At 36.1% G+C, this 144,179-nt stretch overlaps 1 protein-coding gene across 2 annotated transcripts; it reads left to right on the top strand.

Moving 5' to 3' along the window:
• The first annotated feature begins 69,198 nt into the window (after positions 1-69,198).
• On the top strand, positions 69,199-141,210 carry MAP3K7 (mitogen-activated protein kinase kinase kinase 7). 2 transcript variants are annotated; one of them, XM_055330355.1, is made up of 17 exons: positions 69,199-69,523; positions 84,424-84,534; positions 86,939-87,004; positions 87,531-87,576; positions 88,658-88,796; positions 98,470-98,594; positions 101,141-101,269; positions 103,288-103,418; positions 105,004-105,085; positions 108,336-108,466; positions 109,106-109,235; positions 113,472-113,552; positions 121,664-121,728; positions 131,927-132,032; positions 136,107-136,168; positions 137,278-137,393; positions 139,478-141,210. In XM_055330355.1, exons 1-17 carry the CDS (start codon positions 69,404-69,406, stop codon positions 139,656-139,658), a joined length of 1,821 nt encoding a protein of 606 aa, XP_055186330.1. In that variant the 5' UTR covers positions 69,199-69,403; the 3' UTR covers positions 139,659-141,210. The 2 variants fall into 2 exon arrangements, with proteins under 2 accessions (XP_055186330.1, XP_055186331.1); XM_055330356.1 differs by lacking the exon at positions 113,472-113,552.
• The last annotated feature ends 2,969 nt before the right edge of the window (positions 141,211-144,179 follow it).

Here is a 144,179-nt window from a genome sequence, read left to right as displayed (position 1 = left end):
GAGTGAGTCACAGATCTCCCTTCAGCATGGGAGTGCCACAGGACTTACATATTAGCTCATTTACTCCTCAGTAACAACTGCATGAGGTAAGCACTATCAATAGCCCAATTGTACAGAACGGGAAACACAGGCTTCAAGAAAGTAAGCGGACTAGGGACGCCTGGGTGGTTCAACGGTTGAGTGTCTGTCTTTGGCTCAGGTCTTGATCCCAGGGTCCTGGGATCGAGTCCTGCATCAGGCTCCTCTCAGGGAGCCTGCTTCTCTCTCTGCTTATGTCTCTCCCTCTCTCTCTGTGTGTCTCTCATGAATAAATAAATAAAATCTTAAAAAAAAAAAAGAAAGAAAGAAAGAAAGAAGCAGCTTACCCAACTCATTCAGCTATTAAGTGGCAGGTAGCAGACCAGAATGCAGATGTTTCTGATTTCAGAACCATTGTTTCTTAACTTCTGTCTATACTGCAACACAGAAGCCATCCTGAAATGAGGAAACAGCAATTAAGATACATTAGTATCACTGAACTTTGCTGAGTATGAGACCTAGAGTGTTCCTGGATTACAATAACACTGTTAAATTCTGGCATAACAGAGAATTACTTTTTATTTCTAAATGAGAAAACTCTCTTCTCTTCCTCTACTCACCTCATCACTTCTAACGCCAAATATATGGGTTTTCCACGCCAAGCAATTCTGACACTAACTTCCTAGAATTAGTACAGATCCCACAGGTTAAGAGCTCAGTCCCAGGAAATTGCCTCTCTTGCTACTTCAAATATCAATTGCAAGTCCAGGTTGACACCTGTGGCTTCTAATTGATCAGCTATAAATTGGAGTTTCCCACACCCCCTCCTCAGGTTTGAAAATTTGCCAGAACAACTCAGAGAACTCAGAAAGGCACTCTACTTGCTATTACCTGCTTATTATAAGAAACAACTCAGGAACAGCCAAATAGAAGAGATGCATAGAGCAGGGTCTTGGCGGGTGGGTGCAAAAAGATTCTGTGCCCTCTGGGTGCACCACCCACCCAGCACCCCTATATGTTCCCCAACCTGGAAGCTCTCTAAGCCCTTCAGTTAGGATATTTATGGAAGCTTCATTACATAGGCATGATTGATTAAATCACTGGCCATTAGTATTTACTCAAACTCCAGCCTCTCTCCCCTTCCCACAGGTAGAGTGGGGCTGAAATTTCCAACCTTTTATTTTTTTATATTATTTTATATATTTATTTATTTTTGGTATATATTTTTATTGGAGTTCAATTTGCCAACATATACTATAACACCCAGTGCTCATCCCTTCAAGCGCCCCCCTAGGTGCCCGTCACCCAGTTACCCCATCCCCCTGCCCACCTCCCCTTCCACTACCTCATTGTTCGTTTCCCAGAGTTAGGAGTCTCTCTTGTTCTGTCTCCCTCTCTGATATTTCCCACTCATTTTCTCTCCTTTCCCCTATAATCCCTTTCACTATTTTTTATATTTCCCATATGAATGAAACCATATAATGATTGTCCTTTTCCCATTGATTTACTTCACTCAGCATAATACCCTCCAGTTCTATCCACGTTGAAGCAAATGGTGAGTATTTGTCATTTCTAATGGCTGAGTAATTTCCAACCTTTTAAAGATTTGGTTGGTTCCCCCTGGCATCCAGCCTCCATCCTGATGTTATCCAGAAGCCCTGCCCTCCCTCCCCCCCAGCCACCAGTCATCTCATTAGCATACAAAAAGAAACTTGTCACTTCAGAGATTACAATGGTTTTAGAAACTATAGGCCAGGAAATGGGGACAGAGGGCAAATACCTATTTCTTATTATGTCACAGTTTGTTTTGCAGAAAAATCCATGGTGCTGGTGTAGGTTAATATGTATTAAATTCTTTTTAAAAGTCAAGTCCTTGACCTAAAAAGAGCCTCATGTTAATAAATAATGGGTTTAAGCTGAGAGTTGTGTTCATGTTTAAGATTCCCTTTGCAAGAAACTAAGCCTGAACACAGAAGTTGTTGTTACTAAAAGTCACATCGCTAACAGTTTTATGAGTCCTCTGAAAATGGTCAAGTTGACTTAGAAGATAAAGATTTGCCAGAGAGATGTTCCTGGCAATGCACAATTCCTTGTCAAAATGAGATACAGCAGGAAATATGAAAATGCAAAGTTCATGGATATATAATTTATTTAGAGGACAAGACCAACTTACTGGATAACAAAGTTAAAAGAATGTGTTTCCAGGCAGTGGCTCCCTGTTACATGCTATTACAGAGGGAATTGTTATAGTTACCAGACAAACCTCCTGGAAAAGAAAAGAGTCAGTATGCTCTCCCAGAATTATTGACATAACCTCAGCTTTAACAGTCCACATATATGGTTTCTATTCACAATTACAGACTCTCCGAGACACCCCTGTACTCCACATCTATGTCTCTGGAAGAAAAAAAAAAAACTTTTATTAAATTGATTTGCCCTTTGTCACTGTCACAGATATGTTTTCCCTGTTTTGACAGGTAGTTGTAATTCTATTAGCAGACCATCGACTTCCCTGTGAAATCGATCTGTGTTGGGCTGGCTGGATCTTCTTAAACTAGCTGATTTATTGCTTCTGCATGTTTTTAGAAAAAAAGAGCACGTGCATGCTCACAAGTGAGCTAAAGAGTCAAGGAGCAGGAGAGGAAGAAGGGGAGAAAAAGAGACACTCCTCTGTCACCACAGAGTATAAAGTATGTAAACAATATTTGAAAACAAATCATTTTAAGCTTCACTGTTGGCTGTCTCTGTGATAGGTAAGCTGTGACCTTTTGTCAGTAGCCTAGCTGAGATGTATGCTGATGTTGGTCATATAAATGACTATTAATTTCCCTTATTAATTTATCTTGCTGTCTCATGTATAAACTAGAAGAAATCACTCACTTTGAATGTCCTTGATGTTGATCTATCATGTTTACCTAATTTTGATCTTGTAAATCACATCTCACAGTAACCAGAAAACAAGTGGCTGCTTCCAGGTGCCCCTGTCTCTGCTTCAGGCTCTCCTGTTTATTGAAAGGAAAGCACTCAAGCCAGTTTGCAGGAGATCACAGTGTGCCAGAGGTCAGAGCCAGAAATCACCACTGCATTTTATTTAAAGAACCACATTAGAAAAGAAGGAAAGGAGGAGGGAGTGGGGGAGCGAGGAGGGGAATTGAGAGGAGAGGAGGGTTCCCTCCCAAGATTTATAACGGAATCCAGAAACGCTAAATTAAAATAGTATGTGTAAAGACCAAGCAAGGTGAAAATAAACTGATATTCCTGGTACTAAAGAAAAAAATTATTGCACAGTTACATTCCATTTCAAACTGAAAATTATTCTGAATATTCTAGTGTTAACTTCATGAACATAGAATATTAGCATCTCACGAGTACCATTTGTAATTTCATTCTTGAGCAATATAGTAAAGAGGCTAATTCTAAGCAGAATTATTACTAGAAAACACAGTTAAGCAGGAAAATTCCACATTTGCACATTTTCTTCTCCATATATGTATCCTCTATATGTTTAGGGGCTTTCAACTGAGATACTCTACTCACTTACCTTCTAGGATAATACTGGAGCTTTCTCCATCTTCTTTACCCAAACCTTTTCAGATGTTAGGCCAGCAAAGCAATAAAGTAATGTTTATATAAATTATAAGCTAACAAAATTTAGTGTATTAACTCTCCCATATTTTGCATTTTTACTGGAAATTATTATAAGCACAATACTTTAATCGAAAATTGAGACTAATGATGAGAACCCTCAGCACCACTTAAGATAGATCAGTGGATAGCAGGATACTTGTCAGTAGGTGTACCTTCAACAACCTTCAGATGACACTCGTATAATGTGCTGTTTCTAAAACATAAACAATAACTCTTCTGTCCTACAGAGCCTTGCAGACGCTGGCAGTGCCATGTTGTGCTTTGATGTCAGCTTGGTTAAGCTGAGACACCCTGAAACTTCCAGATTGGGATACCTGGGTGGCTCAGCAGTTTAGCGCCTACCTTCGGCCCAGGGCATGATCCTGGAGCCCCGGGATAGAGTCCCACATTGGGCTCCCTGCATGGAGCCTCCTTCTCTCTCTGCCTGTGTCTCTGCCTCTCTCTCTCTCTCTGTGTCTCCCATGAACAAATAAATAAAATCTTAAAAAAAAAAAAAAAAAATCCAGATTAAAGGTGGCCAAAAAAGGAATTTGTGTAAGATTGGAAGACAGAAGTGAAGCAGCAAATTTTACTCTTGGAAAATGGTTACAGTTAGATATGGGAGCAAAGAGATGCAGAGGAACCTGATAGGTCTCCACTTATCCTCACTCTCCTCTGCTCTGCTCCCAGCTTTCCTTGACAACAGATGGCTCTGCTAGCCAATAGTGGCCCCAAGCTCAGCTATAGACCCTCAGAAGTAATAGCAACAGATTCCCAAAGACTTTTCCATGGTCTCACTTTGGCAGCTTGATGATCTAGGCTTCTGAGATCTGGCAACACAAACTTCCCTGCAAGCTCTGACTTGTCCATCTTGGATAGTACTTCAGGCATACTGGCTAGTAACTCCTCAGATCCTCTAACTCTTCAGAACTGTATTTCCCTGGTTCCTCCCACATTTGTGTCAGGTCCAATCCCTATAAAAATTTCCTATTTCCATAATGCTCATACCACCCCTGCTTCCTGACTAATCCAGTCCCCTGCAAAGGATCTTTATAGAGGCCTATGCTGTACATGCAAGGCTGTGCACATATGCATGATTCACAGCCACAAGGTATTATCTGTTACCAAGTACCATAATCAAACTTAAACCTATATTATGTGTGAATCTCTAATTTGTGCTGTGTGAGATAAAATTTATAATTCATCTTTTAAAATTGTTTATCTTTATTAAAGCTGAGCCTGATTTTCAATATGTACTCTCGATGTATCAGCTAAATTAAGGAGATTACAGACTCAAGTTTCAAAAAAAAAAATATTAATGGAGTGATTATCAACAACCATCTTGAAACCCCAGCTAAGTAGATTGTATTATACCATTTATCCTCTTAAGTAGGGTCCTAGGTCATGAATATTTATAGTTTCTGACCAATATTAGTCCTAACTCAGAGGTTGAAATACTTTAGATCTCAGGACACAGAGTACATAGAACAAATACAGAACCCAGTATGTCCTATCTAAAATTTTGAACAAGTTGGGAGAGAAGGGTCACTTTGTTTTGCTTTATTGTGATAAGAATACTTAACATGATATTTATCATCTTAACAGATTTTTAAGTGTGTAATACAGTATTATTATCTAGGTAGCATGCTGTACAGCAGATCTCTACAACTTATTTATCTTGCATAACTAAAGAAGCACAGGCCACTAAGGTCTGATCACATCCCCAAGAAACCAGTGTTTAACTTACAGCCTCCATGTATTTTGATAACAGAGTTGACTTCAGTTGGAGTTATATTTAATAATTATGTGCCAAGCAGAGATGCTATCCATTCACAATTTCTATTAAAATTTAAAATGACATTCGGGGGTCCCTGGGTGGGTCAGCGGTTGAGCATCTGCCTTTGGCCCAGGGCACTATCCTGGAGTCCCAGGATCGGGATCGAGTCCCGCATCGGGCTCCCTGCATGGAGCCTGCTTCTCCCTCTGCCTGTGTCTCTGCCTCTCTCTCTCTGTGTCTCTCATGAATAAATAAATAAAATCTTAAAAAAAATAAAAATTGTATCTTTAAATAAAATAAAATAAAATGACATTCATAGATACTAATTTCTAATTATTTATTTTAAACTTGGATACACTTGAGATGCAGAAAGAAGGGCAGGAAGGAGACTAATGCACTATGAACAATGGGAGATTCACAAAGAAAAGTAAAAAATCATGCATTGAAGAGTAAATAGATGGAATGGAGGTACAAAAAGTTAATAGAGAAGGCCTGAAGACTAGGAAAAGTAAGGGGGGAATTTACATGCACACATATATACATATGCTGATTATAAAGTATAAGGGCTAAGGGAATTGGGAGGTAAACATAGGAAGGGACTGGTCAGCCTATAAATGTTGCCTTTGGTTCTGATGCTCACAACTGTGCCAATCAGATTTGATCAGGGCCAGGCTCACATACTGCAATGGAAAGGTGACCTATGAAAGTGACAGCTGCTCTAAGACTCCTCTTAAAGGGAACTGCTTCTGACATTTAACATTCATAATAACAAAGTAGACTTCAGAAGGGAAAAACACAAACGTCTTCCATGAATTTTACCCCCATTTACTGTAGAGATTGAAAAAAAAAAAATCAAAGAACTGCACCAAATATATCACAATCAGAGAACTCTATCTACAAAATTTTCTGTCATAGTAGACTAACTTTTAAAATCCTATCTTTAAAATCATTGAGGCCAGAAAAATAACTATAATATGCAGAAATTTTCTTGTTTGCCATTAATATCAAGTGCTGATAGAGTGCTCAAAATAGTGCTGATAGAGTGTAAGCCATATGGACAAGCACAATACCTGCCTCTGAAAAGAGCATTTTTTCAAATGTCACAAAATAGCACAAAAAAAGAAGCAAACTTCTCTGAAGATACTTGGGTGTCAGATTACATCTGCAAAATCAAAATTATATCACAATATTCTTGTCTGATTTTTAATTTGCTTCAAGCCAAATAAACATGACTAATGAGAAAGAAATCTCAGCCTAGGAGCTGATAGCATCATAAACCATATAAAGGACACTTGGTTGGCTTCTGTCATAAAATGCCATCATAAAATCACACCTGCATGAAAAAAGTTTTTGCCAGTTTCTGTCTTTCCCCCTCAAAATAGCCATCTCTGCTAAAGGACATTCAGTTCGATGCCTAGAACTATCAGTTATTAGGGCTTGTCAGCAGTCAGAAATCATTCAGATATATTTCCTGTACCCTTCCGAAGCTATAAATAAAAATTGTACACTAGCACCTACTGAAAAAAGGGATCTGGGTTTAAATGACAGCAGTCAGAATTTAGGTTAGATAGAAATAAATATTTTGTGATGGGGAAGTTAAGATATTGGAAAGGCTCTAGAGAGACTAGAGCCCCCATCTCTAAAATTATTTGAAAACAAGATGTATTTTTCTTTCAGATCTCACAAATCAAGGGTTCAAGTATATAATAACAAGAAAAGATTGTATCTACTCATTGCTCTATAGATTATCAAATCCTACAATTCTATGACTAAATCAGAAAAGCAGTGTGGAAAAACTTAGTTCTTATCCTCATTCTCTCATGAAATGTGAATCCTTTCACGTCTCCACCACCATTTTCCCATTAATCAAAATTACTCACAAATGGGGTTTACTAACAGGTTTGATAATAGAAATCCAAAAATAATAGAAAGATCTCTGGACTTTGGGTCAAGAGACCTCAGTTTCAGTTTCAACACCACTCTAGTAGTTATGTGATCTGGTAAAAGAAAAAAAAATCAATTAACTGCTCTGATCCTCAAATTGTTCATGAGTAAAATAATGTCTGCCTTACCTACATCATAGGCTTGTCATAAGGATCATATGCAGTAATGTCTATGAAGTGCTTTAAACCATAAAACATAAATCATGTGATGGTGTCACTATCACTATATGACAAGTGGCTCTCCAATCACATCCAAATCACAGAAAAGCAGTTTGTGCTCAATTATTAAGAACGTATAATGCAGATTTAGTGAATAGTAAGCAAACACTAGCAGGATGGGGGCAGGGAACAAAAACCAACTGAAATGTTTACCCAAGTTGTTATTGAACAGATGGAAACCACAAGGTCTCTGCCATACTTCATATTTTCTGGGTCTCTTGTGTTTAGGAGACAGATTTGTCCCTTTCAGCTTTTCAATCCTTGATATGGTTTTCCACCACTTTTGCTACACTGAGATTCACTGTGTTAAAGCCTACTGACATCTAGTTCTCAGGAGTCTAGACACTTGCTCAACCTTAGAGAATATAGAATATGAATCATGATTCTCTGTCTTAGGCCCAGAAGGGTTTATACTTAAATTATGAATGTAGGTTGGTCTACCTTTGCTCTGTGGTGCAGTCTTAATCTGGAAGGCTTTAAACTTTATGAAGGCAGTGGCAGGGCAAGATAAACTTTCTTAAAATTAGGAGATAACCAAAAACCCAGAGATACTAGAGAAACTTACACAGAAATTCATATAGAATCACACAATATTTCTGTAACACACTTGTCATAATAATTAAAATTATTTCAAGGTGTCTTGTGAAATATGAAAGTACTAAATAATAATTGCAAAGCCAGTTAAGTGCTTGATGACAGATATGTAGAAAAGATGAGGTGTGGCAGATAAATTCTCTTTTCTTTTGAAATATAATATAATAGAAATAAATTGTGCAGTCTAAAGAGGCATTCAAGTTTCAAAACTCTATTAAATATTACCTATATGCATACTCAAGCATTTTACAGCCATTCCGTGGCTGCTTTCTTCACAAAATTCATGGAATCTATTTTAAACTTTGTTAAAACAATATATAACTTGAAACTGCACTGAATGTCTCCAGTAGCCAAAAGTAGCATCCTTAAAATCAAGATGACTTTATGATGTGTACGTGATTCAGTACCTAAATGCACAATTTCTTTTTATTTTATTTTTATTTATTTTTTTTTTATTTTTTTCACAATTTCTATTGATGATACCTGAACCCATATAGCCCAAATTAGCAACTGCATATAAATATGTCAAATGTAATTCAAGAGTTTATTTTCTATTTAAGAGACTATTTAGGCTCTTTAATTACCCATGTCCATTCTGGTGTATGATTTTTAAACATTTTACAGATTATCCCTCCAACAGAGTTCTGACTTTGTTATTTTGTCTTGCTATTTCAAACATTGAGGTTATAGTCTGTCCCTTGTTTTGGAAAATGTGTATGCTGCTGAAAGCTAATAAACCAATGTGTATTTACAATGTGTTAGGCTTCATACTCCGTTGGGCAGTAACAGACACAGAAGATGGTCCCCACACAGGAATCAGCCAAAAATCAAGCCAATGGATAATTGAGTGCTAAGTTTCGCCATAAAATACAAATGTTCTTGCATATCAAAGGAGAGGAAAACTCTAAGGAATGGAATTGTTCAGTATAATCTTCCTGGAGGAGTGATTTGAGCTGATCTTTGGAAAATAATTTAGGATTCAGAGGAAAAGTACTGGTTTTTCAAGTTGGGAAAATTCTCTGAAAAAATCAGTCCAAAGTCCAGACTGACTGGAAATAGGGATGATGTTAGAAGGTAATGAAGGATAAATTTGGGTTGGTAGAAAAATCATTTTACAAAATCTTGATAACTTGACAAAGAAGTCATGCTTGATGCAATAAGCCATTAGGCCACTTAATGAACAAGGATGCAACATGAAAGATTAGTGTTTAAGGAAGCTTCATATAACAATTATATGCATAGGACTGAATGAATACGACACCAAAAACTGGGGCACCAGTTTGGAGGCACTTATATGGGGACCCAGGAAGCCAGGAGAGGCTAGATAGTAGTATCAGGATCAGAAAGAAAAGGTACAGGACTGAATACCTACAAAAGAATTCACAGATTATCAATTTTTTTCAGATGTGGAAATTAGGGGTTAGAAAACTGTATGGCTCATACAAGTCAATCATTTTCCCAGTTAGCGGTAGTCAGGACTGAAACCTAGGTTTCTGAACACCTAGAAAACTGGGGAAATTTTGAAGAAAGAAATTGTAGGACTTGATTATAGACAAGTTTGGCAAAAACAATAAAGATGGAAAGCATATCATTTAAAGCTCTCGTTTCTTTGGAGATGTTGTGCTTAGAAGACCTATCAAGGGTAGAAAGAGCTAGATTGAAGTCACCAAGTATAAGTGTATTATTATCTAAGTATTTCTTCATTTTGGTTAATAATTCATTTAAGTATTTGGCAGCTCCCACATTCGGGGCATATATATTGAGGATTGTTAAGTCCTCTTCCTGGATAGATCCTTTAAGTATGAGATAGTGTCCCTCTTCGTCTCTCACTACAGTCTTCGGGGTAAATTTTAGTTTATCTGATATAAGGATGGCTACCCCTGCTTTCTTTTGAGAACCATTTGAATGGTAAATGGTTCTCCAACCTTTTATTTTCAGGTTGTAGGTGTCCTTCTGTCTAAAATGAGTCTCTTGTAGACAGCAAATAGATGGGTCCTGCTTTTTTATCCAGTCTGAAACCCTGCGCCTTTTGATGGGGTCATTAAGCCCATTCACGTTCAGAGTTACTATTGACAGATATGAGTTTAGTGTCATCATGATATCTATTTAGTCCTTGTTTTTGTGGATTGTTCCACTGAACTTCTTAAAGGGGAATTTTAAGAGTCCCCCTTAAAATTTCTTGCAGAGCTGGTTTGGAGGTCACATATTCTTTCAGTTCCTGCCTGTCTTGGAAGCTCTTTATCTCTCCTTCCATTTTGAATGAGAGCCTTGCTGGATAAAGTATTCTTGGTTGCATGTTCTTCTCATTTAGGACCCTGAATATATCCTGCCAGCCCTTTCTGGCCTGCCAGGTCTCTGTGGAGAGGTCTGCTGTTACCCTAATATTCCTCCCCATGAAAGTCAGGGACTTCTTGTCTCTTGCTGCTTTAAGGATCTTCTCTTTATCTTTGGAATTTGCAAGCTTCACTATTAAATGTCGAGGTGTTGAACGGTTTTTATTGATTTTAGGGGGGGGGGGATCTCTCTATTTCCTGGATCTGAATGCCTGTTTCCTTTCCCAGATTGGGAAAGTTTTCAGCTAGGATTTGTTCAAATACATATTCTGGCCCTCTGTCCCTTTCGGCGCCCTCGGGAACCCCAATTAAACGTAGGTTTTTCTTCCTTAGGCTGTCATTTATTTCCCTTAATCTGTCTTCATGGTTCTTTAATTGTCTGTCTCTTTTTTCCTCAGTTTCCCTCTTTGCCATTAACTTGTCTTCTATGTCACTCACTCGTTCTTCCACCTCGTTAACCCTCGTGGTTAGGACTTCTAGTTTGGATTGCATCTCATTCAATTGATTTTTAATTTCTGCCTGATTGGATCTAAATTCTGCAGTCATGAAGTCTCGTGAGGCCTTAATGCTTTTTTCTAGAGCCACCAGTAGCTGTATAATGGTGCTTCTGAATTGGCTTTCTGACATTGAAGTGTAATCCAGATTTTGTAACTCTGTGGGAGCGAGGGCTGTTTCTGATTCTTTCTTTTGAGGTGAGGTTTTCCTTCTAGTCATTTTGCTCAGTGCAGAGTGGCCAAAAACAAGTTGTATTGGAACACGGGGTAGTATCACTGGTCCGTCCAGCTGGTCTTCTGGGGGAGGGGCCTGTTGCGCTGATTTTCAGGTGTTAGCACTTGGGGGAGCTGCTCTGCCCCTGCCTGCTGCCGGGCTCAGCGGGGGTTGTTTACCCCGTGGGGCCCCAGGAGGAACAGCCGCAGTTGCTATGGCAACTCTGGAAGCCTGGATTCAGCCCCCGCAGGAACTATGGGGCTCTCGGTCTGCAGGGCCTGGAGGCTCCGGGCGGGGCCGCTGATCTGCTCAGCTCGGGGCAGGAGCGTCCTCGCTGTCCTGGGCCCTCCCGGCCTCTGCCTGTCCCGGGGGAGGCCGGATCCTGGGCTGTGTCCCGGCGCCCTGTGCTCCGGGGCCTGCGCTGTGGGATTCGCGCTCCCGCCCCGCAGCCCCCTCTGCGGAGCCGCCGCCCGAGCCCCTCCGAGCTGCTCCGGTCGGTCCCCGCCGTGCGCGCTGCAGCCCTTAGGGAGCTCGGCGCACTCCCCTGGGGCGCAGGTGCCTGTTAGTGTCCCAGGGAGCCCGAGGGCATCCCCGCCCTCCTGGGTCCTGCTCCAACTCCCTGCGGGCCCCTTTCCGCCCGGGAAGGTTGGTGCAGCTCCTGCTTCTCCGGGACTGGGCTCTCCTGTCCTGGGGACACTCGCCCCGGCCTCAGCCCGGCTCCTCGCGGGGCCCCTCCCCCTCGGAGGCCTTTTGTTTCTTTATTTCTTTTTCCCCGTCTTCCTACCTGGATAGAAGCGCGAACTCTTCTCACTGTAGCGTTCCAGCTGATCTCTCTTTAAATCTCAGGCCGAATTCGTAGATTTTCAGGATGATTTGAAGGTTATCTAGGTAATTTGGTGGGGACAGGTGATTTGGGGACCCTACTCTTCCGCCGTCTTGCCCCTCCTCCGAATCAAGATGGAAAGCATAAAGCTTACCTCAGTGGTTTAAAGTCTAGGGATAAATAGTATGGTTTAGTAGTGCTACAATTAACCATGAGGGAAATAAGAAAACTAACTTGGGGAAACACTGAGGAGTTAGAATTTTATTATGTCGAATTTTAGATGATGGTAGAATATCTAGATAGACACATCTTACAACAATTGAACATAAGGAACTGTTCAGCGCTGACAGTACAGTTCTACAGCTCCTTCCCAGGACTCAACATATATGATACCATCATACATGAACCACTCATCTGACCCTGGCACCTGTGATTTATATTAACCCAAACTGAATGCAATGCCTTAATTCTCTCTCTTGTTTAGTATCATCATCTATGCTATTCATTCACTGGAAAAATATTTATTGTCACTCAAGTCAGAAAGCTGAGATTGATCTTCATCTACTTCTTTTACCTCGCTGACTACAGCTATTCAGTGACCAAATCCTCAGTGATTTTCTCTCTCCTTCCTATTTGTCCATCTTTACTACATTGCCATTTTGGTTTAGACTCGTGTGAACTCATGCCTGGATTATCGCAATAGTCTCCTAACTGAGATTGGATGGCCTTTGAGAGCAAAAACCATATCCTATTCACCACTGTGTCTCCTAAAAGAGTGCCTGGTATGTGCTTTATAAAGGTCTGCATTTATGCATTATGTAAACACCTGAGATATAAATACATTTGAATGAGACTGGAAGTGCAAAATTCCCAAATGGATTGCTTCAGAGACCTATTAAGGTCTAATAATAGCTAAAGAAGTCATAAAGAAGACAAGAGAAGGAATGATAAGTACTTTCTAAAAAGCCAAGGAAGAAAATAGCTTTAAGGAAAAAAAATGGGAGGAAATAATTTAAAGGTAATTAAAAATATTAAAAGATTTAGAAGGCCATATTTATGATATCTATTTAAAAAGATTTATGATTAATACAGCAGTTAAAAATAAAACAATCCAAATCTCCAAAAAAAGGGCACACCTGACATACTTATTTGATAGAACATATGATGCCAGTAAAGGGTTAAGTATGAAATACAGGCAGGTAAATGCTCATGTAAAACAATGCTAAATGAAAAGTAGAAAATGCTGCACAATTCATTGATTACAAGCATATAAAGATATATGAGTTTCAATTAAACTACTGCAGATGAATTATTTTTAATTTATTTATTTATTTCAAAGAGAGAGAGAGGGAACATGCCCATGCACATGCACATGCATATGCACAAGTCAGGTAGGGGCAGGGGAGAGAATCTTCAAGCAGACTCCCCATGGAGTCCAACATAGAGCTAATCTCATGATCCATGAGATCATAACCTGAGCAAAACCAAGAGTCCACCACTCAACTGACTGAGTGACCCAGGTTCCCCAACACTGCAGGTGAATTAACACAGTTACTGCACTAAAACAAAGGAATTAAGTAATTTTTTTGGAAATATTTATGTTTTATTTAAAAGTTTCATTTTTTAAATAATGGGTATTATAAATATTGAATTCAATTTAAAAAGTCAGTTATTTATAAATAAAACCATGTCTTACCTGAGCTTGATAGTCTCTAGACAAAAGTATATAGCACTGAGTCCTTTTATAAAGAAACAATACATAACAAAAATTATCAAGTCATGATGTCTTTGCCATTTTATAAGCTCAAATTGTTATTTTTTGAAGCAGAGTGTACTTGCCCTAATATAATGTTATTTTATGTTTGTGATGGCCCTCTCTTTAAAACATGAATAACTGAGGTTTGACTTTATCAGTTCTATTTCCTAGACTAAAGGTTCCAAAAGTTCTTTATAAGTCAATATGCTAAGTCAACCAATAAATATATATGGAAGATCTCATTGTCAGGAGTAAAAGTATTCAGGATACCAAGTCCCTTTATTCCTAACCACCTACCTGAGGCCATCATTACTTCCTTGGGATATCATAAGATAAGGTTTGGGTGTAGATAATAGGTTGAAATAGGAAAGCCAAATTAAAATGCCCCAGGCAGGCAAGGTAAATTAATGAATCAAATCAAGCTTAAGAGCACATGCCTATCCATAAGAGAACAGTAGCTACTCAATTCCATGACATGTTACTCTAAAGAAATGCTAGCTCAGTGTTGTCACAGCTTCACATTAAGCAAGAGAAGGAAGAAATCCAGATTTATCTGTGAAATCTCCCAATTTAAGTGTCTCTTGAGTGAATGATGATATTAGAGAATAATTGGGGCCTACAGTCCTAGCTGGGCCTAATTACTGCAGGTCATACACTGAAGGTCATAGCTTGAAAGTTTTCTTTTACTTATTCAGTGTTTTTTAAAATGTTGAGTTTCTGCTCCATTCCAGGCACTGAGCTAGGCAAATGATTAGCAGGAGTTATTAAGGATACAGTCCTATGGTCACTCTCCTGAAAAAAAATTCACAGAGGAAATCAGGGAGGCCTAGTCAGAAAATCAGAAGGAAAACTAGTGTGTGTTGTGGAATAGTGCCAAGAAACTGTAGAATTCCAGTGATATAAGGACTGCACAATGTTAGAATTGGAAATTAGAAGTTATGGGTGATATTAGAAACATTTGACAAGTGCTAGGGACACTGATGCAAGAGTATAGAGTGGAGACCAAATGGAATGAGAGAGATTAAAGGCAGCAAATATGAAACACTCTTTTGAGAAGTTTAAATATAAAGGAGAAAAAAATCAATTGAATAGCAGCTGTAGCATAACATGAAGGAAGAGTTTAAGAATTGTTAAGGATAAAAAAAAGAATTGTTAAGGATGATAAAAACGAGCCATTTTGCAATCTAAAGAGTAGTAATCATTACAGGGCAAGGGGTTTAAATACAGCGGATGTGTAAGATTCAGGAGAGAGAATGGAAGACTGAGAGGAAGTTTCTAGGGGATGCAAAAAGGTCTGCATCAGGGTCCACTGAAAAGAATTGGCCTTGAGCCATATGAGGGAATTTTTATCTGATGAGAATAGGAAAAAGAAATAGGAATTCAGTAAAGATGAAAATAAATATAGGGGCTACATGGTGGGGGCAGGTGGAAGCAATAAAAGCCTTAATTTTTCTCGACATAAACCCTTATCTAGAGAGCTGTGTTGGACCACATATAAACCTCAGACTTCTCTTTATCCAAAGGCCCACGCATCCTAGTTAACAATCCCATTCCCCAAACTCAGACTTTGAGGTTGGCATCATAGAGCTTATCATTTTAGTTTAAGAAAGGAAAGAAAAAAAAAGAATAAACTTTCATTTGTTCTGATCCTTAAGTAAAATTGGTCTGAAATCTAAGCTGGGTTTCCTTTTCTGACTGGCCATCCTAGAGTACCAGCATTTGTACAAGTCATCCCCAAACCCCATCTGCTGAGCATGGAAAAGGAAGAGAGCACCTCAAGAAGGACATTTTCAAAGAGATCTAGAAAAAGAAGTATTGTCCATTCCAACACTTTCCATATCCTGTATGTTGCTTCAACTAAATAAAGGTCAGGCTGTTAGTAGAAGAGTCTTGGAATTTTATCTTGCCCCTAGCCCATCAGAAGACCTTTTCCCTAGTGATAGGACCAAGTCTTAACATACCTATATGAAATAGTTCATTTCAAAATACCTTCTGAAATAAAATATCTTCCAACTCTAGGAAATCACCACAGTTATCTGAATCCAAGCCACTTTGCATATGCTTTTTAAATAAACAACAACATAGGGATGCCTGGGTGGTGGCTGAACATCTGCCTTCGGCTCAGGTTGTGATCCTGGGGTCCTGGGATTCAGTCCCACAGCAGGCTCCCTGCAGGGATCTTGCTTCTCCCTCTGCCTATGTCTCTGTCTCTCATGAATAAATAAAGTCTTTAAAAACAAACAAAAAACAATATAAAATCAGCAAAAAGACCATAAATAAAGTCACACATGACCTTTTAACATGATTAAAAGACAAAGAATACCATGAATTTTAAACTACCATAGTTTATGAGAAATAAACACCACATTCCAACAAAAACTCCCATAATCACTGTAAGCTTGTAGATATGAGGAACAGAAAAAGAGGAGGCATAAAAGACTCAGTGAAAAGGAGGAGAGGGGAACTGAAGACAAAGACTAAGTACAAACAAATGATCCCTAGAGGGCAAAAGTCCAACACTAAGTGTCAAAATTCTGAAAACAGGACTTAGTAGTTCACAGGGCCAGCTACAGGGAAGGACTAAAAAGAAGGAAGAAGGATAGAAAGTGACAACCAACAAAAAACATTGCTTCTGGGGCAATCATATTAAATAGAGAAAGGATGGTGCCTCTGGGAAGTATGGCATCTCTCTTTTTCTTGAAGTGAAATAAAGAAGGAAATATTAAAAGTCCACAGAAACAAAAGGGAAAAAAGAAACACCAATCCCTCTACCTGCACCAGTACTACTGACATCACTTATTAAAGAGACTGAACTTGAGGAAACAGTGGTCTTAATTTAGAAACCCTATCCAAAAAAATGCCTAAGAATAGAAAAAATAAAAGAAACTCTATGTAAATCTACTGCACAAAGTAAGGATCCCTCAAAAAAGTCATGAGACAGAAGAAAATAGTAACATAATACTTATAACTAAATTCAATATCATCAAATGAACATTTTGAAAATTAAAAGAAAGTTAGATTTAGAAATTAACAAATTAAATCTTTTTTATTTAAAAAAACTGGAAAATATGCATGGGAATGATTAAACAAAGAAATTGGTGTACATACACAAAAATAAACTAAAAATGAATGAAAGACCTAAATGTGAGACTGGAACCCATCAAAATCCCAGAGGAGAACACAGGCAGTAACCTCTTTGTCCTCTGCCACAGCAACTTCTTGCTAGACATGTCTCCAAAGGCAAGGGAAACAAAGGCAAAAATGAACAATTGGAACTTCATCAGGATAAAAAGCTTTTGCACAGCAAAGGAAACAATCAACAAAACTAAAAGGCAACCTATGGAATGGGAGAAGATATTCACAAATGACATATCGATAAAGGGCTTTATAGAGTTTGGATATAAAGTCTATAAAGAACTTATCTTTTTTTTTAATAAAGAACTTATCAAACTCAATGCCCAAAAAACAGAAAATCCAGTCAGGAAATGGGCAAAAGACATGAACACACATTTCTCCAAAAAAGACTGACAAGTGGCTAACACACACATGAAAAAATGTTCAACATCACTCATCATCAGGGAGATAAAAATCAAAACCACAATGAGATGTCCATAAAAAAAGTGCCTCAAAACAGTTAGAATGGATAAATTAACAACTCAGGAAACAACAGATGTTGATGAAGATGGAGAAAAAGGAGAGTCCTCTTACACTGTTGGCGGGAATGCATACTGGTGCAGCCAGTCTGGAAAATAGTATGGAGGTTCATCAAAAAGTTAAAAATAGAACTAACCTATGATCCAGCAATTGCACTTCTAGGTATTATCCAAAGGATACAAAAATAGTGATTCAAAGGGGGCACATGCACCCCAATGTTTACAACATTAATAGCAGATAGCCCAAATATAGAAAAAGTCCAGATGTCTACCACAGAAGAATGGATAAAGAAGATGTGGTATATATATATATACAATCGAATAGTACTCAACCATCAAAAGGAGCAAAATCTTGCCATTTGCAATGTAGATGGAACTAAAGGGTGTTATGCTAAGTGAAATAAGTCAGTCTGAGAAAGACAAATACTATATGATTTACTCATATGTGGAATTTAAGGAACAAAATAGATGAACATAGGGAAAAGGAAGGAAAAATAAAATAAGATGAAAACAGAGAGGGAGACAAACCATAAGAGACTCTTAACTCTAGGGAAAAACTTAGGGCTGCCGGAGGAGAGATGGGTGAGGGGATGGGGTAACTGGTTGATAGGCATTAAGGTAGACACTTGATGTAATGAGCACTAGGTGTTACGTGCAACTGATGAATTACCAAATTCTACCTATGAAACTAATAATATAGTATATGTTAACCAAATTGAATTTAAATTTTAAAAAAAAATTAAAATAAGCATCATTGTATATAAATGCTAATATCAGAGATAAATGTGATAAAGTTCACTAAAATATTAAAAATGTAACTTTTAAAAAAAACTTGTTTTTAAGAGGCATGCTCAATAGCAGCATATTTTGTGGATAGTCTCTTAATAAATGAACATAATAAAAAGTTTTAAAAAAAGAAAAAAGAAATTGGTGTAGGAATTACACAAACTCAGAAAAAAATTAATTAAAAAATACCCCAAACAGAGTAATTTAAGTGAATATTTAATAAAGGATGCTGGAAAAGGCATAATGGGGGGGGGGGTGCCTGGGTGGCTCAGTCAGTTAAAAGTCTGCCTTTGGCTAAGGTCATGATCTCAGGGTCCTGAGATTAAACACCACATCAAGCTCCCCACTCAGCAGGAAGTCTGTTTCTCCTTCTCCGTCTGGTCCTCCTTATTGCTCATTTCTCTATCTTTCTCTCTTTCAAATAAATAAATAAATATTTTAAAAAAAAAATAAAAGGAAAATGCAGAATAACAACCAAGAAAATGAAAATAGGATAAAGAAAGAAGTGAAAGACTTCAGAGAAAAATACTTAAAATGGAAAAACAGGAAATGGAGGCCCAACATACATGTAATTGGAATCCCAGAATAAAAAGCCATAAAATAATACAACAGAACTAAAATTTAAAAATATAGTCAAGGAAAATATTCTGTAAATGAGGGATAACAAATTTTACATGTTTAAAGGTACATGAGAAAACTAGATAAAACAGTCCTAGTAAAACTACTGGAGTTCATAAGTGAACAAGAAAAATTCTTAGGATCTGTGGACAAAAAGATCAAATTAGTTGTAACGGGAAGAAAAATTTGACTGGTATGAGACTTCTCAAGACCAATATAAAAATCAAGGCAAGATGAAACAACATTCTCCAGAAATTTTTAAAAAGTAAAGAGCAAGGGATTTTATATCCACCCAAGTTACCCTTTGAAGCTATAGAAAGCAGTTTTAAATGTGCAGAAACTCAAAGAAGGGGATCCCTGGGTGGCGCAGCGGTTTAGTGCCTACCTTTGGCTCAGGGCATGATCCTGGAGTCCCAGGATCGAGTCCCATGTCCGGCTCCCTGCAGGAAGCCTGCTTCTCTCTCTGCCTGTGTCTCTGCCTCTCTCTCTGTGTGTGTGTCTCTCATGAATAAATAAATAAAATCTTAAAAAAAAAACTCAAAATTGTACACACATGCCCTTCTTAAGGAATAAAATAGAGAACAATCTTTATTGAAACAATAGAGAATTGGGGAAACTCTAGCAAAGGCACTCTGGTGAACATTAAATATACTAAATCATGGAGCTCAAACTAAAACAAAGAGTGGGGACATTAGTCAGAAAGTAACATATAAACATTGTATATAACAAAGTAGAATGAATACAAGTAATGAGAGGATAAAGAGAAAAAGTGGAAAATAAAGTCATTATACAGGTAATAAGTGGGAGTGAAAGGATACACTTTAAAACTGACAGAAGATTGTAAATATTTAAGTAAGAAAGGGATTAAATGAACTATAAAAAGTATAAGCACAATGGTAATAAATAGAAAAAATATAAATTTTCTTAAATACTGAAAGAAACTTTTTTAAAATAGCAAACACATGTTAGGGAAAGAAATATAGTACATATGACATAATACAATAATCATAATATGACACAGTCCACACCGAACATATAAACAATAAAAGTGAATTAACTTGCCTTGCCTATCAAAATTTCAAATTGGTTCAGAAAACAAAACCCAACAACTCTGTATATAAGAGATACATCTAATACAGTAATTCTAAAAGGTTAAACATGAAGGTAAGGACAAAGATGTAGGAGGCAATTGGAAACAATAAAAAAGCAGGTTTGTAATTCTACTATAAAGTACAATTTAAACTAAAAGCAATAAACTAGAAAAATAAAAACAGTATGAAATTCCAAAAGCCAGAATTTGCAAAGAAATTAGAATATTTATGAATGCCTATGGCCCAAGTATGCAATTCAAAAATGATTGATGATGCAGAAAGAGATGAAAATTTACAAATAATATTTGTATTTGAAAATTTAAAAATACTCTCAGTACAGAACCAGTCAAATGGAAAAACACAAACAAAAACATAGAAGATCTAAACAATATATCTTATAAGTATATATGAAATAGAACAGTAACGCTGAAAATTAAAAACACTTTCTTTCAGGATGCTCATGAAAAATTCACCAAAAGTGGTATTATGTTAGGTGACGAAGAAAACATTATCATGTTTATAACACATATAAACATTATGACATCATAATATTGCATATAGTAGAAACATTATAAATAACACAAACTGATCAGAATACAATAAAATTAGAAGTGAAAAATGTAATGAAAAATCAAAAAGCCTTTCAGGGATGCCTTGGTGGCTCAGCAGTTGGGGCCTGCCTTCAGCTCAGGGTGTGATCCTGGAGATCCAGGATCGAGTCCCACATCTGGTTCCCTGCATGGAGCCTGCTTCTCCCTCTGCCTCTCTCTCTGTGCATCTCTCATAAATAAATAAATAAAATCTTTTCTTTTTTTTAAAAAAAAAGCCTTTCAACTTAGATTTTAATTGTATTAAAAAACTCTTTGAAAAAGTGAAAAAAGTATAAACAGAAATTACTAAATTTGTGAATAGTATTAAAAATGAAAACACTACATGTCAGAGAGTCTGTTGGGTATATTTATGGCACTGGTGAAGAGAAAATACATAGCCTTAAACATCTATGTTAATTAAAATGAAATAATTAAAATACATAATTTAGATTTCTAATTCAAAATGTTATTTTTTAAAAAGCAACAAAGTAAACCAGGAGTAAGCACTAAAAAGGAAGATGAAGATAAAAGTAGATATAAGTAATGTAGAGAATTTTTTAAAAATCAAAATTTAAAAAACAAAATTTTGATTATTTGATAAAAATTACCAAATTACACAAACCACTGTTTAATTTAAAAGGAAAAAAGCACAGAGGTACCTGAGTGGTGCAGTCAGTTAAGCAGCCAACTGTTGGTTTTCACATCCATCATAATCTCAGGGCTGCAAAGATTGAGCCCCCACTATGCTCCATGTTCAGCATGGAGTCTACTTGAGATTCTTTCTCCCTTTTCCTCTGCCCCTTCCACTAGCTCTCTCCATCTGTCTGTCTCTATTTCTCTCTAAAATAAATAATTAAATCTTTTAAAAAATAGAATATAGCACATGAAATGAAAAGGAGGAAATAACTATTGATAAAAGAACAGCTTTACATATCCCTATGTAAATAAATATGCAAACGGGGAAGTTTTTTTTTTTTTTAACTGGGAAGTTTCTTAGAAAAATACAGCTTATCATAATTGATTCCAATAGAGATAAAAAGTTTAATACACTTATTTCTATAGAAGAAATAGTTATCTGGTGATTCCACACCAAAAAAAATTTTTTAATAAATAATCATGATAGTTTTACAGGCAATTCTAACAAACTTTTAGAGACCAGATAGTTCCAAAGCTAAATAAATTATTTTTTATTACAAAAAGTAAAAAAAACTTTGAAATTCCATTTATAACAAAATCATTATCTTTAAAAAAAATCACTAAAAAAGAATATTATAGACCAATACCACCTATCAATATCAATGCAAAATCCTAAGCAAGATATTAGTTAAAAGATTCTAACACTGCTTAAAGAAAATAACACAGCATGGATAAATGCAATTTATACAAGGAATACAATGATTTCTGATATTAGAAATTCTATTAACATATTTCACCATGTTAATAGTTCTAAGGAGAAAAATATTTTTTCCCGGGATCCCTGGGTGGCGCAGCGGTTTGGCGCCTGCCTTTGGCCCAGGGCGCGATCCTGGAGACCTAGGATTGAATCCCACATCGGGCTCCCGGTGCATGGAGCCTGCTTCTCCCTCTGCCTGTGTCTCTGCCTCTCTCTCTCTCTCTGACTATCATAAATAAAAAAAAAAAAAAAAAATATTTTTTCCCTACAGATGGTTGTTTTCATATCTTGCCTATTTTTTTTTTTTTAATTCATGAGAGACACAGAGAGAGAGGCAGAGGGAGAAGCAGACTCCATGCAGGGAGCCCAATGCAGGACTCGATCCACTGAGCCACCCAGGCGTCTCATATCTTGACTATTATGAATAATACTTGACTGTCATGAATAATTATGAGTAATACTTCCATATCTCAACTATTATGAATAATACTGTATGAGTGACAGAGCAGATATCTTTTCAAGATCCTATTTACATTTCCTTTGAATAGATACCTAGAAGTGGAATTGCAGTATAATATGATAGTTCTATTTTTATTCTTTTTTACTCTCCATAGTATTTTCCACAGTGGCTGCACCAATATACATTCCCACCAAAAGTGTACAAAAGTTCTCTTTTCTCCACATCCTCACCAATACTTGTTATCTCTTGTGTTTTTGATGATAGCCATTCTAACGAGGAGTATGAGATGTTACCTTATTATGGTTTTGATTTGTAATTCCCTAATGATTAGGGATGTTGATCACCTTTTTAACATACTTGTTGGCCATTTATACATCCTCTTTGGAAAAAATGTGTGTTCAGTTCCTCTGCTGATTTTTTTCTTTTTTCTTTCTCTCTTTTTTTTTTTACAGGAGTGAGGAGGTTAGAGGCAGGGGGAGAGAAAGAGAAGAGAATCTTTAGCAGGCTCCACGTCCAGTGCAGAGCCTGACACAAGACTCATTCTCTCAACCCTGAGATCATGACCTGAGCCAAAATTAAGTCAGATGCTAAACTGACTAAGCTGCCCAGGCACCCCTCTCTGCTGATTTTTTTTAATCAGATTGTTTGGGTTTTTTGTTACTGAGTTGGATATTAATCCCTTATCAGATATAAGATTTGCAATATTTTCTCCCATTCCAGAGACCATCTTTTCATTTTGTTGATTATTTCCTTTGCTGTGCAGAAATTTTTTAATTTGATGTAGTCCCACTTTTTTGTTGTTGTTACTTTTGCTTTTGGGGTTAAATCCAAAAACTCATTACCAAGACAGATGTCAAAAGGCTTACTCTTTATGTTACATTATATGAGTTTTGTGGTTTCAAGTCTATGTTCAAGTCTTTAATATGTTTTGAGTTGATTTTTGTGTATGCTGTAAGATGGAGTCATTTCATTGTTTAGCATGTGGCTATCCAGTCCCCCAGCACCATTTATTGAAGAGACTTTCTTTTTGCCATTGTGTGTTCTTGGCACCCTTGTCAAAAATTAGTTGACCATGTCTGTGTAGATTTATGTCTGGGCTTTCTATTGTTTCATTGATCTATGAGTCTGTTTTATGTTAAAACCACACTGTTTTGATTATGATAGCTTTGTAATATAGTTTTAAGCCCTCTATTGAAGTTTTCAATATAGTTCTATTCTTCAGTTCTGTGATTTCTGTTTGGCACTTTCTTATATTTTCTATCTCTGTTGAAATTTTCACTTTGTTCATGCATTGTTCTCTTGACCTCAGTAGTGAGGAGCTTTATGATCATTATTTTCAACTCTATCAGGGACATCACTTGTCTCCATTTTATTGAGGTCTGGAGTTTTATCTTTTTCTTTTGCTTGGAACATATTCCTTTATTCATTTTTCTCGACTTTTTGTGTTGGATTTGGTGTATTACATAAAACTTCTACATTTCTGTCTTGATGGAATGCTGTGTATAATAGAGGAAACATATTTCAGCCCAGCCCAAACTCTTGGTTGTCTCCGAAACCTCTGAGATTGTCTGAGTTACCTTCTTTGTTCTTAATACCTCCCAGTAGTTGAGGCTATGCCCAAACCTGTCAGTGTAGTAAAAGAGAGGATATCAGTTAGCACCTAGATGCAGGTTGGTGGGAAGCCAGACACTCAGGCAGCAGTTTTTAAAATATGCAAGTAGACCTCTTCTATGTAAAGAAAGACTGGGAGCTGAGTGTTTCTGTCTATTTCCTGTGCACTGAGTCCTAGGGGAATAGCCAGTTAAGAACTGTTTCATTATTTGCTATAGTCCTATGGGGCCTCACAACATGAGCCCTAATGACTATCACAGCCAGATGATCAAGGGGTACATCCTCTGAGTGGCAGCCACAAACACTAGGGCATCAGACATGTACATAAGCTCCTTCCAGGGAGATACCAACAACCAGGAGCAGACCAGAGAGAAGACAGGAAGACATAGAGAGGACACCTACCAGCCTCCCAGGTCTCAGGGGAGGATCAAAATCAGCCCCTAAAAGTGTGCTAAATTAGAATATTGACTCTCATACAGCAGCTTTTAAAGTATATAAACAGACCTCTTTCAGAGGAAGATTGGAAGACGAGTGTTTCTATCTGCTCCCTCTGTGTTGCACCCTGAGAGGGAAAGCCACACTGAGTCCTCTTGAGTCCATTAAGAACTGTTTCTTAGCTTACTATATAGTCTTGTAGGCCTCATGGATGAAAGCCTTTGAGAACTAGATGTTTTAGGGATGCATCCCCCATGTAGAAGTCTTAAAAACTGGGGTGATAGATGTTGAGTCCAAACCTTTTGCACCTCAGGGAGAAGCTGGGAGTTGTGAGTTCCTTCCTGACTGAAAGTCACTTTGCTGGAAGTGGGGTTTGTGGTAAGAGTTTGTCTCAGCTTTTACAATTTTAATGTATATATTTTCTTATTTGCCAATATGTAGTATTTATTCCACTAGTCTCTGGATTTCTTTCAGAAGGAGTTCCTCCATTTATAGCTATTGATTTAGTGTATCTGTGGGAAGAGGTGATTTCAGGAGCCTCCTAAATTATCATCTTGAACTGGAACTCACACAGGACATTTGAATACATCTAGAAACCCCTAGAGAATCAATGATAAAACTGTCTCAAGAAACTAAAGAATTAATCAAGATAGGAATATACAGAACTAACATGTAAAAATCAGCAACCTTCATATACACAAATAATAATAGAAGATAGATATGATGGAAATTAAAAGCTCATTTACAAAAGCAACAAGAAAGAAAATTTTCTCTCTCAAATAAATAGATAAAATCTTTTAAAAAGATAAAATATTTAGGAAAAAACATGAAATGTTCAAAATGAATATTTAAGTAAAATTATATGAATAATCTATAAAAGGGTATACTACTGATACATGAATAGACAGACCAATTAACTAGAATAAAAAGTTCAGGAACATGGAAATTTAGTATACAATAAAGGCAGTATCTCAAAGTAGTGGGATGATGATGAATGTTTTAATAAATGGTATTGGGACAACTAACAGCCATTGGTAAAAGACAAAATTAAGCCATTCCTAACAAATACATTAAAACAAAATGAAACGACACAAGCAGTAGAAGAAAACACAAAGATACTCTTTGTTCTTGGTTAGGACATTTCAACATCATCACAATGTCAGTTCTCTCCTCAAGTTAATTCACAAATTTAATGCCATCCCAATAAAAATACCTACAAGTTCCTTTATAGAGCTAAATAAGATAATACTATGGTTCATATGGAAAAATAAACATGAGCCAGCCTATGGAATGGGAGAAAATATTTGCAAGTGACATATCTGATAAAAAGTTAGCATCCAAAATATATAAAGAACTTATAAAATTCAACACCCAAGAAATGAATAATCCAACTTAAAAATGGGCATTAAAGGGGTCCCTGGGTGGCTCAGCTGTTTAGCACCTGCCTTTGGCCCAGGACATGATCCTGGCGTCCCAGGATCGAGTCCCACATCGGGCTCCCTGCATGGAGCCTGCTTCTCCCTCTGCCTGTGTCTTTTCCTCTCTCTCTCTCTGTGCCTCTCATGAATAAATAAATAAAATCTTTAAAAAAAATTGGCAAAAAACATGAATAGATATTTTTCCAAAGAAGACACACAGATGGCCAACAGACACATGAAAAGATGCTCAATATCACTGATCATCAGGAAAATGCAAACCAAAACTACAATAAGATACACCTATCAGAATGGTTAAAATCACAACACAAGAAACAACAGGTGTTGGCAAGGATGTGGAGAAAAAGGAACCTTCCTGCATTGTTTTTTGTTTCGTTTTATTTTTAAAGATTTTATTTATTTATTCATAGAGACACACACACAGAGAAATAGAGAGGCAGAGACACAGGCAGAGGGAGAAGCAGACTCCATGCAGGGAGCCCAATACAGGACTCAATCCTGGGTCTCCGGGATCACGCCCTGGACCGAAGACAGCACCAAACTGCTGAGCCATCCTGGCTGCCCACCTTCCTGCATTGTTGATAGGAATGCAAACTCATAGGGCTATTCTGGAAAACAGTATGTAGGTTCCTCAAAAAGTGAAAAATAGGGCTACCCTATGACCCAGCAATTGCACTACTAGATATTTACCCAAAGAATACAAAAATACTAATTCAAAAGGATACATGCACCCCAATGTTTATAGCAGTATTATCTACAATAGCTAATACTGGAAATAGCCCAAGTGTCCATTGACTGATGAATGGGTAAAGAACATGTGGTTTATACAGACAATGGAATATTAGCCATAAAACAGAATGAAATATTTCCATTTGCCACAACATGGGTGCAGCTAGAGAGTATTATACTAAGTGAAATAAGTCAGTCAGAGAAAGACAAATATCATATGATTTCACTTATATGTGGAGTCTAAAAAACAAATGAGCAAAGGGGGGAGAAAAGAGGAAGAGAGAGGCAAACCTCTCTCAAGAAATAGACTCTTAACTATAGAAAACAATCTATGGTTACTAAAAGAGAAGTGGGTGAGGGGATAGGTTAAATAGGTGATGAGGATTAAGGAGTGCACTTGCTGTGATCAGCCCCAGGTGATGAATGGAAGTGTTGAATCACTATATTGTATATCTGAAGCTAATATTACACCGTATAGTAACTAACTGGAATTTAAATACAATTTTTTTTCAAATTTATTATCTTTTGAGAGAGAGAGAGAGAGCATGCGTGCATGAGTGGGGGGGAGGGGCCGAGGGAGAGAGACACAGAGAATCTCCCCCAGACTCCCTGCTGAGCTGGAGCCCCACACAGGGCTCAATCTGAGGACCCTGAGACCATGACCTGAGCCAAATTCAAGAGTCAGACACTTAATTGACTGAGCCACCCAGATGCCCCTAAATAAAAGCTTTTTAAAAAAGAAAAAGAAACAGGAAGGAATACTAGGGAAACACAGAAATAAGAAAGCTATCCCTACCAGATATTAAAATATACCATAGAATAGTATACTACTGATACATGAATAGACAAACCAATTGACTAGAATAAAAAGTTCAGGAACATGGAAATTTAGTATATGATAAAGGCAGTATCTCAAATTAGTGGGATGATGATGAATGTTTCAATAAATGGTATTGGGACAACTAACAGCCATTGGTAAAAGACAAAATTAAGCCATCCCTAACAAATACATTAAAACAAAATGAAACGACACAAGCAGTAGAAGAAAACACAGTAGTTTCCTTTATAATCTGGCTATAGGGAAAAACTTGTTAATAATTACTCAAAATCTAGATACAATAAAAGAAAATTTGAAAAAGTTTACTACCTAAGAATAAAAAAACACTTGCTTGACATTAGGTGTCACAAGACAAACACAAAAGACAAATGACAGAACAGGAGAAAAATCTGTAACATATATCACAGATAAACAGCAGATATCCCTGACATAAAAACAATGAAGAAAAAATGAAAAAATCCTTTAAAAAAGTAGACAATTACATGAGCAGTCAATTCACCAAAAAAATCTCTAATAACTCTAAACATGATGTTCAACTTCACTCATAATAGATATATTAAAATTACACTGACATACCAATTTTCACCCATCAAACTGGCAAAAATTCAAAAGCTTGACAACATACTCTGTTCATGAAGTTGTGGAGAAAATAACTCATATAAAACCCCTGGGATGTAAAATGATACAACCATTATGAAAGTCAATTTAACAATATATAACAAAACTGTAAACACACTTATCTTTCAATCCAATGATTCCAGTTCTAGAATTTTTACCAAGAAGTTATACTTCTAACAATACGAGATTATTCATTTCCACATTATTTGTAACTGAAAAATCCAAAAGCCCAAACAACAGATGGAATGAATGAACTATAGTACAAACACACAACGAAGTATCATGTAGCAGTAAAAAAAGAATGAAGAGAGTATCTAAGAACTGATATGTGATTTTCATATCAATGCAAAAATGCATATACAGTATGCTACCTTTGTCTAAGAAAGAAGAAAAAGTAGGAAATATACAGGAACATGCTTGTTTTTGGAAATGCCATAGAAAAGATAATCTAGGGATCCCTGGGTGGCGCAGCGGTTTGGCGCCTGCCTTTTGGCCCAGGGCGCGATCCTGGAGACCCGGGATCGAATCCCACGTCGGGCTCCCGGTGCATGGAGCCTGCTTCTCCCTCTGCCTGTGTCTCTGCCTCTCTCTCTCTCTGTGACTATCACAAATAAATAAAAATTAAAAAAAAAAAGAAAAGATAATCTAGAAAATCATGAAATTGGTTACTTATAAAGAGGCAGTGGGAATGGAATAAAAGGGACAGAGGAAGGATTGAGGATGATACCTGGTGTATCTTATAGGATACTTTTGAAAGCATGTTAGTGTTCAATATATTAAAAAAAAAAATAAAAGTAAATCAACAAAAATGAGGAAAACTATAAAATTAAATGCAAATAGAAATAAGTAATCCAAACTGTATTTTAAATAAATAATATAAGCATATCATGTGAGAAATAGAGAACTAACCAAAATTACTTTTGAATACTGGCTAGTGAATAAAAGAATTGCAAACAAATCTGAATCTCATCTTAGGTTTTTTTTTTGTGGTGGTAAAGGTATATGAATTCTTAAAAAAGTTTATGTGCATCAACGAGATAAGCAAATGGGTAAATGTGTTGATGTGGCCACAGCCAGAGTTCTCTCTGCAGAGAACTCTCCAGGGAGACATGCAAATACAGAAGACAGAAAGGCAAATAAAGAACTTTGTGACTTTGGATTGAAATTAGAGTTATCAGTATGAGCTCATGATTTCTTTTTTTTTTAAGATTTTTATTTATTTATTCATATGATTTCACTGAGCCATGATTTCACTGAATCAAATTGATTTCACTGAATCAAATTCATATGATTTCAACCACTGAGCCACCCAGGCGTCCCATGAGCTCCTGATTTCTAATACACAAACACACATGCACAAGTTATACCCACTAAACAGGCCTCAGAACAATGAACACATTTAACATCTCGGTTTCTAAACGCTATTTCCTAGTAATTGGAACAAAAAGTTCCTTACAGAAATGCTGATTCCAGGTCTGTGTCAGGAAAAGTTTAAGATCAGCCTTAAACATCTTTTTATGCCAGAAAGTAAAAAATCACTCAAAAAAATGATGGAAGCTAATCAGAAAAATACAAGGCTGGCTTAAAGGGCCTCCCACTGCTCAAATCTGGGACAAGTGGAGCAGGAAAATAAATACAGTAAGAATTATAATTCAATGAATAAAATAGGAATCCACAAGTTTGTACTGATACTAGGCGACAACAATGATGATAGATGGTAGGTAGATATATACATACATAAGCTTTTCCCATATATCTTGCTTCAATATTAATTTCTTTGCTTACTACTAATAATAAATTTTAGGTCCTTCTATTTCTTCTTTGAAATGTCTGCCCATGTTGTTTCTTTTCATTTTGATTCGAGTTTCAGTATCTTTTGTAAGGCTATAAGGTCTCTCTCTCTTACATACATATATATATATACATATATGATGGCAAAAATCATTGTATTTATTGCAACTATCTTTCTTAATTTGTCATTTTAATAAACATTTTAGTCTAAAAACTTCTTCTGACACTATATGCATCTTAAGAAAAATACTTATTGTGTTATATTCCTTCCAACAAATTCCTTAACTTTTTCTCACAAAAATAAAATAAAATGTCACCCAAAATCCCTAGAAGGTACCACTAATGCTGAAAAGGAAGAGGAAAGGAAAGAGAGAGAAAAGAGAGACCCAAACTGTGAGGGTTAATGAGAGAGGAGTCATATTCCCTCCCCTTTGTGCCTTAAACCATTCAATTGAAATTGGGAAGGACATCAGAAGACAAAAACGTGATCTTCTTCCACAGAGAAATTAATTACTTTCTTAGATTTGAAACCTTTCCAATGAAAAATTTCCTGTTGCCCAGAAGCACCTTTCTAATTAATGATCTTTAGTTTCTCAGGTAAGCTCATGCTGCACAAATCCCTTCTCAGCTTATAAGGGAAGAGGCATTTAAGGAGTGAATGGCAAGCTGAAAGAACAGGAAAGTTACACAGAGGAAATGAACTGACAGCTGGACTCCATGCATCCCACTCTTATGCTTGGAGCCGATGAGGGGCTACCACGATCTTTGTCCCCTGGCTCGGTGGAGAGGAGTGTGTGCTGACTCAAAGCTCCTGCATATTCTTGAAAAATCACTGCACAGTTAACTTCTAAATTACTGAAGACAATTGTAGAGATCAATAGAAAACACCAACCTCTAAAGACATTTCCTACAGCATAATTTGAAGAAGTAGAATACATGAAGCAGTGAGCCACAGAAAATCAGGTCTTAGCACTAATTAGAAATTTTTCTAAGCTTTCTCTCTCACAAAAATCAGTTCATCGGATAAAGGACCAATTTGAAACATAGTTGGTTTACAAATTATCATTTAGGCTGAAAAAGATTACAGCCAGATATTTGAACCAACATTCTAAATAAAATTGTGAGTCTGATTAATTACTCACTGTTAATAAAATTGTAATGGAAATTGATTATTCACTAGTAGTTAAAAGCTGTTTTCCACATATCAGAATGAAGACAGACTATGAAGCAGAAAAAATAAAATATCCACTGGAATATCTCGTTTAATCACAAAGGGGAGAAAGAAGCTTAATACTGTGTCCCCAGCAATATAACTTCTTCCCTTAAACTTTGATTTTGTAACATTTACTTGCAACAACTTAATAAATACTTACCTCATGATTAGCTATTAATCTCATCTAGGAAAGCAATCTTTTTCTTTTATAGCTTGATCCTGCTTAACCTAGAGCCACAGAGATGCCACAAAGCACTATGATGTGTATATCTATGTGTGTGAGTGTGTGAATATGTCTGGTTTTTTTTTCCAAGTAAATCTTTTAGAAGTCATTTCTCCTCTTCCTACAATAGAAATTCCTGCTTACCTTCTACTTACATCCACCCATCTCATTTGATTTTTTTATGTGTGGTTCAACTGTTTACACTGATGTGTTGTCAGAATTACAGTACCCTAAGAATACACCTGCCAAAAGCTACTCTCTTAAATAGAAATAAGAAAATAAACTTTCCTTGAACAGATCAATTGAACCATGTTTTCTCCTCAAAGGGATACAATCTTATTGTATAGCCAGCCTATGATCTTTTTTTAAATGAAAGTCACACCTTCTTTCCTGACTGGTTTGATCAATCATTATCAATAGTTAGTTCTATTATCCTCCTCCCCATGTGCAGATTCAAAATGTATTATAATTTGGATCTACTGCCTTTCATTTCATCCTTTCTATATGCCCAGGTCATATCCTATACATTTCCTTCATATTATCTTAAATATTCCCTTCTCCTATATTTGCAAAGCTTAAATTCAGGTCCATTGTTCGATTGTCCTTTCTTTCTAGTTATGAATTCATTCTATCTTCTTATTCATATGAGACCAATTAGGTACTATCCATGATATATTTTCCTAAATCTTTAAGACTTGTGATGGTAAAATGTTTCTGTGATACGAAAACAGAGGACAAATGAATAAATAGGAATCGTAAATATATGTTAGGACCAACTAAATAGCAGCAAGAGTACACAATTACATCCTAAACTCATATGAAGATTTTCCTGCTAAACATTATGCAGACCAGAATGTTAACATATGATATTAATATATCATAATCTATCACATAATTAAATGTTTGCTGTAGATAAAATAAGGAAAATACAGATATGCCTAATGAAAATTTTTTTAAAAATTAAAATCTCCCACAATTCTACTGCATGAGATAACCATGGTTAACATTGATATATGTCCTACCAGTTTTCCCCACTCCTACATATGCTGTTTTTTCTAACACTGATAGGACTCATACTATATAGCCTGTTTTGTAATATGATTTCTATGTCAATAAATACACACCTGAAATACCATTCTTCATGGCTTCATTTTATGAATACCCTAATTGGTTATCCAAATCTTAAAACTTTTTAAATTCTATATCTAGATCCATTTTTTGTATATAATTTTTACTTACTAATTGCTTTATAATAGTTAATGCATACTGACCAGGCTCCACTCAAAGCCTACTGTTACATCAAAACGTCAACAAAAATATTTAGCTCTTAGAGGAAACCATGCATCATAATGTAAAATCCAGCAAAATAAAATTTTTATTGAACTACAGGATTTAGTTCCGTGGACTCATCTGCTATCAATTAGGGTGATAAGCAGGCACTCAAAAGCTAGCTTTTCAATTATGTTTTCTACCTTTCAACTGAAATGTTCCTGTCAATGCATATCGTGTAGTAATTCTGAAAAGGCTTCATCTTAGCAACCAAGTGATAACTTTAAAATCAAGAATCTGAACCAATTAATTCCTAACATTAATTACTTCTTTTAAAACAAAAGGCACTTTAAAGTAAGTGACTGCAAATATACTTTTTAATCCCACTAACAGTCCTTATCTCTTTTTCCCCCAGCTCACAATTCTGTTGACAACTCATGCTCAGCCTCAAATCATCATTCAAATCATAATTAAAGCATAATTCTGAGCTCTCTTTGTACATGCTAATTCCACAACCCCAGATGTAAAAGCCACACAGAAATTCCTATAGAGTATTATTAGCTTGCAAGGAGCAGAATTAAGATGCATAAAAGTATCTTCTATAGCAAGTAAATATTTTGGTTTTAATTACATTATTACCTTGTTTTATGCAACTAATTACTATGATTTATTGTATAATTGACTCTCAGAAAAAAATATTACCAGAGCAGTGCTGCAGCCTTAAACTGAAGATAGTATATACTAATGATTTTGCCTATACCTCAGTTCCCTTAAAAATATAATGTAAAATATTTTTTGTAATAGGTTGGAAAAATCTCTTTTCTATTCTCCCACTAATATGTAAAGTTATTATATGCTACAGCTATTTGCTGATTTATTTCTCTGTAAATCAAGGGCAATTTAAAAAAAAAAAAGAAAGCATATTTTCAATCCAGGAACAACATATTAATCTCTTTATTCCTTTGCACCTAGCCCAGAACTTTAAATTTAGCAAGTGCTCAATTAACTTTATTAAATAAATTAATGAATTAATCATTTAAAGTATTCCTTTAACAACATCATAAAAGCATTATTATTAAATACTAGCTGGTATCTATTTCAGCTTTACAGATTAAAACCTGCAGCCTTTAGAGCAAAAGACTGAACATTAGAAATAATAACAGTTTGCTGTAGATTGAAAACAAATGAACTCATTCTGAGACTCTACAGTCATTCATAAGCCTCTTGAGCTGCCTGCCCTCTTGCAGTTTATGACCTCAGCCAAGCCTTTCTAGTAAAATAAAGCCTTTTGTTCACTCTGGGGCCATCCATTGTTCTCTCTGTAATTTGTACCAAATTTTAAAGGTTATAAATACTTGCAGTGAAGCATAGTTGCTGAGCTGCATTCATTCACACTTAGGTGCTTTTCTTGTCTTTTTTAACTACAAAACCAGGGACTGGCATTCACTTACTTCATAATAACCTAATCGTATGTAACTTTGAACTCAGGATGTTCTTCAAATGCCATGATTTATTATGTCCTCCTTGGCCACATAATAGTCAACCTTGCCAAATTCAACTAGGCCAACCTTATTCTCCTAGGAGTAGTAGCTAGCAATAAAAAGTGGAGATTTATTTCTCGTATGAAACTATATACACCTGAATTCTTTTCAGAATAAGAAAACCTGGTAAATTATGTTGCAAATGACAATGAGTGAACATAAGCATAGTTAAATACATAATTTTTTCTGCCTACTACTTCTACGTCTATTTCCTTCTTGTTGCTACGCTTTTTGTTTAATATTTCTTGGACTAACGTGCCCTCTAATGGCTAGAATTAAAATACAATCAGAACCATAAAAGAAGTGCCAACACATTAAATCCAAGGAATAAGTCTATTTAAAAGACAGTCCTTGACTCAAACTTATGTCAAGATTAAAATGGATATGCCTTTAATAAGGAACAAGGCAACTCTACATTTTATCTGTTCTGTACAATAGACAATGCAAATGAGGGATAGCAAACAGACCTTTGTCAAAGAGATTTAAATGTTAGTTTTCCCATAAAAAGGCATCAAGTATTTTGAATAATCTCTATAATTAAATCTCGCATACACTGAAGTTGAAATATGGATTGGGATTACGCTTCTTCTAATATTATAATTTAAACATTTAATTTAAGAAAGATATTACTCCAAAACAGATTATTTGAGTTCTTTCTTCATTTTTGTTTCTCTAACCTAAAATGAAAGCCTGCCTCAATCTCTAAAAAAAATATAAACATACGTACACAAAAAGAGTTAAGTAGCTGTGCTATCTGTTCACAATTTACCCTCTGTATTTGTGCTCTCTTATTTTCGGTTCAGCTATAATGTCAGAGAGTAATGGAGATTCAGTAAATACCCAGTTAATGTGACCAATGGCAATAGTCCCTTGAGCTTAGGCAGGAATTCAGGGAAAAATTATTAGATTTAACTTGGTTTACTAAGTTCAGAAAAGTTATTGTAGTTTTACAACACAACTTATTTCTAAAAAGAATTTGGTCAAGACAGAAAAACATATATACAGAAAAGAATAGAATTGAAATCAAAGGCATAAAGAATAAATAGAAATCAAAGGCATAAATAAAGAATATGAGTAAATACTTTGTCTTGCTTAACTATATATTGTTAGTACTTCAAATAATTTGCTTCTTAAAACATGATAGTATGTCCATAATGTGGAATTTCAAGCTCCCTTCCTATTGTCGATGCATTAAAAAAAAAAAAGAAGAAGAACAAGACAGCCTTTTCTCCACCTCAGAAAATAAAGACATTATTTTTCCTATTGTGTATATGGGGTAACTATCATTGAGGTGAAATGACCTACCAAATACTGCACAAAGACAGTGACAAAGCAAGATTAGAATTTAGAATTATTTATGCAGTTTGCTGATTTTGTACTGATTTAGTGTGCATCACAGGAATGTGTTATTTTGTTAGAGAAAAAAAATACATTTCCCTGAATTAAATTTCTGCCTTTATCTTTTAGCACTAGTTTTATAGAGTATATTCTGTATTCTATTCACATATTAATTTTTTTATTTTAGGTGGATACAAAATTACTGGAAGGGCTGCAGACCAAGGGACCCTGTTTCTGTTTGTGCTTCCAAGCGAACTTGAACAAGACCTGAAAAATTCTGATCCTCAGTTGCTCACCCTATGAAGGAGATTGAATTAGATAACCTCTGATCTCTCTTCTAATTTAAAACTAGAGGGTTTTTTTTAAAATAGTGACATGGAAAAAATATACAGGCATTTTATAAATATAATCTAAACTTCAGGATTTTATTTAGTTTAAGATAATTTTTTGTTCATATTTTTATTTTTGTCCTTGACTGTTTTGCAAAAATACTTAATAATATTCAAACAGATTAGGATAGGAGAAAATATCTGGGGAATATCCTTTTAAAGTACAGCCACTGAGAGTTAATATAAGTGATTCTATTATCATCTGCCCTTGTTTATGTGACTTTTGATTACATTGCTTATTGTTTGTTTTGGTTTGCTTTTTGGCTCTTATACTTTGAAGACAGGAATTATTTTCTCCTTGTTGGTATCATTATTCAATAAAAGGATCTTCAATAAGATTGACCAATACAATCAAGATGAAGTTTGGCAGTTTAATTAATAAAAGAACTGAGACCAGGTAGGTAAATTATCAATAAAAGAGGTGAATGAATGTATTCTCATATTCTTAAAAGGAAACTTAGAAATAATATGTCAAAGGCTTTAAAAGTTTATGTAATAAATATGTGTTTGCACCAAAATAAATATGATAAATGATTAGAACCAGAGATTTCTTGGTTGATAAAGATGAAAATAACTGTCCAAGAGATCAACACTACCTGGAGCACCTGTTTGGCTATGGCTCAGTCCATGAAGTGTCCAATTCTTGATTTTGGCTCAGGTCATGATCTCGGGATTGTGTGATCCAGACCCACATTGAGCTCCAAGACAGGTTCCACACTCCGCAGGGAGTCTGTGGAACTCCCTCTCCCTCTCCCTCTGCTCCTCCCCACGATCATGCTGTCTCTCTCTCCCTCCCTCCCTCCCTCTTTTTCTCTAATAAATAAGTAAATAAAACTCTAACAAAAATGTTTTAAAAATTTAAAAAAAAAAAAAGATCAACACAACCCACATTAGAACTGGCAGTATATTGCTCTTAATGCTTGAATCCCATAATGTCCTATTATAAAGAAAGCTAGAAATCAAGGAATAATGGATCCAGTGGTTTCTCTGTGATTTCTCACACAGACTCAGCATTGTGGAAGCTCTGTGTGGTCTCTAGCAGTTTAATGGTAGCCAGGATTGGAGGCTGTGCCAATGAGGCCCAGTGCATTAACTGAAAACCTCCCTTTGTCCCTGTTTCCATGAGCTTTCTCTCATTCTTTTATTCCCTAGAAACAAAAGCAAGTCATTCCCTTCTACAAATAAAAACTGAAGGCAAGGTTGTGTATATAGCTCATGTGTAGACCAAAGAATAGTCATCAGTCTCCATTCCCTGCCTTCATTCCTCATCTAAGTCAGATATTCCTTTTGCCTCTGCTTGCCCTGAACCCACCATGTGGTTATCATTTCTGCTTCCTTGAAGCATGTGTAAGATCCACACGTTAGGAAGCACACCAAGGGTCATCCATAACTGCAGTTTCATTCTATAATTTCTGATTTTTAATACCAGGTATTTTTACTGGTCTCTAAGCATCTACTTCACAACCTCCTACCCTGGATTTCCAAAGTTTTATGGCCCCTAGGATTGCAAACCTTTGAGATCTGTTTAGTCCTTCAAATACTACTGCTATTCAAGACCTTCCTCCACAACCATCAGTCCTGGATACATGGGAGGCAAAATAAGGTGATGGTTAAGACATAAGCTCTGGAGCCAAAATATTTGGCTATGCATCCATCCCACCTCTTTTAGTACTAGCTTTGCAGCTTTGGACAAGGAATTTAATCTCTCTAGACCTCAGTTTCCTCATCTATGAAATAGGGAAAAGAATAGCAACCTCAGAGTTATGATGAGGCTTAATCATGGTTTTGGAAATAAAATACTCATAATATTGCTTGGTACATAATAAGTGATCAAAAATGTTAGCTATAATTAGAATAGCCAATTTAACTTTTCCTTGGTCATAATGGCAGAACAATAAAAAACAGAGTTAAATTAATGTTAATGATTCAACCATTTGGCAATCTTAGCTCCTATTTTTTATAATAAAGGTGGTCATAAATCCTAATTCCCCAGTTTATACCTGGTGTCCTGGGATAATTATTAATAGCAACTTCTTTTATTTTAAGTGTCCAGATTTGGACAATAAAGTATGTAATCACCCAATTATAATACAGAATATTCAGTGGTTCTCCTGTACAATTAGGAGAATGATTTAGATGGCCTCTGAAGTTAAGTAAAATATGAGGGTTTTCATTAAAATATATAGGTTATAAATGAAAAGAAATACATGAATGTTTTATAAATAAAGTCTAAAATATTACAAAGTGCTATCAGCCTTGGTTAAGATGACACACTTTGATGGCTTTTTTCTTTTTTAATAGAAAGAGTTTGAACTTACAAGTGGAGAGCTACTTTCATTTCACTTGTTCAAAATGCATGAGAACCCCCTTGGAACTATGCCCTCACTTCTCTTTAATTTTTCTTCTCCTCTTCCCTATTTAGTTTCACTCCAACTTCTCTCACTAGACAGGAGGTGGAATGAGAAGTGGGCAAAAAGAAAGAGAGCTTTACCTCTCTCCTTAAACCCAACTGTTAAATTACGGTTTTCAGAGAAGCTGACCAGCTCCGATCCAAGCCTGGTGAGCTATCATTCCTAAACAAATATTAACTGAACTCCCTTAAATATAGGGAAGAAAAAATAGATTTCTAAGTATCGTCTGTCACTGCATGATATCTACAGTATGACAGTATCGAACCCAGGAAGTAATAACATCTTCATCTAGTTCATTACTAGCATTTTAAAGTCCTGAAAGCCAGAAATATCTTCTGGAGGATGACAGGACTTTTTAAAGATTAGATTAAATACAACATATGAGAATTACTTTTATTTCTTATCTTGTTTTCATCATACAGAGTAGTTTTTCCAATTTGAATATTATACTATTTATGTCCATCTTTAATGACATTGTTATAAGCCATTGATTGATTAAAAAAAAGGCCAAATAGATATTACTTATAAAAGATATATTGCAATCAATACTACTTACTTAAAAAGTTGATTGATTATATAAACATAGCTCACAATTATGAAAAATAGAGATTTTTATATATCTCAGTAGACATGCAAAATTTAATCTTAAATATGAATCACACTATAATTGCTTGATTGTTGCAATGAGCTGAAAGAAAAAAAAACACAAGGATCCTGCAGAGAACAAGAAATTGTGAAAGCAATCATAGAGGGAAATAATTCTTACATTTATGATTCTTTCAATTATGGATTATGGAGACGACTGCACGGCAACCTCTTCAGTTTCAAGACAGCATGGTGTTTTATATAATAAGGCTCTGAATAAAGCAACTATTATCAATAGTGTTTGCAATTTAATTGGCTACCTTTGAAGCTAAAGAGGTCTTTTTGCTTTCTAACTTTGATTCCCGGCTATATTTTAAAACATTGGCATTCTGTCCAGCTGTTTAACTTCCATTTATGTTCTTAGATTCTCTAGAGGATAGTGCATATGCATTTTACTAGAGCTGAGAAACATTTTCACTAGGGAGGAATAAGCACAGAACCTGTTAAGCATCCATAAATTTATGTGTTTATCCAACAACATGCCTACACTGCACCTCTACCCTATTATAATTACATTTAATGTTAAAAGGAATATCACCTTAAAACCACAAGTAGAATTTATTAAGTTCTCAAATAAAGCCAGTCTCTAATGCAAGGGTATTTACCAGAACAGTATTAAGAAGGCTGTGTTCCCCGTTTGTGTAGAAGAGGCCTCGTGTTAAATAGGCTCTGGTCTGATAAAAACTGATGTTCTCAAAAGTATCTGCACCAAGAGAAATGGCAGTTAGTGAGGATGGCAGTTTGAGAAATGACAGTTTCACTGCCCTGGTTTAACCAACCAAAAAAAAAAAAAGAGAGAGAGAGAGAGAGAGTCTTGGTGTAGCCAAAAAAAGGGAAGGCTTATTAATGTAATACTGTAAATCAGGAAGAAAAGAGGGTAAAAATATACATCTCACTATTGTAAGTAGAGATCAAGAAATATATGACCTAAAAACCTTGGAAGGTTAAATCTGAGAGTGAGAAACATTCATCTCAGGCTAATTTCAACGATCCATCCCATTTGAATTTCCTATAGTAAAGTCTCAGCTCTCATATGACAACATCCTCTTTAATTTACACCTTAGAAAATAATTATTTATTTGATGTCTTTTAAGTGTCATTTGGTCAGTAATTCCAGTGCAGAAAGTGTATGAGAGCATATTATTAGAGATAACAATATTTAAAGAGCAATATACTGATTCACAAAGTGAGCTTTCTACATCATGGTATTACCTCAAATAACTCAGTATTTTGATTGAGTTTCTCTAAGACTATCTTCTGTTTTTCCTGGATGATCTGTGCTGATACAAAACCATTTGGAAAGAAGTAAATGCAGTGCTAGGCAGTAAGGTCCCGGTCTTGGTTCCCACTCCATCAGTCCCTGCAGGAAAGGAGTCCTTCTGTCCCTCGCATATTTACTCCTGGTGTTGGCCATATCCCCCTCTGGCCCTGAACTAGTATTTGTTATAATTTCAGACATTGAAAGGCTCCCAAAATATCTCTCCATGAAATCCAATACTGATAAATTCCCACTTTTATAGCTTTTCCTGTACCTCAAAGGATTGATTCCAGAAAGCCCTTATTAAAATACAAATATGTAATCAGAAGACCTAACACTTTATCATCCACTATGATAGCAACACCAACTTTGTAATTTCATAAGCTCTTTATTAGAAAAGGCATTGAAAAAAAGGTTAGTATCCATTCATTCAAACGTATATTGTCAATCTACTACAGCTAAACTAACTGTTGGGATTTCAAGATAATAAAATAAAAACACTAATAAAACAGTGTCCCTGGGCAGCCCGGGTGGCTCAGCGGTTTAGCGCCACCTTCAGCCCAGGGTGTGATCCTGGAAACCGGGGATGGATACCCATGTCAAGCTCCCTGAATGGAGCCTGCTTCTCCCTGCTTGTGTCTCTGCCTCTCTCTCTCTTTCTCAAGAATAATAAATAAAATATTTTTAAAAAATAAAACTGTGTCCCTACCATCAGGGAGTTTACTGTCTGATGGAAAAGATGGATATATATACAATCATTTTATCGCATATATTAGATGAGTCTTTTTTTTTTTTAAGATTTATTTATTTGAGAGCAAGAGTGAGAGAGAGAGCCAGCATGGAGGGAGAGCGAGAAGCAGACTCCTTGCTGAGCAGGGAGCCTGATGCAGGGCTCAATTCCAAGACCGTGAGATCATGACCTGAGCCAAAGACAGATACTTAACCAACTGAGCCACCCAGGCACTCCTTGATAAGTCTTAATAAAAAAATCATTTTACAATAAAAAACATAAACTCAACTAGACAAGTTAAATAAAGAACATATTAACATAGGGGCCTATGTCTCTGCCTCTCTCTCTCTCTCTCTCTCTCTCTCTCTCTCTCTCTGTGTGTGTCTCTTATGAGTAATAAATAAAATATTTTTTTAAAAAAAAGAACATATTAGCATAAATAGCAAAGAGTTTCTGAAAGGCAACTGCAGTCTCAAGAGGGACTCCAATAAGAATTGATAAACCAATGAGAACCAATTCTTATTAGCAAATCTTTCATATACACTTTTTCCTGCAATTGCTCCATTTTCAACTTTCTTGGCTTGCACATATGACCACATCAACTCTTGAAACCTTAAGACCTTACTCATCCAACATCCATAGCCAACTAATTCATATCAATTCCTAGAAAGAGAATCTGACTTACTCCTAACCCAGTCCAAGGATTCCCCTAAAAAGTAGTGTGGGAATGAGGAGGAAATAATTGCCACCTTCAATTCAATAAGGTAATTTCAAGGTGAGCCTTGAAGGAAAGGCAGGCATCTTTCAGAGAAACAAAGGGAAAAATGCAATCCAAGGAGACAGACTGTCACGTTCAAAGGTATGGATGGAGCAAAGCAGCCCTTTTAAAGACACATGTACGAAGATCCATGGTCAGGTAGCAATTGATGGTGCTGGGAAGATAGCCAGGGACCAGATGACAAAGTACTTTTTATGCTCTGCTAAGGAGTATGATCTTTATCTGAAGGCTGATGGAAGTGGGGTGTCAAAATTTTTAACCAGAGGAGAGACAAAATCAGACCTGTGTTTTAAGAAATAAATAAATAAAACAAAACAAAAACTCTAACATCAGGTGAAGGATGGACTACAAGAAGACCATACTGAAAGTACCAGTCAAGAAGCTGTTGTAGTAATTCAGACAAGAGATGGTGCAGTCCCAAAATAAGACTGTGGCAAAGAGGATATAGAGGAGAGGAAAGATTCAAAAACATTATGAAAGCAGAATCTAAAATGAAACAGAGTCAGTTCAGAAAAGCAAAGAATAACAAGCCTTGACCCAGAGAAGAGAATGAAAGTCTAAACTAAACCCAAGGTGCTAGGGGGATCCCTGGGTGGCTCAACGGTTTAGCGCCTACCTTTGGCCCAGGGTGTGATCCTGGAGTCCCAGGATCGAGTCCCACGTCAGGCTCCCTGCATGGAGCCTGCTTCAACCTCTGCCTGTGTTTCTGCCTTCTCTGTGTGTGTGTGTGTGTGTGTGTGTCTCTCATGAATAAATAAATAAATCAAATATAGAAAAAAAAAAGATTCTCTCTTAAAAAAAAAGAAGAGCATTTAAAAATAAATAAATAAATAAATAAATGTGCTAAAGGGTATAAACGACATTAAAAAAAAAAAAAGAACATACTGGAAGAAGGGATGGGCATAGAAGACACACATTGCATTCCGTCCAATCTTCCTTTGGGGGCAGCCTTTCCCATGATCTCTGAATATTTTAACCTAAATAAATAAGTGCAGACTCCAAATCTTCAGGATGTAAGCATAAGGAGCAGCAAAAAAAAAAAAAATTGGTAATCAAACCTTAATCAAAAGCATAGTCTAGTTATCCTATCATTTTATTACAATGTCTGTCAATTCAGCCTATCACATAAAAGGACAAGAATTCACTCCTGGTGAAGCCTTAACTCACCGGTGCTGGGCCTTGTTTCATTATGTATTTAATTAGAAGTTTTCACGGTGTTGTTTTCCTTTCAATTCCAAGAATAAAAAGTAAAAAATGAGAAATGGGAACTTCTCAGATGATCCTATGACTTTGAAGCCACATATCTGAATATATGATCTCTTGCTTTTGCATTTAGAAGCCCTGGGGAGCAACATTATCAGACTGATTATGAATGCGTATATTTTCATAAGAATATGCAATCTTAACCAGCTCAGCACAGGACACTGAAGTGACTAAGTATCAAATTAAAGATTATTCTTTTTTGTGTGGAATTCACTCCAGCAAGAAATTGAACAAGGGGATTTAAAATCCAAAAACAGTAGGACCACCTCCTGAGACATTATTAATTATTAGTAGGCCCCAGTCTTCCAGTTTCTTATCTCCCTATACACCCAATGCTCCCATTGCTTTAAATTATTATCATTATTTGTTAAATGCCTTCAATGTGGTTGGTACCCTGGCAGGCACAGAAAAAAGGTACCATATCTACCCAGGGGCTTTCTACCTAAATTGCACAGATATAATTTAAGTTTGAAAATGGGTTGTGGTTGTCAGTTACAGTCTTTTCCAAAAGCTTAGAAGCAATAGAACAAAACTAAAAGTATATAAGTTCCTACCCATCCCTTTCCCCCCTTGGGTGTTCTTTATATTCCACAGCCTGGTCTACTAACCCAGAAAACAATATCGTGGAAATGTGCCACAGGTCAGCAATGAGAGGACATCAAAAGCGCAGAGAAAATTATCAACACTTAGAAACAATCTTGCGTTTCTGACTTCTCACCCTGCTCCCTGCTGTCCTGGACTGAGGCTGGGGGGTGGGGTGAGGGGACCCACTAGGAAGCCTGTATTCAGAAGCAGAGGCAAGTGAGGAGAGTGGAGAGTAAAGGCCCAGAACTGACTTTTTCTTCCCTGTCCTTGTCTTAACCCCACCCAGTCCAAGCTGCTACATTGCCAGCAGGGCCCATGCCTGCTCCAAATCTTCACCATCCTCTCAGAAGCCTTGCCCTTCCCTGACATCTACTCCAACTTCTGTGACAAATAATTAAACTGAAGTCTGAACCTTGGCCTCTGATTTAGGTCCTTCTATATATATTTTTGATTCCATAAAAATCTACCTGTGTAAAAGAAGGGAAAAGTGGGATACCCTTACACTTCTATCTGTCCCCTCTTTTCACATCATTACTAATAAAAACAATCCCTTTTAAAAAAAATGCTGTATTTGCTTCAAGGTCAGATGAGTGATAGGGCAAAAGCAGTGAATCTCTATTCCACCATAGGATGAAGAAAAATCCACGCGAAAACCATAGGAAACAGTTGTAGAAAAGGAAAACAGGCAGACCAACCCTTAGGCCAGTAAAGAAAACAATAGTAGGAGGATTAATGGATGGGAGGGGTATTAGGAAATGGTCTTAAGGTTCTGGAGAGTGACTGGAGGTTTACTCTACTAAAAAGTTTCCCACCCTAAAACCCCACTGCCACTACAGTCACCACCAAACTGATAAGATTCCCCCAAGCTCCATCCCAGCTTCCACTAGTGGCCTTGAGATCTACCACCAATAGGTTGACATTAGGGAATTCCCTGCTTCCACCATCCAACAGAGAAGAGAGGAGCTTTTCCTAATTGCACAGAACCATTCAATCACTGAACGTTATTTCCTAATACATCATTATGCACAGTGAATTATCTAAATTTGAAAACATATGCTATTCCTTTAAAATACATATTCTTTGAAGGCAAAGCTCTTATCTGAGCATGAATAAAGTGATCAGTCCATATGTATACATTTCCAAAGGTTAAGTACTCATATATCCTCTGCATTATTGCCTACTGGCTTTACCCTCTGCTTTAATTCCTAGAGCAAGTTCCTTAGTCACTGTAACCCAGAAAAGTACCACCAATTACGCCCACTTCTACGACTAACAATGTCCAACTCTACCACCCCACTGGCCTTCTCTTTTCTGTTTCCTATCTGTATTCAAATCTGTCCTACATTACCTCCTGCACACATGTGTTACACAAACACCCACTATTGATGTAAAAATTATTCATTGAATGCCTACTACGTACAAGACATTGTGCTGAGTACAAAGCATTGGAGTATCTGGAGTTTAAGCATTCCATTCATGTCTGCTGTAGCCCACCAATTTCTAAAATGTCAACTAGGTCTTAGTCCACTGGTGCAATATGAACCTAAGTTCTTATTCCTCATGCTCCTGGCATTTGTCTAGAGATTGTTGAATGCATGCATAGTTCTTTTCTTACTGATCCTTGGTAGTCTTATTATGTAGACCACAAAAACCCTACCCCGTTTTTGTGAGAATGAACCTCAGTTGTTCAATCACTCAAATATATGAAATTGCCTTTGATAGATAGTTCTGTGTTTAACAGATATTATGTAAGAGTAACTTTTTAAAAGGTTATGTTCAGAGGTGATTCTGAGGAGACAGAGGGAGCAAAAGGAGATGAAAACCATAATAAAAGTAAAATAAAATAAAAATAACTGAAATCGTGAAAGTAAGAGGTATAAGTGTGCCATGTTTACTTGAAAATACAGATCTTAAGGGGAAAAAACTGAAGCAGAGGTGAGTTTTCACTTGACAAAAGATTTACAGTATCACTTTCCAATATGAATAAAGTATGATTCAGTTAATAAAAATAAAATATATATATGCTTTTTTTTGGTATGTGGATATAGCAAATGTGCAGTATTTACTCAATATAAGTTTGTTAAATAATGGATGCCCATCTTCTTAATTTTTAGCTCCCACTTCATCTTCAAAACTTTGCCATCTGGGAAAAGAACAAAGGGTTGCAGAAGGGGAGGTGGGCGGGGGATTGGGATTAACTGGGTGATGGGCACTGAAGAGGGCACTTGATGGGATGAGCACTGGGTGTGATACTGTATGTTGGCAAATCGAACTTCAATAAAAACAAAACAAAAAATTTTTGCCAAATATCTACAATAATAATGTGTTACACAAACATTCATTATTGATGTAAAAATTATTCATTGAATGCCTACTATGTACAAAACATTGTGCTGAGTACAAAGCATTGGTGTATCTGGAGTTTTAGCATTCAATAATAATAACTAGGTGAGAGGCATATTTTAAGAACAGGTTAAATGATTTATGATTGGATTAGTCCTCTGCTTCTTCTCAGCTACCCAGACAAAGACTAATATATGATTGTCAGATCTGGAATCCATAAATGTCATAAGCACAAAGCTGGATAATCCATATCAGTATGCAGGGATTGGGGGAAGGTGTGGAAAACAGGATAGAGAGGGAGACATTACATTTGAAGAAAACATTCTATAACCATAATTCTAAAGACTGGTTAAAGGAACATTTTATCGTATTATGATGTATTTTTCCTACTTTCTACACTGCCCAAATTCTATCTAAATTACTGATTAAATCTTATTTTTCCTTGCTAGTAAATTCCCCCCTTTTTCCATTTTTTCTATAGATCTTTTATGTTTGTCCAGGTTTTCTCATCCTTGCTTCTTTCCCCCTTTTCATTAGTCCACATAATCTATTCTTCTCTCATTTTATTTCTCATTTTTTTCTCATCTTAAATCCAGTATTTGTGCAATCAGATCTACAGATAACGATAGTAGCTAATAGAGGATGCTACATTTGTAGTATAAGAACAAAAGTTATCATTCTAGCTTTAAATTTTTTGTAAATCAGTTTTTTGTTTTTCTCAAAAATTCTACCTATTTTCTTTTTATTGTTATAAGCATCGTTACTCAGTTAAATGTGTAAGTACGAATCCCTGTTTCCAACAAGCGCCCAAACCCCAAGCTAGGAACCCAAAAAATTCAGGGTCTGTATAAATTGCCAGTGCCTCCACTTTTTGATGAGAACAGATTTGGGTCTGGATGAAGTCACCGATGTGTCTCTGAAGAAACAAATGTCAGCGCGACCTATTAAAGTCAACCCTGAGCTAGGTAGCAACAATGAGCTGGGGATTAGCATTGACAGCTCCCTTAATGTGATTCTTTTGGACAGGGATTAATTTAATGTGTTGCTGTCAAATGAAACAAAAAACGAGATGGATTTACTAATGACTCTATTCTATACCACACACTTTTCCACCCCTGATCTATGTCAGAATGAATCTGACAGCAAAAGAAAATAATTTTTAGGATGAAAAGGAAGAAGACATTGCCTTCTTGACAAACTTCCAAGAAGGGAGTTTTTAGTGGGCTCCCAAGAGGAAGGATGAGCATAGGGTGGGGGGCCAAGTGAAGGGAGACAATGGCAACAGTTGACCACTACTCCAACAAACAAGCAGAGCACGAGGGTGGGGACCTGGTGTTGGCCCCATGCTTTGGCACAAACTTGCAAGGTGACCTTGACTTCTGCAGGCCTCTTTTACCTCCTGCGTGAAAGTAAGAGGCAGAATGTGCTCAGCGGCTTCTAAATCTCCTCTTACTTCTAAACTGCTAAAACTCTGAAAGAGAGGGGCCCCCAAACCAACGGGGAGCATTAGCCTTGTTGCACAGACAAGCCAGCACTGAGGCTGTGACAGGGAGGGGGCGAATCAAAGAGCGAGGGTTGATCTCTTAGCAAAACGGTTTGCCAAGTCAAATGCTAAAGCCTCCTTAAAATAATTTGCGTTCTTCTTTGTTCTCCCTAACAAAGAAACTTTAATTCGCAGTTCTCTGCGAAGAAAGACAACGGAGACAAGCCATTTTCAGGTGAAAGGTGTCTCGTCAATTATTAATCATCGAACAATCACTAAGAATTGGCAGGAGCTATTCATCGAACGGGGGTGCTCGTGACTCGCAACCGGGCACTCTTCTTCCTGGTGGGTGGTTGGTTCTTACCCCCGGTGAGGCGCACACGTCTCTACTCTATCGTATTTGTGTACACCCGCGTAAGTTACCGGGAGGTTAGTAGATGCCCTCGGCTTCCCGGTCCTGATTCCGGGCTCCCTGGCACGTACGCCCCGCCACGGAGCACGAGCCCCGCCCGGGGCGCGCGGTTAACCGGGCACCTACCGCGTGCGGCGCGCGTCCGCAGGCGGGGGCGGGGGCGGGGGCGGGGGCGGACGGCGCACGCCGCCAGCGGGGAGCGGGGACCCAGGCGCCGGGCGGGAACACCTGGGATGCCCCCGCCCTTGCCGGAGCCCAGCGCCGCTCGCCCTCGCTCCTCGGCCCGACTCGGGCGGGGAGGAGGACAGAGACGCCCGCAGCCTGCGCGCCGCCGCCGGAGCGCCCCGGTTGGGGACGTAACGACCGCCCCGCTCCCGGCCGCCGCGGCGCCCCCGAGCCGCGCTCCAGTCGGGCGGGCCCTGCGCTCTGCCCGCCCTGCACGGCCTCCGCCCTGGGCGGCTGGCGCGGTCCCGCCGGGCCCCGGGTCGGGGTCAGCAGGGGCGGGAATCCCGGCTCTGGAACTTAGCTCGGGGACCTTGAGCTGTTCTCTAACCCCTTAGGGTCGACGTTGCCCACCCGTGACCCGGGACCGAAGACGCCGTCTCCGCCGGCTCCCCGTGGGACGACAGGGGAGGACGGGAGCCCAGCCTCGAGCTCCTAGGGCCCTGCCCCGTCTTCGTTCAGTTGTGCTGCTTCCTCCCCGAGACTGTCCTCTCTTCCCTGGCTTTTATGGTCATTTCTGATCCTGGGTTTCTCCCTTGGTTTTGTCTCCCCAATCTCTCCCAGAATCCTTTTACTTCTTTTTTTTTTTTTTTTTTGGTCCGTTTTCTTTCCATGTCCATTACTGTAAGCCAACAAATTCATCAAAGATGAGTTTCCACTTCCTAGACTCTAGGAGTGCCAAGGCAAATCCCTACCACATCCGTGGGACTGCTTACTACGTAAAGGCGGTCGCAAGACACACGGGCCCTCGCCCCCCTTCCGATCGGTAATTTTCTGCTATGCAGGACCCCTGAGACTACCGCTACCCTAAAGGCAACGGCCGCTGTGACTCCGTCGTCATGGTGTCCCCTCGGCCAGGCCCTGAATTCTACGCAAGCGCTCAGGCGTCGCAAGCTACCAGCCGGCAGAAACCAAAAACTGATCCTGGAACCCAGTCTTGCGACGATTTGCCTTGATTTCCTACTACAGAGAAAAACGAACTTGTATGTGATGTTCCATATTCACACGTGAACAAATTCTTCAAATCTTCAAATAAGCTGAAAGATAAAGTGTAAGAAGAAATAGCGCGGGGACGCCAGGGTGGCTCAGCGGATTAGCGCCTGCCTTCTGCCCTGGGCGTGATTCTGGAAGCCTGCAGCTTCCTGTCTAGGTCTCTGCCTCTCTGTGTCTCTCATGAATAAATAAATAAAATCTTTAAAAAAAAAAAAAAAGCACGAGATCTACTCAAGTGTTTTGTTGTCTTTTTCTAAGCCATGCTGTGTAATTTTTACCTATAGAACTGAGGTTTAGATCAAGTTCTTCACTGAGATTGATTAGAAGAGGGAAAAAGTTGAATTGCCTAAAAATGAGAAGTTACATTTGTGCTCATTTATTGAAACATTTTAAAGATGTCTGATAATGCTATTTTTTGTAACAACAAAAGCTGCTACTACATACACATAGTATAGATACTATAAAAAGTATAAATAAAATACCAAAAACTACAACCAAAGTTTGTATATAAAAAGAAGCAAAAAGTTAAGGGAGAAAAAATCTTCTAAAAAGGTCTAAATAGAGAATTTTTAGTTGCTTGCCATTTACCTCAATCCTAAAAGTATCAAGTTTCCCTTGAAATTATTTCTCATTTTTATTAGAATCTAATTGTAGATCACCTGTAAAATGTTGGGGGGAAGGAAGACAAGTGGAGAAATACCAATTCTGTGCTTAGATTTTTGAAAGAGTGAAAGAACCACAGTACCACCTTGTGGGGAACGGAGTTTTTTCATCTGTATTATGGCTGTTTTATTTCCTTCCACTAGCTGGTCATGCATGCTTGCGGCGCTCACACACACACACACACACACACACACACACACACACACATTTTAAATAAAAATAAAACAATTTAAGGCAGAGAAGAAAAACTTGGGTCTATGTGAATAAATTATGATAATACACCTCTATTTTAAACACACAAGCATATTTATGTCAAACAAGTTTTATTAACTATCCTAACAATATACGGCATTAAGAAATTTTGCTTCTAATACTCATCCCAAAAATCAAATGTTAGGCATGAAACACTAAATATAAAATTATGTACACATCCCAAAAGAAAAGCAATTCCTTCAAAATTGGTTTGAATTTCACCATTAGTGTTTATGCCTTTTAAATTTAATTTCTTTGTTCAGTTGCTTGGACTTGAAAGATGAATATTTTTAGACAAATACAAAATAATGTTTTACTTTTTAAAGCTGTTTGTTTCATTTAAGATTGGCAGAGAAGCCAGACATGTATAGATGTGTATAGAACCTATATTTGTTAGTTTAACAACTGTTCTAGTCATTTTGTGAATATAAAAAGGACACAGATCATAAAACTTGCATTTTAAGATTATAAGACTCCAAAGCCAAGAAATGAAAAATAAAAACTGTGCCTCTGCTATTGTACATCTGGAACTATCATGACATGAATGTCTCTTGCTTTTAAATGTGTTTTCTGCAAGGCAAGAGAGAATTCTGGGGTTACCTGTAGGCATTCTTTATTCTCTGTGCTTTAGAATCACAGAGCTGGTATATCCCTCTGACCTTCAGGAAGGACTAAATCAAAAGCATCCTGGGAAGAGAACAGTGTATTTCAAACTGTGTTCGGCAAGCCCTAGGGTCTGTCAAAAGATTATAAGGGGAGGGGAACACCAACAGAGGCCCCTCACTCCCAGGTTCCACCAACTGACTGATTTCATCAGTTTCAGATACAGTAATCCCACTAGTATTGAGTTTAAACAACAGGTTCCATGGTTTTAAAAATGTTAGAAAACCACTAATCTAACCTAGCCTATTTTGTAAAAGATTAGTAAAGAATTGCTACAAGAAATGTCTTGATGCTTCCTATATGTACTTATTAACAAATGCATTTTAGGAGCAGCCCACCATGTTTCCATATAAAACATTCTTTTTCTTTAAAAAATAGTCCATTACAAAATGTACACAGTTTGGCTGTTTAAAAAAAAAAAAAAAATTCAGGACGCTTGGGTGGCTCAGCGGTTGAGCATTTGCCTTCAGCTAAGCATGTGATCCAGGGATCCAGGATCGAGTCCCACAACAGGCTCCTTGCAGGGAGCCTGCTTCTCCCTCTGCCTATGTCTCTGCCTCTCTCTCTCTGTCTCTCTCATGAATAAATAAATAAAATCTTTTAAAATTAATTAAAAATCGAAAAAATTAAAACATAAGTATATTAAATTTTAAAAAAATCTTTGTATCACTGCCATGACCCACTCACTTCCCAGGAATAACACAATTAACAATTTGGTTTGTACTCTCCCAGAACTTTGTTTCTGTGAGCACAGATACAAATGTATGTGGATACACACACAGACACACACATAGTTTGTTTAAAAAACAAACAGGGTTTTATCATCTGTATTTTCTCCCTAAATAATATAATAAAGAATATCTTTGTGTCAGTACCTACAGAACCGCTTCATTTCTTATAATTGACTCCATATTATCATCCAAGGTATGGATGTATATAATGTACTTAATTTCATCTCAAATGTTGAATATTTGGATTTTTGTTTGTATATATTGTATTTGCACTTGCTTGTCCCTGTATCCAAAATACATTGCCTACTCTCCACCCAGCCAACACCTACGCATACAAGTTTCAGGTTTTTGTTACCCCAGAGTAACCATACTACCAAACTCTAAGAAACAACAATTTCAAAATTTTAAAACATAGTTTCTCAATCCAATATACTTCTCTACCTGAACATTTTAAACACAATAATATAGGATTTTTAAAAGCACATTAAGTTCTTCACATGAAAACAATAAACCTACATCCTTTTTGGATTTTCCTACTACCTCAAGAATGGGATTGAGCAATTTGGCTGCATCTATCAATATTTAAAATGTGCATATCTTTCAACCTAACAGCACAGTAGCTTTTCTATAGGAATATTCACACAAATTTGTTAATTCATGCAACATTTATTAAACCCATGTAAGTGCTAGTCATTTGCTAGGTTCTCATAAAAGAATGGTTAAAAGAGGAAGGGGAAAAAATCCAGGGAGATTATAGAATATTGGGATAAATCTACACTGGGTAAATAATGACATAGTATGTTTGTCATTATTCATTTCAATAAATACTAATATGAAAGTTACATTAAGATAAACTATTTTCACATTGGGTTTTCTTCTCAAAAAGCTGCAAAATGTTATAAAACCTCTCATTCTTCTTTACCTTTTAAACCCAATCTTTGGTGGTATATTTCTAAAGCATCCCACATGTTTTCTTTTTAAAAAAATATATCTGAACATGCAGAAAAGCCACTCTTAAGTCTAATGGACTTTTGATTGAAATTGATGTCACTGCTTTCAGCACATTTAATGATTGTAGTCCTTGTCCTAAATTTATTATTAAGATACTTTGTCCTTTGTTTCCCACTAGCCCATTCATTTTTCTACTGTTAATTCATTTTTCAAATAAGGATAAAATACAATTGGATATTCAACTATTAAATAAATACTGCTACTTGGATAAAGCCAAGGAGATAGGTGAAGCTAATGATTTGGTTGCATGATTTCTAAATCATTGCTAATAAGATGGTGTGTAGGAGCCCAAATTCAATGTGCAGAAGGCTGTGCAGGTGTGTCAATGTTTAAATGTATTAAGTCTTCACTTTAAGACATGAAAAGGAATGTATGAAAGCTAAAGGCCAACAGAAAACAAAGTGTTTCCCATGGTATTGGAGGAGTAACAGCTAGAAAAAAGGAATGGCCCTCATCAGTGGTTTAGTTCTTTTTTTTTTTTTTAATAGATTTTATTTATTTATTCATGAGAGACAGAGAGAGAGGCAGACACAGGCAGAGGGAGAAGCAGGCTCCATGCAAGGAGCCCAGTGCGGAACTCAATTCTGAGACTCCGGGATCATGCCCTGAGGCGAAGGCAGACACTCAACTGCTGAGCAACCCAGGCGTCCCAGTGGTTTAGTTTTCAAGGATGTCATTTGTAATAGTAGCAACAGACACCAAGATGAAGCTAAGCTACAAACCCACAGAAAATTCAGACATATCTGAGTGTATTTCTAAAAGAGACCAAGGATGTTCCTGGGAAACACATCCTTAGGTTAGCAGAGACTTTAGGAGTACCAATTTAACCCAAGTAAGGGTAACAAGCTAGTGTTAACACAGAGGGATGATTTTGGTCATGTTAGCAAGATTATATGATATGCATGACTTCTTAAAAGCACTGGTAAGAAAAAAAAAAAAAGCACTGGTAAGAATTTAAGACACCAGAATGACTTTAGAGTGGCCTGGAAGGGGCTGTAAGATAAGGATGGGGGGGGGGTGATAACCATAGAAATACTGTTTTCTTCCTGTTAAAGTGAACTTGTAATCTCTGATCCTATCTTTATTCTTTATCTAGTGCACCCTAAGAAAATGTGAGATAATATAACACTAGGCTCTACCTAACTTGAGAAATTCATTACGAAGCAGACCCTGTGCCAAGTTCTACCTTTTAAATTTTGATTGATTTTTAATTTTGGAAGCAGTTTTTATTTGAATCATGAGAAGAACAAATACCAAAAAAAAGCTATTTAAGGGCTTATTAATGACCTTAACTTGTATAAATTGATGTCTTCAAACTAAATAGGGAAAAAATAAAAAACAAACAAAACCCAAAAAACAGAACAGCCCTGGCCTTTGAGGGTTGAGGCAGAAATCAACGGGTAAGGAGTATAAGGGAATTTATACAGATGATGCCAATGTTTCATACCTTAATAGTTTGGATTATATAGGGGTATCCACTTGCCAAAACCTAGCAAATGGATACTAAAGATTTGTACATTTATGATATGTAAAACTTACTAGAAAGAAAAAAATGTAAAAAATGCTGAACTTTTGTAAATGATATGATGAAGCACTTAAAGAAAAATGTAGCAATGTCTACAATTACTTTCATCAATGAATACATCAAAAGTTAAGATATATTAAGAGGTGGATAAAGAGCTAAATAGATGGAGAAGTAATAAAACAAGGAAAATAAAAATGTTAATGTTAGACTCTAGGTAGTAAATATTTGGGTTTCACAGTAAAATATTGTCAACTTTGCTGTACATTTGAAAACTTCATAATGAAACATCTGGGAGAAAAATTAATACCTTGGCTCTAAGAAGGCTTGAAATCTAAAAGGGATCAGAGTAGGCTGATAGGATCTGTTTACACCCCATCTAAAACAAATAAAGAACCAGTATGGGATGGGAATAGGAAAGAGCAGTATGTTGATTCATCTCATTTCCACCGCCTCCAATTCCCCCACCACCTCAGATTATGTTGATTCTCCCACCTGGAGGGTCTACCTTTGCCTGGTAATCCAGCCTTTCTGTGTGTCAGGCAGTTAGTATGTAAATAGTTATAGCTGTCCACTATACCACCCACTTCCAACTCACACAAACATCACACTCCAAACAAACTTAGAAGCTGACATACTTGCCCATATTCCCAGTCTCATCACTGGCTTCCATGTTTTGCCTGAGCCTCTTTAGCCCACAGTTAGGTTTGGGATTCTATGTTCCCATAATGACCAACAGGTTTTTGGGATTACCCTGCTCCTTTCAATTCCAGCTCTGAAAAGCTCTAGTTCAAAGGGCAGAGTTTCTGTTTTGGTTTCAGTTAGCTCATCAGGTTTCTGTGGTCACTCTCCCAGTTTGGTGCCTGCAGCCCAGCCTATCACATAAATAGACGATGACTGCTGTACCAGAATGACCTCTAGGATAAGCAGCTTAAAGAAGAGGTAAATACAGGGTCCTTGACTTAGAAAGCATGAAGCTCAAAAAAAAGGTTAAGACAGTAAAAGCTGCATCTAAAAAGGTTGAGGTCAAGCCACATATTTATGCAAAAATATATTTAAGTCCCTACAATGTGTTAGGCACTATGCCAGGCACTGAGTAATTCAGCGGTGAACAAAACAAATATAGTCGCTGACCTCACAGAGAGGGAGAGGTAGTAAATAAACATTAAAAAACAATATAAATAAATTTATATGCATATTAAATTTACTATAAGTACTATGGAAAAAAAGATCAAATATTAAGGAGATCCACTTTAGGCTGGGTGGGGAGGGATTGGCTCTCTGACGGAGTGTCATTTAAACTGTGACCACATGAAGTGTCAGGGGAAGAGATAGACAAGATGCAGAGATGTGAATGTTTGTGAGACAGATGAATGTTCAAGAAAGGAAAGAAAGTTTATTTGCCTGGAGCAGCTTGAGTAAGGAGAGTGTAAGTTCTTGGACAAGGTTTTAGACAAGTGAACATGGGCCAGATCCATGCAGTACTGGTAAGCATGCTAAGACCTCGGGATTTTAAGTACAGTGGGAAACCACTGGGTTTCAGGCAGAGGAATTAAGTCTTCCTGAGTGCCCCCTGCCCCCCAAAATGGCTCCAGTTCTGGGTACCAAGTCTTCTGGAATAACACAAGAATGTCAGCTCCAAGAGTTCAGAGATTTTTATCTGTATTGCTTACTACTCTATTCCCATGCCTAAAGTAACAGGAACTTGGCATACATTTCTTGAATCAACAGTGTATCTCAAAGGACAATAGGTCTTTATTTTTTTTTATAAAGATTTTGTTTATTCATGAGAGACACACAGAGAGAGGCAGAGACATAGGCAGAGAGAGAGAGAAGTAGGTTCCATGTAGGACTGTATCCCAAGGGGCCTGATGTAGGACTCTATCCCAGGACCCCAGGATCACGACCTGAGCCAAAAGCAGATGCTCAACCACTGAGCCACCCAGGTACCCCACAGATCTTCTTTATTATTGTAGATTCAGGTCATATAGATTCAGGTCATACTCAGTTTCAATGGCTCTGCTCTCCTCTAAGCAACTAACTATGGTTTCTTTTCTTTTTTTTAAAGATTTTATTTATTTATTCATGACAGACACAGACAGAGAGGCAGAGACACAGGCAGAGGGAGAAGCCGGCTCCATGCAGGGAGCCTGATGTGGAACTCGATCCCGGGTCTCCAGGATCACGCCCTGGGCTGAAGACAGCGCTAAACCGCTGGGCCACCAAGGCTGCCCCTAACTATGGTTTCAACATCATAGATGCCTCTTATTGCCTCACATAAAAGAAAGCTTAATTCTCTTGCATATATCCAAAGAGCCAAAAGATTTTAAAATAGATGTCTACTTATTTGGTGTTTTGATCACAAAAGTCTTGTTGGGATAGGGAGAACAAGTCTCATAAAATTGTGAAGGGGTAGTGGGAGACTATTTGGTGGAACAGTTGGAACTTAATGGGTCATGCAAATAATAGTTCAGGGGTGAATCTACAGGCACCTCTGAACCCGGATGCTTAGGCATTGTCTTTAGGATGCTGTCTCTTTCCATCCATGCTCCAATTCCCTTACATGCTTTGTTCTCAAGCAAGGTCTCCCCAAATAGGCATAAGAACACCTAGTAGTAGCTCTGGGTATACAGACTACCTACCAGTCTAGCAACCCTAGCAGAAAGAGAATGCCTCTTTCTCATAGTTGTAGCTAGTCTATTGGCTCTGATTGGCCTGACTTGGCGTATATTTCTACTCCTGAACCAATCACTCCTGACCCAAAGGAAGGTACTATGCTTCTTGGCCACACTTGAATGGTTTTTGCCACTGAAAGGGAGGGAGCAGTCAACTTCACCTGAGACCCAAGTACGGAGAGGGATTATTCGAAAGGAAAACCAAGATGCTAATGCCAGAAGAAAGCCAACTACAGAGTGTTAAGAATCATTTCTATGTGCAAAAAAAATATTAAAGGCAGAGAATAACTTTTTTTTTCCCAAAGGAACACACAGATCATATGAAAACAAAACTTTAACACATTCTGTATGTATAAACTCCCTGCTATTTCCTCAAGTTTCAGCTGAGTTCAAATTTCGGGTGAACATTCCAATCAATGCATCCATTTGAAAAAAACCACAGCTTTTAATTTAGGTCAATCCTGACACGTGACAGGAAGGCAATAACCATTTACAAGAATTTTATGCATTTCTAAGTTTTAACTTAATATTTTCTAAATTAAGCTGAAAATTGTTAGAATGTGAAAAGCTAAATGTAATGCTTATTTCAAAATGCTATATACTATTCTACATAGTATTAAGAATTACTTGTGTTTAAGACCCCTTTTTACTTAATAAAAAATGTATTCAGTTGTGAGCATTTTTATACTTAATCAAATACTCAAAAAAAAATCTTCTGTGTAAAAAAAAATCTTATGTGTAAATATGGCTGAATCAAATATAACATTGAAAAATGCTAATTGCAGAAAGATATTACTGGAATAATAAAGTAGACCTCAAAACTAATTCTGCAATAATGAAGTCATTCTTGAAAAAGCAGTCTTGAAAGAGAGAATGTCTGAAACTGAAGAGGAAAAAAAAGAACTGATTAAGTAGACCTACCAGATATACAACATCAGTAAGCTGAAATCGACATGAAAAAGCATAACAGAGGAAATGCATCGTAACTTTGAGTTTTACAATACAAGTACTAGGGAAAAGTATTAAACACATCAAGTAAAACCAATAATTTATTAAGATTTGCAAAAATAGTATGTAAATATAGCTGAAAACAATAAAATAAACTCAACCATAAACTTCCATAAAAGGGTGGAGAGTTAAGACTAAGTAACCAATAGTCTTGTTAATTGCTGTATCTCTAAAGCCTAGAATAGTACCTAGTACATGGTGGATGTTCAGTATGTTTTATTCAATTTAAAAAAATGGCATATGTAATCACTCTAACCAGTTACTCCTATTATTTAAAGGGAACAATTTGGTGGATCATTTGGTGAATCCAAAACAGCATACACGTAAATGTGAACTTACAATCAGATATATCCAGTAAGACTTTGCCAGTCAAATGTTGGAGTATAAAAGTTTTCAGGCCTTAAAAAGTAACAAAAATTGTACCTACTATTTGTATTTTATAGACTTGCTTGGCTACAACCAAGATTCTCTCTTTATTGTTTAGAGAATACCAAGTTCTTAGCTGGGTTCCCCTAAAGGCAAATCCTGAGATATGGATTGCACACACCTGCCTGGTTTATTTGAGATAGTGACCTTGACAGGGTAATGAGAATACAGAAGAGGAAAGGCAGGTAATACGTGGTGCACAAGCCAACTACCACTGTGGACACCACAGGGAAGCTCTAGAATTATTCCAGTAAAGGGGTACAGAGCCTGGTATTTATACCTCCTGTACCAATGACCACTGGATAAGAGCCATTACTTTTCATGCATTTTCAGACCACCCAAGCATGTCGACAAAGTGAGTTTTGGTAACCAAAGTTAGCTCCCCAACAAAAATCAAGCTGGCATGCTTGGAAATACTAAAAGAATCTGAGAGGGTTATGGGTATGACACTCATAGTGTCTGCTATAACAGGTAAGAAATGGCAATTGGTATGTGTAACTGAAAAGGCTGTAGAGTTTAAAAGAGAGAATATGAAAATAAAACTCTTACTTCATAGCACCATGCTCAATAGCCTCTAAGGGCACTATAGTATAGTAGCTACTACTGTCTACACTCAGTAAATCACCCAGTAAATGGAGGAGTGGATAACCTATTTACGACTGAGCTATTCTGGAACAGATACAGGAGCCCACTCACACTGAACTCTCAATTTTATTTTTTAATGTTTTCTTTTCACAATCTAGCTATGAGGGAATGGCTCTGATGTAGGACTTTTTTCTAAGAGATAGTTATATACACTGACTAAGCCATAAAACATCAAAAATAAAAATAATAGATTAAATCCCAACAATTTCTCCTAATATAAACGCAATTACATAGTCAATTAGAAATCTAAAGTTAAAAAGCATTCTTTTAAAGTTAAAAAGCATTTTGAAGGAAGTGTAGTCATTTAACTTATTCTCTACATATCCTAAATCTTCCACATTCTTTCTCAAAATCTAAAGGCATTTCAAATTTTTAACCGAGATTTCACATATTATAGTCCTACAGCTAAATTTTGCTGCTTTCAGAAATCTTTTGTATGTCAGCTCAATATGCTTCAATTGGAGGTGAATTATCAATTCTGAGGATATGCATTTTTGTGTGTAAATTAAGCTAGAGACACAGGAAATAATGTATTATTTGTTTTCCAAAGGGGATCAATCTGAGGTTTATTAAAGTTGATAATGAGTCCTTTAGAAAAAACAGAGATCAATTCTGAGCAAGAAAGGTAAGCAATATTATATGAAATTAAAACCAAAGACAACTCCATTTTTGTTAGTTTAATAAACACATCAATTCAAATATGCTATTGTTTCTCTTTTAATGAAGATAGCTTATATTGATTAATAAACTTTTGAATTGTCTGGATATACAAGGAAGTGTAAAACTTACTCTCATTTAGATTGACCAAGAATTGCTTCATTTGATCTCAGAATGAAATTTTCCTTTAGGCTGTGAACCCAGTTTGACCAGGATAATGACTACTAACGTTAAGCAAGTGCCATTTATCAAGGAAACACAAGTATTTACTAGGAAAGTTAAAAAAAAAAATGGAGATTTAAAACTGTAACATAAACTGAATATTTTTCATCATCCCCAAATTATCAATTTCTATTCAATGGCCATGCAGTACATTATATTTGATACACTTATTACAGCATGATCATATTCCTAAACATCCCTGAAGATTTATTCTTAATGATTAATTGACCTTGCGTTCTTTAAAATGTTTTACTCTGCTTAAATTTCAACTTTAATTTCTTCTCCCTGAAACCAAAGAATCTCACCACACCACCCCCAAGTTTTAAGCATAATTGGCCTTAAATCCATAGTTAGTGATCAAATAAGAAAAGAAAGGAAATACTATTAGGAAAATCACAATGATGTAATCCTAAAGTATAATTATCTCATCAAATAAATAAATAAAAAAGGCTCCATGTTTTTCCAGGAAAGGCCCATATTCAAAAAAACATCCTGCAAACAAATAAGGTTACAATTCATCTATTTTTCTTAAGGAACCTCAATATACTTAAAAGCAATTTGATCATCTGACAGTCCAATATGCAAAAGTCTAGAACTGAATTGTTAGCAGCTACAACTGGTAGTAAGAACTAATTTAATAGCTCGATAGAAGCTAGGAGTAGTAATCTGGCTCTAAGCTTTCAGGTAAATAGGTTTTGGTGATTTTACAAAGAACCTCAAGGGCCATTAAAATGAGACATCTTTCTACGGTTACAATGCTAATTATAGTCTTTACAAAAGTATTCAGAGAATGTTGGTAAAATGATTTTATAGGACACTGGTGAGTTTATCGCAACTGCACCATAATCTTTAAAAACACCACCCCTCTCAAGCCTCCTTTTCTTAATCTACTCTATTATAGTAGTCCCCTGCTTTAACTAGGCTCCTTTTCTCCACTCCCTCACTCAGAAGCACTAGTATATAGTATCAGCTTTTAGTTCTTACGGTCACTAGTGGTTTTGAGAAGCAGAAATCTAAAGCCTAATCATCCTTTGAGTGAACCAATAAAACTGAGTTATTGAATTTATATAACCAAAGATTACAGCCAAGATCAATTTGTCCTCACATGAATTGTTCCATAGATGCTACTGGGAACAGTCTTCAACTGTGGCCAAAAAAAAAATGTATTAAAAAAAAAAAAGTATTACAAATCAGAAGAGAATCACTAACATCAACTTTCTTCTTTTAAACAATAGAAAAATAGGCGCAGGGGCAGCTCGGGTGGCTCAGCGGTTTAGCGCCACCTTGAGTCCAGGGTGTGATCATGGAGACCCAGGATGGAGTCCCACGTCGGCCTCCCTGCATGGAGCCTGTTTCTCCCTCTGCCTGTGTCTCTGCCTCTCTCTCTCTCTGTCTTTCATGAATAAATAAAATCTTAAAAAAAAAAAAAGAAAAGAAAAATAGGCCCAAGATTAAAGTTGTATAATTTTTAGTTCTTCAAAATGAATTATTAGAATTATTTGTTAAAATATATGCTACTACCTATATGTGATCTTAACAGTTCTCAACTCTGACCAGGCTGTGAAATAGAAACCAAGGCTGCCTCAGTCACATTTTAGACCTACCTAGGAGTAATACTTACTGACAGAACTATAGGCTGTGGCTAACTTTTGTTGTCATATCATGTCATTTACTTGTCATGTTGTCATATCATGTCATTTACTTCTGTTCCTCTATCTAGTATTTAATTCATATTAACATTTCTGAACACCACGTTTCCTAGGAATTGTACTATATACTTTCACAGTTTCATATACATTAAGATTTAGAGATGGATTGACATTTTAATATTTAGCAACTTTGATATGATTCATATTCCTAACAACACAAAATATTGTAATATTAATAGGAATATAGCATAACTTCCAGTGTAACTCATTTAGCTCAATACTGACAGCGTGGTCAGTCAGGCTTCAAATATTAAAAAATTATTGGATTATTTCTATAACAACTCAAGCTAAAGCTACAGGCATGAATTTAATATTCCATGCTAAAATTGTCTTCCGCACTACAAGTAGGAGATTCCATCTAAATTGTCATAATTCCATTTCCTGAATTTTTCTAATACTTCCAGTATTACTTCAACTATCTGAGCTTTAAATATTGATTTCCCAAACTTATCAAATATGACAGAACAAGTGAGTATTGAAGATCAAGCTAAAACACCACTGGGGGATGATTTTCATTTAGACTATTTCCCTTAACTTTCTGAATGCCTCTGGGCATAATTGAAAGACCCTGTTTTCTTTCCTGTACCATGTGTTAAAGTTTAAGTGTGTTACATAATTGAATTGATTAACAATTTTTAGAAGATTAATTAGCATCCCAACAGAAATTTAACAGAACTTTTCATTAATACCTTAATCTTGATAGTACCAATTTCCCTCTCAGCACACTTTGAATTCCCAGAGATGGTTTCTAAATATGGAGCTTCTATTTACTTAATGGAGCTTTGCCCCACTGAGAGTAGCTCTGTGGGGTGCTAGGGAACTCAAAGGAAGACGTGAAATGGGCTGCTTAGGAATAAGAATGCAAACTAGGCCCTCTCAGCCTTGCAGGTTTCAAGCATCATATATCCCTTACCCTGATTGCAACTTCAGCAGAGTGGAGTGGTTTGTTTGTTGAAATAATGAATAGTAGATGGCATCCATTTTAGTGGAAAGTTTTAATTTGTGATTCCCTGAGGCAGTGTGAAATAAAACACCCTTATTTATTCCCGTAAATGAAGTCAAATTGCTTCTGGAATTTCTTCTAAAATAGACCATCTAAGAAACTGATTTGACATATTAGTTCATGAAATAAAACATTTAATGAATGCACTTTTGTAGTGAAGAATGCTATTTCTATGAAGATTATTTTTATTTATGAAGTATGTTCTTATTTAAGTTTTCGCTTTTAAAAACTAATGCTGAAGTATATCATGATGTTTAAGCTTGCCTCAGAAGCTCAAACAATAAAAATCTGTTTTGTTTGATTCTCCACCTATTTCATTTACTTTTTTAAGTAAGGTCTACATCCAACATAGGACTTGAACTCAGGACCCTGAGATCAAGAGTCTCATGCTCTACCGGCTGAGTCAGCCAGGCACCTGTGATTTTATCTATTTTAGTTAAAATATCAGTTATTTCTGAAATCAATCATTAGCACCACAGTAACATTTCAATCTCAATAAGCAATTTAAATGCATTAAATAGTACTGAGTATTTGGAAAGAAGAGGAACTGAAGTTTATCCTTGCAAAATCTAGAGAGAGAAATATCTCAAAAATTAGTAATTTTAAGATAGATGAAAGATTTAAATTGCCCAGGAGAACAAAGCATTTTTGAAACTCTCAAATACTTAAGAAATCTCCAGGATAAACAATTGAAACGCTACTTATATATTAATTCGGCCATTTATTAAATCTTCTCTCAATGATACTATAGAAAATATGTGATTTATTCCTTATGCCTGAAATAAATTAAACAGTATTTACTTAGAAGTAAAGATACTCATTTACAGTTTAGAAAATTATTAAATGTCTACTACATTTCAGATGCTGTTCTAAATCCTGAGACAGTGATGAGCACAATGCTTATAATCCCTGTGCCGTGGAACTAACAAATATCCAATGAGCAGGAGTAGGGAGGCTTGGAAGAGCAGAAAATAAACAAGGAAGCAAATAATTAAATAAGATGATGTAAGATGGGTAAAGGGCTAGAAATAAAACTGAGTAATGGATGGAAAGTGAAGGGGTATGTTGATGAAGGGGGGCTAACATCACTACCTCTGGAATGGTGACTGAGCTGAGACATCTGCAGGAAATTTGGGAAATTGCAAATCCAAGTTGAGAACAGCTTACCTGTAGACCACTAGTATGCAGGAACAGAATCCTAACACATAAAAAACAGAACTCCTAATATTTGTGGGCCCAGGGCAAGAATACAAATAAAGGCTCACATACTACATGTCTACATAAGTTCCAACTCAAGATAACAAGCTGGTAAAGGAAATATATTCCATCCTCCTACCTTGATGACATTACCTTCACCAGAATGTGGTAGTATGAGCAAAGCCTGCCTTCAGCTCCTGACCTAGACCCCTCTTCTCCTATTCTGAACTCAAGTCTATACCGCAAGAAACCTTAAACACCCACATGTGGATACCTCATGTTTAACTCCTTGGAAGTATTGAACACTGAAACACACTGTTATCCTGGTTCCCACATCTTAATTTTTAGTTTTCCACAGATTTCTTTAGCAATTCCTCTGCATCCACTCATGCCTTAAATATTTTATTAAGGCTCGTTTTAAGTCCTATTCTTTCTCACCTGACCCATTTTCCCTAGATGACCTCTTCATTTCCACGACTTAAATTATTGTCAGCAGATCAGTACCTGTCTCCCTAGCACAGTGTTTTTCCCTAAGACTGATAATTATACTTGGAAGTCTCTCAGGTACCTCTAGCTCAAAGTGTCTAAAACTGGTATCTTTATTCTTTTCTCCCTCAATCTTGTTCCAGTCTTTGCTTCTGTACATAGCACCCTTCGTATCTAAGTTGCACAAGTGAGAATTTTGGAAATTATTCTTTATATTGCTCTTTTCTTTCCCTCCTCCCTCCACATCCAGTAAATCTCTAATTCCACCGATTTCATTTCCTCAGTATCTCTCAAATCTATCCATTTATCTATAACTTCTATGGCCACTATCTACATTGTTAAAAACACTATTATTTCTTGCCTTGATTACTACAACAGCCTCTTAGTGCTTCTTAAAAGTTTTTCACATAGAGAATGATATTGTAAGATACTCTGAGATGAACTGTGAAGGATTTTAATGTATCTATCTGGGGCTTAATAAAAGAATATAATTGCTTTTCTCATACTATGTAATTTTAAAAAATAAACACAAAACATTAGAAACAATGTTAAGAATTGAGTTTATATAAATATCAAACATATTTTCAAAATTTTAATAGTAATTTTTAATATGCTTTCCTTCATAAATTTCACTTAATATAAGATTTTCTGCTTAAACTGCTTACTATCAATTCCTGATGGAGACCTTTAAGGATGTTCCCTTCAAATTCTTGATAGTCATCACCAAAGAGGAACTTTGTTTATACAAAGAAATGAAAAAAAAGTGTTCAAAAGTTTTTAGAACCATTTTAAAATTTGCAAAAGTTGAAATCATATTTAAGACTCTAACAGCTTTTCTTTAAATGCAAATGTAATGTTCAAAAAATAAATGCAAATGTAAAAAAATACAAATGTAATATTCAAATTCCTTGTGATAATATGAATGGATTTGGAAACCAGTTGAACTTTTTCTTATCAAATATTTCAAAACAATGGAGATTTCATCTGTAGGACATAAAGGCACCATCAAAGCAGTTGCCTTACAGCCAGCTTAGCTGAGGGAGTGAAAAATAAAACATTAGTTAGCTGCAAACAGAAATGTCTGTTATACATAATGTCGAGAATGTTTTGGAATTGCACCTGTCTCTACTCCCCCCTCACAGGCCTTTACCATCCACATTATGGGCATCTGAAACACAAACCCTTTCTGCAACTCCATGGGCTGTGAAAGACCTAGAATAAAGATGTGGGGAGTTAGAAAATATGGAATACACTCAAATATTTGAGAAATGCACGAATTTGCAGAGCTGCTCTCCAGCAGTGTCACTGAATTGCTAAGGAGCTGGCTATCCTCTGTGTATTGAAGTTTTGAATAAGTACAACAGAAAACTATTTGTGAGCTTCCTGGAAAGAATAATATTTGATCAGTTTGGGCTAGTTTGGTTCTAGGACAGGCAGTAAAGATACACTTTCTAGATATAGAGCTCCATCTGAAGAGACATATTAATAATGAACATTTGTTGGTTGCAAACCAAACAACCATTCCCTGCTTTGCCTCCTAGGAGTCTTCAGATTTTTCTTCTGGTTAGGAGCTCCTCCCTCTCAAAGCCCATAATCCCATGAGTCCTCAGCCTAAGTTATCCCAGATATTTTCAACCTCAAACCACCTGTCCTCTATTGCTCACTCAAGGGTACAATTGCCAAGGGCTTTTTGAAAAAGAAGTTCCCTGCTCTTCTGAAAGAGCTACCAAAAGAGAGACTCTCTGTCATTGTACTGTAGAGTGTGTATGTCACATGAAAAGCAAAACTCCTTAGAGCCTACATTCTCAGTGCGGGTCAAAACTGGGAAGAAAAAATCTTATTCTTTTTATGCACAAATCATAAAACAGGCATACAGTCCATAAACAGACATGCACTATAACTGTAATATTAAAACTTGGCAGGGGGAAGCATTGAGAAAAAAATCTTAAAAGGCTCTTTAGGGGAGCAATAAAGAAAAAAAGGTTGAGAAACACTGTTCTAGAGCAATGGCAATTACCACAAAAAGGAGAAGACAATAATGGAAATTAAATTATTAATGCTATCATTAAGTTTATGACATCTAAAACCTATTCTAGCTCTTGACTCTCCATTTAACTAAGAAAATAAATTCCCTTTATTGTTTAACCCATTTTGAGATGAGTCTCCTGTTATTCATAACAAATATATTAACTGACAAAGTATGGAATTCTTTATCTGATGTATTATACATGCCAATGCAAAAGAACATTAAAGTGGAACTATTTTAGTCTGTTTCTGCTAAGTCTCCATGAAAATAGGCTCCAGATATCCTCATATCCAAAATGAGCTAAGTAAGATAAGAATCCCACTTAAACCATGCAAAGAGATAGTGGGAAATGAATTTCAAAACTCTTGATCCTCATCCCATCGATAGCACAGAGTTAAAATTGAAAACAGGGTTGAAGGTTAAAGAGTAGTTATCAGGACATTGATATGGGGGTGGTTGGTGGAGAGTGCTCAAATTTTGGGGGACTTCAAGAAGGCCCTTTAATAACCTTGTATGTATCTCTGGAAATTTGTGTAGACACAGCAGACAGGAATCTGAAGTTGAAATCGTGAGGTCCAACCTTCTATTCTTAACTCATGAAAGTTAAAGGGAACACAAAATAAAAATTGAGGTGAATTAAGGGAAGTTCAGCCCCTCCTTCCTCATTTCTCTGGATTCAAACTGTATTACTCAGGACACTGATTGCCAGTGACAAAAATACAACCTGACTCAGCTTAAAAGAAAAATGGGGATTTACCACCCACATAATCAAATCACAGGAGAGGTGAACTTTGATCTAGGGGATGACTGGATCCACACATGAACAGTGGCGGGACTTTATCATAAGCTAGTGAAAAGGTTCCAGGCACTGGAACCTACCTGCCAATCCCCCCCGCCAAAGCAGTCAACAAGCACACAGAATTGACTTTAGACTAGTATCAGTATCTAAGTCCAAATCAGTGGATAAAATATAGAAGCAGAAATTCTGGAGTGGATTTCAGAATCAGTAGGAAGTTCACTTTGAAATGCATCCAACAGAAGAAATGGTAGAAATACATGTGCATGGGTGAGTAGATGGACAAATATAGGATAAAGCAAATATCGTAAAATGTTGTTAGAATCTTGATGGTAAGTATATAGGAGTTCACTGTAAAATTCTTTCAATTTTTTTTTGTATGTTTGATATAGTAAATATGTTGGGGTGGGGAGAGGAAATCAAGCAGGAGAATAGCATCATGGCTAGAATGATTAGTACCTTTTCAGCAGGATTCTAGTTCTAAACCGAAGGTACAGAAAACAGACCTTACATGCCTGGCAAAGGGGGAACTAGCAAAAGCTAGTCATTCAGCTAGAACATTGACCAAACATTTCTTGTGCTTCCACTTGGTAGATCCACTGAATTAAAATCAAGGTGTTAAACAGAAATCATTAATGACCTGCAGGTAGAATTATCATATGATATAATCCTAATTTCAGAAATCCAGAAATGACAGGTGAAAATGGTTATCCCATGGACTTAATCTGCTTCTACTTAGTTATTAGAGCACTAAGCATCATTTTATTTATTTATTTATTTATTTATTTATTTATTTATTTATTTATATTAATGAGAGACACAGAAAGAGAGAGAGAGAGAGAGGCAGAGACACAGGCAGGGAGAAGCCGGCGCCATGCAGGGATCCTGATGTGGGACTCGATCCCAGAACCCGGGATCAGGCCCTGGGCTGATGGTGGCTCTAAAACGCTGAGCCACCCGGGCTACCCCTAAACATCACTTTAAATGTAGAAATAAAGTCCTGATTTCTCACTTGTACAAATGAGTAGATGGATGGTATCCTTTATGGACTTAGAAAATGTACACAGGAAAACATATTTGCGTTGGGTAACTTTTGCATTTGCTTTTGGAATCTTGAAGTTTAGCTGTTTATGGTAAACCTAAATAGAGATGTTCAATAGTCCGGGAATTCAGGTAATATTTGAGCCTGGGAGATTGGGAGTGGTCATAAAAGTGGTGTAGGTACTCAGGACACTGTGTATCATTCAGAGTGTATAACAAGAAGGAATTATTTCATTCTTTTTATGCTATTCACCAAGCTATCATTGAGTATTACCGGAACTATAAAAAATGACAGATCGTTTCCAGTTCAGAATTTCTTCATAATTTCTTAATTGCCAATTGCAATGACCTATTTGCTATCCCAAATGTGTTTAACTTACTTTTCTGTACAGCATTTATTGGGCCGGCTATTCTTTGATTGGAAAACTCTTCTCCATTCCCCTCACTTTCCCCTTTCTGAATTGTTCCTTTTGTCTTTCACCTTTACGGAGTCTCAGAATTTGACATGTGTTAAGGTTTCATCCGTGGTCCTTCAGCCTTCATCTCGAACTCCACAATTTTTTCCAGTTAGGCCTCAGGTCACATCGACTAAAGTTTAAAGTCTAGTTTAAAACTAAAAGTTCTGTGGATAGCACCACACAGGCACCACCATCCACCTTGGAGCTACAACGACCGAGCTTCTACTAGCCCGTGAAGCTCCCAATTTTTGCATCTCTCTGAGCCTATTTCCTCAGGTCTTTAAAAATGGCAGCCAAAATACCTGATGTTACTGATGAAGTACATTATAAACGTTAAAGCACCTGAGTGCTCCGCATTCGACAAGGACTAGCAAAGCAATCCATCACTTCAGATGAATACAAGTCATAAATATCTACCTTACCTAATATTAAGGTCTGTTGCTGCGCACTCAGCCTACATAGTGTTATTCAGGTTACACGTGCTGGCTGGCTCGCTCTGTACCATTTTCTTTAGAATCCCTCGTAACACCAGGGGCTCTGGCTCAAAGAGTAGCAACTGCTTCCTTCCATACATCGCATTGAGAGAAAACATCTCCCAAGGATTCTTTAAAGAAATAGCTCAGTTTCCCTTACGGGTGAAACTGAAAAAAGCTCCGTCACAAAAACTCAGTCCAACACTACCCCATCTGTCCGCAGGTCTCTGAGACTAAAGGGACCCGCGTCATAACACAGCTGACGAAGCAGAGTTGAAACCTTACTTTTTTATCTTTCCCGCCAGTCTCTGAACGACCAACCGCACTGATACTCCGTCAGGCTCCGCGCCACTTCCGCTCGCGCACTTTAATTGCGTCACCGCATCAGCTCTCGCGGTATCATCCGACGTTGGGGGGGGCGCCCTTCAATAAAGATCTCGCGAAATTTGTTCCGCAGCTCTAAGCTCGCCTCTCGCTCTTCCCCCACCCCACCCCCAACCGGCCCTTCCTTTCCCGGTCTCAGTCACAAAATTCCCCCCTCCCCTTTCTAGAGCTCGCAGCCCTCCTCCACAGTTTCCGATTTCAGGCCGGAACCGGAAGTCCAGTGGGCGGGGCCCGGCGGCGGAAAACGCAGCGGAGCCGGGGCCGGGACTCGGCTGTGGCCGCTGCCCCTGTCCCCCGCCACGGATCGCCGTGGCTTCAGGCTGAAGGTCGGTCCGGAGGCGGGTGGGCACGGGTCTCCCCCGGAGTGTCCGGGTGGCAGCCTCCCCGGGCCCCCCGGGCTCCGCGAGGGATCATGTCTACAGCCTCCGCCGCTTCCTCCTCTTCCTCGTCTTCGGCCGGTGAGATGATCGAAGCCCCGTCCCAAGTCCTCAACTTTGAAGAGATCGATTACAAGGAGATCGAAGTGGAAGAGGTGAGTGAGGCCCGGCATGGAGGCGCCCGAACCGGCCTTTGCCTGGTCGCAGCTCTTCAGGGGGCTCCTCGGGCCGCTGCGGTCTCAGGGCCCCGCCGGGTCCACCCGGGAGTCCCTACACAGGCCAGGTGGAGAGAGGACTTTGCCGTCAAATGCCCCGGGGAAGCTTGCTTTCTTCTTCACTGCTGCCCTCCTCTTCTGGGTCCGGTGTCTGGAGTTCGATCACCTCAAACAGCGGGACGAACTGGTGAGATGGTGTGGTCCACCGGTTCTTAAACACATAGGTAGCAGATGCATCAAAGACCACGGCCGTTTTGGAGTTTCAGTTCCCCGAGACTTGCTGTTCTTACGGGCCGAGGATTGTTTTACGTCTGACGTATGTAGCTCCGTACCTAGTACAAACGCTTGGTAAAGAAACCTGCCCTCCTGTCCCATACAGCGTTTCCCCGGCTACCCAGTGATTCTCATTTTGGCCTGTTCGATAGAGCAGTAGACCTAATAATAAACGTTCTGTCCTCAGTTGGACTAGCCTGGATAAATTTTAGCATTAGTAATGCAGACTACGGGGGAACGAGGTCTCAAGGTGGCGTATTCCGAAGAGCTAACTCAGTGATTTCAGTGACAACCACAGCATAACACCAAACACCAAACCAGAAATCGCTGTTTGAAAACCCAAATCCGTTCATTATTCTGTAAGAAGTTATTTTAGAGAAGGGCAGTTAGGTGCTTTTAACGTGTCGTTTCTTTTCAAATATATAAAGTAGATTGGATCGGGGCGCCCGGGGGGGCTCAGCGGTTTGGCGCCTGTCTGCAGCCCAGGGGGTGATCCTGGGGCCCCCGGGATCGAGTCCCGCGTCCCGCGTCGGGCTCCCTGCATGGGGCCTGCTTCTCCCTCTGCCTGTGTCTCTGCCTCTCCCTGTGTGTCTCTCATGAATAAATAAATAAAAATCTTTTTAAAAATAAATAAAGTAGATCGGACCACAAAATTTAGAAAAGTAAAAACAATGTATATTTTAAAGACACACTTTAGAAAGTGTTAAAACTTTAGTTGAAAATAGTATCTCTATCAGTTACCATGTATTCTTCATTTTTAAAATTTATTAAGTACTTCGCAGTACATAGTCCATAAAGAACACTGTGTGTTCTGTGTCACAGACTTCAAGGAGTTACCTCTACTTTAAAAATCCAAAATTATTTTTAGGCAGTGGCAGGGTAAAGTGGTGAGATAATTATCACTCAACAAATAATTTTTTTTTTCCTATGGCATGTTTTGGAAGAATAATGGATTCCTTAAGCATGTCTTTTTATTGCATAAAGTAATCATGGAGAACAGCCTCATTTTACAAGAGAGCGTAAGCAAGGCCTTTGGAGTTAGAAGGATGTTCAGTATATCAGGTATACCATTTATTAGCTGTGTGATTTGAAGCAAGTTTCATAAATACTTTGAGCATTATAGCTTTATCTCTTAACTATAAATATAAAACAGGGATAATAATTTTTATTTAATTTTATCTGTATAACATCCTGTTAGGCAATATAATCAAAACCCAACAGGGTACCTGACACTTACTACTAGGAAACTGAGTTCCTGAGAGGAACAGTGACCCTCTTTAAGGTCACATGGCTAAAAGAAGGACCCATATTTTGAAAAGAGGGAGGAATTTATTTGTGTGTGTTGGGGGGGGGGTGATTTCTGTTGAGGCTATGATAAATTCCTTTTTCAGAAGTGGATAGTTGATCCAGCTTTCATGGCTAACTTTCTTTTTTAAGAATAAAAATTCAATGAGTCAGTATAAAAGAATTGCAGTTTTTAAATAAGCATTTACGTCTTCTCTGTGGCAAACTGTGCTGGTAGACTACAAATTGTTATATAATAATAACTTGTACTTCATGGTCTACCAACTGCTTTCACAGATTTAACATCATTTGATTCTTATAGCCTTTATATTGTCACACTACTTTCTAAAGCATTTTACATTATTGCTTCTTGGAAGAATGGAAGTTACTGAGGAGACATCATTTCATATTACTGCTCTTCCCAGAGAGCCATTTAACTTCAGATAAGGTTTTAAGTTTCTAAAGATTCTTCTTTTGGCTTAGATATTGTTTGAACCTTTCTTTATTATATTTAGGACATTCCTGAGGAGTACATTTTCGTTTTCAGATGAAAATTTCTAATATTAGCTTGTTATCTTATTTATTTTTAAAAATATTTTATTTATTTATTCATGAGAGAGAGAGAGAGAGAGAGGCAGAGACACAGGCAGAGGGAGAAGCAGGCTCCATGCAGGGAGCCCGATGTGGGACTCGATCTCTGGTCTCCAGGATCACACGCTGGGTCGAAGGCAGCGCTAAACCGCTGAGCCACATGGCCTACCCCTGGTTATCTAATTTAATTTTCATTTTTTAATACTCAGTTTATTTTCACTTTAAAGATTGAATTTGGACCTTTCTAAAATTAAAACTATTACATAGTTCCCATTACATTCATTTGCACATGTTAAAACAGTGTTATATAATCCATAGTGTACTATGGGCACTCAGTGAGTAACTATTTCTCAATTTAGATTTTGCTTCTAGATTAAAATCATAAATAAGAGACTGAAGAAAGATGACCAGAAAAAAAAAAGTATTTTACATTGCTTTCAATATTTTATATAGTACAAATATATTGCCTATAAATAAAATCCTGTTCTGTATTTCTCAAATAACAGTGCAGTTGAAGGGGATCCCTGGGTGGCTCAGCGGTTTGGCGCGATCCAGGGTGTGGTCCTGGAGTCCTGGGATCGAGTCCCACATCAGGCTCCCTGCATGGAGCCTGCTTCTCCCTCTGCCTGTGTCTCTGCCTCTCTCTCTCTCTCAGTCTGTGTCTCTCATGAATAAATAAATAAAATATTTAAAAAAAAACAGTGCAATTGAAGCAGCATTATATTGATTCAGTTAGAAACTACGTAAGAAAAATACTCCAGCCACAGGCCAAATATGCAGTCATTTAGTAGATGTATATTTTTAAGGCATCAGCTGATTGTAATCCTTACATTCCTAATCTTGTGACTCAGTAATATCAGGGTGGCACTTCCTAAATTCAGTTCTGATACCAAATTATAGGAGGTCTCAGCCTCAGAAACTTACATAGGTAGGTACCTTGTCCTTTTTTTAAGCCATCTAGTTTTTACCATTCTGGATCTGAGTGAAGAGAATATTAGAATAAATTAGAGGTATGCACATTGAAGACTAAGTTGCAAGAAGTGGTAAAGACAGTGTGGTGTGGTAAAAAGTGTACTGGGCTGGGTATTTTTAAAAATTGGATGCCATACTGATTTTGCCAAAATATATTTCAGTAACCTTGAGCAGGTAACCTCAGTTTTCTGGGTCTCTGACTTCTCAGGTAAAATGAAGAATTGAACACGGTATTTAAAGTGTCTTCCAGTTCTAAAGTGAAAACACATTTGTTATTTCCAGTATTTTGGTATGTTTCCACAGGAAGTTTTACATGATCTCTTGTGGAATATAGTTGGTGACAACCAACCCTGATTAGACAGGACAGATATCCCCATTTTATATTGACAAATGGTCATAGGGTTTGATTTACTAGAAGCCTGATGTCTAAGTAAGTGGTAGAGCTGGAAAGTGAATTTGAGATTTCTCACTCGTGTCGATTGTTCTTTCTACTATATTTACAGTGTTACTTTAGTTCTTTATGAAGCACTCTGACCAAACCTTATTCTGAAAGTGGAGAAACAATACTGATTTCCTTTCCTACAGTGATTGGTCCTGTGCATTTAATGAACATTCTTTTCTGTATACAATACTGCTAAGGTACTGTGGAAGATTAATAGAATAATTCTAGATTCTCTCCTTGAAATTTTTGACTTATTGTCAGGCTAGAATAAACACAGAACAGTTAATAATTAACATTTTCAGAACTACAAATTTAAAACTGTGGCTATAAACTGAGCACTGAAGCCATAATTTGTAAGTAGAGTTAATCACAGAAGACTTGGGTGAATAGAAAGTAATCTGAAACTCAATTTTGAATAAAGTAAGCATTACAGACTGGGAAAGGCACAAACGTGAATTGTCTTTGCAGTTGTTCCTCTGCCTAAAATTCTCTTCCCCCAAGAACTTCACATGGCTGACTGCTTTCACCATTCAGGTCCCACTTCAGATGTTTATTCCTTAGGGATACTTTGCCTAAACAACCTAGATCTTTGTCAGTTTTATTATCCTTTATGGCACTTAACCAGTAAGCAAAATTGTGTATCCCCCCAGCAAAATATAAGGTGCCTTATTCACACTTGTAACACCAATGTGTAGCACCTATTTTTTCTGTAAATATTTGTTGAAGGAGTAGTTGAAGTTATCACAGCATAATCATGAGGATTTAGTGCTCATCCAGTTCTTTATTGTGTGTGATACAAACCAGAGGTTGTGATGAGTTTGTGATTTGGCTAAGGCAGCATTTACACTTAGAAGTGAAATCTGATTCTCTATCCAAATGTTGATTCCATTATACTCCATTATACCTAGCAAATACTTTGGTTTAGCAGGGGTTTTAAAAACACCGTGAAGGGTCAGATGCTGTAAGTAAACCACTAGTGAGTTATTACTAAAATCCTAAAAAGACCCTATTTGGTATAGTTGCTTCTTAAAAGGGAGACCCACAGTGTTGACCTCAAGTATAATATAATAAGCAAGGCACATATAATCACTACATTACTTACATGTTCTTGAGCTTTGTTATAGAGACCCAAAGGTTTTGTTTTAAAGGGAAATATAGAAAGAACTTTTGGTAGTGATGTTTATTTTGTAGTTTAGATGTATATAGACAACTGATAATGGGGAAAAAACTTTGTTTATAGTGACCTGAAAAAACTGAGTCTCTAGATTTGTTAGTATTTAATTGTGGGTATCCAAAATTATTAATAAACTCTTCATGTGAAACTTTTTTTTTTAAGATTTTATTTATTTATTCAAGAGAGACATACAGAGAGAGAGAGAGAGTGAGAGACAGACACAGGCAGAGGGAGAAGCAGGCTCCATGCAGGGAGCCTGACGTGGGACTCGATCTCAGGTCTCCAGGATCACACCCAGGGCCAAAGGCAGGCGCTAAACCACTGAGCCACCCGGGCTGCCCTCTTCCATGTGAAACTTTATGATCATTGGTTTCATTTGAAATCTGGAATTGTTATCACAGTGAAGATAGGTACATGATAGCTTTTATATTGTGTGTGTTTAGCTTAAAAAATGACATGGGCATATAATTTGAAAGAAAGGCCTACTAACTGGGTCAGATGTCTGTGGCAGGTTTTAAAAGACTGCATGAAAATTCAAAAATAAGTTTGAATAATCAAAGCTTTACTTCTATGTTTTCAAGACTGTCTTGTCAGCAGATGGCAGTTCTACTCTGCCACAGTTTATTAATAGATATTGAAGTTCTGAGTTCTGAAATAGTTGGAAGCTCTAAGTTCTAACACATTAATGTAAGATCTGTGCTTGTTCTGTCATGTTCCGTATTTCTAGCCAGAGCAGTGGCAGCATAGCCAGGGTCCATTCACATAGTCCATAGAGCAGAGCCAAGTGGATGTGACAACTAAAATCACTGAACTAAAAATAACATGAATTGGGGACAATTAAGAATAATATTTCATAGTAAATTAAGAGCACAAAGGCATCCTTTTCCACTTAGTATAGTTTAAGTGGGTTTTTTGTTTGTCCATTTGTTTTTAGTAACATGACTTGGATAAAGGAATAGTCTTCCATCCTAAAGAAATCCGTTTTTAAAGGAGTTGCTTTCTTTAAACACATAACAGAATGAATCCTGATTTTGATATTTGTGCTTTTTAATATTAATTGCTTGATAATAGTCTTTGCACTCTCATTCTTCTGTTCTATTTTTTTTTTTAATTTAAAAATTACATTTAAGGGACGCCTGGGTGGCTCAGTGGTTGAGCGTCTGCCTATGGCTCAGGGTGTGATCCTGGAGTCCTAGGATTGAGTCCCACATCGGGCTTCCTGAGTGGAGCCTGCTTCTCCCTCTGCCTATGTCTCTGCCTCTCTGTGTGTGTGTCTCATGAATAAATAAATAAATAAATTTTAAAAAATTACATTAAAAAAATTACATTTAAATCTGCTTTACTATATGAAACTAAAGTTGTGGACCCAAAACCAAGAAGACTACACCATGGGGGGGGGGGTAGATGCATATCATAAGAGAATTAATCTAACAACATTTTAATTTAGAATGAATTCATAAATTTAGGAAGAAATATTTCTAAGTTGACTTCCCTTTTAAAGCCAAAGTCCTCTTTGCATTCCTTTGTTTTTCTGTTTTTACAGATGAGGGATTGTGAAAAATATCTAGTATTTATTTCTGAGTTTGCCATTTTGTATGGACGTGTGTGATGGGGGGAGATACTTGTAATTTGGATATGTGCTCTTTTTTACACCCTTGCTGAAAATTGATCTTTGGAGAAAGCTGTCATTCAAAATAATTGTTAATGATAATGTGTCAGAGAAACTTATGTTCAGATAGGAATTCTATCCAAAAAGCATATTTGATTTGTGAACTTGAATTAAAAATTTAGTGGTAAGTAAAAAGTGACTTTCTTTCCTTGTTTTGTAGTTTGAATGTTGGATTTTTCATTGTTTACCTTAGTTGCAAATGTGTCTCAATTTGCCATGTGTGCCGCTCATTTCTACTCATCTACTGTGTATAAGGAAAAACATTGGATTGTTCACAAGAATTCCCTTTTTCTCCTTTCTTCCCGTCCAAGTTGGCATCTTAGTGCTCTGGAAAACTTTCATAAATAATAACAACAGGAGAGGACTCCCTGGTCTATGTGATAGCTTCCACCAGAGTATCTTGTTTCTCTGTTAATTATGTTTTTAATATAACCTAGTATTATCATTCTCAAACCAGAATCACCTAAAGAGCTTGTTAAAACCTAGATTGCTAGACCCTACCCTCAGACTCAGTACTTCTGAGTTGGAACCTGAGAATTTATATTTCTCACAAATTTCCAGGTGATCCTGATGCTTTGGATCCAGAGACCACAATTTGAGAGCCATTGAATTAATGCTTTTGCTGTTTTTGCATTTGATTTCTTTTTGGAAGTCTTCCCTTGGGTTCTGATGACACTAATCTGATTTGCCTGTTACATTATTGACCGTTCCTTCCTAGTTTTTGCTGTTTTATTCTCCTCTCTCTTCAGGATGTTAAAGTTCTTCAGAACTCAGTTCTGGGGCCCAAGTATTTAGAGGCTACTTTTTTGGTAATCTCATCCAGTTGATTGACTAGAAACAACTAAATACTGTTTTTTAGTTGCTAAATATGTTATTTTACAAAAATCTGCCTACTCTCTTTGTTTTCCTTCATTAAGCTGTTGCCCAATCTAGACATTATCCTTAATTCATCTCTTTTCTTTCTGCCCATCCTGCCTGCATGCAGACCATCAACAAGCTCTTTTTTTTTTAAAGATTTTATTTATTTATTTGAGGCAGAGAGAGACAGAGAGAAGTAAGGAGGGAGGGACAGAGGGAGAGAGAAAAGCAGACTCCCCACTGAGCAGGGAGCCCAATGGGGGGCTCAATCCCAAACCCCTGAAATGACCAGAGTCAGACACATAACAGACAGCCACCCAGGCACCCCTGCAAGCTCTTTTATAATAAAACATACCCCAAATCTGCCCGTTTTTCTGCTCTACCATCAACCTTGTCCTAGCTATTCTCTCTTGCTTGAGCTGTTAAAATAGCCTCTTTGGTGTCTCTATATAGTCTAGCTTCCCTACAATCCATTTTTCATGTAAGAGCTAGAATGATTTTTTTTTTTTTAATATGCTTCCCATTGCACTTAGACTGAAATTCAAAATCCTTTTCATGATGCAGAGAGCCATTCAGGATCCAGACTCTGCCTGTCTCTCCAGCCTTATCTGGCATCACTCTTCCCTTTTTCCACTGTGCACCACCACATCAAACACTCCAAATATTTCTTTAGGTCATCACTAAAATGTCACCTTTCTCAGTGCAGCTTTACAGGACTTCCCTGTTTAAAATTGGCGGTGTGGTAGGGGCAGGGGTAGTGCATTTGTGTGTGTACACACAAGAGTTTGCTCCTTTACTTCTTAGCACGCTTGTTATTTACTAAAATGTGTTTTCTTGTATGTCTTGCTTCATTTGTTTCTCCACAAGAATATAAGCAGTAGGAAAAAGGATAGGTTATTTCGTTCACTTCTATATCTTGAGGGTCTAGAATACCACCTAGTCTGTAGACAGCGTTCAAATATTGTTGAATAAGGAATGGGGTTTTTTTCCCCCTCTTAGGGCCATCACATTACTTGTTTATTCTTCTTTGGTTGGTTCCTTGTATTATTCAAGTATCAAGTTAGTAACCTCATCAGATGGCCTTACGGTACTATCCATCCCAAAATTTCCATTAGTCTCTTTGTTCTATCATCTTCCTTTTTTGTTTTCTACATGACTTTTTTTTTTTTTTTTTTGCAATCTGGTATTTTTCTCATTTATCGATTTGTCTGTTGTCTGCTCCCCAGCCCCAATTGAAAGCACATTCCATGTAGATCAAGGCCTTTGTCTTATTTATTGCTCTATCTCTGGTATCCTAAATGGTAGCTAGATATAGTAGACCAAAAACTACTATTTTAAGGAGTAAACAAATGAAGTTCATTATTTCCTTGACATGAACCTCACCTTTACCCCTTTGAAAGGAGAAATGATTTATTTCTCCCTTGCTTACTGACTAGGTCTTACCCTTTGGTAAGATTCTAGCTGATTCTCCAAAATTTACAGATGCTTCATTAGACAGTATGATTGATTAAATCTTTGGTCATTGGCAAGTGATCTGACCTCCAGCTCCTCTCCTTTCTTCTCCTCTCCTGTCCTTGAAGGTCAGGAGGATGATTTCACTGATTCTCCAAAATGTAGCCAAGCTGTACACTTAGCTCCCTGTACTTGAGTTGTCTGCCATCTCACTGCCTGTGATAGAGGTTCCAGCAATTTGCCCTGCAACAGCCTCCTTCCAACAGTTCAGAAGACTCTAATTTCCAGTTGCCTCACTTTTCTCTTGGCGAGAGGTTTTTGTATCATTTCCATGTTCTTTTGGGGCCGAGAGAACCTGAGTAGGGCCTCCCTTTGTTTATCTCCCTTGCATTCTTAATTATCTGCAGCTTCCCTTGTGGGCTAAGCTGTGTGAGGCTACCCTCTCTTAGGGATCTCTTTGAGAAATGGGAAGGGTAAGTCCTTTTTGCCCTCAAATCCCTAACCTATCCTGAATCCCTGAACCTATCACTGAAGGGGATGGGGTGTTTCTTTAGGCACCCTCATAGACTCACCTTTGGCTCACTTCAGCTGGTATTTAAAAACTTATTTTAACAGTGTTATTTTGTCTTGAGTTGTTTCTCTACCTCACAAGGGTCAATTCTTTATCTTTTTTCCTGTTAATGTCTCTACAGTTATGCTATTTGGAAAATGGGAGGTTTTTTTGATGTTGCAATCTGAATGACCAAATGTATATTTCGTATATATATTTGACTTTTGTCCACAGTTTCTGACTCAGAGTTCCTAAGTGAAAAGAGATACCCTCAGTAGTTCCTAAATGAAGAGAGATACAAAAATATTTCTCCTCCCCTTCTTTCTCCTGTATGTCGCATATGTGTGTTTTGTTATGGTAGTGAGGTTACTTTTGATGCCTTCCAAAGGATGGGGCTCCTGCTAGGAGAATCTACTTTGTGATGAGAAGTTTGGAACCTCAGTTCCACCCTCCTGACCTTCAAGGACAGGAGAGGAGAAGAAAGGAGAGGAGCTAGAGGTCAGATCACTTGGCAATAACCAAAGATTTAATCAATCATACTTGTCTAATGAAGCATCGATAAAAACCCAAAAGGATAGTGTTTGGAGAACTTTCAGCTTGGTGAATAGGTAGAGGTAGGTGCAAGGAGAGTAGCTTGCCTGGAGAGGTCATCAAAGATCTGCACACTTTCTGCATACCTTACCCTCTGGTTCTCTTCCATCTGGTGGTTCCTGGGTTATATCCTTTTATAATAAACTGGTAATCTAGTAAGTAAATTGTTTGAGTTTTGTGAGCCACTCTAGCAAATTAATTGAACCCAAGGAGGGAGTCATTGTACCTCCACAGTCTGAAGCCATTGGTCAGAAGCACAAGTGACACCTGGGCTTGTGACTGGCATCTGAAGTTGTGGGAGAAGAGGCAGTCTTATAGAGATGAGATCTTAACCTATAAGATCTGATGCTACACTATCCAAATAGATAGTGTCAGAATTGAACTGAATTATAAGACACCAAGCTGGTATCTGAGCATTGCTTGTTGGTGTGGAGAAAGTCCCCTTCATTCATTCGAATTGGTGATCAGAATCATGAAATACACAGAAATTTCTTTTTTTTTTAAAGATTTTATTTATTTATTTGACAGCATGTGCACAAGCGGGGGAGTAGCAGGGAGAGGGAGAAGAAAGGAGAGGGGCTCCCTACTGAGCAAGGAACCCTATGTGGGGCTTGGTCCCAGGACCCAGGATCATGACCTGAGCTGAAGGCAGACGCTTAACCTACTGAGGCACCCAGACACCCCAGAAATTTAATTCTTTAGGCATTAACTCTGTGCTTCTAACCTCTCCTTTGAATTCGTAGCAATTTTTTTATCATGCATTTCAGTTTCGGTGTACAACCTTAGGCATCTTATACTTTCTTTACTATCATTTTGTATCTGTTGTTTCACTATATATGTGAAATATCTTATGGCTCTAACATGAGTGGATGCTTTTTAAAGCCATGGGCTTTTACCTTACATGAATATGCTTGTTTTATAGTTCAAAGTATTCCCAAAAATTGCTTTCTTAAGCAAATGGAAGAAAAATTATTGTGTCCTCACTTGTCTGCATTTTGTTCCCATGATTTTAAATTGAAAACTCAAACTCAGCCATTATCTCGGCACTAGATGGCACTTGTGCATCACAACTAGTCATGCAACACCTAACAGTTTTTCTGACAAGTGAATGATCCACAAATGTAATGTTTGGAATCCCTGCATGGACATTCCTGAGAATAGGAAAATGAAACAGGAGGAGACCTACTAAGTACCAGTTGCTTTGAGGTATTTTTAAATACATGGTTGAAGAATATTTTAAATTCATAGTCATTATTTCATAGTTTTATCAATAGTCTGGTCTCCATCCTTACCTTCTTAGCCTAATGTTGCCATAAAGTTGAAATTTGTCTCAGGACCTGTTTGCTATTTATCATGGTTAATTGTGAGAGAAATGATTAGTACAGCTCTCTTACACTTATTCATACCCACCTCTACACACTTTTTCTTTTGTAGGACTTAAGAAAACGTGTGGCTTTGGCTCACTTAGGAACCCTGTAGATGTCACTGAGAACACTGTTGAAAAACACAGAAGTGCAAAGATGTTAATCTCCCCAGCATTAATAGCTAATAGGTAGACAGAACCTATATTCAACTCAAGTCTGTTGAGTTTTAGAGCCTGTGTGTACTCTTTCCCATACTCTGATGTTGCCAGGGTTAGCCAATACCCATTCATGTTAAAATAGCTGGATGACTAGTGCAAGTGACTGATGTTGGTTTCTTTCTCTTATGAGAGATACAACTCAGTGCTCAAGAACAACCCAATTAAAAAATGGGTCAAAGACACGAACAGACATTTTTCCAAAGAAGACATACAGATGACCAAACAGACACATGGAAAGATGCTCAACATTACTCATCATCAGAGAATGCAATTCAAAACTGTAATGAGATCACCTCACATCATCTGTCAGAGTGGCTAAAATCAAAAACAAGAAACAAGTATTGGGGAGTATATGGAGAAAAAGGAACCCTCATGCATTGATGGTGGGAATGCAAACTGTTATAACCACTGTGGAAAACAGTATGGAAGTTCCTTAAGAAGTTAAAAATAGAACTACCCTATGATCCAGTATTTATTTGTACTACTATTTACCAAAAAAATGAAAACACTAATTTCAAGGGATCCATGGGCCTCCTTACATTTATTGCAGCATTATTTACAGTAGCCAAGATATGGAAGCAGCCCAAATGTCCATCGACTGATGAATGGATAAAGATGATGTCATGTACACACACACACACACGCACACACACACTGAAATATTATTCAGCCATAAAAAAGAATGAAATCTTGCCATTTGCAGCAACCTAGATGGAGCTAGAATATTATGCCAAACAAAATAAGTCAAAGACAAATACCATATGGTTTCACATATTGATATGTGAAACCTAAGAAACAAAACCAATGAACCAAGGGAAAATAAAAAGATAAACAGACTCTTAACTCTAGGGAACAAACTGATGGTTAGTAGAGGGGAGGTGGGAGACGGGATTGGTGAAGTAGATGATGGGGATCAAAGAGTGATGAGCACTGAATAATGTATAGTTTTTGAATCACTGTATTATACACCTGAAAGTAATATACTGTGTAAACTATTCTGGAATTAAAATTAAAAACTTAATAAAAAATACTGAGAGATAGGGCAGCCCAGGTGGCTTAGCGGTTTAGTTCCGCCTTCAGCCCAGGGCATGATCCCATGGTCCCGGGATCAAGTCCCACATCAGTCTCTCTGCATGGAGCCTGCTTCTCCGTCTGCCTATGTCTCTGCCTCTCACTCTTGCTCTCTCTTTCTCTCTCTCTAATGAATAAATAAATAAAAATCTTTTAAAAAATACTTAGAGATAATAAAATAAAATGGAGGAGAATTAAATGCGTTAATGCATGATTAGCACATAGACTAGTACATGGCACATGGTAAACATTCAATAAATGGCACATGGTTAACCATTTGGGTGATTTTATGCATTATTTAACATGAGAAATGTCCATACTACTTTGTGTAATGTATGAAGTAGAATTTGAGCTGTAGGGCACCTGGGTATCTCAGTTGAGCATCTGCTTTGGGCTCAGGTCATGATCCCAGGGTCCTGGGATTGAGTCCTGCATTAGGCTCTCCATAGGGAGTCTGCTTCTCCCTCTGCCTATGTCTCTGCATTTCTCTGTGTCTCTCTCATGAACAAATAAATAAAATCTTAAAAAAAAAAAAAAAAGAATTTGAACTATGGCTAGAGTGGCCATACATCCCAGTTTACAGCTACTGTCCAGTAATTAGCACTTCCTTCTTATGCTAGAAAGCATTCTGATGAAAATAATAAGTTATCTGATCACCTTAGCCATAGCTAGCTTTGTTACAAAAGAGCTTTGTGCCCAGGGATTTGTTCTTGTAAGTTTATCTGAAGTGAAAACTCCTCCTCCAAGGAAAGATAACTGTTACCTTTCGACGTAGAATAGAAATATATGTGTACATATATTAGGATTCCTAACATTCTGGTGTTAAAGTCTCTGGCATCAAACTGCACTAAGTCTTTACTAATATAGCCTTGGGCAGTTTACTTCTTTAATACTAGGTGCTTTACAGTAAAATAAGAATAGCATTAGTACCTGTCTCTTGTAGTTGTGTAAATGAGGTAATGTATGTAAAGCACTACACGGAAAGTACATCATAAACGAGAGATGTACAGAGAGGTAGATATTTCACTTAAGCAAAAAGCTTTGTGACACAAAGCACTTAGATACATTGGAAGCTGAAGAATTGGAGTAGATGGCACTTCACTAAGGTCCTTTACGATGATAAACATCTAATGATTTTGTTTTACAAGTATCAAAAGCTATTCTTTTGTTGATTTTATATCATGGCAAATTTCAAACATTGGTAAAAGTAGAAAGTATAGTGTGAGAAAGCAGTGAACCCATAAGGTACCCATCACTTAGCTGTCAACAGTAGATGGCCAATCTTCATTTTATAACTTTCAAAAGCAACTTTAATGAGATATTTTACATATCATAAAATTCACCCATTCGGACTGTTTAGTCATTTGTACAAATTTGCCAAGTTATACAACCATCACCATAAATATGTTTTCAGATATTTTCATCCCCTTGACATTGAGTTATACCCATTTACAGTTAATCCCAATTTTCTTTTTTTTTTAAAGATTTTATTTATTCATGAGAGACACACAGAGAGAGGCAGAGACACAGTGGGAGAAGCAGGCTCCATGCAGGGAGCCGATGTGGGACTTGATCCCAGGTCTCCAGGATCACACCCCGGGCTGAAGGTGGTGCTAAACCACTGAGCCACCAGGGCTGCCCTTAATCCCAGTTTTTACTCCATTCCAAGCAACCACTGATCTCCTTTCTATCTGTGGATTTCTGGATATTTCATATCAGTGGAATCATACAGCATGTGATTTCTTGTGTCTAGTTAGCATAGTGTGTTTGAGGCTCATCCATAGTGTAACATGTATCAATTAGTTCATTTTTTTCTCTTGATGAATGTATTCCATTGTATAGGTAATACATGTTTTGTCTGCCTTCACGATGGCCAGTCTTATAGCATCTATATTTTTATACTTTTCCCTCCATTTCATACCCCTACTGAATTATTCAAAAGCTATTTTTAATTTCATGAATATGATAGCTTAAAACATTGATAGTAAGTTCTTTTTATATTTGTTTTCCCAAACATCATCTTTCTATCCTCTGCCATTCATCTTGCCTGTTTTAATTTGTTTTCTTGCTCCAGGAGTCTTTGTTGTTTGATGTTTTTGTTTTATCTGATAGTGAAGAGCTGTCTATTCCATAAACTTTCAAAGATAGAGATAAGTTCATCATTTCCTCACTTTAAGAACTTTAAACTTGCTCAGTGGCAAATCCAGATAGTGATGATTTCTAAAATCTTTCAATAAGTCTTTGAAGTAGGCTTCCATGTTGTATGTTGGGCTAGATCTGTTTATTTCTAATTATCATGGGTGTTTGTCTCTTTGTTTTGTTTTAACTCAGGTTGTTGGAAGAGGAGCCTTTGGTGTAGTTTGCAAAGCTAAGTGGAGAGCAAAAGATGTTGCTATTAAACAAATAGAAAGTGAATCTGAGAGGAAAGCTTTTATTGTAGAGGTAAGTTGAGATGTTTCCAATGTGTAATTCTTTACCTACGATACTCTATGGATTTAATATGAAAAAGTTGTTTCCCAATTATCATTTCTCTGTACTTGAGCCTAAGCAATTTGGTTGAACCAAAGATAATGCCGTAGAAACATTTTTCATTCACACTCTTAATTCTGATTAAAAATTGGGGCAAAGACTCTTAACTACATAAATGAGTTCATCCCTGAATTAAAATACAGTCTCATCTATGTAATTCAGATCTATTTCAAGGCATAGGATTTAAATTTTAAAATAGAAAAGAAATAGTATTCTTTCCTGTTATCTAAAATTAAGAAGGAAAATTTTATGCATTCATTTTTGGCTGAATATTTTTAGAAATTCAAATGAGATCACTTTACAGGGAAATAATTTCAAATTTGATTTTTTTCCTCATTTAGCGTGAAAATCTACAACTGTTCTCTTACAGATTTGATGATGGAGAATTCAATAATCATTAATTCAGTAATCAATAGTAATTATCAGATTTATTCTTTATTAATTTTTACTATTTTGTATATTAGATCGCAGTAGTTCCTTAAATTAGTGGTTTTGTCACTTTTTTTTCTCATTGGCCAATGGGTAAGTGTTCTTTACCTTACAGACCTTTCTAAATTTATATGTGATTAAATTTAATTATAATTTGAAAATATACTTTATGGTATTTTTAAATGTATAACATGGAGAATGAAAAGTGAGGTGGGATTTGATGAAGTAGATTTTTGTAATTAATTGAATGAGTTAAGAAATGCTGATAGCGGGCAGCCTGGGTGGCTCAGCGGTTTAGCGCCTGCCTTCAGTCCAGGGTGTGATCCTGGAGACCTGGGATCGAGTCCCACGTCAGGCTCCCTGCATGAAGCCTGCTTCTCCCTCTGCCTGTGTCTCTGCCTCTCTCTCTCTCTCTCTCTCTCTCTCTGTGTCTCTCATGAATAAATAAATTTAAAAAAAAAAGAAAGAAAGAAAGAAAGAAATGCTGATAGTTTGGGGTCCTCATGAAGAAAAGATGATCTCTAGTAGTATACTCCAAGAGTGGCCTCAGCCTTGCCTTATTCATGATTTTTGTTTATGGTTTAGGTAAAGGTCTAAAAGTGCATTGGCACTTTCACAAAACTAGCTAAAAGCATATGTATTAAATGCTAGGAATTAGGAGTTAGAAAGATAGCTGGGATAAAAAAAAATTTATCAAAGTTAATACGTGCAGGTAATTCAGACTGTCAAATAGTTGTCTACATAGTCTTATTTTTAAAACTTTAATCCCCTAGATCTCTTCCCATCATATTTTCTCCTTTTCAGAAGCAACTACTTTTGAGTTCATCCCTTAGTTTTGTTTGGTTCCCCAATCCAAAGACTTTTAGGTATATCAAAGAATTAACCACTAATCTTTGGGGTGATAAAGAGGCAGTCACTAAGCTGTTCGAAATCAGGAAGGGAGGGAATCCTTGGTCTGACTTTCGACTAATCTCTCTGTTCCTTTGTTAGCTTATTTGTACCACCACCACTCCCAACCCTTTGGAGGTTTTATGAGATTAATCTCATTTCTGCTTACTTTTTCTCATTTTTTTTTAAGATCGACTGAGTTAGTTATTACTAGTCATTTGCTTTCTAACTTCCAAAAATGTGTGCTGTTTTCTTATTTCACATTCTCTTCATCCTTCCGAGTTCATACCTTGAAAAAAATGTCTTTATTCTTGGATTTGGGGAAGGAGCAGGAATAAATGCTTAAATAATCTGCTATCCAAAGCTCAGTGCTAAACCTTTAGAAGATGAAATATTTAAGTGCAGATTTTAAGTCAGATAAACTAAAGTTCAAACCCTGGTGGTAGGATATTTAGCAGCTCACTTAATCCTTTCTGAGCCTTATCTTAAAATTAGTTCACTTTTCTTTAAGGTAGAAATGACAATACCTACGTTGCAGAGTTGTGAGAATTATACAGTATCTATAAAGTGCTGACCAGGGCCTGGCACAGAGTTTGGTAGACTGATCAACCACAGCTATGAAGGTGGTGACGGTAACATAGCTTCTTCTGCTTTGGATAACTAAGCTCAGTGCCATCTTTGGGATGGTGTCCTAACATTTTTTGTTGAAGTTTATTTTTTTTATTTGTACTTATCATGGCTTGTTCAATACTCCTGTTATAGTACTTTGCACTTTGCCTTAATTGTTTACGTCTGTCTCCCAAGTAAAGCATGAGAGCTCTAGGACAGGGAATCTTTGCCATTCTGGGTAGGCATTTATGACCACAGTGCCTGCTACGTAGTGAATAATGATTGTTGAATAGTTAAACTAATGTTTTGTACACCCTAAAATTGTAATGATGCTATGAAATCAATTCTCAAAAGTTAGCATCTTTTAAAAGAAACTTTTAATTTGTTACAGCTTCGACAGTTATCCCGTGTGAACCATCCTAATATTGTAAAGCTATATGGAGCCTGCTTGAATCCAGTAAGTTTGTCATTTTTTCATTGTCACCTGCCTATAAGTATTGACATGGTAAATGTTTGCAGGTGTGTAGCTTATGAACCTATTTTGATCTGTTATATTATTCCCAAAAAAAAAAAAATACACTTTATTTGTTTCTAGTCTGTTAGCAACATAGTATGTTGGAGGCATTATCTTGGGTGGTCTCATCCACTAACCTCATCTTATGAGGTTTATGACATTCCTTGACAGAGTCTACTCAGCACTGAAAGTTCTCAAAGGTCTTGCGATTGTTTTTACATTCACCTCCACTTTTATTATATATTATAATATCTATTATGTTATTTATTACATAATAATTTTGTAGTGGGCCCTACAAGACAAGGCCTTAGATCATAGGGCCTTCTTTTTCCATTAGTACCATTTACATAGTGGGGACCAAAAGAATAATTTTTAATGCATTTATAAAATTACAGATTGAACTAAGTTCTCTCAAGTCATCTAAGATGCTATAGCCCTGTGGTTAATTATACTGACATGTTTCTTTTAGGTGTGTCTTGTGATGGAATATGCTGAAGGGGGCTCTTTATATAATGGTGAGTGTCATTAGACCTGTCTTTATGTAGTAGAGTAAAATCATTGAAAAGCTTTTAATATACATTGTTAGTTACTTAATGTTCTTCACAGTTTACCTTCAGAATCTCAAAAGGAGGTAATTTAAAAGAAAAATCTGTTAAAGATTAGAAACGAAAAGATAAGATGCTGCAACATTAGTATGTGAAATTTAGAAGCCTATCAATCTTTTCAATTGATGGTACTTTTTATAATGTTGAAAGCATTAAAGTAAAATTTGCTTTTTAAATAGATTTTAAAATATCTTTATACTTTTCATGTTTTTCATTTGCCCGCTCTTATCTTTGAACCTCCTTATTTGAGAACTCTTTAACTGTACTTTCTTCCCTCTCTTACTACTTAATTTGCTCTCTTTACAAAAAATAAAATTGCGAAAACGCACTTCACAAAACATTTTAATTATAACAATGAAAGAAACAAGGTCATTTAGTTATAGAACAGAGATTTTTCACTCTTAAGAGACACCAGCCATATAGTAAATATATTAATGATTGCATTTATATAAAATAAATGTTGCATTTTATTTTTTTAATTAACGGTTTGTTTAAATTTTCATTTATATTTAATGCCCATGTATTCATCATAGTTAATGGGTATCTCTAACACTTGGTTGTCTTATTTGGTTGAACTATTTCTAGTTTTTAGCTATTGTAAAAAGCATAATTATATACATCTTGATGTACATTGTTTTATTTCCTTCCGTACTACTCTGTATCTCAGTGCTATCACATTGCCTATAATTTATATTATTGTGAAAGACTATCTTTTAAGCCGGAAAAGTACAGTAATTCATATTAATTTTGCTAGAGAGTGTGTATAACATTTGATAGAGGTACTATTACATTTTAGATACTTGTGTGGTAGTTCTCTATTTGAAATTATTAGATATTTCCATCTTTATATTTAGAAAAGAATTAAAAGCAGGACTGATGGGAGCATGTGTAGAAAAATACCCAGTCCTGTGTCCCAATGGTGCTCTCATTCACCTTGTGTCTTTTGTTATATGCAATAAAGTTCTTTTTAGTTTGTGCCTTTCTTTTGCAGTGCTGCATGGTGCTGAACCATTGCCATATTATACTGCTGCCCATGCAATGAGTTGGTGTTTACAGTGTTCCCAAGGAGTGGCTTATCTTCACAGCATGCAACCCAAAGCTCTAATTCACAGGGACCTGAAACCACCAAAGTAAGTTCTAATAGTGTGATGTCTGTCTCCATATCTCTCTCTATCTTGCCCCAACCCCTGCCCACTTCCTAATTCAAGCTAATTGTTGCACTTGACTGTCTCTTTTCTCCTCCCTTTTGGCTAGTTTGAAAGAGTTTATTTTTAACTCACCTTTGTTATTTAGTCATTTATCTAAGCTTGCATTTTAAAATACTGTCTTTAGTAGGATTTTAATTTTAGTCACATTTTTGTTATATTTTAATAACTCTTGCCATTGATTGGCATACTTCTATAATTGGCTAGCCTGTAAATCTTATTTTGTGCCTGCTGTATCTATTGTTGCCCCTAGACAGTCCCCAAGTTTATATTATTCCCCACTATATTCCTAATAACTAGTACAATGTCCATATATAGTAGACATTCTACAATATTTTACAGAGTGGTTATTATTTGCCATTTTAGAGGAAGGAAAATGGACATGTCTGACATCTGGGTAGAACCTGAAAATATCCTGGATTTCTCCTTATTAAGGATCATAGGACTTTAAAACTCCCCTAAATAAGTACATTAACAGGCTAATACTTTGGGGGTTTTTTGTTTGCATAGGTACTTAAATAAAGAAAACATACATGTGGTATTTTCCCCTTTCCTCTCTATTTTTTTTTTCTTTATCCACTTGTGATAGTAAAAAAAGTCCACATGCCATTCTCTCACTCCCCACCCCCGCCACTACATCAGTCCTCATATAAGAGGTTTCCCCTAGGAAATCAGTCTCAAGTATTCCATTCTCTTGATACAGGTTTAAAGCATTAAAGTGTCCTGTCTGGGTACAACTTGTCACTCTTATGTCTAATCTAATACGTTCTACATAGCTTTCAACTCTTGCAATGCCTGTTCTCACTAGTGTACATTATTCCTACTCTCAGACTTAAACTGATTTCTAAAAAAAAAAAAAAAAAAACTGATTTCTGTTTCCTAGGTCCCTGGTCAAATAATGTTTAAGACTCAGATTCATGATTCTTTTATTTTTTTACTTGACTCCTTGAGGCTATTGCCATAGCTACCTATCTTGGCCAATGAAGAAGAAATCATTTCATCTTTTTTACCTGTTTACGAAGATTGAATCATCTTTTGCTCCTCTTAATTAATATACAGCTGAATTATCAAAACAAATTCATGAGAATCATAGCTCTTATCCAGCCACAAATTGACTAATGACTCAGAGGATACAGGCAAGCATCAGGCATCTTTTTCTTGGAAGAGCCAGAAACCATCAGATGGAACTCCCAAAAGTATCCTGTTTCTTCTGCATTAGGTCATATTTTGGTTTTGGAATAACTGACTATTGTTAAACAATATACATGAAAATACCTCACAAAAGGAAGTCATTTCAGTTTTCCAACGTCTTTCCTATTCCATAATTATACAACTGAAATGACTACCTTCATTCTCCATCTACCCATATGCCATAAGTCCATAAATGTTAGATTTATTTAACCAACCTACTTAGATATGTCCTACTTAAATCATTTGTAGATATAGACTCTTCCTTTTGCTAATAGATACCATCAGTATAGTTGTAGGAAGTCTAGCCTAGGTCATTCATTCCTCTTAGGCATCCTTATGGTTGTACTCATTCTATAGTATTGCAGATTGTTTTTAGGACACCCAGTATACACTTTGGGCTTTAGAGTTAGAATTGATTTCTCAGAATGTACTGGAAAAAAGGAAAGTCTTTGGAATGGCTATGCTTTCATATATAAATTGTATACACAAGCACACATACTATATTACTGTCAGTGGAAAACCTGTGGATTCTGTATTAAGGAAGAGTGTTCCAGAGAATGGTGTATAAAGAAGGCACGTGATGATTTGATTAGGTATTTTATATAATTTCAACTTGTGTTTGTGCCCCTATTTTATTCATCTTTTGCAGGTTTGTTTGCATGTACTTCAAAAATAACAATGTGGTTTTGGTCCCAGCTGTGTGAATGTAAGCCTACAAAGATAATTTAGGTTCATATTTCAGTGAGTCTTGAATGTCATATTCATGGCTGGTGACCTATTAAAATGTTATGAGTGAAGGAGTACTAATTATAATAACATTAATATAAAAGTCATTCAGAAAAAAATTAACTTGAATCTACTAGGTAATAAAACGAGGAAAACCAGTTTTACAGTTCTTTTCTGGGTAAAGAGTAGTTAGAGCTGGAACAAGAACAATAAAACAGGCAATTTTTTGTTGAAGTGCATATAAAAGTAAATTGCCTTTAGCATTCTTTCCACTTCAGTTTTCATAGAAGTATTTTTGACATGAGATCTGTATGGTTGTTTATCTGGTTTATTTATCCTAGTCATGTTGGACTAAAAAGAAACTGATTTCTGAATAATCTTTCTAGTTAGAATTTTAATTTAAAATTATATACAGAGAATTTATAAAAACTGTAATTTCCGTGAACACCTCCCCCCCCCCAAATACTGCTGTTGAATATATTACTACAGTGTGATAGTACAAATTATCCTTATTTCTGTTTGTCATCCAAAGGAAAACCTAAGTAAGGATATATACTACTTGGTGATTGAACTTGGGTGGTATAGCACCTAGGAAAATCAGAATCTTAAGTTCAGAAAATTTCCTGGAAACCTCCCATTAAGTTACTTTATTATTTAAAGATTTATTTATTTATTCCTGAGAGAGAGAGACAAAGACATAGGCAGAGGGTGAAGCAGGCTCCCTGCAAGGAGCCTGATGGGGGCTCAATCCTAGGACCCTGGGATCACCACCTGAGCCCAAGGCAGATGCTCAACCATTGAGCCACCTAGGTGCCCTTCATTAAGTTATTTTAACTGTAATAAAGTTATGCTCCTCCCACACACACACACTTCGAACATAAGAAACAGTTTTGAGATTCAACATTTTTAGAAGTATCTTAAAAATAAAGACATTCGGGGAGCCCCGGTGGCGCAGTGGTTTAGTGCCACCTTCAGACCAGGGCGTGATCCTGGAGACCCGGGATAGAGTCTCACATCGGGCTCCCTGCATAGAGCCTGCTTCTCCCTCTCCCTGTATCTCTCTCTGTGAATAAATAAATAAAATATTTTTTAAAAAAATAAGGACATTTTTTTCCTTTTCCTGTATACATTTATTTTACCTTTTTAATTAAATTATATCTTGTTGGGACACCAGAATGTCTCAGTCAAGTTGAGTGGCTGCCTTTGCCTCCAGGCATGATCCCGGAATGCCTCCAATCAAGCCCTGCATCATTGGGCTCCTTGCTCAGGAATCTGCTTCTCCCTCTTCTCCTCACCCCACTTGTGTGCACGTACACCCTCTCCTCTCTCTCTCTCTCTCTCTCTCTCTCTCCTCAGATAAATAAAATCTTTAAAATAGATGAATAAATAAATAAATATGTAGTTATTTTCAAATAATATATGTTCATGATTAAAAACAAATTCAAATAGAAGAATATAAAGCGAGTCTTTCCTGCCTCCTGTTTCTACTCCTCAAAGGTAACCACTATTTTGTTTTTTTAATCATGTGTGATTTATACTTTATATAATGTTGCTTTTTTCACTTACATGGACATCTTTTCATATCACTGTATTCAGATATTTACCGTTCTATTTTTAGTAAATAATATTCCCTGTTACTCCTGGTAAATACTCGAAACTATTCTTGATCTTATAAATAATCTTAGACTTGGAAGACTTGATTTTTATGGCTGTTTTTAGAAAATATACTGCTACTGAATTATTTGATACTTTGAGATTCTGCAAAGTTTTTAATGCCCTAAGTTGGTGCTTCTCAAATTCCCCTCCCCGCCCCTGAACAAAGTTATGATAAAATACAACCTCAGTAGTTTTAAGAGTAGGGAAAGAGGGCCCAAATAATCATCCTTTTTGAATTTTGCATGCAAATTTTGCATTCAACTTCATATATTATGTAATTTGTTTTAAAGTCAATGTTCAGATGTTAAAAATACTTAAGACTGAGTAAAAACGATGGTCTAAGGAGAAGTGCTAGTTTTAACCTGGGGCTCTGTAGGCTCCCTGCCACTTACCTTGGCTCCCACTGACTGGTATAGTGACAAGGTTTCATACCCTAGTTTACAAAGCACATAAAGTTAAGCCACAATATCTATGTATTTAAATCCTAACAACCTGTGATAGAGATTATATGGAAATGTGGCTTGATTCTTAATGCTCACATAATAAGAATTTTGACAGTCCAGCAATATGGTAAACCAGATCAACTGAAAAACCGTCCTACAACAAACACCCAGAGATACTGCATAATACAACAGACATCCTTTTACATACATAGGTGATCTTACAAGAAAATAAGGGAAATCATCAGGACAAAAAATGGAAAGAACAGAATCCTAAAAGAATATAATCCAAGCATGAAAGCTAAGGGACTGTATGTGAGCTTCTGTCAGTATCAAAAATATAAAACCCCAGTTTTAATGGCTCTTGTGTAATTGGAGATAAGTCTTTTGTTCTGCACCAGGTAAAATAGCAGAACTGAGATCTCCATAAATTTAGTATTCCCAGAGGGAACAACTTAAAAGTGGGCTAGAAAAAAATACCAGTTTTCTTACTTAAGGAAACTTTTATTTCTTAACAGAGATCTCCCCTCTTCTTGGGAGTTTGGATTTGCCCTACTTGCACACTTAAGAAAATCCCAACAAGACAATAAAAGTGTTTTGGGATTGGTAGTGTCCCAGGGCATCTGATAGTAATGAAACTCCCATTTAAAAGTCCTGTGCTATCGTTCAGAATTATGGGAAGAAAAGATGATTTGGGGGAAAATGCTATATTGCTTTTATTTGTATATTAGGTTCAGGGGCTGCCAGCAGACAGGGTACAGCACAGATGTTAACACTTGCTGAATAAATAAATGGGAAACCTCATACACAACAGTACACACAAGTAGTCACAGGTACAAATAGTCACAGGTACAGCATAACAAATATGCAATTTCTTTGACACTACTTCTTAGTTTACAGACACAACTAATTTATTCAGTATTGTGCTGGAAGAATCCTTTTGGAATATGTGTACCAACATATCATGTACCTTCCAGCTACCAGATTATGCTGCTGTTCAGAAAAAACAGTGATGGAACGATTTGTGTGTGTGTGTGTGTGTGTGTGTGTGTGTGTGTGTGACCTCTACATTTAATTTAGTATCAGACAAAGTCACTTGGTCAGTAAAAACTAAAACTTGACAGTTGCAGTGGCTCATTACATTTGCTGTTTCTGCTTTAAGATCTGCTTTTGAGTTGCTCTGGCTTTGTCTTCCATTGTAAATACTCTTAGTCTCTCATTTCTTTGTAAACATCTCATTTGCAGTTTTGGGAGACAAACTTGCAACTTTGTATAGTGTTTATATATATATACAGATATATCTGACTTGCCCTTCCATAGAGCTACTCGCAATAAATGTGTCCATGAAAATAATAAATAAAAAATAAATAAAAGTCCTGTGCTTTCAGTCCACGCCTTTAATTATTCCAGATTAAAATTAATCAAATATGAAGCCACAGTAAAAATTACCACACCCATAAGGGTCCAAGTTACCATGAGTAAAAGCAGAAATAACACAAAGCAGAATTAAGCTCTCAAATATTTAGACTCCAAACATTTGGAATATGATGTAAATATGCTTATATTATTTACCCAAAAAAGAATTAAAATATGCAAGGAATAAATTAGTCAAAATGACCAAAAGGACTAAATACAACATTTAGGAATAATTAAAAATTTTAAATAGGGGATCTGAAATACATGACAAGAGAATTGGCAAGCTATAAGATATATCTGCAGTTACCCAGAATGCAACACAACCAAATAAGTAAAGGAGAAAAATGATAGATTAAGGAACAGGGAAAGGAAAGAAAGGACTAACAGTACAGAACTACAGTAGAAAATAAGATGGAGAGAGTATAATTCAGGAGGGACTGACCAGGAATTTTCTGAACAAAGATGATTTGTAAACAGGGATAAATGAAATCTACCCTATAACACATGTTAGTGAGGCTACAGAACAACAGAACCAAAAGGGAGATTTTTAAATCAGCTAATCAGGAAAGAGATTGCCTACAAAGGATTGACAGACGGAAGGGTATTTTCCATCACCATTAGTGGAAGCTGGAAAACTGGAATTATAACTTCACAGAGCTAAGAAAAAAAAGTGTACCTGCCCTAAATTATTTTTTAAGGAGAAGGGTGCAAATTCAAGATGTTTTGAAACAAAACCTGAGAGAATTTACTATAAATGGACCTTAATTGAAGGTATTTGGGGAGAAAGAAAATGATTGCATAGGACAAATAGAAGATTCAAGAAGGAATGGTGAAACACATTAAGATAAAAGTTGACTGTATAAAACAAAAATACATTTATGCATGTAAGAGAAGGTGGTTAAAGGGGATTTAAAATAAATAATTATTTCTACTAGTTTACAGAATAACCCTGAAGACTATAAGCCTTTTAGGTAATGATACAGAAAGTGAGTTACATATTTATTTTTAAATGTTTAACTCTTTTAATAAGCTAATAAAAATTGTCTTTTACTTTTATAGTTCTTTTAATACTTTCTTAAGTTGATTTCAGTTTCTATAGTAGTAATAAGTTACATTGGGATATTAAAAAACCTAAGACTCTGAGTATCAGTTTCTTTAAAGGAATCATAATAGCTAAGAATATTAGTTGTTTTAACACCAGCTGCTGTAGCTAATACTGGGCTTATCACAGTAGAAATTTATTGCTTGTGCATGTGAAATCCAAAACAGTTGTTCCTGTTTGGCAGATGATCTTCCGTATTGTCATTCAAGGACCCAGTTAAGCTTCCTCTATCTTGTACTTCTGCCATCCTCCAGGGCTTTGGCAACTTAATCATTTAGCCAGCAGATAAAGAGAATGGAGATCACATGAGAGGTTTTTTGAGTGACCCTCCCTTTAATCACATATCTGTGGCCACAATTCAATCTTAGAACTGTGACTTCCTAGAGGAGTTAGGAAATGTGTATGCCCCCAGAGGAAGAAGGAGATGGCTTTTATGAGCAGCTGGCCAGTCCCAGTTACCCAGAGTATTTACTCCTCTAACCACAGGTTAGAACCACTTACTGTTGCCAGTTAAACATCCCAAAGGCTCTTCCAGTCACCATCCAATTCACTGTCCAGGATAAGCATTTCAAGATGACATGTGGTCCTCCAGCTGGTCTAGATGTAGCCTCCCATAGTTTGGAAACAAATGAATTAAAAGGACAAGTTATCTGTCACCTCACCCTCTCCAACTCACACAATACATAATAACAGAAAGACAGGATAATCAGTAAAAGTTTCCACTGGGAAAAGGAAAGCGTGGAAGCGTACCACAGTTACTCGTCTATAAGGATGAAGTCTTGGCATTGTCTAGTCCCTCTGCCCAGGATTTGTGAAAGGGGTCTTGATCAAACCTTGCTTCAGCCCTTGGAAAGGAACTCCCTTATCCATTGGTCATGACTCCAAGCTTCACCCTTTAGTAAATTCCTTCTTAATGCATTCTTCATACCATGTCAGATGTGGGTATTGGCATATATTCTCCTCAGAGTTTGTACGGTTTTCACAACCCGCACCTTGCTTATGTAGATCTGGGGTCCTGAGGATTGTTGTAAGACTCAAAACAATCAAAAACTTTTAATTAGGAATTTGTGGTTCCTTTGGCAGTTTAATTTCCTCAAAAGTAGGCTTGTGATCTCCTTGGTTCCTGTCCGTTTCATGTGCCTGTAACTATTACTATAATTCCTTTTAGACAGAATCTTGAACCTGGTTTATTTGATTTCTGGCCACACTGCTTTTTCTCAACTGAGTAGAGGCACCTTGAAGCCGTCAAGTTTTAGTGGGAAGTACTTTCTCTGAATTTATTCTTTGCTGCAGTACTGAGTCTTAATGGGCCTTTGTCAGTCTTCTTTCCTGCTATTTGGAGTCTAGAAGCAGCCAGCTTTTCCAGTCCTTCAAGGCCACAAATTATCATAGGAGACAAATTTTACCAAATGTTTTACCATGTCACTAATGAATCTCTGTCTTTTCCAGTTTTAGCTTTTTTTGCTGCTTAGTGCTAGGCTAATATCAAATATATTAGATTTTTGTGATAGCTACATCCATTTCTATACCATTTTCTTATATTGGTTAGAGTGGCACTGTTACAATAAGCTCTGAAATATCATGGCTTTACAAAGTACAAGTTTTTTGTTTTTGTTTTTTTACTCATATGATGTCCAAAAGGAATGTTTTTGATTAGTGAGCAGTTTTCACATTGGTGGCTCAAGATCCCAGGCTCCTTCTGTCTTGTAGTTCAAAATCCTCTGCATTCAGTGGCATATGAGGAAAGGAAAAGGAATATATGTATGTGAGAGATTTTATGGCCAGACTTGAAAGCAAAGTACATTTCCATCTACAACCCATTGACTAGAATGGTCATATAGCCACACCTAACTACTCAAATCTGGAAAATGTAACCTCTGGGCAGCCCGGGTGGCTCAGCGGTTTAGTGCCTCCTTCGACCCAGGGCCTGATCCTGGAGACCGGGGATCGAGTCCCATGTCAGGCTCCCAGCATGGAGCCTGCTTCTCCCTCTGCCTGTCTCTGCCTCTCTCTCTCTCTCTCTCTCTGTGTCTTTCATGAATAAATAAGTAAAATCTTTAAGAAAGAAAAGAAAATCTTTTATGTCCAGGAGGGAAAGGAAATGGGGTCAGTGAGCAGCTAACCAGTCTGGCAACATTAGGTTAATCTAACGACTCATTTCTGTTCACCATAAGGTTAATAAAAATAAAATAGTTTATAAACATTTGGACAATGATCCATAATAAGAGATATTTCACAGTCTATCATGTTTACATACTAATGTGTATAAGACTAAAACAACATATATCAAACAGTATTTCATTTTACTAGTTGTGATGTACTTTGATATTTTCTATTCTATTTTTTTAAATGCTTTTATAGTCTACTGAATCAATTTTGTGATCTAGGTTTCCAGATCTCTGATATAGATTTTTATGATTTAGGGGATCCCTCCTGGGTGGCTCAGCAGTTGAGCATCTGCCTTCAGTCCAGGGTAGCCCAGGGTGTGATCCTGGAGTCCTGGGATTGAGACCCACATCGGGCTCCCTGCATGGAGCCTGCTTCTCCCTCTGCCTGTGTCTCTGCCTCTCTCTCTCTCTTTCTCTCTCACTCATAATAAATAAAATCTTTTAAAAATATAGATTTTTAAGATTAGATTTTATTAGTAGGTTTGTGCCTGTAGCTTAAAAAACACTGCAATAGGTAGATTAAGTTTAGGGGGCAAGTGATTTACAAAGGTATTGATATCCACCTACTTCCCTTTCAGGACATATAATGTTTACCTGATAGGACTTTTTTTAAACCCTATGTTTTATTTTGTCCCAGAGAGATGTATAATCAAGAAAGATTATGGAGATAGAGATGGAGACATCAAACTGTCAGTCTTGGTCCCAAGAGAACTAGGTTAAGGTCATTTAATTTTTACAAATATTCGTCTGAACCATTAAGCTCTTAGAGTGACCAGGAAACCGGTTGGAAGTTGAATGATGACATTGTGCTTAACCATTTCTATTACCACAAATGTCTCTTTTATTGTAGGAATTAAGTATTGGTCTTACAACCTTTATTTTTGATTTTTTGTAAACAGCTTACTGCTGGTTGCAGGGGGGACAGTTTTAAAAATCTGTGACTTTGGTACAGCCTGTGACATTCAGACACACATGACCAATAACAAGGGGAGTGCTGCTTGGATGGCACCTGAAGTTTTTGAAGGTAAATGACAAAATCATATTGCGATTGATAATCTGCCTTCTTACTCCATGTACATCCGGTGTGTGTTTATGGCTTTATGCTGTTTCCACAGTTTTATTTCTGCATAGTACATATTATAAAGCATATACAGTTGACCCTTGAACAATGCAGAAGTTACTGGCACTGACCATCCCACACAGTTGGAAATACACATGTAACTTTTGGCTCCCCCAAATTTAACTACTAAGTGACCAGAAGCATTAGTCATAACATAAACAGTTGTTTATCACCTACTTTATATATGTATTATATACTGTATTCTTAAAATAAATTTGAGAAAAGAAAATAGTAAGGGAAATACATTTATAGTATTGTACTGTATTTATCCAAAAAAAAAAAAAAAAGATACGCATTTAAGTGGACATCTGTAATTCAAACCAGTATTCACAGGTCAACTGTAGTAAAGTCTAAGGAGATAGTAAACAAATATAGCCCTAGATCTTAATAGCAATTTGTATTGTCTAGCAGTGTTCTATGAAAGTTCAAGTATATATACAGTCAATCCTCATTTTCATATTCCACCAATTGCAATTATAAAAACCTGACTATTTTTAACCCTAAAACCAGTATTCTTGGTGCTTTCATGGTTATTTGCAGCCATATACAGAGCAGGGAAAAATTTTGAGTCATCAACACATGTTCCTAACTGAGGAATAAGACAACACACTGCCTTCTTATTTTGCTCTCTACTTAGTGCTTTTTTTTTTTTCTATTTTTTTATGTGCTTTTTGTTGGTGATTTCACTGTTTAAGATGGCCTCCAGAAGCAGCATTGAAGTGCTTTCTAGTGTTCCTATTTATAACAAGGCTGTGACATGTCTTAGAAAATACATGTGCAGGCTAATCTTTATTCAGGCATGATTTATAGTGCTGTTCCATGAGTTCAATGTAAATGAATCTCCAATACATATTAAATAAAGTATCTTAAACAGAAACACATAATAAAACAAGGTTATATATTGATCAGTTGACACTAAGGTTCATAGGAACCTAACCCTGACTGCACCTACGAGCAAATGATTTAGCAGTCACTAGTCCAGTCGTCACAGAAACTGCATAGAACATAAAGACCAAGAATAACAAGAATCAACTGTGCTTTGTATTAGTTTCCTAGCAATTAAAAATTGACAGCCTAAGTTTAAATGAGCATGCCTTAGAAGGAATGCAGGTAATTTGGTTTAAATATAATACTAAGAAAGGCAAGTAACTGATAAACTTCTGTTTAATTTCTTTTACATCTCTGTACCCCAAGTTATAAAAGAGAGATCTGCAAGTTTCATAACAGGTTTCTGTATGAAAATATTAAGTTATATTTTAAATGAGAAAAGTTGATTAAAGATGTGGGATTTGTATGTTAGGAAGTATGACTGTCCAGAAGATTCAGATATGTTTAGTAATCAGATTCTGATTATGGCCTATTTATTTTATTTTTGGCAAATTTAAAGTATTTTGTTTCTTTGTTTCTAGCCACCTGAGAGAGAAATTTACCATGCAGTTGGTCACTTGAGTAGAGCTATTTTGCCATAAAATTCAATTAAAAAATGAATGAACTAGCAAATGTTAAATTATACAATTAACTAAATAATCTCTCTTTTTTAAGTTCATCTGTAGAATACACTGGCTTAAAACTATTCATTTAAAATGTTTTCCTGTGAGTTAACATAGTTTTACTATAGTGTGAAAAACAAAAAGATTTATTTATACAAAAGAGGTGAGAAATAAATTATTTTTAGTATTTAGAGTAGCAAAGTTCATACTATGAGGCTATATAGATTTCTTCATTTCTGAAAGATGTCAGCACCTAAAACCAAAATTAGATTGTAATATTATTTTAATGCTTACAGTAGACTGCTTAGTGCATGTGAAGTACACACGCTACGTACATATGTAATTATCACTGTAATTATTGTTCATTCTTACAGTGGGTTTTTTAGGGTTTTTTGGCTGTTTATTGGGCTGATTCACCCAATTTAGTGATCCTATAAATTTTGCAGCATAATCTGCTTACTATAAATTTGTTATCTATAATTTTCACTGCTTACAACTGTTAAGTTTACAAATTAAGAATTTTATCTTGCCAGATATTTAGAAGAAAGTCATAACATTAAATTAGAAATTTCTTCTGCCTTGATAGAGTAGTTCCATCATGAGAATGAATGGGGAAAGAAAATTTAAGATTAAAAAGTTACAGAAAGGAAAGTACAAATGCTTTATACTCTACCTTAGAGAAAGTATGAGTAAATAAAAAATAAATCCTGTGCCTCTCAGTGAAAAGGTAGAAAGTGTCCAGCTTTCTAAAGTGTTTTTTTTAGTGCATTATTAATACTTAATTCATAAGTAAATGTTTTGTTGCAGAGACATAAGGTACTTAGGAAAGAGTAATTTCCCAGCTCTGTGTGTTGTGTCCTCCTGTTTTTGTACACAGTGCTGTTAAAAATTTATGAAAGCAGTTGTTTCTGTAAGTCATGTAGAAAAAGAATCTTGAAATTATACCACCTTTTTCTCTAGGTAGCAATTACAGTGAAAAATGTGATGTCTTCAGCTGGGGTATTATCCTTTGGGAAGTGATAACACGTCGGAAACCCTTTGATGAGATTGGTGGCCCAGCTTTCCGTATCATGTGGGCTGTTCATAACGGTGAGTAAAACGAAGTTTTTCTTTAATATATTTTGTATATTTTCTGTCTGGAAAATTGGGTCTACCTTAAAGAAGACCATTTATCCCAAATATTAAAATGTCCAGTTCTTTGTTACCAGAATACTTTGCTGTCATCAGTCTCCTACTCTCCCCCAAAATCAAGGAGGGCAGAGGTGAGAGTGGTCCCATCCTTTGCCCAAGGCTGAAGAGGTCTGCTGATTCTGCTGATTAGGGAAAAGCCATCAGTAGACAGCCAGAGCCAAGTACCTAGGTTGGCTTTCTCCAGGGGATAGAGAAGCATCAGATTGGACTCTGTGGAGAAAATAAAATTTTTAAATTAAATTAATAAAATCTTTCTCAAGGTTCAGATAATTGAGGAGATAATAACCTTTTCTTTTGAGGGAGTAAAAGATAATAAGAGTTGTTACTTCAGCTATTCATAAAGGCAGAACATAGCGCTTCACATATGCTTTCTTTTTAAAATCTTCTCATTCACCCTTATAAGGGGAGTACTATTATTGCTTCATTTTACAATTTTACAGAGACCGAGACCTAGAGAGGGAAAGGAAGTTGCCCAAGGTCACCAGATTAGTAAGTGGTATTGCTGGGATTCATTCACATCCATATCTCTGACTCCCAATGCCCATATTTTTAAGTTATATTGATCTATGAATTCAGTATCCTTATATCCCTCCTGCTCCTTTTAGACATGTAGTTGTGATGTTTCTAACCACTCAGGATGTTAGAATACATGTTCTTCATTAATCAAGTTACTTCGCATTTGATTTGGGAAAATAAACTCTTCATGAAGGGAAATTGCTTAACCTTCCTAATTTTTATTTCACTATTATTAAATTTCTATCAATTGGTTATAATCATTGTGATTATGGCATTTTAATTTTTTTGGCATTTTAATACACTGTTCCATAGATCATAAAATACTTACCTAACTAGGTCATTCATAGACTTGTCAAACAGTATCATTATCTAAGTAATCCTAAGTGGTTTTATTGGTTTCCTGTACTACTTTTCATTTTACTACCTTTAATGTCATTGTAGAGAATGCTAGAGTAATGACTAAGACAATTTGTTGTGTTTTTCTGTCAATTGTCAGTAAATTATCAACTCGGTAAAGTAAGGAATAAAAGAGCTAACTTGGTAAAATTACAAAGACTTCATAATACTAAAGGCTTTTTTTTAAGTTAGGGATCTCACTATAGTATTTACACAAAAGTTGACAGTTTTCTGGCTGTGAAATGATGGATTCACAGCAGCCAAAAAGGTCTGCCACTGACAAAAGAGTTATTTAGAGGTCACTGAGTATAACACCATAGTTGATGACTTTCCTGATATGAAAGAGGATTTTTCTTTTTCTTTTTTTTTTTTTTTTTTTTGAAAGAGGATTTTTCAAACACATTTGAAAGTTTTACAGTGAATCTGAAAATATAGTTCAGGTAAGATTACTTAAAACCACCATTTAATTTTTTTGAATGAAGTACCCACTAAGCCATTATTATTTGTTACAGGAAAAAGTTTAGAATAAATGAGATAGAGGGCAGCCCTGGTAGCTCAGCGGTTTAGCGCCACCTTCCATCCAGGGCCTGATCCTGGAGACCCAGGATCAAGTCCCATGTCAGGCTCCCTGCATGGAGCCTGCTTCTCCCTCTGCCTGTGTCTCTGCCTCTCTCTCTCTCTCTCTCTCTCTCTCTCTCTCTCTCTCTCTGTCTCTCATGAATAAATAAATGAAATCTTTAAAAAAAAAAAAGAATAAATAAGATATTTCTATCTTACTCTTACTATAATGCACATAAAAATTTTATTTTAACTTTGCAAAAGGTGTAGCTTCCCCTTTATGAAAATACAATGTTAACTTAACAGAAAAAAAAGTACTTCACTATTCCAAAATCTTAAATTACAAGATCTATAAAATAAGTACTGTGTTGGAAATACATATAAAAATTTTATACCATTCTTTTGGATAAATACATTCTTCCCCCTCCTCTAATTTTCAATTCTAGGTACTCGACCACCACTGATCAAAAATTTACCTAAGCCCATTGAGAGCCTGATGACTCGTTGTTGGTCTAAAGATCCTTCTCAGCGCCCTTCAATGGAGGAAATTGTGAAAATAATGACTCACTTGATGCGGGTATAATCCTTCTTTTGAGGGGCTTTGGATTTAGGGGAATTTGATAGATACTGAGTTTGGATGGGGTTTAATGTGAAGAGACGTTATTGCTATTTTCTGCTTTATACTTTTCTGTTTTGTCCAGTTTCAAATGGGCATTTATTACTCATATTCAGAGGAGGAAACATTATTTTGGGAAAAAAATCGAGTTCTTTATAATGGAAAGATAACTAGACTTGGTTTCTGAACTTGCTTTTTCCTCTTGCTTAACTTATTGGACAAATGCGTTTGTTTGAGGGCCTGTTGCCTCTCTGTATTCTAAGAAGCTGAATTAGATATCTTGATAGGACTTAGGTATTTTCTGACTCTTAATACTTGCCAAACTAAATTTTAAATTTTCTTGAGTACAGATCTTCATCAAGGAGTCATTTATGCAGGGCAATAGAACGGTTGTATTCCCAGGCACATTTGTGTAAATGATTTTTACCTTCTGGTGTTTCATTGCACAGTTTTAGCTTTTCATTTGCCATTAAAATGTTAAACTTATAGGATTTATAGATAGGATTTTTTAATTTAGAAGAACCCTTTCAAATGATTATCAAAATTTCTTAGTCTATAAACAAACACTTTGAGAATTACTTGAATAATTTTAGGCCTTTAGTTTTGGGTGCACTAATAAAATCTGTCGAGTGGTACTTTGACTTGAAAAGTTCACATACTTATGAAAGTGCCTGAATTTCAGAACAGTTTGCTCAGTAGAAGAACCCTTCAAACTCCTTACATATAGATTTCCTAAATGGCTAGAGATTTGTTTATTGTATTGAAAATGATTTAGGCAAACCAAGCTTGAAGTAATCTGATTAAAACTTACCATCATATGTGAATTCCAGCTATACATAGGATCCTAGGCCCTAAAGATACATTCATAAGAAATCTACTTCATCTCCATAGTGAGATACCTTAAAACATTGAGATATAAAAATTGTTCAGATTGTAGTTGTACTTACATGTGTTTTGTCTGATTTGAAAAGAAAACCTTTCCTTTTCTCCCCTAATTTCTAATGTTTGCCCAGCAAAAATTTCCAATATTATATCTCCAGTTTATAGAGGAACAGCCATAATCTATTTCTGATATTCAAAATATTAGTTCTGACAATTATTCTGTGGCATACCAAGCTCATCAGACTGACAGTAATTTCAACAGTTTGGAAGTTTGTATCAGCAGAACATAAATACATTTTATATAATTATAAGGAATGATACTATTTATTACCTATGTTCCTCTAGAAAAATATAGCTGTGTTCTTTAGAACTGTCTAGGCTCTGTGTAAAATAGATACTTAAGTACATACATGGCATTGATCACAGGTGAAATACAAAAGAATAGCACATTATCATCATCTTTGTAAAACCAAAAACCTAAGGCATATACTGAGTATATGTATCCACAAATTCAGTATATGCCTTAGAGAAAATGAAGCAGTATCTTTGCTACTTTCACATCTCAGGACAAGAAAATAATAATGTGTATTCTTCAAATTAATTCTCACAGAATTTATTTTGCATTAAAGAAATTTTAAATTGTTATTTACTTTTTCATATATAGTACTTTCCAGGAGCAGATGAACCATTACAGTATCCTTGTCAGTATTCAGATGAAGGACAGAGCAACTCTGCCACCAGTACAGGTAAATGGATAGATTGGAAGAGTAAGAACCTAATTTTTTTGTGTCTCTGTTCCCATGAAATTATAATCAAGAGGTAATGAATGATGTCTCCATTTGCATTTTAATTTCTTCATTTCATATGATTGACTGCAATTTGGGTTTCCAGGTGCATCATTCTTCATGAAGGTATCCAGATTAAAGAGTTACTAAAGACCTGCTTCCAAGTATTAGAATTCTTGCATGTTAAATATAAAAAGATGGAATATTGTATTGCTGGGAATGTCATTCTTTATTTGAAAGAAAATCATTTTTACACAGATAACGGCTTGATCAAATAATATTAGAAATCATTGTAAATGTAAAAATCAGTGTATTTCTTCTTCGTATTTCACCCTACTTATTGGTCTTTTGTAGAAAAGCCTGTAGAAACTCTTATTTAAGAACTCTTGTTTTTAGTTCAAAGTTCCTTAGTTTTCTAAATACAAGGTAATAGTGGGATCTGTAGTATGTGAACATCAAAAAAGACAGTAGAGATAGCTCTCTTAGAAAAATTGTGCTTTTCAAAGTATATGGCCTTTTAAGCATTTTTATTAAGATTTTATTTTTACTGATCTGTTTCCCCAACCTTGAAAATAATTACGTTTACTTTAAGCTGGCTTAATAGTTATTACCAAATTCCATCTTTACGGAAAATCTTTTAAGTTGCTCTGAATTCTAAAGTGAACTTCTCTGAAATTCCATGATTTGTTTCTGCCACCACCTCCAGACTCTCTCCCTGTTTAAGTACTGTGACCTTCAGTCCTTTGATCTTTCCATCTTTTCACTGAGCTCCAGTTCTCTCAGAACCTTCCTTTCACTTAATTCCAGCTATTCTAATTTCTTGTCTCAGGCTTGTTTGGCTGTTAACCACTTGCGGGGCAGTCTGGGTGGCTCAGCAGTTGAGCATCTGCCTTCAGCCCAGGGTGTGATCCTGGAGACCTGGGATGGAGTCCCACGTCAGGTTCCCTCCATGGAGCCTGCTTCTCCCTCTGCCTGTGTCTCTGCCTCTCTCTCTTTGTCTCTCATGAATAAATAAATAAAATCTTAAAAAAAAAAATCTGACGATTGCTTTTGCTTGCCTATGCCAATATGGGTGCACATGGCTGGAGACAACACGTATTTACTGTCTTCAAACACCTTAGTGATTTAGTGATGCTACATGGCTGTCCTATAATTTAGTCTGTCTCCTCTCACTTAGGTGACTTAACTTTATACTTTAACCTGTCTCCTCAAATGTCAAATAATCTCCTCTTCATTCCTCACTTTCAGCTGATCTTATTTGCCTATTTCTTTGAAAAATTGGATTGATCAAAAGGTAGCTTCCAGAAAGAAACTCCCCCACTACATCTGCCCACCGGCCGGTATCTGTGCCCATCTGCTCTACATTCTTTTCTGTTACCATGGCTGAGCTCCTCACCAGAGGCAAGCTTGTCTACTTATGCAGTGTATCCCATCTGCTCTTCCCAGCAGTTCTTCCCTCGGTCTTTTGCATCATCAGTTTTAGCCTTTCTATTGGAATCATTCATTCCCAGGGCATATATAGTCTGTATTTGCATCCTCTTAGCTTCTCTCTTCCCATTCTCTCTAGTGCCCAGTCCATTTAGGCTTTATATACTACTACTCCAGAATTACCCCTGTCAATGTTACTAGTTGTCTCCACATGACTAAATTGAAATGATTTTCACTTCTCATTGTTTCTTTAAAATATATATTTAAATAAGCAAGAAGGAGAGAGACCATGCACAGCAAGGGCAGGGGGAGAGGGAGAAAGAGAATCTTAAGCAGACTTCCTCCTGAGCAGGGACCTGACCTGGGTCGTTTTGCTTTTTTTTTTTTTTTTTTTAAGATTTTATTTATTTATTCATGACACACACACACACACACACAGAGGCAGAGACACAGGCAGAGGGAGAAGCAGGATCCATGCTGGGAACCTGACGTGGGAAGTGGGACTCGATCCCGGGTCTCCAGGATTACACCCTGGCCCAAAGGTGGTGCTAAACTGCTGAGCCACTCAGGCTGCCCTGACCTGGGTTCTTATGACCTGAGACCTGAGATCATGACCTGAGCCAAAACCAAGAATCAGATGCTTAACCAACTGTGCCACCCAAGTGCTCCTAGTTCTCATCTTTTTTGGCTTTCAGTAACATTTAACACAATTCATTACTTTCTCCTTATATAGAGCATTTTCTTTAGTTAGTCCACAGGTTACCATATGAGCCTGGGTTTCCATCTTCTATCTCTGGCCACTTTCTCTGATGGTTTCCTATGCTGGTAACTTTTTATCTTCCCAACCTATACATGTCAGCATGCCTAGGGCTCAGTCATTAAGGCTCTTTTGTTTATCTCTCTCTACCCTCATTTCCTCAGTAGTCTCATCCAGTATCATAGTTTTATATACCATCTATTTGCTGATGTTTTGCTTCATCCCTGGCCTGAACTTCATACTCATATATCCAGCACTTGATATCTAATAGGAACTCAAACTTTTTTTTTTTTAAGATTTTTATTTATTTATTCATGAGAAACACACAGAGAGAAAAAGGCACAGACAGAGGCAGAGGGAGAAGCAGGCTCCATGCAGGGAGCCTGACGTGGGACTCGATCCCGGGTCCCCAGGATCACGCCCTGGGCTGAAGGCGGCGCTAAACTGCTGAGCCACCCGGGCTACCCAGGAACTCAAACTTAACATATTCCAAACTAAGCTCCTGACATACCCTTCAAATTTAGTTTTCCCATGGTCTTCCCCATCTTGATTAATAGCCACTTTGATTTACTAGCTCAGACTAAGAACCTTACAGTCACCCTTGACTTTAGAAGACTAAGCATTTTGGTTCCCTGTTTCTACTATCCTTAAGTTTCATTTAAAATGGGTTTGGAGGGCAGCCCGAGTGGCTCAGTGGTTTAGCACCACCTTCAGCCTGGGGCGTGATCCTAGAGACCCAGGATCGAGTCCCACGTCGGGCTCCCTGCATGGAGCCTGCTTCTCTCTGCCTCTCTCTCTCTCTGTGTCTCTCATGAATAAATAAGTAAAATCTTTTAAATAAATAAATAAATAAATAAATAAATAAATAAATAAATAAATAAATAAATAGGATATCTTCATTGGCTTGAAAAGTCTTAGTTTCAATTCATACCTTGTTAGTTTAGAAAAGAATTTAAATTACATATTATTGAACAAAGCATCTGTATAATTCCCAATTTGTAATCTTAAATATTTCTGCTTTCCTAGGCTCATTCATGGACATCGCTTCTACAAATACCAGTAATAAAAGTGACACTAATATGGAGCAAGTTCCTGCCACAAATGATACTATTAAACGCTTAGAATCAAAATTGTTGAAAAACCAGGCAAAGCAACAGGTTTGTTTTGTTACTAAAAGTAAAATCATATGATGACCTTACTAGTAGTCATAACTTTATACTGACTGAAACTATTTGTCATCTTCCATTATACAAATGCTGAATCTTGTTCCTGAAGCAGATAACCATAGAGACATAAAATGAGATTCTCCTACCATTTATCACAATCAAATTGTTTTCCCTTCTGATGATTGCTGCCTTTGCCAATAGTGCAACTCCCTCCCTGTGATGTTCCCTAGCTTTAATGGTTGATTAAAAATATAAAGTGGTAAAAAAACTGGTTCTGCTACCCAGTTAAAGGAATTTGTCCTAAATCTATCATTTCATATTGTTCAGATTTATTATCTTTTTGCTGTTGTTAGTTAAAAAGTATTTTAGGTAGTAATTTTATGTATCTTATCTGAGACATTTAGGTTAACTAATAATTGTAGCCTCTAACTCCCAACTCCAGTGACTGCCCTTTCTTAAAGGCAGCCATCTGTAACTTGCTCTCCCTTAACCCCTGCAATTCCTTCTCCCTTAAAACTTCCTTTTCAGAACAGAACAGAATTCATAAGAATCTTAGGTGATATTCCTCCTCCTAGGCTGCCCAGGAGTTTTAAATTTAAAGAGCTTCAGTAATTCTTGTAATTTTAACAGAGTGAATCGGGACGTTTAAGCTTGGGAGCTTCCCGTGGAAGCAGCGTGGAGAGCTTGCCCCCAACCTCCGAGGGCAAGAGGATGAGTGCTGACATGTCTGAAATAGAAGCCAGAATTGCTGCAACCACAGGTAAAAAGGAAACAAAAACCTAAAGAGAATTGGAAATAAAAGTTTTAATTGTTTCAGTAGTGGGAATGTCAGAGTTTTTGTGTCATAAATTTTTTTCAAGCAGGATGTAGGCTTACAATATACTTTCTAAGTTTCTAGCCATAATTTGTATGTTTTTCTCCAATTCCAAATAAGGCAAATATGACTTAAAAATTATTTGGATCATAAAATATATTTTTATTAAATATAAATCTTTCACCTCAAACATGAGGTCAGAATTTAAGTAGGAAATTGAAATCTTGCCAAAATTAGAATGTTTCAGCAGATTTTTAGTGATTGTACTAGAAATTGTGCTGACTTCAAATAATAGCAAATATTTTGTTTTGAAATTAGCAGAAAAATGTACTCTAGATCCAAATATGATTTGGCCATACTGTGTGTTCCTCTTCCTTCCAGTAGCAAGAATAGCCAAGTTGGTATAGATAATTCTTTTAATTGTTATCTAAAAGATCATGGTAATTTTATTCAATCTTGGAAAAGCTAGTATTTGAATTCCATTTTTTCACTTAAATGATTAATGATATACTGAAGGACTGGTTATCACAAAAACAATTACAGTTGACCCTTGAACATCACAGGGGTTAGGGATATCAACCTGCCTTGCAGTTGAAAATCCACATGTGCCTGGGTGGCTCAGTCAGTTGAGCATCTGACACGAAGTCTTCTTTTTTTTTTTTTTTTTTTTTTATAAATTAATTTTTATTGGTGTTCAATTTACCAACATACAGAATAACACCCAGTGCTCATCCCGTCAAGTGTCCCCCTCCGTGCCCGTCACCCATTCACCCCCACCCCCCGCCCTCCTCCCCTTCCACCACCCCTAGTTCATTTCCCAGAGTTAGAAGTCTTTATGTTCTGTGTCCCTTTCTGATATCTCCCACTCATTTCTTCTCCCTTCCCTTATATTCCCCTTCACTATTATTCATATTCCCCAAATAAGTGAGAACATACACTGTTTGTCCTTCTCCGATTGACTTACTTCACTCAGCATAATACCCTCCAGTTCCATCCACGTTGAAGCAAATGGTGGGTATTTGTTGTTTCTAATGGCTGAGTAATATTCCATTGTATACATAAACCACATCTTCTTTATCCATTCATCTTTCGATGGGCACCGAGGCTCCTTCCACAGTTTGGCTATTGTGGACATGGCTGCTAGAAACATCGGGGTGCAGGTGCCCCGGCGTTTCATTGCATCTGAATCTTCGGGGTAAATCCCTAACAGTGCAATTGCTGGGTCGTAGGGCAGGTCTATTTTTAATTCTTTGAGGAACCTCCACACAGTTTTCCAGAGTGGCTGCACCAGTTCACATTCCCACCAACAGTGTAAGAGGGTTCCCTTTTCTCCGCATCCTCTCCAACATTTGTTGTTTCCTGCCTTGTTAATTTTCCCCATTCTCACTGGTGTGAGGTGGTATCTCATTGTGGTTTTGATTTGTATTTCCCTGATGGCAAGTGATGCAGAGCATTTTCTCATGTGCATGTTGGCCATGTCTATGTCTTCCTCTGTGAGATTTCTCTTCATGTCTTTTGCCCATTTCATGATTGGATTATTTGTTTCTTTGGTGTTGAGTTTAATAAGTTCTTTATAGATTTTGGAAACTAGCCCTTTATCTGATATGTTATTTGCAAATATCTTCTCCCATTCTGTAGGTTGTCTTTGAGTTTTGTTGACTGTATCCTTTGCTGTGCAAAAGCTTCTTATCTTGATGAAGTCCCAATAGTTCATTTTTGCTTTTGTTTCTTTTGTTTTCTGACACGAAGTCTTCTTAAGATTCTCTCCCTCTCCATCTGTCCCTTCTCTACTCACTCTCTCTTGCTTTCTAAATGAATAAATAAAATCTAAAAAATAAATAAATCTTTTTAAAAAAAAATCCATATGTAACTTATGACTCCCCCAGAACTTAACTTAAGAATATTATAAGGAGAATAGGGGCACCTGGGTGGCTATGAGTGAGTTGGGCGTCTCCATTTGACTCAGGTCATGATCCCAGGGTTCTGGGATCCATCCTGCTCAGCGTGAAGTCTGCTTCTCCCTCTCTCTCTGTTGTTCCCACTGCTTGTAATCCCTCCCTCTCCCTCCCTCTCTCTGTCAAATAAAATCTTTTTAAAAATATAAGGAAAATACATTAACAACACTATATTGTATTTTTTTTAACCATGTATAATTGAACCCTCGCAATTGAAACCCATGTTGTTCAATGGTCAGTTGTATATATTTTATTACCTGAGTGAATTACAACCTTTCTAGCCAGTTTTTAGCTAGGTAATGCTGGTTTAATTTGTTTTCGTTCCAGTTCTTCCAGTGGTAGAGGAGAGCTAATTATAAAAGTAAATACATTTCTTTTGTGGAAAATGTGGAAATAAAAACAACCAAAAACCAGTTTTCCTTAATTGTCCCCCTAAGAGATAAACTCTTAACAATTTTGTGTCTTTACTTCTAGTCTTTTAACCGTATATATGTATACATGTGTATTTTCATGTGTATTAGTATGTATATTTTTTAACTTAGCTAACCAGGTTTCTTTGGAGTTTTTTTAGGTCTTTTTTTCTCATTTGTTTTTTTTTTCTTCTAAATAGAATGTTGTCATTTTTTGTGGAGCTCTTTTCAGAAAGAAGTTTCTCAGAAGACCATCATAATGTACTTGTCTTCATCTAATAATGAACACTGATTATATTAGCATTAGAATCGGCTAGCTACAACAGAATATTCAAAATAGCAGTGTCTTTAACACATAAGCTTTGTTTTTCACACATAGAGAAATTTGAAATTTGCTCTATGATCTTAGACAGCTGAGCTCCTCTGTCTCTGGGCCACAATTCTATTGTGTGGCTTCCATCTTCAAGGTTATTTTGTGCTCTAGAATAGCTATCATAATTTCAGTCATCACATCCACAATCCAGGCAGCAAGAGGGGAAAATTAGAAGGCCATAGGATACATGCCCAAGTTCTTTCAAGGATCTTTACCAGAAGTTTCCCCTATTTACTTCCATAGAGATGCCTTTGCCCATAGTAATAGATGGCTACATGGGGCTGCAAGGAAAAAACAGATCTGTGATCTTTTATGTAGGAACATTGCTGTCCTGGGTAAAGTCAGTGTGCTGTTGCTAAGAAAGAGGGGAAGAATAGAGATTGGCAGGGGACTAGCAGTCTTTATCACACAGATGGATCTTCATAAATGATCAAATTGAATGGCGCTTACCAGCCACTAACAAGCCCTCCTACTCTCTGAGTCACAAGTGTTTTTCTGTGGAGTGAGGGCATCTCAGTATAGCATTAGATGAATAGTGTATACAGTGACACATCTTCACACTTGGGAAACCTTTCACTTTAGGGATGTCATTCAAGTTAGATCTGCTAAATAATAATTACTGCTCTAAAGTGGTGTTATAATTTATATCTTTTCTGGTCAGGTACTGGTTTATAATTATTCTGTACAGAAGTGATACTTCAGTAGGTTAAAAACAACCACATATATTTAAATTATCCTACCCTCTAAATGTGGAACAGATGTTGTTGAACATCCACTGAATTTTATACAGTTCAGATTTTTTTAATGAATTGTCTTACTTTAAAAGATTCATATTCTCCAGCTTTTAACACTGTTCACATTTAATGGGAATGCACTTTGACCTTTGGAAACTACAGCAAATATTCAGCTAAATAGAAGTGTATGTAAATATTTATTAACAAAAGCATATATGTTTCGTACTTTGATTCAATAATTACCATTTAATCACAAATTTCACTTTATAGCAACTTCAAGAAACATCTAATTTGAACATCTATTCCTTTGTTTGTGTAATTAAAACAAATATGGTAGCTTATTTCTTTTTAACTCCTGTCTCCCTTCCCACTTTCATCCTAGCCCTCCATCGCTTATCAGTGATTCCACTTAGGTAGATTGTTTCCCATGTTTGAAATTTAGCTTCCTCACTACCGTGCAGCTTTGTCTCTGTCCTTTTTTTTTCCCCCTGCTAATTAAAACCAGTATGTGAAAATCTTTATTGATAGTTTGTTTTCTCCTAAATCATGCCTTTTCTTAGCATGGATGAAAAGTTAGATAGTTCTGCATGCCATTCTGCATGAAATATTAACATAACTATTTGAAAATTATTCTGTTTTTGTAGTTAATCGTTTTCTGTGTTACTGTTTGTGGTTGTTTGCATGTATACTGTATATATATGTTTTTGCAGCCTATTCCAAGCCTAAACGGGGCCACCGTAAAACTGCTTCATTTGGCAACATTCTGGATGTCCCTGAGATCGTCATATCAGGTATCATAGACCACCTGAGTTGGTCTAATAGCTGTGGGACCGGAATAATGATCCCTGGTACTTATAAAATGCTTCTTGCTCCAATTGTTATAGGACATAAAAATAGATACCTTGCATGCAGTGATTAGGGAGACAGATTGAAAGGTAATACATTTATGTATACTGAAGCAGACTTGACAGGAAACCTTAAATCTCCAAAAATGAGGGTAGCATAGAAGGCAAAATAAACCTTTTCTCAGAAGAGGAGAATACTAGCCTAGAATTTTATCAGCTTCCTCCCTACTTTTAAGTGAGATGAGCTAAACCAAGACTTTATTTGCACCCAGCAGAAAAAGGAAACAACTGTTTAAAATATTTACTGTTCTTGGCTCCTTTCCTTCCTTAGTTTCTACTTTTGGGGTTCCTTTTAGACTTCCTATCCAAGCCTCTTTCTGTTGGTAGCAAGTGAAATTTGAAATTAAGAAAAGAGAATTGCTAAATAACATTTTGCCTTAACCTAGAAAATAGAAACAAAGTAAAAGAGATTTGCTGTTTTGCATGGTATCTTGCCAAAGAATCATGGTCAGTTGTGATTCTTGTATGTTATCAAGAGAATCTTCTTGCAAACTACATGTTTTTATACCTAACTAGCACATGGTACTTCAATGTCTTAAATTGGTAAATTGCATTTATTTGTTATGGTGATAATTTTTTTTTAAATCTTTCTTTTTATTTTTTTATTTTATTTTTTTTTTAATTTTTATTTATTTATGATAGTCACAGAGAGAGAAAGAGGCAGAGACATAGGCAGAGAGAGAAGCAGGCTCCATGCACCGGGAGCCCGATGTGGGATTCGATCTCGGGTCACCAGGATCACGCCCTGGGCCAAAGGCAGGTGCCAAACCGCTGCGCCACCCAGGGATCCCTATGGTGATAATTTCATAGATAAATCTCAATCACCGTTTTTGACAGACAACAAACGTATGTCATCAAAATTAATCATTTATTACTCTGTCTGCTTTGGGTTTTCCTCTACCTCTTCCCTAAAGAAATACACAGTTTTCCCACACACATTTATGGGTATGATTTGGGTAAATTCCTCAGGGCTATGCATTGCCCGTGATTGTGCTTTTAAAATAGTTTTGTTTCGTAGTTGAATACCTAGAGGTCATTTTCTCCTCCAGTAAAGTGAAAACAGAATACAGACCATGTCTTTATTATATATTATTGACTATCAGCAGCTATCTGGCACTGGGCCTCATGCACAGTATTTAATAAATATGTGCCTGTTAAATGAACCAACTATTATTGACCTCCCATGGCTAGGAACTAGGATACATATAAAGTCTGTATAAATTATAAATATGCATAAAACATAATATAATTCTTAGGTACTTTGTATAAAACCACTTTATATTAGATTAATTTTTATTTTTTCAAAGTGATTTATTTTATAACATCATCACTATTGCTGTTCAGGGAAAAGAGTTTAACCTATTTCTCACATAGCAATTTTGTTAATTGAGTCATGGCCTGCATGCATAATTAACAGAGTAGTTGAGATTATTTCACCTCCATACTGAAAGGTGCTGTGTTTAGGGGCATATTATTTTGACTAAAGAAGTAGCAACATTTAGACATACATACTATGAAGCTGTGATTACTTTAAATGTTTGAATCAGGAGTATTTAGGCAAATGGCAAAATAGTCTTAATCCATGTCTTATGAGTAAGCACTAATAACACATACAAACTCATGTAGTGAACAGTGTAGCCAGTACTGTACAAAATAATGGAGAGAAAAGAGAAAGAAAAGTTTTGATGGTTCTCAACCAGGATGAATATGCCCTCCAGGAGATATTTGGCAACATCTGGTAACATTTTTGGTTGTCACAAGTGGCAGGTGGCAAATAGTGGGAAGGACCCCGGGATGCTGCTAAACACCCTACAATGTATCAAACAGTGTTCCACAAGCCAAGAATTATCCAGCCTAATATGGCACTTGGTCAACGTGCCAAGGCTGAGAAACCCTGCTTAAATGCTCTTGTGTGGCCTATAAAGTAGTTTAAGGTACATTATCTCAATTGACCTCTATAGCAATCTTAATAACCAGGTTACCAGATAAAATTAACAGCTGTTTTATAAATGAGGAACTTAATCTAATGAATTTTGAGTGGTTTTCTCAGAGCCATATAGCCAGGATCCCAACCTAGATCTGATTCCAATCACATCCATTTTCTCCTCTTTTGTTTGAGGAGGAGAAGACAGAAAAATTGTCTTGCTCCTCTTTAGTGTTCACATTAAAGAGACCTTTTGGCCAACAGACCCTCTTTTGACACTATGTCCTTATAGAGTCAGGAAACCATAATTCTGCTCTTAATTGCCAGAGCAACAATGCTGTTCACATAGAAATAGTATTCAATAACACATTTTATTAAATATTCTTGGTGACTTTTTTTCCCCCAGATATCTAAACAGTAACCTAATCAGTTTTTACTTTCTTTAATAAAAGATTAATACAAGCACTGGACTTAAAACAGTTGGACATAAGAGCCAAATATTAATGTATTCTTAGGTTGTATTTTTAAATTAAATATAAAAATATAACCCATGCTTTGGGAGTACTTCAGATGTCTTACATGGCCATTTTAAATTACAAAGAGGGATACTTAATTGCCAGAATTTCTTGGTACCTTGTGCAGTTTTTTTCCTGAAAGTCTGTTTCCCATAAGTTCTGTGGTATTAAATATCTCTTGATAATACCCAAACTGGTATTTATTAATATTGGATCCCAATTGTAAGCACTTTTTTTAAATATAGCTATATTTTTTATCTTATCTGTTATGAATAAATATAAGCAAAGTAAATATAAGTGTAGAAGTTTCTTGCTCAGGATTTAAACTATTTGACCTACCATTTTCTAATCTATTCATTTATTGAACATTACAAAATGATAAGCTGAAATGAACTTTGAGAAGAGGAAATAGCCTTTCTTAAATGTTTTCTAAAACTTGGAAGTTTTAAAAACATAATCATTTCTCCCATTTAGCCGGTACATTTTAATTGTATTACTTTTATTTGAAGAAAAGGGGAATGACTGGCATGTTATTAGATTGCTTTAAATTTACTAATTTTTTTCCTCCCAAGATTTTAATAAGAATATGATTTTTTATTTATTGGGTTTTTCCACTTGATTTTTTTACCTTCCCACATTCATTTTTGTTACTCTCCAAGCTTCCAAGGTTCTATTCCCTCCCCCAATCTTTATTTCATATACTCAAACGAAATAGGGATTATGAATTGTAAAACTATATAATACATTTTGATAATAACATTTACTGGTGTTAGAATACCTAAATTTTGCATTTCTTTCAAAGATGCAGATGCCAGAGATAAACAGGTAAAATGTCCAAAAAAAAATTAACAAAACAGGAGCAACAAATTTTTCCCATTTAAAGCATGGAGTAAGAGTCTTGAGTAGTTAAGTCATGATTTTGTTCATGGCTTTAGTTTGAGTGGTTGAAAAACGTCAGCAGTTCTGCTCCTGTGTCCTTGAGTGAATAATTACAGCATGTAAGGAAATCATCAACTGCAGTAATAATGTATTTTGAAATCCACTGAAAAAAGGTACTATTTAAGTACATACAAAAGATTTAATTGGAACATTTATCTTCTATACTTCTTCTCTTCTAATATGAAATTCCTTATACATAGTTTATACCAGATTGCTATCCTAAAATGATCTATATTTCCAAATATTGCAAGAGTAAATTTTTCCAAATACTGATACTGTGTGACTACCGGAATTTTGAATATATCTTTAAAAAAGTAAACCATAAAGTTTTATAGAATATTTATATTTAAACCCAGTGGTACTGAATTTCTTTGTTCAGACTAAATTATAATGCTTGAGTTGATTTAAAACACTTGAAAATTCTCATTTATTCTGTAGATAAGAATAGCTTTAATGTACTTCAATTTGAGATCCTTGAATAGTGGTGCTTCAGTATACCTTTTGCAAGGCTAAAATAACATGGCATAGCATTTTAGAATCATAGTATGCTTTGACCAAAGATGGTATTCCATCTTATATACTGTTTCTAAGGATATAAGAAATAATGAAGATTGAATATGCAAAAATTTTAATAGTCATGTAAAATATTTTTGCCCAGGACCCTGAAGAACCTGAACTTAACTGATATTTTTGTTTGTAATACAGTTCTTAAAGCTGAAAGAAACTTCAGTTATCCTTATAATTTCAGCTGCATTTAGATATACTTATTGAGAAAATTTTAATGAATACTTACATTTAATTTCAGTCAGACACGTTTAGGTCTACATTAGTTGTTTTCAAGAGTATGATGAGTAGTTAAATAGAATAAGTAGAGTATGGGAGATCCCAGGCATATTTAACAAAAATAAATGGTAGTTCAATGTCTCATACTTACACCTTTTCCTGCTTCAGAAGTTTCAGCTATCTTAGAGAGTTGGCAGACGGATTGGGCTGGTGGAGGACAGTGCACTGAGGGCTTTGTAGAATGCTGGATAGCTGGAGGCTGTAATACTATTCAGAGACACTTGGGCACTATTTTGCTTTCTCTCAAGACAAGAATATAACCTTTTAATACTATATTTGGTTCAAGAACCAGTACATACTAATGTTTTATAAACATTACTGCAAGTACATAAATTATTGGTTCATTTTTCCCCCCCAAATAGTGCAGTGCTGATGTGAAGAGACAGTGAGATAAGAAGTAGACTTTACTATATTTGGCAAGTTCCTACCTTGGACATATAGTGTCATTAGCAGCTATAAAGCTTTGGATTAGGGACTCTGAGGCTCAAGGAGAGCTATGCTGAAATATATCTGCTTCTGTCATGTGTAGCCACATCACCTTCAATAAAATGCTGTATTTGTGGCTAATTAAATAAGGAAGTTCAACTAACCAATATTAAAGAGAATGTTTAGTAGTCTCTTTATGTATTTTAGCCTATCAGGATCACTTTTTGTAATCAAAAAATTGAACTCTTATCTAATAAAAGCTAGTGCGTTAGAAAGCAAAACATCAATAATAATTATTTTCCTTTGATAGAAGGAAAAAAAAAACCACCCTGAAGGGCCTTCTAAGGAATGACACAGAATTTATTGAAATAAATAAAAGAATATGAAATTTGTAGCAGCCTAAATGAGAACATATATTTCTAAATTGCATAGTTTACCTGAAGCGGTGATATAATACTACAGTGTATATAGTGCTGTACAAAATTTTTTAAATCTTATGTATTTTACAGATGAAGAGAACAGTGTCCCACAATTTTAATATTCAAAACTTATGAATCTCAAAATTTCCAACATTTAGTGAAGAGATGTCTCCAGGAAAATGTAGCATTGAATTTTACATGAAAAGAGCCTTCAGGAAGTTTGGAAAATAGAAAATTAAGAGTAGTTAAGGTAAGGAAAACAATGAGCTTACTTAAACCAATAGAAAAAGACACAAGAGTGACTGGGAAGGTGGACTCTGTTCAAATATCAGTTTAGGAAATAAGTTGTACTTAAAAGAGCAGCTTTTTGAAGATATGAATTCTGTTTTTGTGATATTATAAAAAACAGTTAAATTGGCCTGTAACCCGCTATCTCAACCACCCTTTCTTTTAGGGGGGTGGTTTATGGGCAGGGGTGGGGGGTGGCTGGGAAATTATGATGAGCTAGGGATATAGTATATTGGTGCTCTTACTTAGAAAAGTTGTTCTAAAAAAATGTCACTTATTCCCTGTCATAAGTCGTAAAAGTTCCAGAATTTATTACAAAATGAAATACTCAGGACGCTTTTGCAGGTTTCAGATTCCTCCATCAGGCATCTGTAGACACCATATTGGCCTTTGATTCTACTTTTTTCATTTATACTACCATGTGTAATACAGGTATGCATATGATAAAGAACTACAAAAAAATGTAAAATGAGTGAGTTTCTAAATTAGTATTTAGTTGCAAAAAAAAGTTCAGAATCAAGCTAAATTTACTGAGAACATACTCTAATTTTCATTTGCAATAATAGAAGTTTTATTTTTTTACATTCACATTTCTGAATTATGGCTTAAAATTTAATATTGGAGCAATAAGTATTTGTTGATTGCAGTCCTTTTTTGCTTTGTCTAAACTATTTGCCAGATGGTTTTCTGCCATGGTTATGCTAACTAAAATGCATTGCCTAATATTGCTTGCTTTGACTCATGTTGTAGCTTGAAGATTTCTCATTTTATGGCATTTGTTAACTGTGTCACTTCTTATTTACCCTACTTCCTTAAAAGTTTTTATTCCCCTTCCTTCTACTACCCCACTTAGATTTGAGTTTGTTTTTGTTGTTATTGCAGTGGTGATGTAATGATTTTTAGACACATGTGCTGGGTGGTTCCCCAGATTCACAAATGTTGCTAATCTGAAAAGAGAATTCCAGACACTTTTACAAGCCTGTCTCATCTCAGCTAATTTTAGAATGATTGTGTTGAATGAAATGTGTCTAAAATTGCTTATTAGTCATGGTGGTGGCAATCTTTCTGTCCTCAGGAAGCAGGAATAGTTAAAATTTTTCACAGAAGTATCTTAGTGTGCCTGATTGAACAAATGTACTGTTATTTATGTTATTTTAATTTGTATCCAAAAGTTGGAACTTGGAATGAAATGAAATTTCAAGTAAATTTGAGCTAAAATTCTGCAGAGAATTCTAAAACATAGTTTAAAATGAAAAAAAGTGATGATATCTTATAAATTTGAGTGTGGCTATAAACTTAAGTTCTTATATTTACTACACATATTACTTCATTAAACTTCATTCTGTTGTAAGGTCCCTTTAGTTTACATGCAAAATAATCAGAGGGTCACATGGATTAAGATGTTAAATTATATTGCTGATTGTTTTTAAAATAAGATTCTTAGGATTATAGAAATATAAATTTTTTTTAAAAGATTTTTATTTATTTATTCATGAGAGACACAGAGAGAGAGGCAGAGACACCAACAGAGAGAGAAGCAGGCTCCATGTAGGGAGCCCAACTTGGGATTCGATTCCAGGTCTCCAGGATCCTGCCCTGGGCTAAAGGCAGGTGCTCAACCGCTGAGCCACCTGGGCAGCCCTAGAAATATAAAATTTTAAGAACAAATTCTGTCTGCTAGTTGGGCCAAAATTTTTAGAGTACATGTTGAGTGCTGCCTACTAGTTGAGAAATTATATAATAGAGCTTTCAGAGTTAAAAGAATTCTGAGTATTTTATCAGCTGTTTCTCACAATATTTTGGTGTTTCCTTTTAGACAGCTGATCTCTCATCTTAGAAGATACCATATAAAAAGCTCTATTCCCAAATAAAAGTACCAAGTGAAACTGTTGCTTAATTCATTCTATTATGCTTATATTTGTAACATTTTTTCATAACTGCTTTTTAGGTTAAGTTATTATTAGCGTGGAAGTTCCTAAAGCAGGATTAACACAATAGCCATCTCAAAAAACGCTGTATATTTGAGAATGGAATGAGGGTCATTCATCTTCAGTAGAAAATTAAAAGTTATTCACCAATAATGAACTACTAGATTCTACAAAGATTAATGGGATTAAGTAAGTGTAACTCAGTATAATAAATTTAAGCCTAAACATCCTTGTAGGCCCTGAAGAACAAGGTACTGTTGTTGGTTAAAGGCAGTCATGTCATACAACTTCCTGGCTAGCTGTCTTGCTGTAGAAACTGTAACGTAAGGCCCTTGAAATAGATGCCATCATCAGCCCCAGCCCACAAGCATTCATCTATTTAAATACATGACAGAAGATGGTGCAAGAGAGTTCAGTAGCTATTCATGTGGAGTAGGAGTGGTTAATTGTATTAGGACCTACTTTGCCGTAGACCAGCAACTTTTGAGTTAAAACTCTGCAGCTGTTTCTCTTCTTTTCCTTACAACATTCTCTTCTTTTTTTTTTTTTTAACAATAAACTAACTTAATTATTTTTTCTACAAACATTTTGTGTAGATCCACGGAGCAACAAATTTCAACTTCCTACTGTAGCAGTAACAACCTTGTTATCTGTTTGAATAGATCTCAGTATTCTACTTTTTTTTTTTTTTTTTTTTTTTTTTATCCTTTAAAAGGCAACGGACAGCCAAGACGTAGATCCATCCAAGACTTGACTGTTACTGGGACAGAACCTGGTCAGGTAAGACCCAACATTTGAACCTTCTGTCTTTGAAGAATAATAATGAGCAGAGATGAAAAGTTAACTATAATGTATACACTCTGCAGAATTAGTTTCCTGAGTTGACCTAAAATCGTAGTAGAGACATTCATTGGCACTTGAATTTAAATACCTTGGAAAAAAGTATATATGCCATTATTAGTTTAACATGAGGGATAATTTATCATAGTAGGTTGATGAATTCAATAGTGCTCCATGTGCATTACATGGTTTCTATATATGATTTAATAAGGAAGTATCAGCCTTGTAATTTAACAGTTTCTTGTTATCCTTGTCCTCAAAAGTTAATCATTAGTGCAGTCTCCTTTTTATGAGGTGAAAAAAAAATTTTTTACTAATTATTAATATTTACTAGTGAATATTTCCACAAGAAAATGTCACTCCTGTGGCATCACATAAGACACTGACAGATCTAGATGACTCTAATATCTTTTAATTTGTTTTGTCTACTGGATTTATATTTTTGTGAAGTATGCTCAAGACATTGCTAAGCAGATGGATAAATTCCAGAAAGGCTTTCATCGCAGTTGCTAAGGTTTTCTTCCTCTTGTATTTCTGGACTTTCTTCTAAACTCCTCTTATCTCTTTATCACTTTCTTTCTAAATGATCCAAACACTGTTCTAATTTAAGCCGTTACTGACTAGCATAGAGTTTTAACCAACAAGTATATACAAGAAGCAGTTTGGCCATTATTTTTTCTGTTATTCAGATCAATATACTGGACATATATAATATGATATTTTTAAAATGAATGAGAACTAATTATGAAGTATTTTTATTTTACTTGTGTTGAAATAAATGTTAGTACAGCATACATCTGAAGTAATAAAAATATCACATTGTGTCATGTAAAATTATAGGATTATATATTATAAACAAAGTGATTTAATTTATGGTAAAATGCACAAGTACTTTTCATTCTAGAAAAGTTTTATTATTATTTAATTTTTATAAATATTTTAAATTTTAAAGAATCTTTGTAGTCATTAAAAATTTGAAAGCCCTTTATGGTCATCAACTTAACTAACAAAAGCACTTGAGATATTTATGGTAAATATCTTTATTCTTTATATCTGGAAATATTTCTATTTCTTACAATACCTATACATATACTCAAACATGCATATATACACAGACACATTATACATATATATTAAGTTATTTTTATATGATATTAAGTAACCCTAAATCTGAAAGTATTATGGATGAATACAGGCATTTTATTTCATTTATTTAATGGGTTTTTTCATTATATTTACTTTTGTAAAACCCCAAAACTTTTGAATGAAATTTTGCACTTTCTCATCCTCAAATACTTCAAGTATTAATGAGGGCATTTAGTAACAGATAGTTTGGCATCTGGTGTTTGCTTTGATTCCTTAGAGGCTTGATGAGCTCAGCCTTTTTAACTTTGTTTACTATTGCCATTGATATTCCAGTTATGAGAAACTCTAGCCAAGTATTCTCCCTTTGACTGGGAATGCAAAGCCTGTTCTAAGGCAGTTCAGGAGCATCTGCTAACGCAAGTGCTTTTCTCTGTACTCTATACTAAAAGCATCACTGTAATTCAGGACTGACCTCACCATACCAAGGCTTCCTTATTTCATCACAGGTTCTATATTACTTGAGATTTTGATTGCTACCCTTTCATACCTTCAGTAGGAAAACACTAGAACTGAGGCAAACTGTGGTTGTGTGACAATCATTGCATGAATTGTCATGGACTACTACAAAAGATTTGGAGCGAGGGGGAATTTGGTGTGGCAGTACAACCTGTTCTAAAACAGATGATATATAGCCATTCTGTAGCCAGTTTTTACATTGATCCATTCTTTCAAAATTACTTAAGTATTATAAACTTAAAATGCTAGTTTGGGATGAGGATGGCAAATAGTAATTCTAATGCACTGTGAAAACATTTTCCTCTGAAGTGTTAGGATAAATGACCATTAAATATTTTTAATTACTCATGAAAATAGCATTAATTATTTGAAAAAGAAAATCATGCACATTATGGATTTTTCAAAATTAAAAGTATAGTTCTTTTTTTTTAAGATTTTATTTATTCATTCATGAGAGACACAGAGAGAGAGAGAGAGAGAGAGAGGCAAAGACACAGGCAGAGGGAGAAGCAGGCTCCACACAGGGAGGCCAATATGGGACTCGATCCCGGGTCTCCAGGATCATGCCCCGGGCTGAAGGCGGCGCTAACCGCTGAGCCACCCGGGCTGTCCAGTATAGTTCTTTAAAAAGTCTGGCTTGGGATCCCTGAGTGGCGCAGCGGTTTGGCGCCTGCCTTTGGCCCAGGGCGCGATCCTGGAGACCCGGGATCGAATCCCACATCGGGCTCCCGGTACATGGAGCCTGCTTCTCCCTCTGCCTATGTCTCTGCCTCTCTCTCTTTCTCTCTCTGTGACTATCATAAATAAATAAAAATTTAAAAAACAAATAAATAAATAAAAGTCTGGCTTAACAGTGATAAAACAGATGCATGGTGGTTTTTTGTTGGTTGGTTGGTTGGTTTTAGCCATGGAATTGATAAAGAACATGAAGAAAAATATTTGCCCACCTAGTACAATCATCAGAGGAAGAGAGAAGACTTATTAATAAAGTTTAATATTATATCTCATTAGAGGAGAGTGAACTGATTGGAGTTTATACTTTGGCTCTTGATTCAAGATTGACCTTAAAGTCCTTTAGACTTTACATCTGTAAATTAAAATTAGATATTTTTTTATACTGCCATTGCTAGAGTGGAATAGTGAAAGAAGCAAGCACCCCGCCAGTCAGGCCTTTAATACATGTTATTTAAGTTGTAACCCTGAAAATTTCATACTTTTATTTTCCTCATTTTGCAGATGAATAAACTGAAAATTAGAGAAACTTTCCAAAGTCTCTTCCCTTGTACTACCAGTAATTGCTATAACCAGGTTATGAATCCAGACCTGATTCCAAAACACACAAACTACACTCTGTCATTCTGTCTTGCATGTAGAACTGAATGTATTCCATGCTAAAGTAGTCCTACATCTCTCCAATTTCAAGTGTTTTGACTTCTGATAGTCTGCATTATCATTATTTAAGTAGTTTTCAGTGATAAGTTTTAGCTTGTATTATATTATTGAGCAAGGCAAATTCACCTTGATAATAAATTCCTGCAGATGTCTACACAGTTATTTATTATATATCTGGATGAGCCTTTCTATGTTTCACTAAAATTACACATTTTTTGTGCATGTCTGCATGCCCTTTCTGGAGTTGTATCCAATATAGATCTGTTTTCTGGAAGTCTCTTGGTGAGGACACCAGTCAGTGAAAAATCATGACCATAAAATGATGCAATTATTATTGTTTAGAGAATGAGAATACTGTATTTTTATATGGACTTTAGAATATACTTTTATTAGATATGTGACACTAGATAAGTTCTTTTATTTCCCCAAGCTTCAGCAATCTTATGTACCAGTGGGGACCATAACACCCACCTCTTGGGGTTCTTACAGACACACTGTAGATGCTTAATTATGTATACCTGCTTCCCTATAGTGTACCTGCCAAGGTTCTTACCACTTCCTTGTTCTCAGTATAGTATATTGCTATCCAGAAAACAAAAATACCACTGGGAAAGAAGTAAAATCCCATTGGCATTCAGTTCTTTTATATTGTAAAAGAAGTTTGTGTTAGGGGTCATAAAAAGTATTTGCCTTAAAGGCCTTTTATCACATATCAGTTGTTACTTATTTAAGGAATATAATTTTTTATACTACTTCTTTTATCTGTCCTCAGTCTGCACCTCCTTCAGTGCAAATAATTTTCTGTTAAAGCTCTAAATCAGAGGCTTATGTAGTAAGAATAATAAATTTCCAAGAATTTAGAAGAAGGTAAAGAATAAGAATAATAAAGTTCCAAAATTTCCTTATAATGAACTATAGTGAAGCTAAAATTAGTTTGATCCTATACCTTCAGATTAGAAAGAATGTTTTCAGTATTATCTGTTATGTATAGATTTAATTGAATTATCTGTGACTGTCATAATGGAGGAAGTGCCCTTGTAAATCCACATCACCAACTTGATACCCATTTCTTTTTAATGCTATTATTCAGATGTTACTTCAGCAAAATTATCAAATCAACATTTAATCTCTGTGTTTTGTGCTTGTATAAATTTAGCAACTGAGGGCTTTAAATAGCTCTTAAATTTGTCAGTCTAAATAGTAGCACTGGCCATAAATTTTGACTTATGAAAATATTTTCCCATTCAGGTGAGATATAAAAAGCAAAGCTTTATTTATGTCTGTAAAATAACTCCCAATTCCTTTTTATAAATACAGAGATAAAGTTCTGTGCAAAGTCCAATTCTGCTTCATGTCTACTGGTTGTAATTTGCCCTCTGGTTTAAATTTGGCTTCGTATTCTTTTGCTGCCTTAAATTGCAGTGTGGCATTCTGTACTCTTGTAACCATTTTCATATCCAATCCTTGTGGTAAGTCAAGTTTCTCTATCTCTCTTAAACTTTACAATCTATTCTATAAGAATAGGATAAAGTAATTGTAAATGTCTTGAAGAAAGGAGCAACTCAAATGAGTTTTGATAGTTTGAGAGCATACATGACCATAAGAATTTGACCAATGATTTTTTTTAAGTAGCTACTATAAAGTAAGACTTCTTAAGTAGTTTGCTAATAGTAACATAAATTTAATCCATAAACTAGCTCAACTTTTTTAAATTCTCAAATGTTACCTGATCCTCTTTTTTATACCTTATATTTTTCAGGTGTTAAAGAAATACAGTTATGGCTTGTTTTTAAATATTTCTTTAGTTTTTTTTAATATGAACATTTTAGCATATTGTGATTCATCAAAAAACTAATTTCTTGAAATATAAAGACTTAGTTAATTTATGGATATAAATTTAGCTCATGATGGCTCCGAAAGACTGAGTTACTTATTCAAGTTCACACTTGCGTTTAAATCTCCACAAAGTTTTAGACAGTCATGTGAATTTGCTGGTATTTAACTGTTTTGATGTGTAAAGACGTCAGTTTCTTATAGATCAGTTGTCATATTTGTTCTTTGCATTAGACCAGATACTCCTTGAATGAATATGGAGTCCAGATTAAAAGTAGAAAGAGAAAGAGGGACATAAGGAATTGTCAAAGGGGAGATGATCTGGATAGGGAAAGTAAAATCCGTCATTGGAGGGTCAGAAATGCCAGGGTGAGAATTCCAGAATTGATCATTAACAACCAGTAAATAAAGATTTTGTATTCCACACACTGCTAGAACAAAGCAGTCTTCAAACACAGGGTCTGCTTTTGTGTGCAGAGAACCAAGGATGTGGCAAGAATGAGCATATAATGTAGGGAACCTCAGCTGGGCCCTATAGGATGAAGAAGAATTAGCAAGGAGGAGGGAAAAACAGAATGAACATTGTTCAGGGCATCTTTGTTAATGTGGCATGAATAAACTAAGGTTTTTGAAAGACCAGTCTGATGTGGAGTTAAAAATTGTTTATGGTGTAGAAAAGCTTTTTGGAATTTCTGAAGTAATTTCAATAGGTACCCAAGATGAAAGTAATAGTCCATCAATCTTTGCAAAAATTTTTTTAATCTTCCTTTTCTGTAATTTTATTATTTTTTTAAGATTATTTATATATTTATTCATAGAGACACAGAGAGAAGAGAGAGAGAGAGAGAGAGAGAGAGAGAGGAGAGAGAGAGAGAGAGGCAGACACAGGCAGAGGGAGAAGCAGGCTCCATGCAGAGAGCCTGACGTGAGACTTGATCCAGGGTCTTCAGGATCACACCCTAGGCTGCAGGCGGCGCTAAACCGCTGCGCCACCGGGGCTGCCCAATCTTTGCAAAATTATATTGTGATTTATTTCTGAAATTGTTATAAAAGTGCCTTTTAATTAATTTTTATTATCTTCAATTCATTGTGAGTTTTTAACTCTTAAAATAATAGAACTTTAGCAGTGGGTAAAACACTAAAAGTTGCCACATCCTTTACCCAACCCCACTCCCTCTCTAGATAAAGAAGCTAAGACTTCTTGAAGTAAACTAAATCAGACATTGCACCATGGTTAGAACTCACATCTGCTAATGTCTATAGTAGTAGTAGAGTCATTTTACTTGTTGCAGTCTTTGAGTGTTTCTGTTGAAGTTTCTTTTGTATTTATGTACTTTTTTATGTTCTACTTTGTATAACTCCTTACTCTTTTTTGAGTCTCCTACAGAGTATTCAGTAAAACTTTAAGAAGAAAAAAGGGGATCCCTGGGTGGCGCAGCGGTTTGGCGCCTGCCTTTGGCCCAGGGCGCGATCCTGGAGACCCGGGATCGAATCCCACGTCAGGCTCCCGGTGCATGGAGCCTGCTTCTCCCTCTGCCTGTGTCTCTGCCTCTCTCTCTCTCACTGTGTGCCTATCATAAATAAATGAAATGAAATGAAATGAATGAAATGAATGAATGAAATGAAATGAATGAATAAGAAAAAAAGGTGCTTTTTTTTAAAAAAAGATTCTTATAAAATCCATTTTTAGCTTATATGTCCTTTGAGAATTTTTAATATATATAACACTAATACATAGATAAGAGTACATGTAATATGTAAGTTCTGAAGCCTGATAATAAAATGGACGCTCATGAATCCACCACCCAACTTAAGAAATGGAACATGATTGATTCCCATGAGTCTTCCTGTGTGCTCCTTGCCTGTGACCTCTGTGTCATCCACCAGCCTACAGTGCCATTTTCTATGCTACCATATTTCTAGACTTTTTATAAATACCACTTCTCTGGCTAAGAAACTGTGTTCTCTTAAATGGGATTCAAGTTGTTAAATGTAGTTTCATAAATGGCTATTAAATTTTGTCAAATGCTTTTTTTGCATTTAATGAGATTTATCTTCTTTAATCTGTTAATATGATTAATTGGATTAATAGAATTCCTAGCATCAGGTGACCTTTGCATTTGTAGGATAACCTCAACTTCTCAAAAGATTTTTATTATTACTGTTTTTACACTGCCAAATTCCTTTTGCTAATGTAATTTTTAGGACTTTTGACTTTTGTACCTATTTTCATCAGTGAAGTTGGCTAGCAGTTTTTTATTCTGCCTTTGTTTCTTAGTCAGGTTTACTGACTTAACAATAAATGAGGAACTGTCTTTTTTCTAGAATAATTTCTTTAAGATGGAAAATGTTTGATAGAACTCAACTATAAATCCTCTGGGCTTGGTATATTTTCTAAAATGTATAGAAACTTGAGTATTCACTTTATGAGTGTTTTTGTTTTTGTTTTTAGTTGTTTTTTTTTTTTAAAGAATTTACTTACTCATGAGAGATGGGGAGCGGGGGGGACACAGGCAGAGGGAGAAGCAGGCTCCACGCAGGGAGCCCGATGTGGAACTCGATCCTGGGACTCCAGGATCACGTCCTGGGCCAAAAGCAGGAGCTAAACTGCTGAGCCACCCAGGGATCCCCAGATTTTTTGTTTTAATTTACTAAGCACCAAATTATATTCTCTCATTCTTGTTTTGTAACTTTTGAGGGAAGGTTGATGACTTTGTTCTTTTTCTAATATTAAGTTTGTAAATTAAATCCCTAGTTTATAAATTGTCACTGCTTCTAGTTTACTTCACCTAAAAATTTGGAATTTTGAAATTTGCCTTACAGCTTAGTACATGACTCGTTTTCATAAATATTCCGTGGTGCTCAGAAAGAATGCATATTCTCTAGTTTTTCGATACAGGATTCATTTATATGATTAGATCAAGCTTGTTTTTTATGGAGTTCAGGTTTTACTGATGTTGTACTTTGTTTTTTGGTCTGCTTTTATAAATGGTTTGCAGAGGAGTGTTCAAATATCTCACTGTGGTGAATATGTCCCTTCTTCAGTTTTATTACTGTGTCTATTTGGAAGCTATGTATGGATATGGTATATCTTATAATAGGTAGAGCATATAAATTTTGAATTGTTATATGATGAATTGACTCACTAATCATTTTATTTCTTTGTCTAGTAATTTTTTTAAACCCTCAGATGTATTCTCTCTCATTAATTTAGCTACATAACTTTTCTTGGGTAGGTTTGCCTGATTATCTTTTTTCATCCTTTAACTTCCTGTTTTCTCTACTCTGTGAATTGCATATATCTCTTTTTTTAAAAGAAAAAAAAAGATTTTATTTATTTATTCACGATAGACACAAAGAGAGAGGCAGAGACAGAAGCAGGCTCCATGCAGGGAGCCCGATGTGGGACTCACTCCCAGGACTCCAGGATCATGCCTGGACCGAAGGCAGACGCCAAACCACTGAGCCACCCAGGGATTCCCCGATATATCTCTTATAAAGAGCATTTAATCCAGCCCGAAAGTTTGATTTTTTTAAATAACTGAAGATTTTAATCCATTTATATTACGGTTACTGATAAATTTGCTCCTTCTATTTAATGCTTTCTCTTACTTCCCTTTTTGGCTCCTTTTTGTTTTCCTTTAAATTGAACAAATATATTTCTCATTCCGTTACTTGTCTTTGTAATTTGGGAGTCCCATATATTATTACTTTAGTAACTACCTGTGGAATTCTAACACTCATACTCAACCTAACGTTAATAGCTTTACCTTATCCTCAATATAAGGATTTTTTTTTAATTTTTTTTTATTTATTTATGATAGTCACAGAGAGAGAGAGAGGTGCAGAGACATAGGCAGAGGGAGAAGCAGGCTCCATGCACCGGGAGCCAGATGTGGGATTCGATCCCGGGTCTCCAGGATCGCGCCCTGGGCCAAAGGCAGGCGCCAAACCACTGCGCCACCCAGGGATCCCTAAAGATTTATTTATTTATGATAGACAGAGAGAGAGAGGCAGAGACACAGGAGGAGGGAGAAGCAGGCTCCATGCCAGGAGCCCAACACGGGACTCAATCCCGGGACTTCAAGATCGCGCCCTGGGCCAAAGGCAGGCGCCAAACCGCTGAGCCACCCAGGGATCCCCAATAAAAGGATTTTTAAATCAGTGCTTCTCTTGCTTATACTGTTTTATTCAGGTTTTAGTACTGTCTTATTTGTTTGTTTGCTTGGTAATTTTGTAAATTAGTCATATTTCCAATGTTTAATATTTTCTGTGTATAGATTCATCCTTATGTTTACCAGTATTCCTGATAGCAACTTGCCTTTCTGTCAGGGAAAAATTTCTCTTATCCCTGAAGTACATGGTTTAGAAATTGTTATGATAAGAGCCTACGGATAATAGAGTCCATTTTTGCTTGTTTAAGAATGTTATTTTGACCTCATTCTTTACATTTTTGTTGGCTAAACAATTTTACGTTGGTAGCTATTGAAGATATTCCACACTCTTCTAGTTTCCTTTTTGTTATTGAGAATCTCACTGGTATGGTTTGTAAATAATCTGTCTCAGAGGCTGGTCTCTGCTATCTTCTATTTGTCTTTGTTTTCTAGAACTTGACTACAAATGACCCATGTTTAATTCATTATTGTAGTTTTTCTATTATTTTATCTGCTTGGGTTTGGTTGTGGTTGGGATTTATAGCATCCACAAATTATGGAAATAGTTTGTGAATTCACATTGGATACATTTTCTCCCCTCCATCCAGAGCCACTCCCAACACAGACAAATTTATTTGCTCTCTGCTTTTGTAGGATAGATCTTTCTTCTTAGTTTACTCTTTCCCCAAGACTGAAGCTTTTCTTGGGTTTTAGCTTTAAGCACAGTAGTTCTCCAATCTTACTCCCTTCCTAGAAAGGCCCAAGACATAATGCCTATTCCTGTGAGTGTAGAAGGTAGTCAATACAAAAGCTCTACATCATTGGTATTCAATTGAAATTCCCGGGGCTAACAGCTTTAAATACTTACCGGACTCCTGATCCTGCTTTATTTCTGGTCTCAGAGCATTTCTCTTACTTTTTTGAAGACTCATCAATTTTAAGAGATATCATACATGAGTGCATATAAATTTTATATGTTATGTATATACATGTGTGTGTGTGTAAAATCTTAGAGGATTTATTTTTTGCAAGAGTATTTGAGGACCTCATGATAGAAATGGAAGTCTATCCTTTGCTTTATAATAAAAATTTTTTTCTTGTCCTTTTTTTTCCACATATAAATCATATTTTGTTCCTTCTGTCACTTCTTCCTATAGGTAAGCAGTAGGTCATCCAGTCCTAGCGTCAGAATGATCACTACCTCAGGACCAACCTCAGAAAAGCCAACTCGAAGTCATCCCTGGACTCCTGATGATTCCACAGGTGACCAATGTATTTCTTCATTATACTTAAGAAGTTGAATTCATCATATTTGTTTTTATTTATTTATGTCATGATTCTGATCTTCATAAAGCCAGGCATTTTACAGTAGTTTAGATTTTCATATTAATAAAATCAAATATTTAGCAATAAACTTAAAGATGAGTTTTTAAGTACTGAGATAAATTGTCTTGCCTTCTGCATTTTTTTTCCCTGGATACTAAAAAATGTATATTGAAGATGTTTTGGTTTGGGGTCACTACAGAGAGGAAGATACTATATTCCGGATACTTAAGTCCGTGATTTTCCTATTTTTGATCCATCCTACTGGATGATAGTAGTAAAGTCCATTATCTTTTAAATAACTAAAATCAGCAGAATGATAAAAATAATCATCTTCATCTTAGTCTTTTGTTTTAAACATAAAAGATACCATGTACGTCAGTGAGAAAAAAATTTTCTGACCATTGACTTTTTGAATCATTTTTAAATGGTAGGGAGGACTTGATTTCAGTTACAAAATTTCTGTTAACTAGACCTTTTAAAAAGCCTGTTAAGAGTTAATTAAAACTCCCTAATATGAATGACTAACTGGTCAAAATACTAGTATTAAAATCTAATGATGGAATACTTTTATTATGGGCAAGCAGGAAATTATGTGCCATGGTAAAATTAACTTTTCCTTAGCATTAAGAGAATTCCCTGATAAATACTCAGTAGTATCATTCTATGAAAATTTATTATTTATATTTTATTATGTCAGAGAGGGAAAGATGATCCCTTAAACCTTGGAAAATTAAACCATTTGGGATTTTATGTAAGATCAACTATGTTATTAATAGTGGCAATTAAATTGAAATTAAAAAGTCAGCTTTCTGCTTTTATAAGCTAAAACACTACTTATAAGTATTTATAGATTTTTGGCATGATTTAGTGAAGTTCACAATTTAATTTAAAAAATTAACCGAGTAGCTTTTCTGTTTCATGTAAGATAAAACTATGTTTAGCCAGGGGTGTACTCTCTAGTTTTAGTAAGTTTAAATTTAGTAGTGGCAAAAACTCCTCTGTGTTTAACCCCTAGCATAGCCCAACCTAGGATTGTCCAGATCATTCACTCCTCAGCACATGTGCAGAATTCATCACTATGTGCCTCTCCTCAGAGGTAGATAGGGAAATGCTCTCGACCAATTTGATCATTAACATTCAGGTAATATTATTTCTTTTTGGTTCTTCAACCTCCTGGTGAGGGTTGTCCTGACATTACAACATTTGACAAGACCTAGTGCTCACCTTGGCAAGGCCTCCTGACTTCAGCCTAGACTAATCTGGCCATACCAGTCAACATGACTAAATTCATGAAAGTAAAATAAAAATTCTTCTATGCCTCTCTCACTTTCATCTGTTCTTCCAGCCTTTCAACCCCAATCTCATGTTTTTCTTTTCTGTGACCTAAAATACCAATAGCTAGAAATCATGCGAAGGTCCAAAATTGACCTAGATTTTGGCTTTGCCTTGAAATATGGCAAGTTTGTGGTTATCATTTTTAGATAATTTTGTATGTAATTTTAGAAGTTGATACTGGTTTAAGCTTTTATTTAATGAAGTTCAGCTTTTCACAGTTTCTGAGAAAAGTATTGATAATCAAGCTAATCAGTAAATTACAGGGAAGCCATATTGGTGAAGACTTTCTTTGAAGTCCCCCTGATTCAGGAAAAAATTAGAAGTACATACATAGGTTTAAATAACCTAATTAATTAGGTGGTTTTTTTTTAAAGAGGAGGGATTTTATGCATTTTTGGAAAAAATTAAAAAGCATATCAATTTAATAATCATAACACATACTGAGTGCTCTTGGATTTCTATTTATAATATATTAGATATAGAGAAAGACATGTACACCCAAGAGCAGTTAGTGAGAGAAATGACTAGACACAGTAGAGGGAGCCACAGAGGGGGAAAAACCCACTGAGGAATTTTTCTTATTTGCAAAGATGGAAGTATAATACATGGCCCACTGCTTGCAATCTTAGAGTCATAATACTGGCACATTAAAAATTTTTTAAAAAATCATCATACTTTATTTAATAAATTTGAGACACTACTAAATTTTCAGCACAAAGCTGAGTGTTTTAATAGTTAATAGCACAATCCTTGAATTTTTTTTTCCATTCCCTTAGTACTGTGAAACACTGGTATACTTAATTTTAAAATACACATCAGACACAGAGTATTTATTTAATAAGATATATCAAGTATGAAAGATTTAAGAAAGAGTAATAGGAATAGAAACATTGAAAGAGTTCAAGAGACTAATTTTTCCTATAAAGTCAGGGGCAAATAATCTTTAATTAGTTGTAATCTTGTTAGAGATTACATAGTTTGAAACTGTTGATGTGGGTGGGGAAAGAGTTGGTCAGAGAAATAACAAGTTAAGTGTATTTCTTGTTCAGCCATTTCAGTTAGTATATGATTTTTGGGCAGATAAGACTCTACTAGGCAATACACTGTTACTCTTTCTTTATTGCTGTCCAGTATTTAGTAAACATTACTGAATGTTTTTTCAATCTGAAATACAAACTTGAGTATATAAAATTACTCTTCCTTCCTAATTCTCCATTTATTATCAATAACAACAGCAATAACAGTAATAATAACCACTATATGTTGAGTGCTTACCATATAGGTTAGCATTGCATGGTATTTCTTACATGCATTATCTCACTTCATTTGATTTAGCTTAGCTTTTGGAGTTACTTGTAAGCACATTCACAATGGCTTTGAAAAAGAAAACTAGAATATCAGTCAATAAATTATTGAAGTTAACTGAACCATCAGACTGTCCTAGTTTTTTATTGCATTGCATGCAGTGCGTTGCTGTCAGCCCGACCTTGTCTTTATCTGCACCACTCTTTCAAGGAGTTACTTGTCAGGGAAAGGGCTGAACAGTTCACTTGTTTAACTCATTTACTCTCTCCTAACAGTGGGAAAGCAGCTACTTCTGAAATAAAAAAGTTCCTATTACTTCACAGTTATCCTGCCTGCTTCTGGAGGCATAAATGTTAATCCCATGTGACTCATGCAAGTTGTTATGACAGTTTACCTCTTTTGAAATACAAACAAAAGCTGTCTGTTCAAAATACTTGGGTAAAATCGACTGGTTGTTGGATTTAACCCATTCAGCTGTTTTGTGCATGACATTGAGCTATAATTCCATACTGTTCATACTCCCATCAAAAACATCTTCCATTTTCTACAGTGATTCTTATTATGAGAGGTGGGAGGGGGTTCATGCTAGAATCTGTATAAATAGAAGATAATCTACTGGAAGAGAATGTGTCTCTTGTTTTCCCGCTTTTTTCATTAAAGAACACTAGTATTCAGGGCAGCCCCGGTGGCTCAGCGGTTTAGCACCGCCTGCAGCCTGGGGTGTGATCCTGGAGACCCGGAATCAAGTCCCACGTCAGGCTCCCTGCATGGAGCCTGCTTCTCCCTCTGCCTATGTCTCTGCCCCTCTCTCTCTCTCTCTCTCTCTCTCTCTCTCTCTCTCAATAAATAAATAAATAAATCCTAAAAAAAAAAAAAAGAACACTAGTATTCAGGGAATTGACACAGCCTTATAGTACACAGCATGATTAAGGAAAGAGAGCTATGAGGTTTGATTAGGTAGGGTCAGTGAAGACTGAATATAAAGTATAAAGGTCCCATACCACTGTTTTTTTTTATTTTCCTTTAAGATTTTGTTTAAATTAAAGTTGGTTAACATATAATGTAGTAATTAGTCTCAGGGGTAGATGTTTTTGTTTTTAATTGAACAAGGGCTTATAAGCTTTAATGTTACACAATTTATAGCCAGCTTAAATTGTATCAGAGTATGGTTGCATTTTGATTATCTGGTAAATGGATGTTCTCTTTTACCTTTAGAATTCAGAATAGACTTTCTTCATTACCAGTAGTAATAACTTTTATGTATTACTTATTTTAAGAAAAAAAAATGCCAATATCTCATGCATGCTTTCTTGCTTTGTCCTTATAATTATTTTTGATAGAAAATAAATAAAATACATACTTGAATTCCAGATACCAATGGATCAGATAACTCTATCCCAATGGCTTATCTTACACTGGATCACCAACTACAGGTAAAGAATTACCTTCTCAGTGACTGTTTACTATTTCCTTAGAAAGTTTAGAGAAGTTATCTAGAAAGCTGACAGTTGTGTTTATATCTGTCATCATATATTCACTTACTTATGCTTTTAGTTGGCCTACTTAAACTTTCTAAAATCAAGTTAAAATGATTCATTCAGTTAAATTAATCAAATCTGGAGTTGGCAAAATCATAAGTTCTTAAGATATTTAATTGTCTTAAAATACTTCCATATCTTTGTTTAAGAATGGCAAGAAATAGGGCAGCCCTGGTAGCTCAGTGGTTTAGCGCCACCTTCAGCCCGGGGCATGATCCTGGAGATCCAGGATCAAGTCCCAAGTCAGGCTCCCTGCATGGACCCTGCTTCTCTGCCTCTTTCTCTGTGTCTCTCATGAATAAATAAAAAATCTTTAAAAAAAAAAAAAAAAAAAGAATGGCAAGAAATAGGAGATGCCTGGGTGACCCAGTCAGTTAAGCATCTAACTAACTCTTGATTTTGGCTTGGGTCATGATCAGAAGGTTGTAAGATCAAGCTCCACATCAGACTCTGTGCTGGGTATGGAGCCTCTTGAGGTTCTCTCTCTTGCTCTCTAAAAAAAAAAAGGAAAGAAAGAAAATGCCAAGAATAGCATTTTTGATCTTCAATTTTAGTACTCTAATATAAAATTTGCATAAGCTCATTTGTACTTAATAGATTTCATGATACACTGTCAATGTCTCATGTTCATAGTGACTGAAAACATATGTAATACACGTCAGTGTCTCCTCATGAGTATGAAAGCCATAAACTTCTTATGGTATAATATGGTTTGACAACCTGAAATGTAAAACCAGAGGCGAGTAATACTCTATAGTCATGATTCTCTGTAACAAAAGTGTTAAGACAGCAAAACAAAAGTGTAACAAAAGTGTTAAGACAGCAAGTGTGAATTTAAGTTCTGACAAAAGAACACTGAAATTTTCTAGGCCATGGTCTAACACTTACTTTTAAAAGACCATTGCTTTAGTGCTATAAAAACATGTCACAGTCACTGTCTTAACTTTCAGCTTGATATTAAGATTTGATTTAATTATGTTTTAACAGTCCTGATTTATTTTCAGCCTCTAGCACCGTGCCCAAACTCCAAAGAATCTATGGCAGTGTTTGAACAGCATTGTAAAATGGCACAAGAATATATGAAAGTTCAAACAGAAATTGCTTTGTTATTACAGAGAAAGTAAGTTATCTTTTGTGAATAAACACATTAGTATTTTGAGTTTAAAATATGTTAAGATGAAATCTTGTTGGAAGACATGAAAGCTTGATAATTTTTAGAACTAATCATTAAGCATGCAGATGCCCGTTGAACGGCTTGGGTGTTGGGGTGCTGAACCCCCACTCATTCAAAAATCCACGTGTAACTTTTGACTCCCCAAAAATGCTAATGGCCTACTGTTGACTAGAATCCTTACCAATGACATCAGCAGTCAATTAACACCTATTTTATATGTTTATGTATTATATACTGTATTCTTAAAGTAAGCTAGAGAAAAACTTTTATTAAGGAAGTCATAAGGAAAAGAAAATACATTTACAGTACTGAACAAAAATCCATGTATAAGTGGATCCATTTAGTTGAGACCCATCTCATTGTAGGGTCAACTGTATTTCCAATTTGGAGGTTTTATATGTGTTCATCTTTTAAGTTTGAAGGAACTTTCGGCTGTTTTTCATTTAAAACTCAACCCATTGGCTGTATATATTATATTAAAACTAAGGAAAATAAACTGGTATTTCATGTTCTAAGAATTTTGAAACCAGAAGCTGGTTAGATTTATAGTTATAATGATTTATTGTTTCCTTAGACATAGGTAAAATAATTTGATTTACTAATGTTCAACTGTACTTTATCTTAGAAATGTTTTATTGATATAGTCTTTCCAGGTATATGTTTAGGAGAGTAGGATTACTTTATTTTATACCCATGAGTGTTTTTATAAGGTGTTTTATACTCATGCATATGTTTTTCTGAGAGTTATAGAGTCTGCCTTCCTCTCCTCCCTTTTTTAAGAAAATCAATTTTCATGCTCCTTTATTTGAAATTCTTAAAAAACCAAACAAAAACTTCAGTTTTTGCATGATCCTCATTTTAGAGGGAACTGAAATGAAGTGCTATAGGAAAAAATCATGGCATGGTAAAGGATTCCCTCTATTGATTTTAATCTAAATAAGTGAAAATTTCTTGCTTCCTGAAGTAATTTGTGAAAAGTTTCCGTTTGTACTTCAAAAAAAAAGAAAAAATAGCTCTATCACAACTTATTGTTAAATGATTTCAACTCTACCTTAAAGGCTCTATAGGAAATAAATATTTGAGTCTGCAAATTGTGGAGCTAATTGTAGAACTGTTGACACTTTATGTTTTTTAAAAAAAAACCTCTTACTTTACATACTTAGTCTATACTTTTTTCCTATTTTATTCATTTGAACGAGGAGTTGGTTCTGTGCTAGGAAAAGAAATGATAGATTGAGGGAATGCGAAAACTATGACAATTTTAATCAATTTTATTTAAATACTTTGAGAAACACTACAAGAAAATCATCTGGAGGCTCTTCATTAGTTATTCATTTATATCATTAATTAATCACTTATAACTTCACTTTAGGAGTTAAAATTGAACATCTCCCAAATAAAGGGGTCTTTAAAAAGTTTATCAGGCTGTAAAAGTCTCTAATGGTCTTTCCTGAAAATGTTTGTAAAAGTAACTCATTCGAAATTTGTACTTTGTATTGTTCTCACTTTTAAAGTAGGAAATAGATTTAAGTTGATAGCATCTATTTTTTATAGCATCTATTTTAATTAGCTTGCCAATGTTCTATGAGCCCCCACTTTGTACTGTAGTTAAATAAGACTGTAACTTCAAACATAAATAAAAGTTCACAAGTGTAAAAGTGGAATGTGAATGATAAAACATGTTATTTTCCTGTGCCTAGAGCCCTTCCCCAGCCTTTTTTCTTCTTCTTACACAAAGGGGATACCAAGTAAAATGTTTTGAAACTTTTGTTATGCCATTTTATCTGCGTTCATTAATTATCTAAGTGCAGTTACTTACAAAAGGACTGTGGTGTGGTGTTCGTGTGGGTATACCAGAAGAGTGGGTAATAGTTTCCATTCTAGCCTACAATTATATTTGAGTAGTGTACCTAAAATGTGTAACAGTCAATACAGAAAGCCCTAACAAGCCAAGCTCATCAGTTACTAAGTATGGATTTTTTATCATGTAGAAGATGTACAATATTTTGTTATGTGGTATTTGTTTTTAGGCAAGAACTAGTTGCAGAACTGGACCAGGATGAAAAGGACCAGCAAAATACATCTCGTCTGGTACAGGAACATAAAAAGCTTTTAGATGAAAACAAAAGCCTTTCCACTTACTACCAGCAATGCAAGAAACAACTAGAAGTCATCAGAAGTCAGCAGCAAAAACGACAAGGCACTTCATGATTCTCTGGGACCTTTAAATTTTAAAATATGCAAAGACAGACTTCTTTTTTTTTTTTTTTTTAAGGAAAGAAAAGCCCTTATAATGACAATTCATGAGTGTTAGCTTTGGGCGTGTTCTGAATGCCAACTGCCTATATTTGCTGCATTTTTGTTTCATCGTTTATTTTCTTCTTTTCATGGTGGACATACAATTCAACTGTCTCCTTACATAACATGGGGGCATCTGTGACTTGAATAAGCAGCAGTTCTCAACTTCAAAACAGATGCAGTGAACCATGGCTGTACATGCATGCTCATTGTGTGAAGGCTAGCCTAACAAAAACAGGGGTTATCAAACTAGCTGCTATGTGCAAACATCGTCTTTTTTTCGAGGTGGAACCTCAAGAATGATTTTGTTCTTGTATCTCATCTCAGAAAACAATTTTTTTTCCAAAAGATGGTATATGCCAAGTTGAAGACAGGGTATTATAAATCTAGAATAATTGGTGGTACATTATAGAAATGCAGAATCTTTAGGGACAGTTGCAGGTAAGGGCTCTGAGCCAGCATCCTGCAGTCAATGCTGAGCTTAGTTCCACCCATAAAATATTTAAAGGTAAGTGGCGGCTGCTGTATGTAATAAAACCATATTTCATTGGACTAAAATTTGACTATGATACATTGAACAAAATGGAACCCTTTTTTTAAGATATAAAGATTTTTAATTTGTGATTGCGTGTATGTGTGTTGAAACTGTAAAGATTTTATGACTCTGATATTAATATCTCTTAAATGAAATTAAAAGGTAAATGAACACGATCCAGCTTAAATGATCATTCCTTCCTGCAATGATTATTGGATTGTTTTAGTGTATATTTGAAAAAATAAAGAGAAATAGTGGAAAATGGAAATAATTGCTCCAGCCAAAAGGCTTGGGCTTAGATTCCTTTTATGAAACCAAAAGGGTTAAAAAACCTGGCAAATCAGGAGAAGTTAGTAAGGAAACTAAAGAAGTCAATATAAAATTCATCAAGTATACTATTTATCAACATTGGAATAATTGATTTTCCTTGCAAGCCCATCCTAGAATGCCTGCTGCCTTTCAACAGTTTTAAGGGAATTTCGACACTTATAAAGAGAAAATTTATATTGTTAACAATAACTTTGCTACCAACTTTGAAAATAAAAGTAATTAAAGAACTTCATTGAAATAATAGACTATATAAGCTCTATTTTTTCAGTTGGTATTAAAATAAATCACATTTTGGTACCAGTACAAGGTGTCTTTTAAACAATGATGTCATCAACCTCATTTTTATAGCATTAATGTTTTATGAAGAGAAAATTAAAAATGAAAGCATAATTGCTGTGATTATTAGAATTATATCATGATTGTATTGTAGTTTTGCTCTGTTTCAGATAAGCAAGTTGACCTAAGAAGTTATCAAAACTATTCTTAAAAATGCTAAAGCAGGTGACTTTTTCTTCTGTTATTTTTTTCCTCCTCCCACTGAGTTTTATAATGTATTCCTGTGTATACAAGCAATAAAGGTAAAAGACAGTTTGTACTAAACTGTGTCATTTTTAGCTTCCTCAAAATCTATTGTTAGAAAGTTTCCAGTAAGTAGATGTCTACCATTACTTTAAAAAAAAAAGGGGGGGGGGCTATCATTCCCAAATAATTTGATTGCCTAGCTGAAAGTGATACTGGTCTCAACACATTAATAGTAAAATAAAATTGGCACAGAAAATAACCGTAGACTAAGGAAAAATAGAACTCTTTCATAGCATTGCTGCTTGTTGATAATGTGTGTCACTCCACCAAAAGGGACCTAGTCAGTGTTCAGAGACTTTTCTAATTATCTCAGAGCATGAGATGTTCAAGTGTGGATGCTAATGCTTGACCTTTCCATTAGGATTTAGCATTATAGATTTCAGCTTTTATTTCAAGTCATGAATGTGTTTTTGCTCTCTATTACATACTTAAAGAGAAATTTTATTGTTATCACATGTAATCACTTCATAAAAATCTCAAATAGGAAAATGGAAGAAAATAGTAATGTTAAGTCATGGTGCCAAGTACAAAAAAAGGTTGAGGAACACTTGCTTGTTTGTTTACAGTAAGTTCCTAGGGATTCTCACACTGTAATTGCCCTAGATGCTGAGAGTAGTTCAGCCTAAAGTAGTTGTGTTGCAAAGCTCATACTTTTTATAAGTCCTTGATTGTCCTTGATGGGAGAAAAGAGCAGCAGGGATCATTAAAATCCACCACCAGTTTTAACCAGCATCCTCACCCATCAAACCTTTAAAGAAATTTTAACAAGGAGCCAAATATTTTATGATTCTGGTTTTACTTTTTATTCGAAGCCTCATTTTTGGTTGGAAATGGCGAACAGACAAGCAAGTGGCGTAAAGGCCCCCATGTAGGAAATTCACAGACAATCCCTGAACAATCCCTAATTACATTTCATTCTTTCCTCGAGGGAAAGAAAACAGAAACTGCAGCATTAAAATTAACTTTTTTTGAGTCCAATGAAAATCATTTAAAATTTACTTTATAACAACACCACAAATTGAAGAGATTTGCTTAAAAGTTGTTTACATATGTCTCACTCTTTTTGCTGAACCGGTTTAGAGTGTTTAATGTGTTTTTTTTTCCTCCCAAGTTTCTTCTGTGTTCCTAGTTTCAGCCCCTGCCTGTACCCACAGATCACAGGTCTTGTCTGAAACTTTTTTCTTTCTGTGTGTGGTTTTTAGCAGTTGACTCCTCTCTCCTTCAAATGGTAGGAAGTTCTACTTCTGTCATTCAGAACATTTTATGTAAAACAGTGTAATGCAGAAATCCTTGTGCATACTGTATACTTGAAGGAAGCTTTTCGATTTATTTTTGTTTATAATAAAATACAGATTGTTACTCTAAACCTGTTTATAACAGTGATTAATGATTTATTACCAGCAAATGAGCTGTGAGGTGTTCTGCTCTAGCAGTGTGTTTACCAACACAAAATTGAATAAAAACCAAAAAGTGAGTATTCTTAAAATACTCAACACTGTTTTAACGTAATCATGATTTTTGAGAGGCTGATTGGCCAGCTAACATATCCATCTATAACATTTCAGATTTTTTGTTAAATCGGTGCTCTTCACAATTTCATTAAATCACGATTTATGTGAAATACAGCATAGTTTGTACATTACTGAGTGATTCTTCTCATTAGAAAATTGATTTCCTGTAGTGTGTCTACGTTACATTATTTCATTCCTTGATCAACCTCTTAGCCTCCCAACCATCACATATGTACACACACTCTTACAAACTTGACCCTCATTTTAATAAATCGGCTCATTCATCATTCATTCCTTCCTTTAACAAATATTTATTGAGCACCTATTAAAAGTGAAGCTTATGGCTAATGCCAAATCACATGTTCTCTTTGATCCCATGGTAGTTAGATCATATTCCCATTTCTCTGACGGAAAACTAGGCTCCTAAAGTTTAAGACTTGTTCCTGAGTCTGCTTTTCCCCCATTGTCTGTTTTAGGCAGAATCTCATGCAAGGGGACTCTGGTAACCATCAGCTCATGATGTGAAGAAGAACATGAGAAATGCAAATGATGGGGGGGAATATGAGGTAACTTACAAAGTTACCTCATAGGCACAGACTTTGTGACCACTCTATAGATCACAACAAAGCCAGCACTGAGACCCACACATGTCTTGTAAACCCAAGTCTGCGCTCTAAACCACTTCGCTGTACTGCAATTTAAAACTTGCTGAGTGCTTCAGCTTTCATGTTCATTTATTCAATGAGTGGGGTGTCTTCATTCTTCCTCCCCTCAACTGAAAGCTGTACTAAAAATGGAAATACAAATAATGATATTGTGAGGCTTGGTCTAAAAAGAAGAGTTGTCCTCCACTCTCAGGAAAGGCTTAATCTAGGCTTTTTCATTTTTGGTTTGTTTATGTTATTTTGTTTTTACCATTTTGTTTTTAATTGAGATTTAATTTTTATACAAGAAACTGCATCCATTTAATGAGTACTGAGGGGTTTTTTTTGTTTGTTTTTTAAATTTTTTTTTTTATTTATTTATGATAGTCACACAGAGAGAGAGAGAGGCAGAGACATAGGCAGAGGGAGAAGCAGGCTCCATGCACCGGAGCCCGATCTCCAGGATCGCGCCCTGGGCCAAAGGCAGGCGCTAAACCGCTGCGCCACCCAGGGATCCCCGAGTACTGAGTTTTGACATGTGAATATGCTTGGGAAGCCATCCAACAAGCAAGATATTGAACATTTCCTTCCTCCCACCCCAGGGTCTCTCATGCCCCTTTGGGGTCCTTCCCTGCCTTTACTCCAGGCCCTGGGCACAGTGCTTTCTAAAAATATAAATTTGCATGTTCTAGAAGTTTACATAAATATAATCATTCAATATGTACTCTGCTTTTTAAGCTTTTTCCTCCTCTTGAATAGTTGTTTTAATTCCTTTGACAGGAAATTTTAATTAAACCATTCTTAGTGATACTTGGAAACCTTCCAGTATCAG

Source organism: Nyctereutes procyonoides, unplaced genomic scaffold (assembly GCF_905146905.1).
Source record: "Nyctereutes procyonoides isolate TBG_1078 unplaced genomic scaffold, NYPRO_anot_genome, whole genome shotgun sequence".
Classification (NCBI taxonomy): Eukaryota; Metazoa; Chordata; class Mammalia; order Carnivora; family Canidae; genus Nyctereutes; species Nyctereutes procyonoides.
The sequence above is the reverse complement of the archived record's forward strand: the minus strand, read 5'-3'. Positions and strand labels throughout refer to the sequence as shown.

Bases quoted from the DNA above. Each gene is read 5' to 3' on its own strand.
- MAP3K7 (XM_055330355.1), top strand. From the start codon at position 69,404: ATGTCTACAGCCTCCGCCGCTTCCTCCTCTTCCTCGTCTTCGGCCGGT. The intron at 69,524-84,423 runs GTGAGTGAGGCC...GTTTTAACTCAG, and splicing joins AGGAGATCGAAGTGGAAGAG to GTTGTTGGAAGAGGAGCCTT. The intron at 113,553-121,663 runs GTATCATAGACC...ATCCTTTAAAAG, and splicing joins CCCTGAGATCGTCATATCAG to GCAACGGACAGCCAAGACGT.